This window comes from Ursus americanus, chromosome 12, assembly GCF_024610735.1.
Source record: "Ursus americanus isolate L20-20 chromosome 12, mUrsAme1.1.p, whole genome shotgun sequence".
NCBI classification, from domain to species: Eukaryota; Metazoa; Chordata; class Mammalia; order Carnivora; family Ursidae; genus Ursus; species Ursus americanus.
Window position 1 is genome coordinate 7,935,635 of NC_142138.1, and position 144,179 is coordinate 8,079,813.

At 42.9% G+C, this 144,179-nt stretch overlaps 1 protein-coding gene and 1 pseudogene across 1 annotated transcript; both read left to right on the forward strand.

Moving 5' to 3' along the window:
* The first annotated feature begins 27,432 nt into the window (after positions 1–27,432).
* On the forward strand, positions 27,433–111,471 carry ELAVL4 (ELAV like RNA binding protein 4). The gene is made up of 7 exons (XM_087865863.1): positions 27,433–27,719; positions 61,633–61,873; positions 88,526–88,629; positions 104,116–104,269; positions 105,947–106,172; positions 107,786–107,824; positions 111,003–111,471. Exons 1-7 carry the CDS (start codon positions 27,711–27,713, stop codon positions 111,328–111,330), a joined length of 1,101 nt encoding a protein of 366 aa, XP_087721989.1. The 5' UTR covers positions 27,433–27,710; the 3' UTR covers positions 111,331–111,471.
* Positions 69,632–79,851, forward strand: LOC123793601 (small ribosomal subunit protein eS12-like; annotated as a pseudogene).
* Positions 111,472–144,179: the final 32,708 nt, after the last annotated feature.

Here is a 144,179-nt window from a genome sequence, read left to right on the forward strand (position 1 = left end):
CTTCAGTCCTGAAGGAGGATCTGGGCAGGTCTGGCCGCCTCCACTGCAGCAACTTTGCAGGGTGTTTGGAAAACTGATACATGGAAAAGCATACTGGGAAGTGCTAAACAAATGTAACATTTTAGCTGTACAATAATGTATTTGGGGCTCAGGAAATAGTTCAGCTAAATCGAGTCTATTTTTTTTAGAATAGGTTCTCAGTAAGAATCATGAAGTTGGTATATACCCTTGTTTTTTATTCCTCTCACTTCCCCAAAGACACCCTTTCCCTCTCTCTTGTTATTAATCTCATCTTAAAAGTGCTTATGCCATCTTATTTTAAAACCTCTAGGGTTGGTTTGATTTGATTTCCTTTCCACTAAAATGACTGTTCTGAACTCTGACCTTAATCCGGGGTGGTTAGAGCAGCTGGCAGCACTTTCTTGACTATCTATCTATCTTCACACTTTATATTCCATATAGGCTCAGAGAAATTCTAAGTCCGAGTGCAGTTTTTAAACATTGCTAACATTAACTATTCCTATTATCAGTGAGGTTAATTAAACATAATTGAGTGCCAGCCCTAGCATTCCCAACTCTGTACTGACCCTGGAGTCAGTTCTGTCAGCTTGTAGAGCTCAGACATGAGAACAGCACAGCAAAAGCCGTCAACGTGAAAGATGAATGTTCCAGAGATCAAGAGTATTGAGCAACGCTGAGTCAATTCCAGGGACCAGCTGCTTATAGACAGAACTGTGTTTGGGAGTTCAAAGGTGTAATATATTGTTGATTTCACACACACACACACACACACACACACACACACACACTGATGTACTCAGGCAATAACACTGTGAATTCCATCATCATATGATTTCTCTCAAATATACGTGTGTGTGTCTGTGTGTGTGTGTGTGTGTCTGTGTATATTTCTAACTTGCAAATTTCATCGTGTCACTTGTCTGCCAAAATATCTTCTGTCGCTCCCTAACATCTCCACCATAAAATCTAAAGTCTTAGCAAAGCTCTGTCCCTGAATGTGTCAGGATCTTGTATGCTGCTGAGCCTTTGGGCATACCCGTTTCCTTTCCCCCCAAAAGCCTTCTCATTGCCTATGCGTCCTTCAGCTCTCGGGTCAAATGTCACCCTCACCGGGCAGCCTTCCCTGTCTTCCCCACAATGCCACAATGACACTTGCTGCTGTGTACTGGCTTTCCTCCCACTGAGCCACCGGATGGGAGGGAAACGAATTCACCGATCTGTGGGAGAGGTGGCAGGGTTTGGGTGAGAGAGAATGGGAGAAGTAATGTGCAAAACCCTACTGAAAACTTAAGTCCTGTAGAGTCATCAATTATAAGTGTGACTGAATGTATCTCACCCTTGATTTTGGTTTTGATTTTAAGAACCAACAACCACCTTTTGACCCAGGGATTAGGAGAGCTTCTAAGGAAGGAGAGGTTTTCTGACAGAAGAAAACTTTCCCCTGACTGCCCTCTTGTGGAGGTGCTGAAAGAGTCTAGAGATGATCGCTAAAAACTTAAACCTTGTTCTCCAGGTTGAGAGAGTGATATATTCTAGACTGTCCATTGTTCTTCAGTCAAGCTGCCATTTGTAGATAATTACAGATTGTTAAAGAATTAGAGTATGGCAAGTCATGCCCCAAAACGAATTCAGTTTGCCTCTGGTGAATCAGAGGGTTCTTGAGAAACGTCGGAATATCCAGAGAAGGCTATGAACAGCACATGGGGCAAGGTCATGTGTGGTTAAGAGAGGTCTCTGGCAGGTGAGTGCTAGATGCACACCAGCTTTCACTCGCATGTCTAGAGCACTATTAAGAACACTTTCAGTTCTGTTTCGCTTGCCATGCCCAAGAATCACCTGATTAGCTATGTTAAAATGCTGATTTCTGAGCCTCTCTCAACCAGATTCTGATTCGGAGGATCTGGGCTGGAGCCCAGGTATATACATTTTAATAAGCCCCCTCAGGGTGACTCTAATGGACGTGACCCACACACATCTTGCGGGGTGGATGGGTTTTATAGAGCCATTTACACACTTTTCCATGACTAGGCAACTTTCTGTAGGAGTCATGATTTTAGATACTCTGAACCATTGTCCCTTGATAGCACTCTTTTTATGCCCTGATTTTTGGCTTGAAACACATGGTTTTCATTTCTGTACATGGGATTGCTAGTTAGAATTAGCATTGGACCTCTAACTTTGGAACAGACTTTCTCCTCCCCCCCCCCCCGTCTTTCTTTGTACCCATCTACCTGTCTATCTGACTGTACCTATGTACCTCTGTACCTACTGACTCATATTTATCGATCGTATTTATGTGTGGTGTGCTTGGTGAACCAGCATGAACCACAGGAAAAGCCAGCCTTTGAGACAGGGTTTCCCCTAGGATTCTGGCATTTTTGATGGGTAAAGGTGAAATGTACTGTCCAGGAACTAACCTCCCTAAGAATAATACCACCTGCCATTTCTTGAGCGCCTATGAGGTACCAAGTACTCTACAGGTCGTCTTAAGTACATCATTACTAACCCAGAAGAGGTAGTTCACAGGTGAGAAAACCAGAAACTGAAAGAGATTATGTAACCACTCAAGTCTTCTAGAGTCTTGGAGGTTGAACTATAACTTGAATCCAGGTATGTCCAATCCCAAAGCTCCCTGCTTCCTTTCTCTCGACGAACTTGTATCGCTGGCTACCCACAGATGGGCACCAAAGCTCATCAGCTCTTTTCTAGGTCTACCAGTCAGTTTTGTTCTTATTAAACACAGAATTTTAGCGGGAAACTCCATTTTCTTTTTTCTTTTTTTTAAGATTTTATTTATTTGTCTGAGAGAGAGAAAGAGAACACAAGTAGGGGAAGCATCAGGCTCCCCACTGAGCGAGGAGCCCAGTGCACACTGGGATCATGACATGAGCCAAAGGCAGAACTTAACCGACTGAGCCACACAGGTGTCCCAGGAAACTCCATTTTCAGGAAAGTTAGCAAATCAAGAATTTCTCGAGGGCACTGTTACATCTTTCCAGTTTCTGGGAAATCTAAAAATCAGTTGTGTTGAAGCAAAAGGAAGAATGCTTGCTGTGATTTTTTTTTTTTTTTTTTTAGAGGTTTCTGGAAGTTGTTTTAGGACCAAACTGGGCAGCCATGTACCTTAATTTTGTATTTTGTATCGAGCCCACAGCATTGTTGACACTCCTAAAAGGTCAATAACAACTTGTTTGATATTTCAAGTTAATTGTGAGTCTCTGCATGTTTGCATAGCTGAACCTTTATTGCTAAAGGTCCCTTATAAATGTTGCATTGCCCTCAACGTTTGGGGCTGCCTTGAATGCCTTGTATGCCAATGAAAATGCATTTGTTGCAGTGGAAAGGCATTTGATATAACACAGTGTAGTTCATTTTCCTTCAGCTATCAGAACGTTTTAAAAAATAAAGTTTGTATTTTTCTGATTATGAATTATTTGTGAATGTTAAAAATTAGGAAAATATAAAATGGTATAAAGAAGATAAATCACTCATGATCCTCTTATCCAAGAGTAATGATAGTAATAATAAAAAATGCTTTTTAAATCAGGCATGCTTACCGTGTGTCAGCTCACTGTTGTGAGGTGACATAATTCTAATTTTACAGATTTGGTAACTAAGACTTGGAAAGGTTAAATATCTATCCTCCTAAGTGGTAGGTAGTGAAGCCTGGATATAACATTCAGGTCTTTTTCTAGTTCCAAAGCCAGTACGCTTTTTGTGCTTCTCCCACATAACCACTGTTAACATTCTAGTATATTTCTTCCAAGTCTTTTTTTATGCGTATTTTTTCATGGCTGAGATCATACTGTGAAGATAATTTTCGACCCTCCCGTTTTCACTTAACATAATGGCATAAGCATTTTCCTTATACGATATGGATCTGCCTTTCTATCTCACTTGCTCTCATACCACCTTTCACCTTGCATATCACACTCCGGCCACACTGTCCTTCTGTCTGTTCCAGGAACAAGCCAAGAGTGTTCTTGACTTGGGACATTTGCACTTGCCTGGCTTGACAGCTCTTGTCTCAGTCCTCAAATGATTCTTCTTTTTCTCAGCCCTTACGCCCCAAGTTAAATGTGTAGGCTTTCCCTGAATGTTTGTCTCAAGTAAGTCCTGTTCTCTTTCTTAGCCCCTTGTGGGTTTCCTTCATAGCACTTGTTACAACTTACCATTAGTTTATTTTATTTGCCTTTTCACTGTATCCTCATGTCACCTTCATCTTTTTAGTCTAGCCTAGCATGGGCATACATGTGATTCTATACTGGACATTTTTGTATATAATATGCTTTATTATTATGGTAGTTTTCATGGTAGTTCAGCTACTGGGTCAAACTACAGGAACATTTTTAAGGCACTTGCTTCATATTACTGCAAAAATTTCATCCCAGGCGCCTGGGTGGCTCCATCAGTTAAGTGTCTGACTCTCGATTTCAACTCAAGTCATGATCTCAGGGTCATGAAACCAAGCCCTGCATCAGGCTCCGCCCTGTGAGTGGAGCCTGCTTAAAATTCTCTCTCTTCCTCTCCCTCTGGCCCCAATAAAAAGGGAAAAAAAATTTCATCCCAGCAGCCCAAGATGTATATAACTGCAAGCTCTGTGTGAGGGTTGCACCTTTGCCAGTATGATCAGTTTTAAAAGTCTTAGCTAAGTATATATCCATGAAACCATCACCTCCATAAAGTGGTTTAAAAATAAATAAATAAATAAATAAATAAATAAATAAATAAATAAATAAATAAATAAATAAAGTAAAATAGACCGAAAAAAACCAGCTTTAGCTATTTTAATAAGTGACTCTAATGATGCCCACACATTGTGGGTGCTCAGGACCTTTTTGTTGAATGAATAGAAGAATCTCATTTGATAAGGGGGTGATATAAGGTTGCATTTAGCCAGAGTGCCAAGAACACTCAAATCCTTTTCTGGACTCCTTTTCCTGTGAGGTCACAGAAAACAAGCAGAAGGGCACAGATGAGCTCCATTTGCAGTCCTTGTAACCTGGGCTGGACCTTGCAAAGAATTCCTTTTGCAGGCCTAGGTGTGGCCAGAGCCTAAAAATGGGGTTGCCCCTTGTCCCTTTTCCCCATCTGCATTGGAATGGTGAGGAAAATCCTGTCCAGAGCAAAGGAAGACTATTTGCCCTATCATTGCTGGTCTAGACCTGCCCACATGCCATTTCAATTTCATCTCCTTGACAGATGAGATACCATTTTTATTCAAATATATCAAATTAACAAAGCCTTTAAAAATTGATATTTAATGCATGGCATGATTAAAGCTTTACCTTGAGATCATGGTCCAATAAAAAGCTCTCGAACCTGACTGGATTTATTCCCACACCCGTCTTCCCTAAGTGGACAGTGAAGAGGGAGACAAATACTGAGACCTCCCCTTATCAGTGTTGTTTTAATGCACACATTTTTTAAAACTAGTTGTGAAGTTAGATATTTTCCATACTTGTTAACCAGTTGCAAGTCCTCTTTTGGATAACTGTTCATGAGTTTTGCCTGAGTCCATACTGACGTCTTTTCTAATTTATGTGAGTGCTTTAAAAAGCAGTAGTCCTTTTTTATACCTGTGCTAAATATTTTTCCAGCTCATCTTCTTTATAATTTTTATTGTCTTAGACTTAACGGAGGTTTTGAATTTACATGTCGTCAAGTGTATCAGTAATTTTCCTTGTTAATTACTTTTAAGCTTAAAAAAGTCTAGGATTAGATAAATGGTTTTTTTTCTCTTATTTTATAGTTTGATAATATGTCTTGTTTAGAAGGTGCTTTTTAATTGTATAAAGGAACACTGAAATTGAGTTGTAAATAACTTGTTCTGTAGTACCTTCCCTAAAATTGGTGTGAACTTTTTTCCAATTTGGCTTTGAAAAAATAGATTTCAAAATTAGGTGTAACTAGATAAGCTTTAAAGATGTTTCTTTGTTTAGTTCCTTGGAATCATTCAGCTTTTTTTTTTCATGCTCTCCCTTCTATCTCCTGGAATAGTATGCAGAGGAACTCTTTAGCATACTAATATAATAAGGATGCTTTTTATGGCTTAAGAGATCTTGGGAATCCTTGGGAAATTGTTCGGTGACTCTCTGCAATGGAATTAATGTTTTTAAGCCAGAAGCCTGAATTCTATATAAGAGATACATTTTCAGAGCTCTTCTTGCTGTGAGCTCTCCCAACCCCTCCCTCCTGCCTGCCGTCCTGGGAGTGGTGCATCCCCCCCCCCCATAATTGGATTGTGGCCGGTGTTCCTTTGTTGTTTGGTGTTCAGGGAAGGGAGGTTGTGTATTATATTCCCGAAGGAATGGGGGCTGCAGTAGTGTCAGTGCATTGTCTCAGGGGTTCTGCAGATCCAAGGCCAGTCCTTCATTCTCTGTCCCTCAAGTCACTTCTTGGCCTTGGCTGTTCTTCAGCGAAAGGGAAAGATTCCCAAATGTTACTGATTGTTCTTATCTGTTTTTCCAAAGGGAGAATGTTAGTACCAAGGAAAAGGGTGGGTGTGAAGGGGCAATCAATTATCTTATGGGCTTAAAACTAAACAAAATGAAAAAACTAAGTAGATTAAGGATATTTATTTTATCATCCATTTTCCTTTTATAGACCCCTTTGGGGCAGGGGATTCTTTTTCTAATCACTGTACTGATTTGGATCCTCAAAACAACTGACCAGAAATGGCATTCTGAAACATGGTTTATTTTAAATTAATGTGTTTTCTTGTTTAAACCAGCTTGGTATAATGAGGAAACAGAGGCACAGAAAGGGCTGGGGACTTAACCAAGGTGGCATAGCTAGTTAGTTACAGAATAAAGATGCTTGGTGTTCATGCTTCCATTCCAGTACTTTTCCATTGTCTCTTTTCTTACCATTTCCGGAGAAATATATTTTGGAACTTTGGTTATGAACAGCAAACAGCATACATCTTCCGGATTGCATTTTAAAAAAAATCTTAGCTAAAATAATCCATTGAGGGGGACCCCTGGTGGCTCAGTTGGTAGAGCATGCCACGTTTAATCTCAGGGTCTGAGTTCGAGCCCCGTGTTGGGTATAGAAATTACTTAATAAAAAAATTTTTTTGGTATAACCCATTGAGGATAAATATATTTTTATTTTTGTGAATTTCACCGTAGTGATGTGACTTAAACTGTAACCACCTGAAGTAGACACTGAACTTCCTGTATGAAAGTTGCTATGGTCTGAATTGTGTCCCTCCAAAATCTGGAGTTGCAGTCTAACCCTCCAATGTGACTTTATTTGGAGACAGAGCTTTTAGGAGGTAATTAAGTTTAAATGAGCTCACGGGGGGGGGGGGGGGTCATAGTTCAGTAGGATTGGTTGGCCTTATAAGAGAGTGAGGGATCTTTCTCTCTGCCGTGTGAGCCCAAAGCTAACACAAGGTTATCACATCTGCAAGCCAGGAAGAGCATCCTCTTCAGAACCCATGGCACCCTGATCTTGGACTTACAGCCTCCAGAACTGTGAGAAAATACATTTCTGTTGTTTAAGCCATGCAGTCTGTGGTATTTTGTTATGGCAATGCAAGCTGACTAAGGCAAAAGTTTTATTGTCATTAAATTTTGGTGCCTAGACTCAGTACACTCAGATCTTTGATACTCTGGATATCTTTTGTGTGTATGACTGTGAGCACTTGAGAGCACTTGCTTTACTTGTAGGAAGTAGCTTACTGTTGACTGGAAATATCCTCGCTCACAGCCTGAGCTGGTGGATGGAAGTTGGCCTGTCCTCTGCTGAACCAGGAATAAAGGATGCATTAGCGTTGTGATGTCACTGCAGCCAGAGGTCTTTGCTGGGCTGGGAACTCAGTTCTGGGCTCCTGAAATCACTTAATTAAAAGCAAATGCACATAATACCTGAACAGCATTACTGTACTGGTTTTGTCTTCCCTGCCCTGCTGAGTTATTCATTAACATTTGTGTAAAACATCTGAATCATAGAATCCTTTTAAGAGGTCATCCAGCTCATCCTTTTCTCTGTAGACCAACTCTTCCACAAGCATCTCTAACAAAATTCCGAGCCTCTCATCTTCCCCACTGCAGAGTCAGTGCCCTTGCATTGATAGATTCAGCTGATGTCAAAATTGGAAACAAATATTTAACAATGCAACCTTGGACAAAGTATGAGATCTAAAAATGTACGGCCTTGTGCCTCATAAAGTTCTTGAAATAAGAGAAAGCCACCCGCTGGTCTTTATGTCTTAACTAGACAGTAATGCTACTTCCATAATGTTAGCCACCAAATGTCCTCCACCTCCCAGGATGGTCAGGCTCCTTAGATCACTCAGGACACTAGAAACTAGGAAACAAGAAAGGACACCCACCCACATAGCCAGCCAGTCCCTCTTACATCCTCCCACAGACCCTGTTCTCCAAATGTTAGAGAGTAGACTAATCAGTTAAACCTCGGTGACTGTCAGTGATACTTCAGATCCACTCAGATGACTGTGTTTGGTTCCTACTCAGAGTTGGCAGTTACTCTGTAAAGTAGGCTGGGTGCAGCCAGAGCCCCATTTCACAGCTGATGATGCTGATCCAAAGCAAGTCTTGAGGGTTCCATGGCAAAGGAATGGAGCAGCTCTGTTACTATGAACCACACTAAAAATTAACCAGCTCCTCAAGGATTATCTGGCACACTGCCAGGCACTGGGATAAAGGGGAGAATCAGACATGGTCCCTGCCTGACCTTGCAGAACTCTTAATGTAGTGGGAAAGAAAGCCCCATAAACTGATCATTACAGTGGGAAAAGCGCTACAGTGTTGGAAAGGAAGCAGAGGAGGCTGTGAGGTCAGAGAGGAGGACACCTAACGCAGATCCTTAAAAACTGGTCAACTTCAGTTAAAGAGATAAGATCGTAACTTTGAAAGATTTTCCTCTTGATTCTAAGGTGATCTCCATAGCTTCTAATGCAATTAAAAAAACAACAACAAACCAACCTAAACTTTTGATGTATGTTGGCTTTTCTGTATTTTAAGGACTTTATTAGACATAGGGCCTGCATTTTTAAATCTCATACTTTGTCCAAGGTTGCACTGTTAAATATTTGTTTCCAATTTTGACATCAGCTTGATCTATCAGAGCAAGGACACCAGCTCTGCAGTGGAGATGAGAGGCTTAAACTTTCAAACTTTTTGAAACTTTGATTTAATTTCAACGTTCTCTCCAGTGTTGGCTTTTAAAAAACATCTTTCTTTCATACCTCTCTTGTAGTTAGAATGGGCTGTAGGGATGCATTTTCTCACCAGATACCACCAGGGATGGAAAAGATGAGGCCAGGTGCAGGAGAACACACCTGTTTCCTACAGACACCTGCAGAAGAGCAGCCAGATTGGGAAACCCAATGTCCAAGGGACATTGTTTGTTTTAAGAGTCATGAAAACACCTGGCATTTGGGGTCCTAGTGTGGAAAGCATAACAACAGGGATTGTAGGGTTGGAGTTTGGGGATCAGACAGATGGAGGTTGTGAGAAGGTCTGTCCACAGAAGCCAATTGATAGGTTCTGGTGCTGAAATCAGTGGGAAATGGCTGTGCCCAAGCATATAGGTTATCTATACCATCCTGCCCAAGTATCTGTTTCCTCCTGTTTAAAATGGTGATGATTCTATCTCACAGGGTTATTACAAGAGATCAATGAAATTTACATGCATAAGGAGGCTGGTCCTTGAGAACATGTGGCCTTCCCCACCTCTCCTTCCTTCCCACACCCTCTTCCCATGCATTCCTGTACTACTCCTTAACACTTTTCAGGAGCTAATAGTACATAGAGCTATACTATACATATATTCTATACAGGAGTGCCACTAAGGCTTCTAAGAGAGATGGTGATGCAGGAATACCTAAGACACTTAGTCTGGTATTGCCACTTAAAAAAATTGGATGAACGGTCTCTATGTCAGAATATGAATTATTGAAGCAAGGAGCCCTCAAATCTCAGTGGCTTAATCGAGGAAGGTACTTTTCACTAATCACAGTTCAGATGGGTCTACAGGAGGCTGTGACCCACATGGTCGTTCATGGCCCCAGGCCCCTGCCATCTAGTGGTTCTGCTCTCCTTTCAGGCCTTAGAGTTCAGCTTTATACCCTCTGTACCTACTGAGTAGGCAAGGGAAGAAAGAGAAGATGGAGCATCATACAGAAGTTGTTGAGGGGCCAGGCTTGGAAGGATGTGCATCACTTCCACCCACATTCCAATGGCCAGAACTCAGTTACTTAGCCCCACTGTAGTCTAGCCAGCTGGCCAGGCAGAAGAGGAGACAGGATTTGGGGGACACATGGCAGCCCCTGCCCTCTGACCAGAGCTAACCCCCAAATGGGCAAATTATTAGAAAAGTAGTGAATGAACTCCCTTTCACTGAAACTATGTAAGCAGAGTCTCATGACCCCTTGTTTGGAATGTCCTGCTGGGGTGGGGTGGGATGGGACACACTCAAGCTAGAATACAGAGGACATTTCTCTCCCTGAGATTCTCTGATTCAGTAAAGCAGCAGAGAATTGGAGCCGATTTACCCAGCCGAATTTCCGGTGCCTTAAACTGAGTTCTTGGAGTAGAAATAGAACATTGAATTTCATTTCATAAATTGTTCTTCCAGCTTGACGTATTGGAGATTTTTAGCACGCACACTCACACCTGGCTACCCGCCACCTTCTGCCATTGCAGATACGCTTACAGGAAACCGTAAGTGGATCTGCTTTTGATGCTGGCAGCATCTTACTAAAATGCTTTTGCTGGCATCATGGAACAGGAGCAGAATTCAGCTGGGACCAATAATGAGGCTATTTAGAAAGTTCTTTCCTCCACCCCCTGACAAGGCAGATGTGGTAGGGATTTTTCCACTCCCATTCTGTCGATGGTGGCCGAAATTAGTTCAAGGCCATCAAAAATGTTTAGACCTCGAGAGTTGAAACCCCAGACCCATAAAGAGGACAAATTCTCTTTCTCCTATCTAGCAGGAGAAAAAGAAACTCACCCCAGAGAATCCTAGCACAGAGGTTTGTCACCTAATTTGTCCTGTTAGCAGACCTAGAAAAAGCACAGCCGTGTGTCAGTTTAGAAGGAAAGAAGTATTGGTCTAAATTTAAAATATCTCCAGATAACATTACTGTGGCTAATGCTTTTTTTCCCCCCTGAAATCATGGTATTTTGAAACAACATTTTATTCTAAACATTTTCACTTCTTTCCTCTCATTTAAAACTCCCAGTCATTGTTGTGTGAGGTGGGGATTTCATGCTTCATCGCAATTTAACAAATAAGACTAATTGAGGTCCAAAGAGATTAAGTGACTTCACTTAAGATTAAGTGACTTCAGGATTGGTACCCAAATGTCTATAGTTCCAAACTCTTTTACTAGACCACATAAGATTATATCAGCTGATGCTTTTTTTTTTTTTTTGGTGGGGAGGAGGGAGCACTCCAGCTCATAACTGAGTCCATCTGTATGTTGATCCCTTCATCTATATGTCCGTCCACAACTCTGTACCAAGCACTGTGCTTGAGATACAAAGATGAATGAGGGTCTTTCCCTTCAACAAGTTCATAGCTTAGTAAGGGAGATAGACCTATAGATAAATAAATGATGGATGCAGTTAAGTGTATATAGACAGAGTACAGTGGGTATGTACGTGGGGAAGGAACAGGATTGGATACACAGTGAAAGCATGGTCAGTTTTTCCTAGAAAGTTCAGGGATGGTATCACAAAGGAGGCTACATTTGAGCTGAATCTTAATGACTGTCAGATATACAACGGTACAGGGGCATCCCAGGTCAGGCACCAGCTTGGGCAAAAGCATAGAAGCTTGAGAGAATGTGGCCCATGTAGGATATCCTGGCACATTTGGTGATGGCTTTGGAGAGTGGTGAACCCCAAGGGGCAGCCGGGCAGCACTGCTGGGCTAAAGTGAAGGATGATGATCTTTAATACTTGCGTTCACCCTCATTTCTGGGCTCATGGTGACATCCCCAGTCTCAAAACTTAGGGAATGTTTTGAGTGTGATCCACACAGTGTATCTAGTCCTTGATTATGTACTGTCTTGTCTTGTTCCATCTCTGTTCTCACCAATAAACCTGGCCTCCCAAGTCTGATTTTAAATGCTCAAAGATCCTGAACCATATCACATTCTTGCCACATCTCCATCCCAGTTCAAAGAACTGTAAATGTGGGTGCTGAGAAATTGCTTGGTGTTTTAAAAATGTTCAGAAATCAAGCAGTGAGCTCAAGGGAATGTTAGCAGGCTGTGACATTGTGAGAAGGAAAGCATGTGGCCTTCAGTTCAGTTGGGTAACCCAGTACTGTGTCAGTCCTGGGTCAGTCAGACATAGATGAAGGTGGGTTGTTGCCCTCAAAGAGCTCACAGTCTTGAGCGGAAGGTAGACATGGAAGGCAGCCATTGCAGTTCCATGAGGAATGGAGTAATCTGGAGAACAAGTTCTATGGGAAGTCAAATAAGAAACTGCTAATTCCATCTGGGGAAATTTGGGAAGCTTTATTGTCTGCTGTCAGTTCAATGTGAAGTCTCAAGGCAGAGGATTTATGTGCCTTGTTTAATGTTGAATTTTGGGGGTCCAGCACATAGTAGGTTCTCAGTAAATATTTGCTGAATGCATTTGTGGGAATTAATACTTGAACTTTATTTTGAAGGATGAGTAGGTATTCAGTAAGCCGAAAAAGGAAGGTATCATGTTGCAGACAGAGAGAATAGCTCATTCAAAGATACGTACATAAGTGTGCATTTTTATTTACCTGAGTTATTTCCCTAAATATAATTCCAGAGGGTATTCTTGCAGAGTATGGATATCAGTGGGATTTCTGGTTTGCTTGGACAGTGCTGGTTTATGCCTGTTGTTTTGGTGTAATTATTAATAGTGTCTCCTTGCACTCTCCAAAGTATGTGGATTTGACCAAAAGAAGGAGGGGGTCCCTTCTCTCAAGCATCAGGCAAGAAAAGTGGTTGATGTAGAAAGACCCACTACCAAATTTCAGGAGCACTAATTCAGTGTTATTCAGCAGATATTTATTGAATTTGATTCTATGCTGGATACTCTAGAGACCCCTAAGGAAGAACAGGACATGGTTTCTCCTTGGCCTTTATTTTAAAGTGATGATTGTACATATCCTTTCTTGCTCGTAGTTGGTTGTGAAAATAGCACAGTAAACAGTCTGTGAATGTTTGCTGAATGATTACAATGAGTCAGTGTATATTTAACCTCTCTCTGTCCTCATTAGTTGTTCTCATCTGTCAATGAAGGAATAATGGTAATATTACCTACCTTACAGATGATTGTGATGTTAAGTGAGTTAATACATGTAAAGAGCTAATACTAGCACCTGACATAGTAAGTGCTCAGTAGATAGTAGTTGAGTGAAACCACTTCGCAAATTGAAGAGAGCTACCTGTAGCTCTCTGCAGCTTAAAAATGAGAAAATCAACTGTTTGGAAGCTTTGTTTAGGGAAAGTTGCATTTATTAATCTAAGATCCAACATTTATTATGAATCATGTCTGTGCCCCACCCTTTAAGGAGCTCAAGCTTAGGAGGAGAAACAGACATGCAAAAGAAAACTATGAACTTATATACATTTGTGTCATGAACTTATATACATTGGTCATGAAACAATGTCCTATTAGCTTGTGGAGTTAGAGAGAGGTCTGCTGGGTGAATTTCATTGGAAATCTCAGCAGAAGAGGGATGAACATTAATTAATATTAATCAAGGAAGCAGTGTGGTTAGATTGGAATTTCAGAAAGGTCAATGTGTCTGGCTAAAGGGGTTCAGTCAAAATTGGAGGTGAGGATATGTCGATGATAATAATCCAGGAGAGAGAGACAGACACTTGAATCAAGTGAGTAGCACTGGGTATAAGAAAAGTTAGGGAGACAGAATCTACACAACTACGTTGTTGGCCGGACTCTTAAGTTTATAGCTCACTGTGCTTGCCTGGAGAGAGTTATATCTCTCAAAATGAGATAGACACTCCAATAGGTTCTAAGCCCTCTCTGGGTGTTTGTGAAACGTGTGTTGCTAACCTGGTGTGTCCCCACTGTTAATTGTTGAACTTTGTGTTTGTGTAATTGAAGAATGATTGGGACATATTTTGACTGTGGAGCTTTAAGGTAGGTAGAAAGTAGGAGAGGCGTGAGCACAGCTATCATTATCCTGTGGGTGCGAGAAGCCGCAGAAACTGAGGCAATGCACTTAGAATCTTGGATAGCAATTACCAAATGCTTTGAATTAGACGTACGAGATGAGGAGGCGTGGGCCTAAGGTGCTAGCATTCGTACTGGAACCCAAGTGTTTGATTCCCAATTCACTTTTTTCCCACTGCAGTATAAACTAGAGTAGCCTAGGTTGGTTTAGTGGGACCCACTCTTTTCCCAACAGGAGAGCAGTATTATTTTGTTTATATGTTAGGAGTTCTAATAGATTTTACTTAGATAAAAAGCACTTCCTGGAAGAAACATTGAAAGTAATTCCTCTGGGATTACGAACTGGCTAAATAGCCTGCCACTCCTACAGTGCAGAGCTATTGACTCTCCTTTTAAACTAATCATATCTATATATCTATATATATATATATAGATATATATGCATATATATATCTATGAATAGAAATAAAATGATATCATTTAATACACACAAACATATATACACACATTAAATAGTAACTGTTATTGTTTATATAGGCAGTAACATTAGTTAAAGAATATTTAGGATACACTATTAATTCTCTTAAGCATTTGAGCTTCCCAGAGTTCTTCCAGAGTCCTGGTTGCATAGAGCGTGGGAATGTGGGCCAACGATGAATTCATACTCCGGACTGCAGCCTCAGCAGTATCCTCCTCTTTTCCATGGCTTCACATCAGACAGGGACTTAATGGAGTTCTCTGGGACTCTTACTTCTCCAGCTATGGAAGCACACATTCAGTTTGCAAACTCTGACATTATAGCCACTAAATGAGGTTGCAGCCAGAGCATTGCCATCTCTAGTAGTAAAATAACAGTCTTTGTTGAAAGCTCAGGGCTTCAGCTCGATGGATTTGTCCTGCAGATCAACTTCTGCTGTAGAGTTTCTGATTTTAGTCATTTGAGCATTTCCAGAGGGAGAAAGACCTTACTTTGGCAGAGACTTCTCACCTCAAAAAAAAAAAAAAAAAAAAAAAAAAAAAGGTTCCGTGGAGGGTTAGAGTCCAAAAGTTAAGTTTTTTGGAGTCATCTTTGGTATTTATCTATTTATTATTTCTGTGAGAAGCCATGTCTTAACCTGCCATGTGAATATGTTCATTCTACTTTAGCAGATATTTACTGAGCACCAACTACAAGACAGCCAATGTGCTCAACTGGAGGAAAACAAAGCCAGATAAGAAGAGCAGCCCTGGCTCTGGTGTATCTTGAAAGCAGCTCAGGGAGACAGACCTGTAAACAACGGTGGTGGAGGCAGGAAGAAGAAACTACTATAAAAGCTCACATTACAAATCAGCGCATTTTGCTTAGTGAGGTTGAAGACTTGAAGGATGAGTATGATTCTCCAGGGAGAGAAGGCATTTCAGATGGAGGAAACAGCAGGAACAAAGGCATGAGGTAGAAGGGCCAAGGGACATGGGAGAATAGACTGGCATGTGTAGGGCTGTGTATATGGAAGGGAATGTCCCAAAGGACTCAGGAAACTTAAATGAAAACCAGATTGCAAAGAGCCTTGAATGCCATACTGAATAATTGGACTTGATGTAAGCAGTGAGGATCGTGGAAGGGATTTTAGGCAGGAGAGTGACAACATAGATTGAACCATATAAAAGCAACAATCTTTGATTCTGTTTAAGCTTTAAAAACAATTTCATGTATGTCCACCTAATATTTAAAAATATTCAGCATCTTTGAGTACTTAATGGCATGTACGACACCCTATAATACATACCATGCGTGCGTTATCTCATTTAAGCCTCACAACCTCAGGCATTATTATTGTCCCCATTTGGAATATGATGACACTGAAGCTCAAAGACAATCTTTGAACTTGATCAAGGTGCTGGTCAAAGCCGTTGGTTTTAGTGATGTTAACCAGCCATCTCTAGTTCTGTATTTTATTAAGATAACTTTGGTGACTAGACTGGATATTGGGGGAACATGATACTAACCTGGGTCTTCATTTGAGGCAGATTTTTAAAATCCTCAAAAGCTTAACTTCCCCTTAGCCAGCATTCTAACACTGTAATGTCAGTTGAAAATCTGAGTTAACCTTACTGAAAATTTTGTTTGCTAATTACAAACCATTTATTTATAGACTCTGACATATTAGAGCCGGCAGGGACTTCAGAAATCGCCTAGTTTCAGTTCTTATTTAATCAAAAAGACTCCGGTCCAAAGAGGAGAGTGATTTGCCCAAGGTCATAGAATTATTAGTGATAGGGATGGAACTGGCCTTGAGGTCTTCTGGCTCCTCCTCGTATGTTCCCTAGTGATTTAAAATGGATCTTACTTTCAAGAACAGGCAGTGAGCACCTAGCGTGTATAGGGGTTTTTGCTCTAGGCATGTTCATCAGTAATACCCTCACACATGGAAACGTGTAAAACTTCAGAACATCAGGTGGACGGCACAGAGCAGCTATCTAGTGATACCAAGTGAAAACATGTCTTTTCGCTGTCCACATCTTGGGATTGGCACAATAAATCAACAGTGAAGATGTTCATTAATCTAAGCCCTTGTGCATTTTGTGCTCCGAGGTACCCATGTGCTAATAGATAATAAAGAACACATTTCAAGCAGAAGTTTATATATTATCTGAGTTACAAAACCTTTAAGATGACAAAAGAGCCTCAACATTTTTAAGCAAGATTAAAGTTTTAATGATAGGCATAACATATATGATATGCACATTTTATATTCCTAAAGGTTTTTGAAGGCTAGCAAAACCTTTTGCAAGTACTCTCACTTCACCAACAGTGTAAAAGCAATTAAATGTGATGATTATTTGATTATCTCATGATCCATTTTATAGATCGTGAACTGAGCAAGGTAAGTATTGAATAATAAAATCAGTAAGTACCAGTTTGGGGAAAAGTTGGAATTTCTTTTTATATTTTTCTTTGAACTGTCCACAAAACCTTAGGTTACATGTAATAAATATAGTTTGTAAAACCCTGATGTAGGTTTTAAAAACTGTGATTTTACTTATTCAACTCTTCTCAGTAAGGGAGCAAACTGAATAGCGAGGTCAATATCAATAACCTTTTTTAAAGAACTTAAGTGTAATTTCTATAATAACCTAGGATTAATGGTGACTTGATAAAATAAAAGTTATGTATTTGTGAATAATTTCAGAGTACGACCAGGGCTTTTCTAGGGACTGAAATTTCGCAGGAGCCCAGCATAATTATAGTCACCACATAATATCATAAAGGAAAGTTAGCATGAAATAGATATTTGTAGCCTACAAGGCTTTGGGGGTTGTAATGTTAAAACATCTGTTCAAAAACCTTACATTAAAAAAAATACTCATCTTCGTTAAAGATGTGATCCTTTTCAAGGAGGTGTTTTGAACTCGAAGCTGCCGTTGCTAAGGGGTTGCTAAGGGAAATGAGCTACTCAGCACTAATGTGTAACTTTACTCTTCTGCTTAAAAGTGGTTAAATCATTCCCCCAGCTTCAGAGTCAGAGAGGAGAACTAAAAAGGGTCAAGTGGAGAGTTGCCTCTTTCTGACAGGTATATAGCATGCCTCCCTTGTTTTTCACAGTTTTCCTTCATCTCCCACAGAGAAAGGAAGCAATCTTCCCCGGGCATAAGAAGGGTGAAAACGTAAACTAGACTGCTGTGCAGGGCCCGACTTACAATGAATGTAGACTGTCCCTGGCTAAAGCAGAAGGAAGTACCCAACCCCTGAGAGAAATGCTTCTCTGATGACCAACCTCAGGAAAGGGCTTTTTATCATAACCCTGCATTAAGGGTGGCATGAGAAAGAAAGTTGTGTGTTAATGAATAAAGTACCAAACAACTGTGCCCTAAGCATTTGGTTCAAAAGTTTTTCTAAAATATTTGGAATCAATTATTTATGTTCTTTTACTGAGTGCCCACTATGTTCTAGGTACTGACTTTCTTCATGCTGGGATGATAAGGCAAATGGCATACAATTTCTACCCTGCAAGCTCACAGTACAGTGTGAAAGTAGCAAAGAACTGTAATTCATTGAATACAATCTGTGATAGAATTGTTTGAAAATTGTTGAAGTTTAGAATTATGCTCAGAGTTGAATTTTTGATAAATAAAATTTGGAAAATATTTGGAAAGATTAATGTCATGGGGTTTTAGTAGAAATTCCATCAGAGGATCAGACACTCTTTCCTCCACTTCCAAAAATGGAGGCACACACATCAAATAATACAGGCAAAAGGGCGACGCTTGTAATTCTCATAGGACCAAGATTCTATCGTCACCTGGCGGCGGAATACTGAAATTGCAAGCATAGGTAGGGTTTTTTTGTTCTTGGGTTTTGTTTTGTTTTTTATTGTTGTTGTTATAACGTCAGCAGATGTCGATGACATTACTTTTTTTTAAGATTTATTTATTTATTTTAGAGAGAGAGAGAGAGCATGCACACGCGAGTGGGGGAGGAGCAGAGGAGGGAGAGAGAGAATCTCAAGCAGACTCCCTGCTGAGCATGGATGCAGACGTAGGACTCTATCTCAGGACCCCAAGATCATGACCTGAGCTGAAATCAAGAATCGGCTGCTCAACCGACTGAGCCACGCAGGTGCCCCATCAATGACATTATTTTGAATGTTAGTTTCTGAGTATAGAATAACATAGAGAATAAGATTTAAATTTCTCTAGATCTACACTCTTCTATATAAGGTAGTGTTTGTAGTGACGAGTGTGAACAGAGGTTGGAACATGTATACATTTGCCTCTTACTAGCTGTGTGATCTTGAGCAAATTCTCTAATCTTTAGTTTCCCTATTGGAACTCTCAGAGTTATGAGATGAAATGAGATTTATAGGCAAAGTACCTTGTGTAATGTTGGACACATAATAGATGTGCAATAAATATTAATTCCTGCTCCTTTTATGAAAGTACTTACTGAATAAAAGGTCTGTTCTCCTACACTCCTCATATCATAATATTCCTCTATTTATAACTTTTAAAAAATGGAAGAGGTTGGAATAGATTCAGAGGAAGCCTCAGAGGGAGTCTAACTAGAATGAGCTGGCTGCCACTATCCCCTTCCTGCCCTCCTCCTCCACCTTTGTTCTTATATGAAATATCTGGAATTTTCCTAGACAAATCCTATCATTCTTTAAGCCTAGTATTAGTTCCAGCTTCTTCCGTGAAGCCTTCCCCCATCAATCCAGATGGCATCCTCACCATCAACTGTCCTTCAGTATTTCCTTTTGATACTATGCTTTTTTATATTCCCTACACTATCAAGATTCATGCATAAGAAGGAAAGTTCCTTTACCAACCAGACTGTAAGTTCTTTGAAGGTGGGATCTATTACTGTATTTCTTTTTATTCTTCACACTCAGAATTTAGCACTGAACTTTGCCTATCGGCTAAGTCCTAATCTGCAGGAGGCATTTTAATTGGAGCTGGAACAGACCATTCAGCCTTTCTTAGTTATTTTTCTCTTACTATTCTCTAATTGTTTTGAGAGTCTCTGAATTGTATTGTCCTCAACAAGATTCAATAGTCTTATAGCTAGGTACTAAGTCATACAGTTTTTCCCTGTTCTCCATATTAATAATGATAGGTACCATTTAGAGCACTGCCTCCACCAAGCCCGTATCTGTTTTAATCCTGGCAACAAACCTTAAGGGAATTATTATTGTGCCCATTTTACGGATGAGGAAACTGAGGCTTAGGGAGCCAGCATATCTTTTCCCTTAAGATGGTGTTCGGCGCCCCCTAGTTAAAATCACAGGATTTAACTTGTGGGATAGTTTTTGAGGTGATGTTGACTGGAATTGTTGATCTTTATTCCTTCCTCATAAGTGCGTGTTGCCTGGAGCCAGGCTCTGTACTTGTAAGGGGCTAAGGACATAGAAGTTCATCCAACCAATGTTTTTTGAGCAACGGCTCTATGTAAGGAGTTTTGCCAGATACGGAAGAAGTAGGGACTGAGGACTTAATCAGGTACTCATCCTACCCGCTAAGATTTTTTTGCTTTCCAGCTTTAATCCTTTGTGTCTCTCTCACTTCCAATGTATAGCCTGGTCATAATGATAGATTAAATGAAATACGTTTTGAGGACATGCTTAGTTAGAAGCACATCACAAAGAAATCTCTTGGTCACTTTTAGATGAGAAAAAAATTACATCTTTTTCTTTCTCTTCTAGTCTGTACCCATCTTCCTATTCATTCAACAAATATTTACTAAGCATATTCTTCTACGAAGTGTTGGAGGGGAGACCTTACTTTTAGATGAGGAACACATCTTCCTAGAAGAATGCTTCGATATAACCTTTGTCACCACTATGATGTCATATGAGATCGTGCATGTCAAGTGCCTACTGTAGTGTTCAGTATACAATAGACTCTTGGTAAAAAATAGCAGTTTTTATTTGTACTTTGTTATAAGTCCTGTAATTTATTTTTTTCTCCTCCCTCTCCTTCTTTCCCCTTTATCTTTCCTTCCTTCTCCTCCTTCTTCTACAAATTACCTTCCTTGCTTTTTACAATACTGTACATCTATTTTTTTATTTACAGTTACGAAATTATAAATGAGTCCAGAGGTGGTTTTTTTTTTTTAACACCATATTGAAGGGTGCCTGGGTGGCTCAGTCGGTTAAGCATCTGCCTTTGCCTCAAGTCATGATTCCGGAGTTCTGGGATCGAGCCCTGCATTGTTGGGCTCCCTGCTCAGCAGGGAGCCTGCTTCTCCCTTACCCTTTGCCCTTCCTCTTCCCCCTCACTTGTTCTTCTCTCTCTCTCATGCTGTCTCTCTCTCAAATAAATAAATAAAATCTTAACTAAAATTCTGTAATGAATTATTTTCAAAATTGTATTAATCTGGATAAACACTGTATCCTTTGATGGTATGGCTAGTCTGTATTTATCTGTTCAGTGGCCTTTGATTTGTAAAGATTTATATTTATACTAAGGTTTTTTCGTTTCTTTCTTTTTTTTTTTTTTTTAATTTTTAGCGAAGCTTATTTGAACTGAAATGGGAAGGCCTCAAATCCCTTAATGCAGGGATCTTCAGAAATCTCCGTGTGTTTGCACATTGACCCTGCTGAGTTTTCTTAGGCTATGATGAAGAATATAGCAGTGAAAAGTCCAGACGGGGACTCCACCTAAATTAGATTTTTTTTTTTTTTTATAAATGTGTATTTACCTTTTTCAGAATTTTTTAAGTAAGGCAGTTTTCCTGTCCTTTAAATTTTCTTTCCCAGAAAGACATCCTAGTGCTTTAAGGGTATGGTCAAAGTCACTTTTGAAAAAGTGTACATTGATTCTGGAAAGAAACCTTCTGCTTTCATCTGCTATTCTAGTGTAAGGCTTAGGAGTAAGGAAAGAAAACAGGAAGATCAAGTATGAATCAACCTGGAGGTTAGTTTACCTGCACAGGTGAACGTGAACTCTTGGCAATTTAAGGGGACTAGACATCCATTTGTCACATTTTCCCACACAGTAGCATTCTTGTAGCTCTTTCCTGCAATCCATAGTAGATGAAACTATCAGGAAAGAGAAAAACATCATAGGGTCGGGTCATATATCTCTAAGAGAACCTCGACAGTGAATTCCTGATCCTTCCAGTAGACTCTGTGTCAGTCCGGTGCATCTTTCTTGCCTCTGTGGTGTGTTTGCATTTTCCTATAAAATTTGATTTAATGTTTTTCATAGGAAAAAAAATGCAAAACCAATACCACAATTCATCGAAGGTAAATAGGCTTTAAGTTTTATCAAAAGCCCTTAAATGAGTATACCATTGTCTGGGCATACTGATTGTATTTTCTCTAAAGGAAGAAATGCCAGCAGTTTAGGTTTAGTTTTCAAGGGAAGAGGGAGAAGATAAAAAGAAATAGCACTACAGGAAAATGTCAGGTCATGGACACTGATGACGCTATTTGAATGGTGTGCCTTAATCATATTAGGGCAGAGCACATGGAATTCCCGATTTCTGCATGACAGTGAAGAAGGGCCAGCAATTATCTGTGTGTGTGTGTGTGTGTGTGTGTGTGTGTGTGTGTGTGTGTGAGTGTCTGTTTGCTCTACCTTCCCACCCTATTTTGCTAATTCCATTGAGGGGCAAGAAGAGATAATCCAGACACCCAGAGCAGGAGGAAAAGGTCTGCAGCTGTGCTGGGAGGGACTGGTGTGAAGAGAGAGGCTCAGTCAGACTTGGAGTTTTGTGCTATTGCACGTGAATGCTCTGGAACTGCCCTAATCGACTGAAAATGAGCCGGCTACGGTCATATGGAACAGGTCTGTTTAGCCACATCGCTGGGTAGCATGGCAGATGGTAGACCGTCAATGGGTGGTATTGATTGGCTGGATTTGCCTTAGGGTAACAAGACTATGGTCCTTAAAACCCCGCTTCATCTTATTTTCCTTTGTGCAGCTACGTACAGTTGTGGTTTTCTCTTCTCACTCCCCAAGCCCCCAATATCTCCTTTTTTCCCTTTTCAAATCAAAAGCCTTTCCTGGTAATCAAAATAGAGAGGTTACCTTGAGATAAACACTCTTTAAATTATCACCAAGGCAAGAAAACTCGAGAATATTTTATTTACTAGGCTGATTACATTTTAATGTTTGAAGAAAGTGACATTTTTTAATTAGTGTTTAAGACATATGGTGAGTGTACAAATTAGCTTATTTCATACAACCAGAATTTGATGAGAGCAACTCCTCCTTCTCATTCCCCAGTTAAAAATTGTCACTTGAAACTTAAAATATGCGAGGAGGTTAAATGGTATTAAGTGATGCAGCCTTGACTCAAAGATGAAGGAGAGAGTCACTGTCGTGTGTGGCTAAATATTGCCTGGACGGGCTGGAAAAATACTAGTATCGACATCTGTGTTTGCAAGAGGATGTGGAAGTTCCAGGGCTTTAATTTTGTCCAGCCAAGAAAACAAAATCCCAGGTATCTGCGTGTGTTGGTTTCTCTTTTAGATACGAGGGAACGTAGGATGGTCGATGCGCGCTCTGTGATAAAATCCTCCTTAAAATCAGGCCATAGAACAATATAAGCGATGAGATTTATTTTTGTCCAGGTGGTTCTTTATCTTTGAACATCCGCCCTCCATCACTTGGGGCTTTCAGCTTGGGACATTCTATTTATTCCTGGCACAGGAGCAGATTAATTGGAATAGAATTGTACAAAGGAGACACCAAGTTAGCTATGTACCCAAAATAACATAGGACAGAAACGGTACACTTTGAGGCAGATCTTAAGGAAAAAGAACAGGATCGGGGAGAGATATATGATTACTTTGCTCTTGTGGTTGTTTATAGCTATTCGTGTAATTGTATAAAAGAGATGCGTAAGATTTTGTTTTTTGTGTTTTTTCAGTGTCTTTACTTTTAAAAAGCTGCTGGGTTATTTCCTATCGTGAAAGACCTTATCAAATAAACCTAATGCTTTACTCAAAAGGAAAGTTGCACCCCTAAACTCTTGCCTCCATCTTGTATGGGCTTCGTCCACATATTTACTTTTGAATTGGGTTTTTATCACGTGAGTCAATATTTTTCTCTTTTTGCTGAAGGAAAATATTTCCATGGAGTTTTTGGTACCCTCCTCCCCCCCACCGCCTTGCTCTGTGTTGATTGGATTTTCCTTGTTCATCCTTTGCTGAATGAAACAAAGCGTGTTTGTGTTTCATTCTTCACAGTTCTTATTAGAATTGGTGATGGTGTTTTGTTTTGTTTCCTCGCTATAAGTCCGGAGAAGGAATTTTATTTATTTATTTTGACAAGATACAGAGAAATACAAGACTCGATGGCTGTTAGGATGCTGGTGTTTCTCGTGTCACATTCTACACCTAAAAGGGGAGAAAAAAAACACCACCACCACAATCCTTTAAGATGGTTCATTTGAATCTGTGCACTCTACCCACCTGGTGGTTATGTAGTGAACTGTTACTTTAAAGAGTAGTTTAAACACCAGCCATGTTTGGGGCAGGCTGCTCTTGCAAAGAGAGCAGTACATATAACAGGAGTCTACTGTGTGTGAGATAAGGGGAAAATTCAGCTCACTGACTAGAGGTTTTAATGTGCGAACTCTAGGGAAATAATATATTGACTGTTCCGTGGCGCGCAAGAAAATTGAAGAACCCTTTGCAGACGGAGTGCTTTGCAAAGGATTCTATCTGTTTCTCTTAAAACAAAATCTGTGGCAAGATGTTTGAAATCAGCAGGACGCTTAATGCTGCTTTGTTAAATAATGAGGTAATATTTTGTCACTTTTTTCTGGGCAGCATCTGTTTCCCCCCCCCTTCATTTTCCCCCCCTATGTTTACGAAGGATTCTTTTTCTTTTTCTTTTTTCTTTCTTTCTTTCTTTTTTTTTTTTCTTCTCATGGAAGTCAAGGAATACAGTTCACGCTTCCCTTTCTGTTCCTTCCTTTTGGTGCTTTTGGAGAATTTGGTTTGTGTTTTTTATTTGCAGTTTCAGCCGGCTGCTGTTTCCTAGCCCATTGTGCCACGTAAGGCTTCTCCACTGCGCGGAGTAGGTAGTTATTAACGCTGAATTGGCTTCTGGTACAGTCCATCTGGACTCTGTGTGGGAAAGCTGGCTGCCGGCGACTGATGCTGACATGTCCGCAACCTTTGGGATGTGTGCATGGTGGCAAGGGGCTGACTGATATGAGATTCCTTCTTTTAAGGGAAATTGTTATTAATGAGTCAAGAAACTGCTCATTTATGGTAAGAGGGAGACAGCGGCTCTAACAGCCCCACAGCTCTGGGATATCATTTTTAGGTTGCCTTAGCTGCCTGAGTGAGACAAGTTTCTTTCTGTGGTGGTGGAGGATTGTGGCAGAAAAAAAAAAAAATCATGCATGACTGGGAGACTCGCCTGCCTGATTCTTGAGATAATATATTGAGAATCTGTTGCTTTACAAATGTCACACCACTGATGGAGCGGTCAGCCCCTCACTCTGAAAGATGAATGGTACTATTGGAAATGCAATAATAAGGTTGACTTTTCCCAACAATAGGATTCTGCCTTTGTCTTTAGAGAAAAGGCCTCTGAGGACATTTGTGCATTTGTTTGAGGATTCCGTTGAAAGACTTTAGAGTGGAGGTTTTTGGAGAAGTGATCAATATACAAAGTGCATGGATTTTTTTTAACCTGGCAAAACCAGCTAATTATTTATACTGTAATGTACAGTTCCTATTTCAGAAGAGTGGCCAGAACATCTTTTGATATACCTAATGGTAATTAAGGACTCCCTGAGTGTGCCGAGATTAGTATGGATGGGGAGAATGGTTTTAAGAAATTCTGACTTTTCTAACCTCCAGAGAAATACAAAGTAAATATTTTGTTCCGGAGTGAGCTGTTTTCATGTGTGTGTCTGTTAGCATTGTGTTCATGGTTTTCTTTTCACAATGTTTCGGTTTTGGGGAGATTGCACTCAGAGTTTCTGTCATTGATTTGGGGCACCTGTACCTGCCCTGTGTCTGGATGTTGAGCTCTTTAGAACCTTTAACCTATGAATTCGTCCCTAGAACACAGTTCAACAGATACTGTAGCACTATTGTGACTCGTAGGACTCTGTATATTTACTAGAGAAATTATTTTAAAAGTTTACTTAATTCAGTCTTGTTACACTTGAAGGGGTTATAAATTTAACATTTCTACTTTTCTATTTCATGGATTTTTATTTCTAACAGCTGAATGTATTTATATTCAAGTCTAATTTTCCATATAGTGTACCCAACACATATTGTTTTGTGGTGTATTTGTATTCTTAAAAGCATGCATATCTATGTATATTTATGTGTGTGTTCGTGAAATAGTAGCTGGGAGAGAATAGTTCTAATTTTTTTAAATGTAAAGGTTATTTTCTTTCTAATAATTTTTCACAGACCTGTCTATTCTTGGACTTGAAGCCCAGAGTGTACCATGATTTTCGGTCTAGATTTCTATTTTGCCCAGTCCCATCTCGCTGTCAACTCCAGCCAAAGATTTAAAATTATGTTGAATTATTTCTTTAGTAATATTTGTTACCTCTATGTATTCATTGAGGGACAAATTGACTAAATTATGAATTAAATAAATAGCGATAAGTTAGCTTTTTGGATAGAAGTAAAGCAAAAACTCCTCAGGTAAGCCACTTTAAAACCCAAACCAGAACAAATCACTATACTACTGAAGACTGGTATTGTAGAGGTTATGAAATGTGTAACAGAGGCATACAAACTGTACACATCACCACACACTTGCTAAATGTCTCTTTGCAAGTCTTTTAAGAGGCCAAAGAAAAAAGACATCTTTTGAAGGAGAGAAGCAAAATCACGTGTTCAGTTCAGCCAGATGAGCACTGTGCACCGGTCATGAAATGATGCTGTTGTCAAAACCATGCTTTACCATTCTTTATAGCAGCGGGGAAAGCAAAGAGAGAACGTGTTTTAGTGCATTTTTAAAAATTCAGATCATGCCCCTATCCAAGTTGAGAAATAAATTCATTTAAATAAATCATTCATCATTCTCTGTTTTGAAAAGCTCAGACAGAAGGCAGAAAGGTAGAGGCTGACAGCTGCCCCCCACCTCCCCCCAGCTTTTTTTCTCTTTTTGTTTTTAGGAAGCAGTTTTCTGAAGCAAACTTGTAGGAAACCAGTTTGCGGAGCAAACACAATGTCAAACTTGCTTTCTCTGGAAACGCTGGCCATGTTAGCTGCAGAAGGAGCATTACTTACTAGAAATCAGCAATATTAGGAAATAATAAAGTTAAAATGTAGATGTATTAGCATTAAAGTGCTTTTGTTGTATCTTTAAGCCTAGAGGCAGATCATTAAATATGCATTTCGCTAGAAAGCAACTGTCGAGAAAGATAAGGTGGTTGAAAATATTCTATACTGGAAAAGCCCTCTGTCAGAGGGGTTTGGTGGTGCAGCCCTCAGGACAGGGTGAAAGGGAGGACACTCCCACTGTTAAGGTTTGCAAGCGGCCGGCCGGTGACCTGCAGTTGTTACAGTACTTTGGAGCTAGGAGGAGGGAAAAGGTAAAAATACAAGTATGGCTGTTGTTGCTTCAGCCTGGCCTTAATTACCAGACACAAGAAGCAGTTCAGAAATCTGGTCTCTGTTGTTGTAGAGGTCACCAAATCATTAACATCGTCAATCTGGCAGTAGCTAATTTAAATAGCACCTGATGTTGCAACGCCTCCCTTCGTTTCCCCAGCCAATCAGATCCTGGCTTCGGCTGACAGATGGTCCCATAAATGGATGTAAAAAGGGGAAGCTTCGAGCCAATTTCAGCAAGGCTCTGTTCAGTTGTTCTTATCTACATCCTAGAATCGGGGGTTTCAGCTCACTGCTCCTTTTCTTTCTTTTTTTTTTTTTCTTTCTCTCCCCCATCCCCTCCCCCCAAATAATTGATTTACTTTACAATCATCCACACTGTGTTTTGTGGATCTTTAAATATATATAACAATAGTAGTCGTTTAAAATATATATCCTGAAACCTTTGCAAATTTTAAGAGAAGAGTCGAAGCTCTGCGAGACCCAATATTTGCCAATAAGAATGGTTATGGTAGGTATGACTAGATTTATAATCTGTTGTTTGTGTTGCTGGAGGGAAGAAAAGCATCTACACCTTGACCAGTCTTATGCTTGCACAAGAGTTTAGTTCTCTGCTGCTGTTTGGTTCCTACATTTACTATCTCTTTTGTGTAGAGAGTGCCGGTAGGTCCTTTTATTGAAAAGCACTGGGGAAATAGATTGTCATTTTTAACAGGTCATTGTCAGTTTTCCCTTCAACATAAAGGAGGGGGGTGTTGTAGAGGGGAGGTGGGCTGAAATAATTGCTGATTTGTTGAAAGAGGTTATATTACATGAGACCATATTGGCAGAAAAGGGTTTTTTTTTTTTTTTTTTTTTTTTTTTTGGAAGGGAGAGGGGGTTTGTCTATGTGCCTGGGTTTTGTGGGGCTGGAGGTGGATGCAGCGGGGTTAGGAATCTCCATTTCCGTGCTGGAAATTTAAAGCTCGAGAGGCAGTTCCTGGATACTGAACATTGAGATGGGCAGTTGTGTTTCGGGGGACTGCGCAGTCAAAACGGCAAAGAGAGTGATTTATTTGGGCTTCAGTAAATGCTGCATCTTGTATTTCAAAGAGTTTCCTGTCATGACCTCATAAAAAAGAGGAGGCGGCTTGTATGTGTAGCGGTGCCTGGCGTGTTGAGTTGTTGCTTCCTTCTCTGGGCAGCAGCTCTGGAAGAAGGAATGTCAGCTTTTACATAACGTTCCTTTCCGCTTTTGACACACTGTGTGAGGGTCCATCTTCTTCTGATCACAGATGGAGTGGAATGGCTTGAAGATGGTAAGTGAAAATTCAGAGGAAGGCAGCTTGGAGATTCCAGCCGTGTGTGTGTGTGTGTGTGTGTGTGTGTGTGTGTGTGTGTGTGTAAGGATGATGGACCGTGCATCGTAAATCACTGTGCAGATCGTGTGTGTGTGTGTGTGTGTGTGTGTGTGTGTGTTTATTAGTATTTCTCTTTTCTGAAAGCCAGAATCCATCTCCAAGTGTAATGGCACTGCATGCACACAAGGCACACACACTGCTTCTTCCATCGAACACACATTTAGCCAAGCAAGGCTGGTGTCTTTTTTGACAATCACAATGTCACCGTCGCTGTTGGCTGGCGTGTCCACCGCCTCTGTGAGCTTTCAACAGAATTACATGACTGTTAAAGTTAAAGGCACATTTCTTTTTCAGTCTCCTGCTAGGAGTGATGGGGAAAGCTGGGTACGAGGGGTGGAGGAGGTGAGGTTCAGGACCAGCAGATGTAATTGTGAAACAGGACTTTGGGATGTGGAAGGGGAAGTGGAAAACCTTTCTGCCAAAGTAGTAAATCTATTTTTAGCATCATCTTTTTCGGAAAAAAAAAAGAAGCAGGGAAACTCCTTGAGTGCCGCTCCTGTCGCCTGATGTTGACCCTGAAGATATGGCACAAAATGGCACAGTCAGATGCCGCGAGTGCCCACTTTGACTTTGAATTTCACCAGCAATAGCTTTCACGGGGTTTCAAAGCCGGGTATGTGGGGAGGCTGTAAATTCATATCCATCTCACTTATTTTTTGCTAGAAAAGCCTGGGGAGGACTTTTCGCTCTGCATAGATGTTATAACAAAGCTGTGGTCTTTTTCCCATTCTTAGAGGATTGCCTTTGTCTGGCTGCTTGTTTTGATGGGTGTAAAACAAATAAGATTAGACCGAGCAGCCCAACTGAAAGCGATAGCTGGGAGGAAAACCCAATGAAAGGTTGCCGGGGAAACGAACAGAGGAAAAGCCGAGTAGGGAGCAGGTGGCTATCATGAGAACACACTGCAAACAGTGTAAAAAAGGGGGGGAGGACAGGACCTCGATTATCTTTGCTGTTCTTTGTGGCCGGCCCAACTTTAATTATTCTTTATAAATAGGTGTTAATTACATTTCTAACTCTGGTTTACAGTGATTTTTAGAAATCTATTTTTAAGCATCTGTTCTGTCTCTCCTGGTTTTTTTTTTTTTTTTTTTTTTTTTTTTTTTTTTTTGGTTTAAAAAACAGAGAGAGGGAGAGAGAGAAAAGAAGAAGAGGGGGGAAGGGAGGGTAGGGAATCTTGCTTTTTTTTTCCCCCTCTCTCTCTCTGTCTTTCCCCCTTTTCCCTGCTGTGAAATTGTACGTGCGAAAAATCGCAAGGAATCCTGTGAGGCCATTTGAAAAAAAATGTAAATTATATTGAATGAAGTTGACGGAAGCATAATAGTGAACTCCCGCAGCTGATAGATTCTGCAAATGATTTCTTAGAAATTTCCAGCAAATATCCATTGGAGAAATATAGGTAGAATAGATTTACCCTAAAGCAATGATTTTGTGCTAGGTGATATTGGTGTTTTTACTAAATCACATGCTGATACTACAATTCCAGGGAGTTCATTGTATCTCTCATTTTATATCCCAAGTAGAAATTACTTTTAAAAATAATAAATGAAAAACTGTATTCTGGCCTTTTGCTTCGTTTTCCTCTCTATACCTCCAACCCCAAGGTCCATCAGACTGTACCCTTGCAGCAAGTGCAAGGCATTTGGTCCTGGGTCTGGTCTTAGCATAAACTGAGTGAAGAGCTGATTTTTTTTTTTTTTTTTTTAGTGTCTCTGAACGTCTAGGACCCGTGTGTGCGCTGGGTGACAGGCATCTCTTCCTCTTTTTCTCTGAGTGTGCTTTACTAATAGTCTCTTTTTCTCATGATGGTGGGTACCAGAAGGACTGAAAGGTATAGTGCTTAGGCTAAGAGGAGGTAGCATAAAAACCATGATCTGTTATGGTTTCTTCCAATTTAGATATATGATCAGGTAGTTAATATGAAACCCCAAAATGAGAGATCAAAAGATACTGAAATATGTTAAAAGGTGAGGAAATACAATTGGCTTTACTGAAAGTACTCAGTTTTTACTTTCTCCATTGCAAATCTCTACACTCACCTCCCGCCTTCTTTTTCCCTTGCAAGGGGCTTCTTTTTGTCTTCTTATTGGGGGATTTTTAAAATTTGTTTTGACTCTTGAGGTTAAAATAAATAAACTTATTTTTTTGTCGTATGTCACACACTTGAACCTTTGCATAACCATATGTCTCTTTAAAATTAGGATAGTTTTTTTTTATTATCTCTAATATAGTTTTTTTTTTCCTGAGAAATTTCCAGCATTTTTTAGTTAGGGGATAATAATTTCCATAAAAACTGTCACCTTAGCCTTGGGTTGTAAACAAGGCACGTGGTTCTACTGCTGACCTTTCTTGCTTCTTTGTCTTAAAAATATTAATGCCTACTACCTGCATGTGGAGGTGTGCCTTTACAGAAGCCCAAGGCTGAGTGTGCATTTTTTAAGAAATGAAAATCTGATCGGAAATATTTCTGCAAAAAACACCTGACTACATCGCAGTTTTAATGATCAGAATGTCCGTATATGTCACTGTAACATCATGGCTACATCGTTTAATATTTAAATTTTTAAAAAGATAAAATGAACGTGGATAGGGAAATGGCTGAGAAATTGAGAATCACCGACTTGTAAGATAATTTTAATATCTCGGAAAAAAAAAAAAGCCTAACAAGCAACTTAACCACTTATTTTTGTAGTCCCATTCATTTCTAACTGCCATTCATTCAAGTCGTCCTCCTGGCCAGATATAGATGAGCTTGCTTCTGTTTGATAGTTTTCCAAAGACTTAAAACTTTTTTCTCTCCCGATAGCCCTTCCTTGGTCCTTTGAATATTCAAAGATTTTGTGATGAGAGGAAGGCCAGATTGTTGTGAGCTAATAACAATAGATTTTTTTTTTTTGAGAAAAGCAAAAGAAAATGAGCTACGCATTTGCATTTTAGTTCTTAACTCAGTCTTGAAAAAGGGTTTGAGACGTGGTAGACTTCAGGTATTTTAAACTTAGCATTTCTGTTGGGAATAATCTATTTGACATTTCAAATCTAGAAGTCGTTGCCTGAATAGTGCTTTGTGTGTGTGTTCAGTATCTCTCTAAAAGAATTTGTTGGTGAATCAAAGTGTTTTTCTCAAGTAAGAATTACCACTAGCAATGAATGGGTTTCCTCAGGGCAAGTCCTTTCTTTGGTTTGATTTCTCCCCTTTGCACTTATTTCCTTATTGTGGGTGGGTTCTTTTCCTATATGTAGACCAAATACTATTCCTTCCATGAGGATATACACTGCTTCACTTAGCCCTTGCCATCTTAATGCCTTATTTTAATAATAAAAAAAAAACACACAAAACAAATTGTGTGTACCGCAAATAAGGAATGGCGGGTCTTGATAGAGGTCATTGTATGTGGACAGAGGTACTTTGGCCTTGACAAATTTCTTCATCAGTTCCAATGATCTGTGGCCACCAGGCACTTAATTTATATGCCTGGACACTTAATATGTACATTTGTTGGTGAGCTGGCCAGCGGATGCTAGACACATGAGTGTGCGCTGGCAAATGCTGCAATGCAGTATTTTTTCCCAATGTCATTAGGAATTTGGGGGGTATGGAGGGGCACAAACATTATCAAGCTTTTATCTTACTATCTTCCAGTAGATGGACCATGTTGTACAGAACTGGCCAATTCTCCTTTTAAAAGTGAAGTCAACCTTTTATTGCCTGCTGTCTGTTCTTCCATCCATTTGATAGATACGTGGAAAGTATGTGTATGTGAGCGAGAGAGACTCTGTGTGTGTGTGTGTATCCGTGTAAGCATGTGTCTTTCTGGAATCCTGCACCTGTCTTAGGTTTTCCTTATTTGGTATTACCAAATGTGTATATATACTTGCAAGTGTATGTGCATCTAAAAAGGGAAAGAAAACCAAACTGGGCTGGCTTCCCATGAGAAGTGGCTTCTCCTCCTCACAAACTCCAAGAGTTTTCTTATTAGAAAAATACAAAACTTAATAAAAAAAGATAGATCCAGACCCTGCAGACCTGTATTAGTAACCAAACACCTTTCTTTAGTTGCCACTTGAGGAACTGTGAATGTGCAGGCCCATCGCAATATTTGTGAGCTGGAAACTGCTCTCTCAATCAAGGGGTTGGACTCTAATTAAAATGTATGTATATGTGGAAAGAGAGCTGTTTTTTTCTTTGGGAGCATTTGAACCTAATCTTTAACCATTGGTAAAAACGATTAGGAGGTAGGGTGGCTGTGTTAGCAGTTTGTGCAGTGTTTTGTGAGTTTGTGTGTGTATGTGTGTGCCTTAGAAACATCCTCGTATTTTTTTTAAATCTCAGCGTATTTTAAGGGTGGAGGGCTATTATAGGTCAGTGGCTTTTTAAGGTTAAAAAGAAAGGTGATCCGTGGGTCGGTGGGAGTTGTCACAAGCAGTAGTTGTCATAAATTACTCATCTAGAAGTGGAAAGAAAAAAAAGGCTGGAGGACAAGAGCGGAGAGGGGTACCAACATGTGGATCTGCACTTGCCGATATAAGAGATAATGAGTGATAAATTCGAACTGGTGCAGTGCGGGATGCCCGACAATTTCTCAGAACCTTGACTTTGCGGGTTCATTACTTCCCTGCTTGCTTGTTCACACCTTTAATTATACCCAGTTTGGGATGCTAGCTAGGGGCACCAAAGATGAGCCCTTTTGTTTGTTGTTTACTTCATTAAGTATTCAGACAGTGTGCTCACAATAGCTTTGGAGCATCAGTGTTAGGAATCAAGCACTTTGGAAATGGAATTGTTACAAAAGAATAAAAAATAAGAAAGCAATCAGCCAGCTAGCTTGCTTTGGATGTTCACTCTGCTTAATGGTAATTCCTTAAACATTCATTAAGAATAAATTATGCAGTGTCAGTGCTCTTAATATGCTGGTAGCTCCCCCTGCCCCCTCACTCTGTCTCTTTTCTCTCTCTCCCTACGCTCCACCCTCAAGATTTTGCCTTTTACTTGACCATTTTAGGACTGACCATTTTTGCTATGGGGAAGATCGGCATTCAGTTCCTCATTGTATTTAATACCAGAGATATTTTCCCTTCAATATGGATCTTTCTCCATAAGGATCACAAAATGCTGAGCACCAGAAAGGGATCTTTAAATAATTTTTGTTGAGGAAGCAGTGAAAATGTTGAAGAAATAAGGTCAATGTAATTGTTGTGCTTGCGTTTTGTTTTTTGTTGTTTTTGGAAAGCCTTATTTTTAACCACAAAAGTAAAGCGCAAAACTAGCATACGTGATTTTTTAAAAATGGAAAAAGATTACAAGTCATAGGTCTCTCTTAAAAATAACTTACCTGGGACTCTTGGTTTGAAAAATAACATTTAAACTCAAGTTTGATTTTTTAATTATTCATGTTAAAGCTATAAAAATGTAATTCATAAATACGTTTTCTATAAGAAATTTAGTTTTATTTTAAGGATATAAGGAAGCAGAGAAACAATTCTAGCAAGATGGCGAATTCTGAAAAACACACCACAACGCCGAGGTTGCCTCCTCTCTGCACTTTGTGGCATCGAATCCACTCCTGCTCCTTCTATGAATCAGTTACCTTCTATCGTCTACTGTCTTGTAGCAACTAGCCTTTGAAGATACTTTGCCAGCTGTGTGCACAGTAGAGGCTAGCTACCATTTGTTGTTGGATGGAGATGTGTTTGTCAAGGACTTACCGTGTGCATTTCTCTGGAAGGTGGAATTCAAGGTCGCCATTTCTTTTTCTTCTGACACTGATCGAAAGACAGAATAAGAGTCAAAATCCCTGTGATTGGAGCTAAAGTTGGAGAGAGGGATTTTAAGGTTGGATGTCGCATAATGCAGTTTGTGTCAAGTTATGAGAAGAGATCTGTTGGAACATTCAAGTACACAAATGTTTTTCTTTTTGTATTTGTAAGAGCCTAGGCATGGCTCCAAAAGATAGAAATCAAAGATCTTCAGGACATTTTTGTCTATAAGGTTCCATGTATACAGATGTTTGCTTTCAGGAAAAGGAAAGTTTAGACAGTTGGGAGGAACTTGTCTTTCTGTCAGCTACCCGCGGAGCTTGGCTAGAGCCTGTTAATTTTACAGAAATACGAATGCTGTTCTTCTAACAGAGATGACTGAGTACCTGTCCCCCATGTGACCCTCTTGGCATGCCCCCGTGCAAACTTTAAGATTGCACATAGAGCCGACGTCATAGAGTAAAGTTGTGATACACACTTAGATACTGCATGTACTCTGTGTGTGTGTGTGTGTGTGTGTGTGTGTGGCCGTGGTGGTATAGATAGACAGCCATGACCCCCAGTGTGCTCTGGGATGTGCCAGTAATGGCTTCTCAAGTAGCCTGTGTTTTTCTAAGCTGCCAGTCTAAACCTTTAGAGTTTTCCTTTCTAATTTGTACATGAAAAATAACAGGCTGAGTTGAATTTTTTTTCGAGTGCCCCCTTTGAAGATGCAGCAGTAGTAAATACAGCTTTAATGATAAACTTTAGCTCTAAGTGCTATTTAAAAGTCTGTCGTGGAAAGCCTGAGAACTTGCAATCTTTACTAATGAAACTTTTATTAGAAGAGTGCTCACTTAAAATGGAGTAAGCGGCTAAGTCCCTGTAATGTGTGATTTTGACCAGATTTGACTCATCATCCTCTTATGTTACTTTTTGTAATGCAGCCAACCACACATCTAAAATTCTGGATATTGTACTTGTCTTCAATATTAATTATCTCTGTTGATGCACTGGGTACAGACAGTACAATTCCCACAAGTCCAGATTCTTACTGTAACACCAAAACAAAAGTGATATTTATGAATAATATTGGGAAAGTTGTCCTCATAGTAACCATTCCCCAAAGGAAACTTTACATAAATGTGCATTTATTATTCAGGATATTAAAAGGGAATCCTTAGCTTTTACTTTTTAATTTGGGCTAAAATATGTAAATTGGTTTTATTTTGGAGTTGCTCTGTTTTAGGTGGCTTTGGGGGGGGATAACTTTCAAGCTTGATTATATTTTAATCACCTCTGTAGTAGAAAGGGTTCCAATCCTGAAATCAACCTGGTTATTGTGATTAGGACCCAGAGGGCCAGTGTGCAGATGGGGCTAAAAACACGTTACATCAATTCGTACATATGTAGAAAAATTAGATTTGTTTCTGCTAGATACCACTGTCCCCGCATCTTTACTGGCAGGGCCAGCTCAGAGGCTACGGAACCACAGGTCTGCCTCTGGATTCACAGGACCTTTGGGGTGTGCCTGTACAGGCAGCCATCTGGAAGGATTGCTCTTTGTCTTACGAAACCAGGAAGTGCCAAGGACGTTGAAGTCAGGTGGGTTGGGGCTAGAGTCCTGACTTTCCCTATTAGTACCTGGGTGATCTTGGATGAGGTCCTTCAGCTTTCGAGCTTCAATTTCTTCGTCTTACAGATGGAGATGGTAAGGCCTGACTCACCGGGTTTTGTGTGGATCAGATGAGAAACAATATGGGAAGGTACCAGTCATACACCTGAGTATTAAAGGTGTCTAGAGGATGTTAGCTCTCTTTCAGTCTGCCTGTGGCAGATGTCCTGGGGACAAGTGACATTGAATGCTACCCGCATAGTCTCTGTCCTCTCCCCAGAACTCAAGGAGGGTAGAGGTGACACACGGTAATTTTTAAACACAGACCAGCCCTTAGTTCTTCCCTGGAATTATGTGGCTTTATTAAGTTTTCTGCATTCTCATAGGCTTTTGCAAGGTACGTTTATGGTCCCCTTTGGAATTAGAATTGGGATTTACTTGTTAAAAGAGAAAAAAGGTGAATATAAAAATTAATTTTAATCGGTGCTGTTTTTTCTTTTTTTAATTTCATGAAAGAGGCTGTTAGGAATTTCAGAAGTCAAGCAGAAAAAAAACCAGGTTAAGCTAATGAATACAGTCTCATCTTTGCTGTCTAAAATATATTATCATAACCTGTGAGTTATTTGACTCTGGCCCAGAAACCAGCTTACTTTGGAGCTATTTTTTTTCCTCTTCACCACATCAGCTTTTTCCTTCTATCCCTCTTATTTCCCCCAACAGACTGAATTTTGAAGTTCTATTTTTCAAGGAGTGGTGAAGAGGTTGAGGCAAAAAGTGGCTTAATATAGATTTTTCTAACTTGCCATCAGTTTTCTTTCTCCTGCTTGGTGAGGCAGGATGATGGATGGCTTTGGCAGTGCAAACAGCTCTAGAAGCGATCACATTGACTGAAGAGGTGTGGGAGATGTGAGCAGAATGCTGGCCCTCAATTTATGACCCTCCCATTTGCAGGAAAGAAAGAGACAGGGCGAGAGTCACCGTAAAGGCCTGATGTAGCTATTGATCACAAGCACTTGGGAAGGGGTAATGGGGAGTGTCAGGACCGGTGTTAGGCCGAGCCTAATTTTGTGCCTTTTTCCCAAGGCTCTGAAAGGGGGAATTAGACAGGCACGTTAAATAAAATTCGCAAGCTGTTCTAAATCAGGACCTGTTGCTGTCACCAGTAAGGGCAAAAAAACAATAAAAGTAGCACCTGAAGGGGTTCGAGACTGAAACTGAAAACATAACCTCCTTGGAACAGTGTTTTAATGTCGTGGATTTGGAATTTCACTTTATATGATCATGGGAAGGATGTGAAAGGGAGTCATTTTCTTTCCTTCAATTTGATCCTTAAAGTCAAGGGAAGGATTGTAAATTGATCGGATCCCCCAAGCACCATTTTGTAGGCCCTACGCATTTGTTTAAAAAAAAAAAAAAAGACCCTTTACTGTGAAACAGACAATAGAATTTTTCTCTTTCTACGTCTATCTATTTCAAGGCTTCACCAAGGTTCTACTAAGGATTTTGTATGCAGCCTTGTATGTGATACACAGGCTCTCTGGAAGAATTCGGTTGACTTTTACCATGCATTTTGTATGGGCAGAAATACACCAGTGGAAGAAAGGAGCTTGAATGTGGAGAGGGGTCGAAGATGTTTGTGCATAGTTTAGCCTAGAAAAATCTCACACCTATTAATGAAAAACCAAAACGATGATCGGGTGAATGATTTGAGGTGACTGGGAAGGGGAGGGGCAGGTGGATATTCTTAGGACCTCCTTGCTAGATACATGTTCGTATTATTAAAAAATTGACCCCTATTTAAGCTAGTACTTGAGTCTCAATTCCTTCTTGCTTTATACCTCTGGCTTAAGGTTATCAGCAAGAAGAAAAGACTTCTAGCTTAGAAGAGCTTTAGTAAAAATTCTTAAGCAGGTGTCTAGTTGGTGAATTTTGGAGATATGCGCTTGCAGTTGCTATAATCAGAAGCGTACTCTTCCTGAACTATCATCGTGTCAATTTTCCAAGAACAGAGGAGCAAGTTTGTGTTTCTAGAACTTCAGCTATTCCCAACACAGTTCTGTTGTAATGGATCTGTGACTAGGGAGATCATTTCTCATATTCACTTAACATCGTATAATTTTTGCTCTATGCTGTCAGGTTGATCTCCTTAATGTAGTTAGGGCAGAAATTGTTAACCCCTTTTTATAGAAAATAAAGCTCAGCCGCTTGCCTTAGGATACATGTTTAACAATATCAGAAGTCTTAGCTCCAGAGTCTTTAGGAATACATCCGGCTTAGCCAAAGTTTACTTCCGTAGGGGGAAAAAAACAAAAACAAAACAAAGCAATTCTAGATCAAGTTTTTCAGTGTGGAATCAGCAAATACGATTGCATGTCTGTGCATATACACCACATTCTAGGTGCCTCCTGGAATGTCACAGTATTTAAAACAGATTCCGATGTATTGGGTAAGGACAGTGACAGGCAGAATGTGAAAAGTGTCTCAGCAGAGGAGATAACAATATACATAAGAGGAGACATTTGTCGTTGTTGGGGAAGGAGACAGCCGTCACGGAGGAAATGCCATTTGGGTGGAGCCAGGAAAGATGGATAGGCAGAGAAATTAGGAAAAGGGGCATGCTGTGTGGAAGGAAGACTATGAGTAAAGGCACGGAGATGGGCACTTGCTTAAGGAATGAGAAGTAGTCTGGTGTAAATGCAGCGTAAGTTGTGTAAAGATAAAGCTAGAGAGATAGGTAAAAGCTATCGTTCAGGAAGGTTAAGGGGTTTTGTTTTGACTTGGTTTTAACTTTATTTGAATCAGTAGCTATGGAATGTCTTAGATCAGAGGGTTATGGTTTCCTGATTGTTTTGCAGGGTCAAGACTTGCCTTTATTGGGTCATGATTTCTCAGAAGTTGAAGTCACCCTAAAGATACTACTGAATTGGACAGTGGTTATTTAGGGAGGCTTGGCTTTAAAGTGCTCTTCTGATCCGAGTGTGATGTGGTGATGAAGATGATGATGACGATGCGCACCGGTGCAGTTAGGGTTACGGTGCCAAAAAGCACTAGAAGGAAAAATACCAGCTTTATTTCAGATTGTAAAGAAGTGTGCCATTAGAGGCATGCTGCATTCTGTCACCAGCAGGTACCAGTGCTCATGGCCTAGGAAAATGTGTGGCCAGAGAAAAGATGATGGTAGATTGGGAATCAGCTTATTTCCTCCAGAATAGGAAAGCACCCACTTCCATTTCCATGTACCAAGGCATACTTGTGTTCCCTTGTAGTCTGTGAGCCCTGGAGGGCAGAGATCTTGTCAAATGCTCTCTTATTTCAATGCTGGGCACACAGTAAGTACTCAATAAATGTTTATGGAATTGAGTTATAATTTTTTAAAGAGTGTGAACTACGGAGTTAGGAAACTTGTGAGTTCGGGGTCTGTCATTTAGTTTATTCATCCAAGTCACCTAACCTGGCTGAGTGTCAGGTTCTTAATATGTAAAACAGAATTAGTACAACTTCGTATCTTGATGGGAGGATACGTTAAACCATATCCTGGATACACCCCAACAGACAGAATAACAATATTAGTAAATTACTAGGTCCTAGTTTTACCTACAATTATTTTACTGCGTCTTGACCAGAATTTAAAAAAAAATTAAAACAATAAGTGAAGTAGACATTTTGACTTTGTTGTATTTCTGCTTTCTTTGTGAAAATCTCAGAGCTGAAACACTCCACATTCCCCAGCAGTGTGGGGGGCCAACTCAAGTTTAAAATTCTGACAAAATCACCCTGCTTCTAGCTTATCCAAATCCTCTGCCCCTCACTCCTATTTATTAAGGATCACGCTACCCAGAAGGTACACTAGCAAATTGTGCAATTGAATAAAACCCACACTTTTTGTTTAGGTTCTTGCAACTGTATCATATGTAATTGTATCACTTTTTCTACATTTTGGTCAAATAAAATTTTTTTCTATTTATTTTTTTTAAAGATTTTATTTATTTATTCGACAGAGTTAGAGACAGCCAGTGAGAGAGGGAACACAAGCAGGGGGAGTGGGAGAGGAAGAAGCAGGCTCATAGCGGAGGAGCCTGATGTGGGGCTCGATCCCATAACGCCGGGATCACGCCCTGAGCCGAAGGCAGACGCCTAACCGCTGTGCCACCCAGGCGCCCCTTGGTCGAATAAAATTTTACATAAATTAACAAAAAAGTGAAACAGAAAAGATCAGTGGCTAGTGCTTAGTAAGGGTAAGTATTATTTCATGAAACTTTTGGTTCAGTTACCTATGTTTTGAGTTGTGACATCAAGCTGTTGTGTGTTCAATGTATTTCTTACTTTTTTTGCTTTATTGGATCCTGGTCAGTAAACTTTGAGAAACACTGTTCTAGTTGATAGTGAGCTCTGCATTATCCAAAAGAAAAAGAACAGCCACTTTTTTCTTCTTCAGAGCTATGCAGTACAAGGTCTCTAGTATCATCCAAATTATTGAAGAAAGGATGACATCTGATTATTTTAGATTTAATGTGGAAAATGTATCTTAAATCTTTGAAAGTTAATGATATCTGTATGGCATGTGTTGGGACTCTCTATTAATCAAAGTATTCATTAACTAGCAAATCTTATACCTTGGTCATGCTACCTAGCTGAACCTTCAAAGTAATAATAATAATGGTGATAGTAATAAGTAGTGGAGGTGATCTGGAGGTGGGACTAGAAATAATGAGATTAGCTTTCATTTCTTGAGCTCTTACTATGAGTCAGGCACTGTGCCTTACATAGCATTCCTTTTAATCCCTAAAGCAACCTTTTAAGGTAAATGTTAATTTTCCTGTTTTATGGATGAACTGAGATTTTGAAAGGTAAATGAAGGTTACAGAGCCAGCAATTGGGCCAGATTTGATTTAAACCCAGGCATGTCTAATTCTAGAACAAACTGTCAAAGATTTATTCAGTTCCGTGAAAATGTATTAAGATGCCTACTCTGTGTTAGCACTGTATTTCTTTACAGAGATTGGTGGGTCACTTTGGTCTCTTCCCTTGAGGTGTTACTGTGCATGAAAGTGGGTGAGATGTGATTTAATCACCGGAGGACAGGCACAAAGACTTTCATACTAAGTATTTAATTTTGGAAGTAGTGAGAAAAGTACCTGCCACATAGTTTAGCTATTCAATAAAGATTTATTGAACTGAATTGAAATTAGATTAATTCTCACCTAGTGATTTGAAAGGGAGTGGGAGAGTATTGGGGAACCTTTGTGCTGAAGAATATCCCTACCTGGAAAGTGGCTGATCCATCTGCCCTAAAACCATTCAGTGCCCTTTGAAACTCCTGAAACTGGCAGCACCAAAAAGCCAACCAGAGCTCAAGAGCTCAGATTATGAACTTCAAGTTTCATTCAGGCAGAGAGAACATTTTCCATCTTAGAATGAAAAGAGAATCCTGTGGCAAAAACATTTAGAGAATGATAAATAGAGGGCAGCCTTCCTTAGAATGAAAAATAGTAATTATTATTGTTGTTATTGCTATTTTTTCTATACTAACCTCATAACCTCAAGCAAGTCACATTACCTCCGTAAGCCTCCATTTCCACATTTGTAAAATGATTTATACTTCTTGGGGTTGTTCTGAAGATTAAACAGATCCATTTGATAAAGTCTTGCTAAGTACTTACTATTTAGTGGTCTCTGAGGATTTAATATAAAAGAGACGTAGCCTCTTGCCCTCAGGGAGCTGAGTGTTGTGAGACTGCAGTGAGGGTGGGATTCAGCCCCACCACCTGCAAAGCCCACTACTGAAAGAATGCACCCCTTGCAGTCTGCTTTGGGGTGTATATATTATTGTCATGCATGTCTCATTTACATCATTGGAAGTTCAAGTTTATTGAGGATAAGGGTGCCATGATAGCCATCTTTTTATCTTCTACTACCCTGTGGCCCCTGCTTACCCATTGGTGCAGGGTTACCTTATAGAGTTGTCACTCAATGAATCCAGCCCAGTTCAGCAAATATTTACCAAGTTATTCAGGGTGCTGTGCTGGGAAAGGGAGAGTAACATTTGCTGAACAGAGTTGAGTTTAAAATGACTTTAGAGTACAAAAGGGGAACAGTATCATGAGGTTGGTGATAAACTACACTAGTGCTAAAAATGCCTGTGACCTATTCAGGAAGAAAGTAAGGCCCCAAAGAAAATTTGGTGATGAACTAAAAAAATAATGTATTCTTTCTTTTTCTCAGTGCTGTTTTGTTTGTATTTCATGGGGGAACCAGTGTATTTGCTACAGGCACACAGTTGAGATGTGATCTCTGAGATTTGTGGCTCAGGATCAAGCCCAGCGGCCTTCACAACACCCAGGAGACCCTATGTGGCCCGGCCCCTGCCCTCCTTTCCAGCCCCCCATCCTACAGCTCGCCACTTTCCATTCATTCTCCGCTGTGAAACTTCGCCATGTTCCATCCGTACCTATGCTCAAACAGATCCCTTGGTCTCAAACATCCTTCTGCTCTACTTCACCTGGCTTCAAGAGACAAATAGGAGGTGACTCCACCTAGGAAAGTGCCCCTGACTCACACTGGGTGAGGGCCTCGTCTATGAGCACTGCCAGTGTCCTTCCTTCACTGGTCTTCCCCACCACAGTGTCACTTGTTGATTTGTCTGTCTCACCACCATGTCAGTAGTCAGGACTGGGCTCCTCTCCGTGCCTGGCCCCTAGCAGGTGTTCAGTAATGAATTGTTAACTGAATGATAGAGTTGGGTGTTGGTTAGATTGTTCATTAAGGGGTTGCCATCAGGTGCCCTGTTACCTCTAGCCTGCAAGAGGGATGTTTGACCCGAATCCCTCTGTCATGAAGACTGGTTTTGACACCACTGTTGCTCACCAACCACAGTTCTGTAACTTTGGGTTGACGATCTTGAGTATGTCTATTTATGTGAAACTTTTCCTGACTGTCATGACTCACCAGCACTTCCTCAGTAATTCTTCGTTCTTTCAGACTCCTTTATGTCACTTGGTCTCTACCATATGATGTAACAATGATACATCACAATAATAGGGACCCTTTATAGTGTATGTGTCAGGCTTTACCAGAAAGAACAGACTTAAGTTATCTCATTGAACCTCACAACTCTAGGAAGCAGGTATTTGTGTTCCTGTTTTGAAGAAAGAGCACCACGTGGCTTACATAACTTGCACAAGGTCACATGGCTAGGGAGTGTCAGACTTGGAATTCCAAGCCTAGTCTGATTCCAGAGCCCATGTTCTGTCTCCTATTTTGTATTATTCACTTCTTAAAAGGAAGGGACTAATGAGAGACATTTAGCCTAGTAATTATTGATAGAGACTTTCAGTCAAGATTGCAGGGTTCAAATCCTGTCTTTACCAATTTGTGACCAGAGGCAGGTCACTTATCCTCCCTGTGCCTCTGTTCCTTCATCTGTACCCTAGGGTTATTGTGAGGATTTGATGGACCAATGTGTATTAAGAACTTAAAACAGTGCTTGGCATATAAAGTGCTAACGATCATCATCATTATTATTATTATCATATAATATTAATTTGTGTCCCATTCTTCAAATAGTTGTTGAGTGCCTGGTATAGGCCAGATAGTACTGGATACTGGAGATACAGTGGTAACTCAGACAAGTCCCTTCCCTGCTGGAGCTTTCACTTTAGAGGGGGAAGACAGACAATAGAGTAAGAAATAAGTAGAATTAGTAGATATATTATGTGACATTTTATAATTTCATATGATGGGATGCTATTTAAAAACCACAATGAGATAATGGGTGGGAGAGTGGCACTAAGGAGAATTTGTTTGTGAACACGTAGCGAGGCCACAGTAGTTCACCAGTGTCCTGCTTCCACTTGATAAGCCGCAGCAGTCATTGCCCTGTCGTGAAAGGCTGGGCTTCATACATCCAGCTGCTGACTCTTGGGGTGAAAGTCTTGCCCTACCTGCACTGAGTGTGGGGTGGTCATCCCTGGAATAGCAGGAAATTAAGAGATTTGTTGGGGAAAACCCAACAAAGAGAACTCACAAATAGGCCAGGGGTCTCCAATCTCCACTCTATTTCCCTGGATTGAGGCTGTAAAATGGGATAAATGTTCCAAGAAGGTCAGAAGGAAGGTTAGGCCAGTCATTCAAAAAGTGCAGTAGTCATTGGCATTATCATAAGATTCTTCATTTCCATAAAAGTATTCTAATGTTTAAGAGCATGGGCTTTGGAGTAAGAGAAATTGAGGATTTTTTTCCCCTTTCCACTTACCTGTGGTAGGGTCTTGGTAGTCACTAACTTGCTCTAACTTCAGTTTCATTGTCTGTAAAATGGAGTTAATTATACCTACTTCAAAGGTTTGTTTAGGGGCGCCTGGGTGGCACAGCGGTTAAGCGTCTGCCTTCGGCTCAGGGCATGATCCCGGCGTTCCGGGATCGAGCCCCACATCAGGCTCCTCCACTATGAGCCTGCTTCTTCCTCTCCCATTCCCCCTGCTTGTGTTCCCTCTCTCGCTGGCTGTCTCTATCTCTGTCGAATAAATAAATAAAATCTTTAAAAAAAAAAAAAAAAAAGGTTTGTTTAAAGAATTGTCAGCATATGTAAAGAGACTGGTTCAGGGCCTGGCACATAGTAGGCATTTAATTTTAAAAATTAAAAGGAGCATTTTAAAAAATAGTTCAGTCCCCCTAGGGTGTTTTTTTTAGATATTGGTCATTTTTTGCAGGGCTCATAGGAAGAGAAGATTTAGAATAAAATATGCAAGCTACTTCCCATTTCATAACCTTCAAAAAGGAGAAGAGATAACCTCAAAACTAGGCTATGTCATCCCAGAAAGGATCATGGATGCCAGGGAAAGATTAAAAAGCTTGGTAGAGGGGCGCCTGGGTGGCACAGCGGTTAAGCGTCTGCCTTCGGCTCAGGGCATGATCCCGCCGTTGTGGGATCGAGCCCCACATCAGGCTCCTCCGCTATGAGCCTGCTTCTTCCTCTCCCACTCCCCCTGCTTGTGTTCCCTCTCTCGCTGGCTGTCTCTATCTCTGTCGAATAAATAAATAAATAAATCTTTAAAAAAAAAAAAAAAAAAAAAGCTTGGTAGAAGAGCTCTGGTGTGTGAGATCCTGAGTTCAGTTCCTGAGTCTGCTACTTTCTAGTTTTAAGTTTAAGTGCTTACTTTTGAATTTGTATCTTCATAGGTCAAAAGTATTCAGGCCAAGACTCCTATATTAACTAGAATTGTAAATAAGCCTACTTGACGCTCCAGTGTGAGCAACTAGAAAGCATTAGTTTTAAAATACAAATATGTGTATTTTATGTATTTTTATCCCCTTTCCATTGTGTATACTATTGCATAAAATTATATTGAAATCTTAAGATTAAAAGAGAGATATAGTTTATTCTTATGCCAAAGCTCTTTTGTTTTCATTTGCAACGTGTGGATTTAAATTACAAAAAAAACAAAAAACAAAAACGCAAAACTCTCCATCAAACACTCTGGAGAGTAGAAGAATAACTGAACGTTTGGCAGTGCACCTCTTGTGCACAGCACTGGATGAAGCCCTAAATATTTGCTTCCTCTTTTGTTTAGTGGCATGTTAGGATTGTGATTCTCCCAAAATTTATTTGCCCCGCCCCTGGCCACTAGTTCACATTGGTTTTGATCTTGATGCCTGCACTCATCTAAAATAAACAATGCAGGTAGAGTGAAGAAAAGGCTTAAGAAAAGGATTTAAAAATAGAGAACCATACATTTCTCTTATGGTTTTCTCAGCACACTGCAGAGCCTGGTGGGTTGGGAAAAAGCAAGTCCCCTATTCTCTCCCTCTAAATTCTCCTAGCACCCTGCATCCGCCTCTGATCACTGATTCAGTGAGCAGCCTTTAGTCAGATTCTTCCTGCATACTCATGCCTGGAGCAAGAGGTCAACAAAAATTCAGGCCCTGTTCTCAAGGAGCTCCCAGTCAGTGGGAAGACAGGCAGGTAAACTGTGACTGAATGTGGAGTGGTGTGTGCCACGACAAAGCACAGAGAGAAGGTGCCGAGGCCATGTGGGTCAGGGAGGCAGGCTTCAACTGAACTTTGCAAAATGGCCAGGTTGTTTAGACAGTGGTGGGGGAAGCCTTTTAGTGCAGGGAGGAGAGGAAGCACACATATAAAGACATGGAAGAGCCGTACATACCACAGGGGCATTCAGAGCATGCACTTGCCTTGTTGCAGTTTGGAACTTTGTTCATAGATGTGTCTACTAATCGCTGCTGCCCGCCCCCTCCCCTTCCAAGACTAAATTCCTAGGGGGCAGGGATCAAATGCCATGGAACTCAGTTATCTAACCATAATAATACATTTAATCTTTGCCACATTCCTATGAACACTATCAACTCTGAGAAAATTTAGACACAGACTTGTTAAGTAACATGCCCCACATCACACCCGAAACAGGGATTTGAACCCAGGCATTCAGGCTCTGGTGCCTGTGTTCCTAATCATTACACTCTGCAATAGATATTGGAGATGTGCTTAAATTGATTTGAATTGAATGGAAATAGAAGTAATTGCATGATAGTTTATTCACTCATTTGTTTAAAAAAAAAAAAAACATGCAAGGCATTCCTAGCTCTGATAGTTGTTGCAGCAAAGTATTGAGTCCCCATTGGCTTTGACTTTGGCTTGTGTGACTTGTAGGAACTCTCAAAGGTAGAAATGTTCTGTGGGACTCTTAACCTCTAGACTTTAGCCAGATTCAGACCCAAAGGGAAAATGAAATAGGCGTTTAGGCCTGAAGCAGAGGCAATCTGAGTTGGAAGGAATGTGGGGGTAAAGAAACAGAGGCTATGAAAACAGCCTTAAAAATACAGTCCTTGGGGAGAGTCTGAGAGAAGTTGAAGACAAGAGTGATAAGGGCGATATAGCTTTAAAAGATAAAAGTGCTCCTATTTTTAAATTGATTTTGAAGAGGTGAGAGAGATGCGAGAAGTTTACGATGAGAGCAGAGTGGTGAGGGATAGAGCAAGGAGAGCAGATTTAGCTATGGAGAGCAGGTGAGCACTAGAATGTCATCCGTTTATGCATTTATTCTACCAACAAAGCCTAGAGCTCGGCACCGGTCCCTGGGATTATGGATGAATCAAACACGGCCCCTGTCCTCAAGATACAGTCCAGTGACAGAGACAGGGAGATGGAGAGTCTCGGGGTTGTGTGGTAAATGTCTGTGAGGGAAGCATGTGCAAAGGATAGACATGGGAGCTGGGAAAGATGGGGAGCTGGGGAAGGGCTTGTTAGGCGTGATGGTGGGAGAGGAGAGCTTTCCAGGCCAACGGGAGTGCTTGTGCAGAGTGTGGCATGGGAGAGACCACAGTGTGTGCTAGTTTGTCAGTGCTGGCTGCAGAAGGATGTTGCCAGGAGTGTGCTTTCCAGGGTTTGTGGAGGTTTTGGTGGGTAAAGGAGGAAGATGAGAGTCAGTGACAGGAAGCCTTGGTTCCGATCCCAGCTCCGCACCTTGTGAACCAGGGCTAGTCACTCTACTTTGTGTTTGCTCCTTGACCTTTGGTCTGCTCACCTGTAAAATGCAAACGATAGGGGAAGGGGACAAATCCCACTCGTCCCTCGGGTCTTCATGCAGATGGAATGGGATGTTGGGTGTGAATGTGCTCACAAAATCCCCTAAGTCTAGCGTGTGATTTAAAGGATTCTTTCCAGTGGCTTTGTAAGGGTTCATCTCACTTCTGTGGGGAGACAACACTTTCTGTTTTCTCTGCACTTCCCACTACACCTTTCCATCGTGCCCTGGAAAACCCTCTTGAAGTGCGTTTGGTCAATGTAGCTGCTCCTTGGGGTCTACAGGAAGGAAGGAGCCGTCCAAGTGGAAGGTGGACCAAGGATAAGGACCTGCTCCACCCTGAGCAGGTCCCTGTGGAAAGCCAGAAATGCCCTCTGCTCTCCGGACCCAGAGCACACTGGGGCAATTTCCCAAAACTTCCCATGAAAACAAGAGGGTTTCCCTCTTGGGAAATCAGAAACCTGAATGACTGCACTTATTTTATTTGAAGTATCTAACTTTAAGCCATTCACAGTAGAGGGTTTTTTAAAAAGGCAAAGTGTACCAGAAATTATGTTTGTAAGTGTTAAAAATGATGCTTTCATTATTCACTTTTTAAAGTTCACTTAATCCCTTCCCCTTTGCTCTGTATTTTTCCTGGCTCATATTATTGTGAGAACTTATTAGTTAATGTTTGTGAAACATTTTGAAGATGAAGGAAATAGCTATTGACATAGGTGGTGAGTAGTAACATTTTTAAGTGTCCTTTTCCATTTCAGAAATTAAATTCCAAGGATAAATGTTACTAGCTCTTAGTTGACTTTGCCACCTCATTTTAATGGGAATATATTTTCAGAATGTTACATTTTAAATAAGGGGAATGAACATGCATTGAGTCCTTCCTGTGTGCCCAGCTCTGAGCCAGTGCCTTACATGTGTTATTTTTCATCGTTACAGCAACCCTGGAAGGCAGAGAGAGTAGTGTGTATTTTTCAGATGAGTAAATTAAACTGCACCTCAGAGAGTCCGAAGGTTCTAAACCAAGGTCAAGGCTGGAGCCTGGTTTTCAAACCCAAACTCTAAACTTCCTGCTCTTGCCATCGCACCATGTAAAATTTTGAATTCAGATCTTTCCTATAACAGCCATTTACTTGGCAGTTTTAGTGACTAATAGCAGATACATAGCCCAGAATCGTTTTAATCAGATTCTACCGTTTCCTTGCTCCAAGACTATTGGGTTGCATTTTATGGTGATGGGAGCTCTCTCCTCCAACTTGGAGGTTGCAGAAAGGGTACAGAGTTTGGTTTCACATTGGAGTTTAGGTTGTGGTTCTGGCTGAGTGCGAATGGATACTGCCTGCCCCAGGCCTCACTTCTTCATTCTGTGTAGAGTGACTTCAGTTCTTTAAGCCTTGGTTTCCCCATCTGCGAGTGGGGAGAATGACAGTTACCTACTTAGCAAAGTTGTGGGAAAATGAAGTGAAGTAATGAACCTGATGACATCTATCACCATTTATTATGTGCTAACTGGGGTAGTATTGGAAGGAGTTAATGGTAATTGCTTGCCTAAACCTTTTCCAAGGTAATCCAAAGCGCTTTTTGATCAGTGTTATCACAGGATCTCCATTTATTGGGCCTTTGCCATGTTCCTGGCAGGGACTTTGCAGAGCACTTTGTATATACTGCTCCATTACCACATTTATGGCATCATAGAGTAATTACTTATTTACTGATTTATTTACTTCCTTGCAGGCAGGAACCCCTTTTTTCTCCTGTATCTCAAGCATTTATCATAATGGCTTCTGGCCCATTGAAGGAACTCATTAATGTTAAGGAAGTTAGCTTGACTTTTGTCCCTTTGTACTGCCTTTCCTCTTCTTTTAAGAATGAACTTCAGTTGTGGGGAGGAGCTGTTCAAATGGAGGACAGCATTGTCATTATTATATTGTGACTTACTTTAAAATATGCCTGTAAGTAAAAAAAAAAAAAAATCTATTTGTCCTAATTTGACAACAGCTGATTGTGAATATTTGTTAGCCTTTCACTTTTTTAAAGATTAATTTCTGGGATTAAAAGACTATATCAAGAGTTGGAGGGGTTTGCCAAGCAAATTTACTTTATGTCTGTGATTTTAAAGGACATGGTTACCTGAAGCAAAGAAGTAAGCTCTTTTCAGTCCCTGAGTGTATATATGTATCTCTCCGAATTATTCTTAGGTAGTTATTAAATTAGTCCTAAAAGGGTCTTATTGGAGAATTATATATCATGCAGTTTGAATTTTAGTATAAAGGTAATAATTTTGAAACCTTATCATGTGTTTTAAAAAATTTCAGAATTTTCTAAAATGCCAATTTTACTCATGCCCAATTAGTATGAATTAGTGAGATTTCAAAAGCATATCTTGAAAGGTGAAAGATTATTTGTGAAGACAAAACTATTATTTATTCTTTGTTCTAATCCAAAATTCTCTGTCGTTACAAGGCAAGTTATAAAAATACATAAATACATCTATTTTACTTTTTTAAAAAATAGAACAATGAGGAAATTAAGGTGAAGGAAAATTAAGAGAAGAAAAAAATAAGATAAATTCAGAGGTAAAGTTTGTGTTTAAAAAAGAATTAAAAGTTTGCAGTGAGATTCTGTGCTCTTTCTTTAAACACAGAGGGCTACAGATTTGCCACTCGTTTTCCTAGCTATATTACAAAAAGGAGACCCAATGACTTCTAAGATGCGGAGTTCATAAAACTAAAGCAAACCCATCATACACAGGACAAAGAATGTTGGTTCATTGTCATAACAAAGTATTTGTCTTAAAGTAGACACATATTCTGATATGTGGTATTTGTGATTTTTTTTTCCTCTTCACATTGCTTCTTGTTCATGAGATTTTTAATAAATATGTATTAGGAAGATCTCCGTAGGCAGGAAAGAGAGAGGGAGAAGCTTAAGAAGCATGGCGTGGAATGCTGCTTGACAGTGTCATACATTCATAAGATGTCCTTGAAGATGGAGCACAGAACAGAGATCAGGGAAATTTTGGCAGCTGCAGTTGGGAAAATAAATGGCTGTTGTGTGATTGGGCAGATCCTAAAAGCAGGCTCCTGCTCAAACCATGTAATTAAGAAAAGTGGGAGCTTTTGTCCAAGTGCAGAATGTTCATAATATCAGAGTTTGTCAGCAGGAGCTTTTAGAACGGATCAGTACTTTTCACTCCCTGATCCAGGGAACGGTTTTCTTATAAATCATCTTCTCTCCTTGCTGTCCTCCTGAAGGTTGCTGCCAGGCGATAAGGCAGACTTAGATTGTAACCTTGCTAATACACAGTGATTTAGGTGAGGGAGAGACCGAATCACAGTCCGTTTCAAGAAATGCGATTTTTATTCATTTGGGCTCCTGTGTGTCCTCTAATGTAGGAACAGAGCGTGGCCAAGGAGAGATCCTGCAGGACGGCTCTGGGGAGGAGATGGAATCATTTTTAATACTGTGACTCCAAACTGGTTTGAAGGATTTGACATTTTCTTTCATTTTTAAAAATAACTTCCTTTCAGATTATAAAACTGCTGTATTTTCATTGTAAAACAAAAAACTTGGAAAATAAAGATAGAGACAAGTATAATCGCACACTTCATTGTTAGCATTTTTATTTTTCCCTCCTACACTGTGCATGTTTATATAATCAAGATAATCAATTTTTTATTTCACTTTTTTCTACATTTATCATACACATTTTCTCATGCTATAAAACCCATTATACACATCATTTTAAATACAGCTGCAAAATCCTGGATCATAAAACTATACAATAACTTACTTAGTCATTCCCCCTTGTTGGGCCCTTAGGTTGTTTCTGTTTTTTCACTCTTTTAGATACAGTTTTTATTGTGCATACTTTTGGTCTTTAGAATTTTGGATTCTTTTCTGAGCTTCAGAATGGATCCTTGGGTCCAAGAATCTGAACATAAGGCTCAGAAAGATTGCGTCAAATTATATTTCCACCAGTGATGATGAGAGAGACTATTTCACTGCACCTTGAAGCTTACCAGTTGGCAAACCTTGAATTTCTATGTTCTCTATAAACAAGGTGTCTGCAAATAATTCAAAGATACACTTCTCCCAGCCCAGGTCTGCATTCTCACCAAAACTGATACGATAGAGTCCAGTTTTACTCACACCCATCTGCCTTCCCAGAGGGTGTTCAGGATGAACGGTAGTCCCAAATACCTCACTGAGGTAGTTGAGGGGTAATGTTCTCGTATTAGATCAAAAAGTCCTTTTTTCTAATGTATCCTTCTTATTAAAAAGAAGAAGAAGAAGAAGAAGAAGAAGAAGAAGAAGAAGAAGAAGAAGAAGAAGAAGAAGAAGAAGGACGAGAAGAAAGAAATTCAGAGAAGGGAGAAACTAAAAATAAGTTTTCAAGTGTGATAAAGTAATTTTCAAATTTAAAACTGCCCTATCATAATGATGTTCAGGATTTTTTTCGCTAATGAACATGTAGATATCACATGAGGTTGTGTGAATTGTCCCTGGATCTAATTTATCCTGGCCACTTATACATAACATTGAAGTACTGAGAACCGTTTTATTTCACTCAGTATCTTTAGCTTCAAAATGCCCCCAAATAATCTCTCTCCTTTGAATTGCACAATTGGAAGAGCCATTGGCATTATACAATCCTTAACAAAGAGAAGATTGCTCTGTGCAGATTTTTCTAGATACTAACTCCCTCGACTCCCCTTTACTATCCTCCCCATCTCCACCCAGCTTTGTTAAGAAAACAAATATAAACTTTCACAATAAAAAATATTTTACTTGTATTTCTGAAGAATTTAATCTGAGTGTGCATAAGACAAATTCAGAGACCGACCCAGTGCTGGAGATCACGATACAGATTCAGAATAACATTGCTTGGTACATACAGCTGGATCAGGTGAGTTTGCTCACACTCTGAGCCAGGAGCCAGGCATTTTATAAATATACAATATTTATGTTTACATGAATTGTGCCATTGGCTATTGGTTATACGTCAGAAGATACGCTCAACTTAATCCGTCTGGGGACAGTTTTACAAAGGATTCATTAATGTTCTTCGTATGGAAGAGCAGGTAACACATGTACCTTCACAACTAGCTCCTGCCTCAGCAGGTGCCTGTAGCTTATCATGAGGCATTTTGGTTATTTTGTCCACATTAAACATTCAGAGTTTGGGAGCTTAGAGGGTTGGATAGGAAAGGAATTGTTTTCCAATTGATTTTTTTTATTTTTGCAGGAAGCCTAAGAGCTTGCCCACGAAATTGCATTTATATTGAAATGCAAACATTTGTGCTTTTCAGATATGTTTTTAACAGAGAAAGCTTATCAAAAGTTTGAGATCATCTTTATTGGCCATTTTGGAAAAGAGGACTAAATTGTGAGTTCGGCGGAGGGGGGGGTGGAAGAAAGGTCTCCTCCTCTTTATAATGAACTGGATGGTCATGCCATCCCTCAGCTCTGGAAAGTTTGCTGGAAGAGTCTGTTAAAACCAAAATACCCCAGTGTCTGACTAGGACTACCCCAGGATGGGCATACCGGAAATCATTTTAGGCCCAAACGGAAGCCGTAAAGAAACACTGTAAGATATAAAGGAGGCCAGTATTTATTTAGGAGAGGAAATGTGTGTGATGTATCTGGGTAGGAAGATTAAAAACTCGGATTTCTGTGAATTTGAGAATAATGCCTAAGAGAAATTAAATTTTGATTATGCTTTTCATATCCATGCTGGCCCTGCTATTTTAAGTATTAATGCCTCTTGTTCTCTCCAGTGGCTGCTGATTTTTTAAAAACCCTGACTGCTCCCACTGAGAATACTTTTAGCATGCCTGGTATTCCTCTCCAGTGAAGAAGATGCTGTTTCAAAGAAGTAATGCCTCAAGCTTACCTCCTTATTACAAAGTTGTTTGTCTAGGATATAAGCATTTAGACCGGAAGTAGGACATGTCCGTTCAGTATCAGGACATGTCTGCATGTATTTCATGTATGTGCTCTTTAGAAGGAGGGGGAGTCATTAGAGAAACTCTGGAGGCAACTACTTAAAGAAAGGGGTATGTGCAATTGATTTTAGTTAATTATTTGTTTACCTGCCCTGCTCTCCCATCCTCCTAACTTGAACCCTCTAAGGGCAGGGACAAAATTATTTCTGTTTTCCAGATTCCTAGAACAATGCCTTGGTCTGTAATAGCATTCAATAAACTTGTGTTGAATGGAACACACTTGTTTTAAGGACATGCCGAGAATTTATTACCACATAACTTCCTAGAGTAAATAGGTCTTTCAGGTTATTTGTGCATCTACCCAAAGGTACTATTAAACTGTCAGCATGTTTTCCCCAGTTGGAATTAAATATTTTTTCTAGAGTTTTCTAGTTACCTTCCAGCGAATTACAGAAACTTGGTACAAATGGTTTTGAGAGACATGAGTGCAGTCTTCAGCCAGATTCTTCTGTTCCAGGGGTCTTTGGGAGTCATCACCTGTAATTTGGTTTGGGGGGGGGGGGGCTGGGTATATTCCCAAGTTCCCTTTTCCTAGAGTGATCAGATCATCAATCTTAGCCCCTGCTCCTGGGCCCCATTAATAACATGTGTCTCCTTCCCAGTTGAATCATAACCAGGAAAGCACTGCGTTTAGAAAAAAATATTAATCTGAAGGGACTTGAACGAATTAAAGCCTCTTGAAGAGAAGGAGGGGAGAGCATGGATTTTATAAGCCGATGGACAAAACTTTTAAAAAATATGAAATTGGGGGGTTGTAAGGACATTTTTAGTATCTTTCAAGGAGCAAGAAGAGAAGTGAGGAATTATTCCTAAAAATAATATCTGTCTTCAGGAACACAGAGCCTGCTGTGTATTTTCTAACTTTGGGGATTTGTTTTTCAGGCTTTGGAAGGGCGGGCGAGGTGCGGTAGTCTGGGCTGCACCACCAGAGTCTAACGAAGTGCGTGTCAGGGTTTTATAAGAGTTAAGTGGGAAATGCCTACAAAGAGAATTAGGACTTTTATTTTTGTTCTCATGAATAATTTAAATCTATTTCTTTAATGGTTCGATTCAGTGACTGCCCTTGGTAAACATTATTTTTCATGCTCTCGGGAGCACTTGTTCTATTACGTAAGGGTTAGCCTTTATACGTTAATTTTCAAAAGTCCTTCCAAGATGGTAAAAGAAAACACCTTTAAATACTCATTAAAATATTGAATAAAATACATGTGTGTGTCTCAGATGTACACACCTGAGACATGTTTGCAATCAGTACACTCCATTAACATCTTGTTTCTGAGGATGCTGACATTTAGAGGGCGCTGGAGGTAGAGGGGACAGTGTTTGGGAAAGAAGCATCATATTCCTGTGACCTTCTTCGGTTCTTGTCTCCTGATCCTTTTGCCTGAATCGAGCATCATGGCCACGCCTCTGCCAGAAAACCAGAAGTTGAGAACGGCCATATTGGGGGTACAAGGGCCCTGCCCTGGGCTTGTGGATGACGAATGTCAGCAGTGAGTTCTACAATGTCACAGGTTCCTGTAACATAAAGTTGGAACCTTAAATGTGTCTCACAAAGTAAATCCCAAGAGTGTAAAGTAGGTTAAGATGTGTAAATGCAAGACTGTGCAGTATATTATTGGACTGCCATTTTTATGGAAAATACTGGAACAGGGCTACACAGTATGGCTGACAGGATTGGTGAGGGGGCTACGGTAGGACCTCCGATGTGGCTCTCTGGTGCCTGGGACAGTGACTGTCCTTAGTTGTGAGGAGGAGGACCAGCCCTCTAACTCTAGCCTGACTCTCCCCACATTTGAGCAAATGAAAGCCTTGTCAAGAGTGGGGGACAGAGGGAGCTGTGAGGAATTCATGAGCTGGTGGAAGAAATATTAAAGGAGGCTTTAAGTACATTTTTAGAATTTTACAGTGGTCTTGCTTAATACACTTATAGGGCCTTCTGGCCACAGGTCGTGCTTGCTCTCTGCTCTGACATGTAGACCCTTCATCAATAAATATTTGTTTGGTTAATGAATTAATGAATTCTGAGAACAAGAAATTATATGAAAAGAATGATTTGGAGAGGAAGGGAAATTTTTGCACTTTGATTCTATTGCTACTCTTAGAATCAACTGGAGGATTTCAATCTGGAGACGAAGAATTGCCATTAGTGTACATAAAATGTGTGTGTGTGTGCATTTTTCTGGCGAGAATGGGCAAAGGCATTCAACAGATTCTCAAGGGGGTCCTTGTCAGCCAAAGATTCAGCTCCTCCTCTTGAATGAATGCCTCTTAAAATCTATATTTGAAATAATATCTAAATGTATGCCTGGCGTATAATAGGTACTCAGTAAGTGTTCTGTTCTCTTTTGTTAAATGTAAAATTGGGATGACATTCATACCTTTTTGGCTTGTACTTTACAGGGTTGTTTGAGGGATCTAGTGAACTATTGAGCATGTAAGGGCTTTCAGTCATTCAAGAGTCCTTTATCCAGGACCTACCAATCTTTAGACCCAGTTCTACATGCAGGAGATGCTATAATAAACAAAACAGATGTGGTCTCTCTGTTATGGGCTCAGAGTTCAGGTCACCATTCTTCGTGAACTTTAAAGTGCCAGACTCAGCAAGGTATGGAGGTAGACATGTTGCCACATGTCTGTTCAAGTACATTTTTATGATATGGCCACCCCTCTCTGCCTCCTCCCAGAAAAGGAAAAGTAAACCCTCATCCAGATGTCCTTGTCTGCACTGTCACACTGTACACAGTCACTGTACTCTTCTGTACTCTTATGTAGACCTGGGCTCAAGTCCCATTTCCTGTTCTAACTAGCAGTGTCACCCTGGGCAAGTCATTTCCCTTTTCTGGTCCTCAGTTTCCTCATTGTTAAAATTATGGTGTTGGGCTCTGTGGTCCCTAATGTTCTCTGGTATCTGTCATGCATCCACATCGTGAACTCAGTGAGGGCCAGCTCCTTGTCTTTGTTGTCTCTGTATCCCCAGGGCCCAGCACAGTGCCTGGCATTCTGGGGCTCCATGACTCTGTTCTTCTAGCATTCCCAGATCTAGCCAGAGTGGAAATAAACCTTTTTTTTTTTTAATGTGCATTTGACCTGAAAAGTCCAGGAAATAGTGTAGCAAGTGCCTTGGGTGGACAATAATAAGAGATGGGACTGAGCAGGTAATTAGGGCTATCAGGAAGGACCCAGGATTATGGTGATGGAGATGCTACAAAGGACTGTTTTTTTCAGGAACACCCCGAGAAAGAGGCTGAGCCCGGCCGCTGCTTCTTACTTCCCTCCACAGAGATAAATGACCCTGAGTGGTGATCCAGCAGCTGCATGTGTGAGGCCTTCCCTCTTGCTTTTGTTGTATATTTTGCCGAAAAAAAAAAATGGTGGGAGGGGTGAGGTTAATGCGTTGAGTGTGAGTAATTAGTCATTCAAACCATTGACATTTACAATGACAGGATTTGAGTGCCTACGTTATTGTGCACTGCTCTAATAGTTTATCCCTGAAATTTTCTGCCTGTATAATGTTTCTTAAAATATATCACAGGAACATAAAAGATTTAATGCAGTGCTTTGTACAACCATTAGAGTTTGACGTCAACTGAACCTCCTCAATGCTCTATCCTGGTTGCTCACTGTAATTCTGTTCTTAATTGCCGTTCAGAAGAGGGAAGCAGGGCAAGTCAGGGGTTTGGAACCTGGTCAGCTGCAAAGTTGGCCATGTGACCCACACAGACTGTTTTCGTGAAAGTACGTAGGCACACTTGAGTAACGGATATATTTATTTGCAATGAAAATTGTGTTGTTAGAATATCAAAGGCCTGGGGAAGGAAGTGTTCTGATCTTGCCGAGCCAGCCTCTGTGCTCATTGGAGGATGTGCTTCCCGCTAACACACACGTTTACTGCTGGTCTGTTTCCCACGTTGAGATTACAAGTGTCCTTTCTTTAAGATGTATCGTGTAACCTTAAAATATTATAGTTTCATATTCTTGAGTTTGATATCTTTAGATCTTGGCAATTTCTCTTATTTTAATGTTTTAAAATCCTCTTGATTCACTTGTGTGTCAGATTTCATTCTGACATTTTACACTTCTGATTCGTTTTTTAAGCCTGTCTTGTATCCTGGGATGCATCATTAAGACCAATGAGGGGTCTTATTACATGATGTATATTAACACATTTGCAAGTGTTTCTCACCTTTAGAACAGTACATTTTTATTGAGCAAACTGTGTGTGCATGTGTGTGTTTTCACCAGTTCTTTCTGAGTACACAGAACGATAACCGTGTAGTGTGTGTGCAGAGCAAAGAGAGCTCCGTTGCCATAAGCCAAGAATGACTTGACCTAATTTATAGGTTTGGTCGGTTGAGGTGGCTCAGTACCAAACGCTGCATCTCGTGGATGCTTTTCAGAGGTTGGGGCCCAATTAGGGTTGTCTGACCTACAGATGGGGCTCAACTCCAGGAGTCAGCATAATTTAGGAAATCCACATAAGGTGTAAGGAGATCAGAAAGCTGGTTGGGGAACCGAAATTACTCTGCTGCGGACTTGGTACTTCCTAGGCTTCTCTGGAGCAGGGAGACCTGTCAGATGTTCACGTGGACGAGTGCTGGCTTTCACCGCACACGTCTGTGAGGCGAGCATCCAGTGAACGAAAGATGAACCCGGCTCTCAGGTGACCTTTAATAGTCGTGGTCCCATAAAATCTCAGCACGCTTAGGTATGATTTACGTTCTTCTCTATACTCCATCATTAATGCCCCCAAAGCTGCCTTGGTGCAGGATATTTTCTAGGTGTTTGTGGGGCAGCCTTAAGAAGGGTAACCCGAGAAAGACGGGAGAGCGGGGAATGTGTTTCTCTAGATTGTGGGACTGGCTTGTTTGCCATTAAGTCAAAAGGTAGCTGTTGGGTAGCTCTCTGGTTCTGCCAGCCCAGCCTCCTGAAATGGATAAATTCTGTTTTTAAGTTTCTTATCAAGTTGGCAGGGCTCCTGGTGGTTGTTGCCTGGACACCTGACTCAGTGAAGCAACACAGCAAATGGAGACACTGCTTAGACCCAGGAGGCCCAACAGTTGGGCAGAACAGAAACCTGCCTCCCAGCCAGGAGCTGTGACGATGCTCTGCGGCATCATCTCCATTAGCATGTGCCTCCCGTGGGCACGTCTCCCTCATGTTTTCTTGGGCAGAGCTGCTGAATAGGCTTTGTTTGGGTACAGCTTCTATCCGTGCCGAGAAGAGCTTGGTTTAAGATTCTTCTCAGAAACCCTTTGTTTTCTCCTTGCTGTCTGGACCAGCCTTCCAGAATCTCACAGTTGACCTGAATCCAAGAAGTTCTGAGAATGTGGTAAGCAGAGCCACTCAAGTTACTTACGTGATGGTCAAGAATCTTAGAAGCTCCTCACCTTCCTCAATCTGCCTTATTCCCTTGGCTCTTCTTGAGGCTTCTTTTTTTTTTTTTTTTTTTTTTGGTCCCTTTTGGTTTCATTTCCCATTTGTGATCATTCAAAAAAGGAAACAATTAGAGTAACACCTACGTAGGGCATGATGAAGGATAATAGCCATAATGCCTCCAGGCATTCATTCGGAAGATAAACCTGCACCTGAGGCTTTATTCCGGTTTACAAAGAGGAAACTGAGGCGGAGTATTGCAGTAACCTGCCTGAGATCACATAGCTAATAAGTGGTAGAACTACAGTCTTAAGTCAGCTGTTGCCTTGACTAAAAACTTACTCCTGTTTTACTTTATCACTTCTGCTTCAGTGAGAAAATAAGCGAAAAACAAAACAAAACCAGAAATTCTCTGAGTATTGGTGAGGATGTAAAGCAACTGGAACTCTGATACTCTGCGGGTGGGAGTGTAAGTGGGTGCCACCATTTAAAAGAGATACTGACAGTGTCTACTAAACAGAACATACATACACTCTGACCCAAAAATAGACTCCCAAGAATATTCCCAACAGAAATGTGTATGTATGTAAACCGTGAGACATGTGCATAATGCTCCGAGCAGCTTTATCTATAATAGTTAAAAACTAGAAACAACCGAAACGTTTATCAACAGAAGAGATAAATAAAATGTGATATTTTCATAATTTCGCAATGGAATTCCATACAGCAGCGGAGAAGAAAAACCTACCGCTGTATCTAATGACATGGATGACACCCAGACGTAACGTGTGAAAAGACATAAAAGAGTACATATTGTGTGATTCCATGTGTATAACGTTCAAAAGCAGATAAAACTGCTCTACGGATTAGAAGTCCGTTACCTTTGGGGGGCGGTGTGAATGATGGAGGTAGGGACACAAGAAAGGCTTCTGGGATGCTAGTCATCTTCTATATGTAGATCTGAAAGGTGATTACTCAGGTGTGGATCTTGTTCTCTTTGTAAATATTCTTTGAATTGTACCCTTAAGGTTTGCATGCTTTACTACATGTATATAAAAGTACTTATCCCCCCAAAATTCTCTCAACAGCCAAATGGTGATAATAATGGAAGCTGCTAGTTATCAGATGTCTGTTAAACCTTGCTTTCCATGTCTATGAGATGTAGAGAATATTAGGATATGACTCATTGCCTTCTTGTGAGGACTTAGTGAGAGAAATCACGTCGGACGATTGGTAGAATGACTTTAATAAATATGAATGATGGTGAATTACATTCCCGCCACTATTCAGGTGTTTTCTGTACATCATGTCACTACTTTGCAAAGCAGGTGGCGTTGTTCCCATTTTTCAAATGAGGAAAACTAAGGCTTCTAGAGTTTCAGTCCCTTCCCCAAGGTCACACAGCTAGTGAATGGCAAAGCATGATTCCATTTCCAAAGAATTGATCAATGTCAGAGGCGAGGGAAGTCCTATCATGAAGGACGAGTGAGAGATGGTGATAGCATAGAGTGGAAAAGTGGGACTGCTGGGCTGCATTTGGGACCAAGGAAACTGAGTGCAGCCCCAGACTCTGCCCCAGTTTCCCGTGATGACAGAATTCACTGGATGCCTCTGGAATTCATCTCAGACATGAGAGTTTTGAACTAGATTTTATTTCCTTAGGTGCCTTCTGGCTCTGCAATTTTGTGATTCTCTATGTTTGTCATGCCACACAGGACCTCTTCATAACCATGAACTTACATCCGTTTTCCATGTAGAACGTTATTCCAGCTTCATCTTCTCAGTACTTTCCCTGAATCCCATCCTGTAAAGCAGGGCTCACTGCTCCCCTACTGTACGCCCATTGTCCTCCTGGGAGCCGTTTGCCTGTCTGTGTCCTCAGTAGACCGTAAGCTCCTTGAGGGTAGAGACTGAGATTTATTCATCTCTTTTTTCCCATGCATGCTGCCTGGAACAGTTCACACGTTTGTGGAAATCTTTGTTTAATTAACTATTTGAATCCAAATTTAATTTAAATTTAAACTATTTACTTTTTGAGTAAAGTATGAGAGGATAGCCTCGGGCTGTGCTGGACCTAAGGTGGAGACCTAGAGAGAACTCTTCCTTTATGTTTTTTATTTTATTAGAGGTCCAGGAGAAACAGTCACAGAGTGGCTAGGGAGAAAAATCATTAGATGACTTTGTAGCTCCCCAGGATGTGCTTATGAAATCTGAAGTTTGATCAGTGCTTAAGTATCAGTGAAAATCTAAATAAACCCTTCCCATATGGAACGGCCCCACTTAATTTAATGTCATTTTACTTTATGAGATAGTTAATAAACAGGTACTGTATTTGATCTTGTGAGCGTAGCCCTCTATATTTAGTTTTTCAGCTTTAATGGAACTATAATTTTAATCATGATTATTACTTTACATTTTAATTATAATTTGGTGTGGCTTAAGTATACATTTCTGAGAGTGATTGTGTAATGAAAACAGGAATTAGCTTTTCATTAACAAAATAATGGGAGAGTTCCCACTGCATTCTAGTCTGTGTTCAAAATCTACAGGCTGGCCTAAAAATAGCGAGGGGAGTTTAACATTTTGGTTAAAAACATGCTTCTAAATTGGCTGTGTTCACAACCCAGTCTCGTCGCTCCATCTTGCTTTATCTTGTTCTCTTTCTTTTCAAAACATAAAATAAAATAAAATCTTGAAAGAGACTTGACTTGTGTCTTTAAGATTTAAGAGGCTTATTTTTATTATTTTTATTTTTATTTAGATAATTAGCACCATGGAGCCACAGGTGTCAAATGGCCCGACATCCAATACGAGCAATGGACCGTCCAGCAACAATAGAAACTGCCCTTCTCCCATGCAGACGGGGGCAGCCACAGACGACAGCAAAACCAACCTCATAGTCAACTATCTACCCCAGAACATGACCCAGGAGGAATTCAGGAGTCTCTTTGGGAGCATTGGTGAAATAGAATCCTGCAAACTCGTGAGAGACAAAATTACAGGTATGCTCTTCTTCAGTGTTCTGGGTTTAGGATTAGCAGCTACATGGCTCCGTTAGATGTACAGACCTTAGCAGAAATGCACGCAGACGGGGAATGCATCTGAGTGTCTGCAGTGTGTATCCTGCTTTCAGTGAGGGCATGGGTACACAGTCATAAACTCACCCATGTGTGTACACAAAACCAGATTGCAGACTGGGAGGACTGGGAAGCAGAGGAGGATGTTGGAGCTTCCTTGGGCTTTACTTTTTGTGAAATAACCCTTTGGTTTTATCCCCTTTTCTTCTCAATCAGTCACCCCTTCCCTTTGTTCTATAGTTCTCCGTTCTGCCCTCTGCCCTCCCTGTACTCCACACTGATTTTTATCTATTCCTTTCTTCTCGAGCATTTGGTTTGTGTGTGTCCAGTGTTCTTCCATGTGTCTGAGGCAGTGTTTTAAAGCGGGGGGCATTGTGAACTTTGGAAGGAGATCACAACTGCCCATTGTCCCTGGGGAGAAATAGGCTCTAAGGGCAGCAGATTATTCTGGAATGTAACTACTCCGCAGTAGGAAGGAGAGGCTTAATGAGGAACTGCAGTTGAGGTATTTTATTTCGTTTCGTTTTGTTTTGTTTTGAAGATACTCTTTGAGAAGCCAGAGACTTTTTACTTGAAAGTAAAGCAATACCCAAACAACTTCAATACTTGAAATTTTTAGCTTCTGATTTTTTCCTCATCAACAACCATTTGTTGAGGACCTAATGTTTGCCAGACACGATCATTCTTTGGGGGTAACATTTCCCTGTAATGTTTCTGGAAGTGAGAAGATTCCCTCAGAAAACTGCTGGGCTACATCACGATGGCAATGCAGCCACTGCGCTGTGGCGTTCGGCTCCTAAAATCATTCACACCCAGCTGAGTGGCATTTTTCAGCATGGACTTCAGTTTCCCTTTTGCTGGACAGTTTAAGTGACAAGCAACTGGCCTAGGTTAGAAAAAGGAAACTCTATCGTTAAAATAGGAAGATACATCATCTTCAGTTTTCAGTCGGGGAATCCATGGTACATGTGTGCATGTTGCTATCTGTGCTCTCCAATTTTCTGCTTCACTTATAAATCTGCCTCCCATATAAATTAGACATTTTGCAAAATCATGAAACTAAAATAACTGTTGAAAATAAAAGTCACAGAACCCTCCAAACATAATTTCCTCATCTATAAAGTTGGAAAAGAATATTTATCTCAAAGGGCTTCTGGTGAGGATGAAATGAGAGACTGGATGTATTTACAGCACTGCCTAGCATAATGCCTCACGCCTAGTGGTCTCTCAGTAAATGGGAGATGTTGCTATTACAGAGACAGGTAGTGTGTTACAAGGAGAGCGGCTGAACAGAGAAATTTTATCAAGGTCTCCAAATAGGGCCAGGGCTTTGAGGATCTTATCTGAGAGCACTGGATCATCCATCCTTTCACAGAATTGCCTGCGCTCCCAGAAAGCCAATGTTTAGATTTCTGAATAATCTTTATATAATAGGATGATAATTCAAACAAAATTAAAACCAGTTAACCATATGATTCTTCCTCCCACTCCTGTATAGAAAATGTATTTTTGGTGGAGCCGTACCTTCTAAATAGGGACTCTGCCAGCTATATTAGTGAATATTATTAATCACCTTTTCAAAAGAATTCCCTTAGAATGGTAGTGAGATTTTTGAAAAGTACTGATTCATGGTGTTGTTCCTTGTTTTCTAAAGACACATGTTTAAACAAGCAGATTCCTTTACTGAAAGAATGCTAATTTGGTAGTTCACCGAGTGGATTTGAATAGGAGTGACAGCTTCGAAGACAGCCTTTAATTTGGTATACAAAACCAAAATTGTCAACTCTGGTTTGTTCAGCACCCTCTCCAGCACAAGCAGAGACATACAGTAGCATCTGAGCTTAAAGAAGAAGCTTATGGGTTGAAAGCAGAAATATAATCCAGGCATAAATTTATAATTATGCATTTTTTTAAATTTCAGGCAAAAAAAAATTTTATTTGCAGAGAACTTATGGGAATGAGGCAAGGAAATATAGAGAGACCAGAGATATTTGCCCTCATTTGGTAGCAGTGTTTAATAAAAGTAGAACTTGTGGTTGTAAAGAGCGCTTATTAAATTCTTCATTTACACTACCTAATTAATTCTAGCATTTTAAATTAACAGTGAAACTGGTCCCTGCTGTACCATTCCATAGATGCAGCATATTTCCTCCATCCACCAGTTGTTCAGGTTTAATTGACTACGCTAAAAGTCAGAGAGGGAGGGAGAGATAGGGCTGTGGGGAGGTGGGGAAGGAGTGAGGATCGCTCTAATGGAAGACCCTCTGAGGCCTACATTTGGTGGTAAATGATGATAACACGGTCTGGGAGAGGTGAAGTGTAACACCAGCCAAGTTGAAAGGCTGCGGCTGGTGGTTCAGAAGTCAGGGTGAATGACATCATAGGTATTTTTGTTGCCCTGATTTTTAACATCTCAGTCCCCCCTTTTCCTCCAACACCTCCTACAGATCTCAATACATCTCGATCCTGTGAAGTTTACAAGGAGTTCTAAATATCTAGTGGGAGGATTGGGGGGTGGGAAGTGGCGAAGAGATAAGAATTCAAGATTAAGATTTTCCAGCCCAAACCACTCCCTAAGAGAATGGATTCCCTTAGAAGGTTCTGGCTTATCAAATTGAGAGAAAGAGAGACATTGGGAGGAAGAGAAGGAGAGAGACTTGTTATTGATGGTGTTGCATGTGGGCTGGGTTCCCTCGTGGCTGTCGGTTGTCAATGAAGGCTCCGTTTGAAAACACAGAGGAAATCTGGGCATGGACTTCAGTGTTTGGTGCTGAGGGCATAATTGTTATCATTTATCAAGTGCTTACTCTATGCTAAGTACTTGCTCAGCACCGGACATACCTTATTTGATTTAACACTGAGAATAGCCTCCGTTTTCTTAGATGAGGACACTGAAACTTTGTGAGGTCAAGTAACTTCTCCTGGCAGCACGGGTATTACCAGGTGGTGGAGCTGGGGTTCACCCCCAGATTGCTAAAGCATGATCTTACGTGGAAGTATGGGCAGGGTGCCTCTGCCAGTGTTGAGTGAAGACCCCTGCCTAACCCTCACCCCATAACCCAATGAAACATTGCAATCTTCTGAGTAGCAGTTGCTGGCCACCCTCTGGAACGTCTACCTAAAGTACCACGGCTTTCAACTAGGCTCCTGTGTATGACAGGAACCAAAGATAACAGTATTTATCATCCTCTGGGGATACAATTCAGCCTTCAGAGTAGAACCAAATTTACTGAAAGTGCCAGGTTTAAGATTCTGTTACAGTGCTTTTGGACATCTCTGTTACTTATCTTCTCAGAGATATTAGATTTTCTTTTTCCAATTGGAAAAGGACACTTACCAGGATAATCTAGGTACCGGGGAGAAAACATGTCTCCCAAGTTGCTTTTGTGTGCTGCCGTGATAGCCCCGGAAGCCACATTCTTCCTTTCTCTCCTGCATCCACCTGCAGGCTCTGCTGCTGGAGAGAAAGGGAAGTACGTGGCCCGCACACTTTTGTGCAACCTAGAAACTCAGGCAAGAAAACATCAAACCCCCAGTAGAAATTATGTTATTCCCATGAACTGCAGAGAATTCAGTTAATTTCTAATTTTTAATTTTGTGGCCCTTTTGTTTTTTCAAGCTTTGAGATTGCATTACAGATGCTCAGTATTTTAGGGGAAGAAACATGGCTTAGGCAGGATACAGTTAGGTGGCTCAGGGGATGTCTTAAAGCCAGAAGAGCTGGAATGCTAAATTACATCTTAATAATTGTCTATCTTGTCATCACCCCTCTCCAAAAAGAATAGAGAAAGGAGGAAAAAAGTAACCAAAAAAAAAAAAAAAAAAAAATCCCCAGAACTAAATCCGTGTACAACAACAAACAGTTCGATCTGCCTATCTAGATTTCGTGTTTACTCGCATCACAGCGATCAAAAATACTTATATTTTTACTTGATGTTAGGCTCCATGTGCCCATGCAGTGTAGTTCTTTTTTATCCATTTCAGGCCGGTAAGAGCTCTGAAGGGAAGGTTTTGAGGACAGAGTGGTCCAAACTGAACATTGCCCATTACAAAGCTGAATATAAGGAGTGACCTGGGTACGGAACAGACTGTAAGGACTGTAGATGGTTGATAAAGGGTGAGGTCTGTGTTAGCTGGAGTTGCTGGGAGAGGTTTGAAGACAGGGTTAGGATTTAGGTAGAGGGAAGGAAAGCAAAGGTATAGAGCTAAAATCCCAGTCTAAGAACAAAAGACTTTTTTATTCTTCCGTGCTCTGGACACAGGCAGGAGAGCTGGGCCATGCCTCTTTGGAAACAGCGACCTAACACGAAGCAGCATTGCCAGCTGAAGTTAAGCAGACCAAGAAATGAAGCCGGTTAGAGTAGCACCCCAACAGGCAAAGACGGCATTTCCCAAACCTCACCTCTAGCCCATTCTTTCATTTTCTTTTTTCTTTCTAACACATGTCTTTGGCTTAATTAATGTTATCATTCAGTGGAAAAGAGAACAAGGCAAAAAAGACCCTTCACTACTGTGGCCATCAGGGTCTAATGCTTTGCCTCCCCTTTTCATATCTGGAATCACATCTCTAATTAAAGGAACCAACTCAGTTTTGATTTGGTGACACTGGGTAACTTCTGTTCTTTCTCGGATTTGTGAAAATGCAGTTAATCCTATGTGTCCCTGTCAGTAGGTAACATGTAGGACATGGACTATGGCAGTGCAAGGCCAGGAGGCATTGCATGGAATACAGTCTTTTGGGTTGAAGACGGAAAGGAGAGTCAGGGCTGTGGATTGCTTTAGGTTACCTCATGTACTTTGAAGGAACTGGACTTATAGGGCACTGTGGGAATTTGATTGAATTTTACTTCTGAGGTAACTTTATAAAACAATAAAAGACCCTGAAAAATTCTAAAATACGAAAGTGCTTTTAATTCACTCCCGAAATGTGAATTCAGCCCTAGGGTGAGTTATTGGCGTACTTTCTTACATCATCTAGCAAAGACAAATAAAAATAATAGCAGCAGCTTTTATATGTTTGTGTGTGCCTTGTGTGTGTTCTGGGCACTGCATTAGATGCTTTAAGCATAGTAGCTCATTTAAATAGTAAATTGGGATTTCTTGGAGACTCATGTAATAGCCAGTGTTTATTGTGCACTTACTATGTGCTAAGCTTTGTGCTGAGATCAGTAGGTGGAATTTCATGTAATCCTCAAGACGGTTATTTTACAGTTGAAGAAACTTGGATTTAGAAATGATTGAGTAATTAGTCCAAGGTGACTCAGCTTCCAAGTAGGGGAGCTGGGACTTGAACCCAGGACTATCTAATTGTGAGTTGTCCAATTTATAGTTTATCTTTGACAGTTTCTCTAAAAATACTCAACTGACTTCTCCCCTTTGCAAACCAACTCAGCTTTTGTTACCTAGGGAATGAAAACTTTTAGTTCAGGGAAACCTAATTAGAGTTCAAAATCTTTTGTTTTGGAAAAGGGTATACTACGCATTAAAAAAATAAGAAGAACCAGTGGTTTTTTTAATTAAGCAGGTCACTGCCTACCTGAACGAGAAAGAACAGACTTAGAGTGGTTTTTAACTTCCGATTTTGTTTCTTCACAAAATACTCTTCACTGTGTTCACCTTTTCTTTCTTTTGCAAGCACTGTATTAAAATGGATGCTGTCTTAAAGTTAAGCATAGTTAAAACCCAGCCTCAATTATGCATAATCCAAGAAAATCCCAAGATATTGATTAGCTAAATGAACTTTTCTACATGCACATCAGAGGGATATCCATTAGTGATGGGAAGGGTAGAGGAAATAGTAGCATTTATCAGCACATTCTGTTGCTGACTTTGAAAATGTGCTTGGTACAGTGCAACGTGTCTCTTGAATTCAGAGGAAAATCAGGCAGATTTGCATCTGTCATTTTATTTATCACCTCCCTGCAAGTCATCTTATATGTATTCCACAAAGAAGAATGAAAGAATTTTGATTCGTTGACTTGGGGAGGGAAATGGATTATTGTTGTTGTGAATGGAAAATACTTAGTTTGGAGAAGATTCGGCAGCCTAGTGGGGTTGCACAATGGGAGAATGGGGGTCTCCCTTATTAAGGAGAACTTGGAAAATGTCAGAATGTTAACTGCAGACAGTAAACCATGTAATTATTGTGCCTCTTACACACCCATCAGCGGCAATCAGAGACCTCCTGTCTTTTCTAATTAGGATAGGTTGGCAACTGAGTGGAGCTGTGAAGTTTAGAATTTTTACAGGTACATTCTGCTTCTTTCGACATAATTCTTTTCCCAGGATGGCAGTAGTCAGGATTACAGACCAGATATGGTTTCCTTTTGCCCCCTGGCTGCCTTCCCCTTCATCTTCCCTTCCATATCAGATGGTTCTGTTCAGAAAGTCTGCAGTCTTTCTGTTAACCTGCTTCCAAACTCAGATAACCATAGGAAAGTATTCTCACATCCCAGGAGAGATGTCTCAAAGGATTTTTACCTAGGATGTGAATCAGGCCTGGGTATTTTAAGGATTTTCTATTTCTGTACTTTAGCTGACTGTTTGGTTCGTAGGACCAATTCCCTGTTCACCTGGCCTCCCCTCCTTCCCCCAGTACATACATACACACCCCACACACACTCCCTCCCTCCATCCCTCCCCCCTTCTCTGTGTGACCTGGTTGATTGAGACTAGGAACTAAGGAAGAAGGTAATGTCAAGCTGAAATTTCCACACATTATCTAAAAATGTAATTCATCAGCTTCAGGGTAGGAGGAAAGTGCTTTCTGAAATGTGTTAATGGGAAATTCATTTTTTTCTTGTCTTCTGGGAGGTGTGGCAGGGTGATTTCTTTTTTCAGTCTGCCTCCCCCCACCCCATTCCACATCTCCCTTACTGCTCTTAACTGATGAACTCTGTATCTGTCTTTATTCCTTGTAAAAACTAAAGATCTTTAAGTTGCCTTTTTATTTTTTCTACAGTCCCCAAATTGAGCTTTGATGGGAGAAGATATTTCTAGTTTGGAGAGAAGATAAAATTCAGATAGAGACCATATATTTGTATAAGGCTTTTACATTTGTAAAACATTTTCAATCAGCCAACAGTATTTATTTAGTGTCTACTCTCTCAGACCAAATAAACGTTATTCCCTTTCCCTCTCTCCTCTTAAATTCTGTATCAGAGTCTGTGAGGAAGCCAGAGAGGATAAGACACAGTTTGTGCCCCCATGTTGCTGCTAGCAGGGCAGCGATGGGAGAAGCCAAGACGCATTTGGGGGCCCTGCAGCAGCCTGCAGGTCTGGAAGGAGCTGGGATACACAGCACTAGACATCCACCTTTGCTGTTTTGTGGAGGGTTTTGTTTTGTTTTTCACCAAGGTCCAAATTCACCCTTCCTAACCTTAGCTATTAGTTTTATTAGCACAGAAGACTCATAACAATCAGTGAAGTTGGAGTTTTGGTGGAATGCCTGCTGTGTGTCAGCTACAGGGTTAGGCACTTTATTGTATGTTATTTCATCGAAGCTTTATGTCAGTTATGTATGATCAGTGCTATTATCTCCATTTTATAGATAAGGAAGCCAAGACTTAGAATCAGCTGGAGAGTTGTGACTGCAAAGTCTGCAGTCTTTCTGTTAACCTTATCAGTCTGCCTCTGTTGAATGAATATGAAGACATCAATTATGGGTGTTCAAAGGAGAAACAGATGACAGTGGGCTGGGGATCTCGGAACAAGTGTCAAATAGGAGTGAGCCTTAATCTCGGTAGAGAGCAGGTCGTGGGAGACTGGTCCATGAAGAGGAAGCAGCTGAGCCAAGTTTCAGAGACCTCTTCAAGGGATAGTGAATGGAACAGGCAAGACCATTCTGTGGGTAAGCATTACTGCCCCCTTTGTGTTGACGAAATAACGGAAACTCTGAACGGTTACGTAAGTTATCCAAGGTCACAGCTAATAAGAGGTGGGGCTGAGATTTGAACCCCAAGTTTGTCAGACTCCAAAGTCTGTGTTTTTCTATTTTGCTAATAAATAACCCGACCTGACACAGAAGGAGGTGGGCAATTTGCAGACTCCCTATGGCGTCTATGATTTGAGAATCATTGTTTCTCTTGCTGAGGTCAGGTACATGGTCTCTCACTGACTCTCTTTCCACCTCCTTCAGTTTCTTGCTGATGTCTAAGTTTGGCTTTCAGCTTGGCCTGTGTTTTGTAGTTGGACATCTGGTGATATGTGAGGTCCCATTACCATTGAGTGGATACAGCTAGTTAGGGTAATTACTCTAATTCCTAGGGCTGCTGGTGGAATTTCTCATCACAAACATCTTGAATTGGATTAAATCATTTTATTGGTGGTATGGCATAAAATGTATACTTAATAATCCCCAATACTTGCCATTCATGTTTGTTTTCAAAGGCTTTTACTTTCAGTACTTCCTCTGACCCTTTTGAAATAGCCAATATGGACAATGTGTATACTCGCTTTACAAATGAGGCCGGTGCAGCCCAAGGAAGACTTGAGTCAAGAGCACTTGGCTTCCCATTTTCCTTGCTCTTTGTTCTTCCCTTTTTTCTTTTCTTTGCTTGCTGCTGTCCTGGCTCCTCTTTTTGCCTTTTTATTTACTTACATGCCATTTGATTGAAAAAGGATTTGAATTGGCTTTATAGGGTAATATGGAAGACAGCTAGAATTAAAATAGCTATGGATTTTTTAAAAAGCAAGGTAGAGCAAACTGTGTGTAGAATGCATGGTAAAAGGAGAACTAGAATGAAAATTAAATTAAATGTGGCTAGGTGACTTGTCCGAGAAGTAACACACCACCTAGCCCAAGTGTTCTTTACATCAAGGAAAAATAGATGGTGACAACCTTGATCCCATTCTCAAGTGGTGACCAGGATCCCAGCCCTACCCCTCTGCCCCCCACACTCACATTATCGCACAGACCTCTGTGGAGACACTTGCCAGCTGTGCATAATACAGGGTGGGATATGAAACCTGAAATCACATACATAGAGTTTTCCCTTCCTCATCTTTCTTGCTTGAACCCATGTTGGATTGATTGACATGTTTTTTTCTGGCCAGGGCAGGCAGTGACAGAGAGAAGATGCCTAGTGGAGTACCTGTCTTCACTGTTTTTGTAAATGCTGTGCCAAAGGGGGTGTTCTGAATTGGGCCTTCTTGCTCGCGGCCGTGAACTGGGGTATTACTGGCTTCTGGGTCTCTTCAGTCTTCCCTGTCCCCTCAAACCCTGAGTCTGGGCACAGAGGCGCTCCACTCTTCTGCTTGCATCTCCCTGGTAAGGCTTCCTACAGTGAGTTCTGGCAGGGTCCCCATTGCCCCAGACTCTGAGCTGGACAGCAAACAGGAAAATCAAATGTTACTCTCACTTCCTGGTCCTGATCCCACAAACTGGAACTGGTCCTCAGCCACCTTTTCTCTTCCCAGTGCCCCTTGCCAGTCAGTGGAGCTTTCCCAATGAGGTGGACCACACTCTAGGTACAAAAGAAAGTGAGCACGACTGCAGTGTGCCACACTCCCCCCCCCACATACACACACACACACACACACACACACACACACACACACAGCCCCCAAATGCTTCCTTGTCAGAAATACCAGACACAGTGCAGTGAACTAACCAGCAGTGAGACAGACATCAGTGAGAGTCCTGCACCATCCCCCAGCCCCCCTGACCACACACTGAATAGGTATGTGCCTGGCCTTGCGTTAGTCACTCTGTCCCTGTGGACCTCCATTTTCTCGGCACACAGTACGAAGACAGATCCTTACCTTACCTTCCTTGCATGGTACCTGGCATGCAAACCAGCTGGTTTGCAACCTTGCAACCTTGCAAAACACAGGTTGTAAACTGAAGCAACCTATAAATGGGAGGGGCCCCTTGTGTCTTCCTTCTTCTCACCAAGTGTCCTACCCCTGGGCCTACAGATGGAGAAGGAGAGAGGAAAGGAAAAGTCGAGATCTGTCTGTTCCTGGTTCAGTCCTCAGTTATGTAATTCCAAGGAGGAAGTAGGAGCTGCCATATGAGAAGGCCGGAGAGTGGAATGGGACCTCACATTTATTAAGCACTGCTGGACGCCAGTTGCTTTATGTTTGTTAGCTCATTTAATCCTGATCACAACCCCAAGAGGTAACAGCAGCCCCGTTCTTTAGATGAGGAAACCAAAGCTCATGCTGTTTGAAGTGCCTGACCACACTGTCTGTGTACCCCTGTCTGTCTGACCACATGCTGCTGCCACTGGGAACAAGAGACCTGCACAGAGAGGGTTCTTCGCGTTCTTGCTGCTTCATCCTGAATCGTGCGTGCGGCTGTGTAGGATGTATTCCAGCAAACCTCAGAAATAGCTGCAGTAATAATGAACAGCAGTTTTTGTGGTTCTGGAAGATTGTAAATGAAAGCCTTTAGTTCAATATTTGAAAATGCCAGGATGGTTTCTGAGATTGTTTTTAAAATCAAACCACCGGGGCGCCTGGGTGGCACAGCAGTTAAGCGTCTGCCTTCGGCTCAGGGCGTGATCCCGGCGTTATGGGATCGAGCCCCACATCAGGCTCTTCCGCTATGAGCCTGCTTCTTCCTCTCCCACTCCCCCTGCTTGTGTTCCCTCTCTCATTGGCTGTCTCTATCTCTGTCGAATAAATAAATAAAATCTTTTAAATAAATAAATAAATAAATAAATAAATAAATAAATAAATAAATAAAATCAAGCCACCTTTATGAGTGGCAATGTGATAAAATGGAAGGATCCAGCAAGTTCTCATTCTAGCTATGGGACTTCCAGTGGATCGAACCATTCTGTGCCTCCGATTGTTGCACATAAAATGGGGATAATAGCACTGGCTCTTTCCACCTGACTGTGTGTCGACATGAGATGAGCTGCTAATGTGTTGTAAGTCTTTAAAGTGCTATACCAATTCAGGCTATTACTATGGTCACCTAGAAGATAGGACGTTATAAGCAGGGGATTTATGAGGGTAAAGCAAATACCAAACCCCTTGTGATAAGCTAGTTTTGCTTTCTAGTCTGCTTTCCAGATGTTTTGTTCAGTTATCCGTGTACATCTCAACAAAAGCTGATTAACTCTCTCAGACATCAGTGTCTAACTGTTATTAATGCTCAGGCTGATCAAATTACAATGCCACAGATCCTACTTGTGCTGTTAATATTAGATTTTGGATTCCGGTCTATAATGAATGATTTTTCCTCCGTGCATTGGAAAAATTGGTTAGCAGGGTTCATAAGAAAGTTTAATTAGCAGGCTGTTTGTGAAAATAGTGGTTGTGAGTCATCGTTCAGAATGAACTAACGTTGCTGAATTTGTTCTCCTGTTCCTTGAGCAGCCACGTAGGAACCTCGGGTTTGGGAAGCTGGTGTCTGCATGCTGCCCGCTTGAACTGCCCGTGTAATGAACTAATGACAAAAACAGCACATTTTAAATCCCAGAGAGGAAGAGGAGGTGTAGGGTATTTGTGTATTGTGTGTGTGTGTGTGTGTGTGTGTGTGTGTGTGTCTTCCCAGACAGATATTCCCAGGGAATATCGTGCACCTACTAAAATCTGGAACTGTGCTAGGCAGGATAGCCCAGTAATGAAGAGCTAGACTGCTTGTGTTAGCATCCTGGCCTTACTAGTTACTAGCTGTGTAACAGGCAAATCCTTACCCTCTCTGTGCCTCAGTTTTCTCATTTGTAAAATGGGGATATTGATAGGATTACTGTGAGCATCAGCACATACAAAACACTCAGAACAGCACCTGGTGTATAGTAATATAATACTTACAGCAGTTCTGTGAGGTGTAATAATAATTAGCCCTATTTTACAGGTGAGGAAACAGGCTCAGAAAAGTTACGTAACTTGTCCAAGGTCACACAACTTCTTTCTTTTTTTTAAGATTTTATTTATTTGAGAGAAAGAGCACACAAGCAGGGGGAGGGTCAGAGGAAGAGGGACAAGCAGGCTCCCTACTGAGCAGGGAGCCCGATGCAGGGCTCCATCCCAGGACCTGGGATCACGACCTGAACCGAAGGCAGCCGCTTAACCAACTGAGCCACCCAAGCACCCCCAAGGTCATACAACTTCTAAGTGTCAGAGCAAGATTGAACCCATGTTTGTTTGTCTCTCTTTTCATCTGCAGTACGATGTTGGCTCCCAGGCTCATGTGCCGAGTTAGGTAAGCGTAGATAACGTGCAGGTGTGTACCTGTGTGTGTGCTCCTGCTTGGGTGTCCATACAGCCCCACACAATTGTGTTTTGTTTTTTCCTTGGGTCTTTGGTTCTCCACATGAAACTCCGTGAGTGATTGCATGCTGACCACTGACACAACGTGAGCTAGAAATCAGACCTGTATGACTTGTACCAACATGAAAATACGTCTTCAGATGTCTGACCCCCTCCCCACTATGCATCTCGGTCCTGTGTCTGGATTATCCCAGAAGCAAGTCTGTGTGATGTCTTCTAAGACACAGAATCATAGGCTGTTACAGTGAAAAGAGACCCTAGATGTGTTCTCTGGCTTGGTTTCCTTTCTTCTGTGGGCCCCTCTAGCATCTCAGGAACTGTAGCTCAGAGCACAGGCCCAGAACCCCCAGCTCAGGGCAATTATATCCTGAGGAAGTGTTCAGTCCTGTTTCAAAGAGTAATGGTCATTTGGGAATCTCATCTAAAAGTCACTCCCAAAGGTATTTAATAGGTAATATGTTTATTTAAAAGAGGTTTTGTGACCAAATGAGTTTGGGGAAACTGAAGTGTACCAAGTTAAAACGGGGTCTCTTTTTATCACTACTTCTTTGAGTCTGTGTTAATGTGCATTATAAATCTTAAAAGGAAGGGTATGATAAGTAACCTTCCTCTTGGAACCTTTATTCTCCAGCATTTTATGGACTTCTGTTCTAAGCCAGTTCGGAGGGATGGCGTTCCATTAGGGATACGTTTGCAGGTAGAAGGGAAGGGGGCAGTTTGGGACAGTTCCTACCTGATGAGCTCATTCTTTTGTTAAGAAAGAGGTGGGGTCCTCTTTTGCACATGGGTGGGCAAGTGGAAGCCTGGTGTCCTAGAAAAGTCTTACTAGCTCCCAAGAGAAACTGGATATGGCACCAACGCAGCCCCAGCACATATTAGGCATTTTTGTTGAAAGTCACTGAGCATGTTCTGGGCACAATTTAAATCATGAGTTCATTTGGCTTTCTGTTAGGGTGACATTTCATTTTCCATTGCCCAAAAGAGCCAAGCCATGGAAGGTGTTTACATTTTGTGATTCTCACACACATTCCCGGGCGTTCCTTCATTTTCACCTCTCCCAGGTACTTGACTCAGTGTAACGAGGCTGGTCATAGTGGCACGGTATAGCCATTCTCTGAGAAGCCCTTAGCTTTAAAAAAAAAAAAATCAGAGAAGATGGCTTCCCTCCTTCATTCCTACTCTACGGACCCATTTCTGCGTGAGTCCTTTGTTCTTGGTTTTTATTTCTTGGTTTTTTCTTATTGATGAAAAGGGAAAATGTGGTTTCTTTCTTGTTTCTTTTCTTTTTCATGGATCTGGGGAATTTCTCTTTTAACATTGGTTGGAAACGAACATGGTCATGAGCTTCCTGTCTGTACTTTACTATCAGTGAACTCCTTGATGGTAGGGATGGGGTGCTAACCTCCACATTTCACTCTTAGTGGTAAGTCCAAGGCCAGAGATCCCCAAGCCCATTTCAGAAATGACAGACTGATAAAGATTCTCAAAGTCCTTCTCCAGCTCACACCTGATGTCCTAACTTCTCTCTGCACAGACAAGTTATTTATCTCACCTCCTTCATCGAGAGCCATGAATTTTCTTTTACTTTGGATAGAGACAGTTTTAATAGATTTATATTCAGTTAATATTTATGAAGCATCTACCTTGTGCCAGGCCCTCTCACATACTTTATCTCATTTAATCTAAATCCCAACATGATATCAGGAGCCTCTCTACACATGCTTTATACAAACAGTGTCTGATGGGAGTTTTGGAAGCTGTTGTCTTTAGTGTTAAGCACAGCACTTCCTTTCACCCACAGACATTTCACCCACAGACAGTCTCATTTTGCCCGAAGGCTAATTACAGTGTATGTAATTAGTACTAACCTGATAACTTTTTCTACCTCTTCTTCCTTTGTTGCTAGACCGTTGTCTAACATCGGCTGCGTTTCTGGAATCACCTGTTGGTGCACATCCATTCTGGGTGGCAAGTCTTGTCTGTCTGATATCCAAACCTTTTGTTTTATGTGAGAGCAAGCCAACCAAGAATTAAGAATTCTGGTTCATTTCTCTGGCTAGCTGGGAGTTTGCCAAAATCCTCCTCTTTTTGTTTCAATCCTCGTTAAAAATATGTTTGAATGTTTGTTCTTTCCTGTCTGTAGGAATATTCTGCACATAATTTAATTGAATGTTGCTTCGATTAAGAACCTTTCATTGCCCCAGGGTCATCAGTCTGAACACTTCCCTTTGTGTGATGGATGCAGAGGGTGCGGTGGTTGTCGCTGAGGTTTCTATTATCCCTGGCACATTCCCTATTTTTCCCTTTCAGCTTTTTTTAAAACTAAGTACTTGATACTAGCTTTTTATCTTATGAATCACCTTTCTTCCCTGAGCAGACAGAAGAAAAATAGGGTTCAGATGAGTTTCATTTTGTCATTTATTGAGGTTTATTATTGAAATATATATTTGAAGATCTGTCATTTGGAGCAACTTATTTTATAGGACAAACCAAAAGAGGTTAAAAAAAAACTCCTTTGAGAATTTATTGGTTGGCTTTTTTCTCTTTGGAATAATGTAGTTTTGTAACCGGTCCTTCCTGCTTTGGGAACTGCTGGAAATCGTTGTATATACTCTGTGCGTTTCCATGTACCTTACCCCGGTAACAGAGGCTTTGTGTCACATTTACTTAAACAGTTTGGTTGATATTGTCTCTGAAATCGGGAAACTCTATTAAAAGCCTGTATGGACTTTGGAGCCAGATGGACTTGTGTCTTGGGATCTGAGGCCTCTAGACATTGGTCTTCTTGAATGTAAATGGCAGTGATGATACCTACTTGTAGGATTGTTTTAGGGAGTAGATGAGACGATAGACATAAAGTACTCAGCTAGAACTTGAATGTTCTCACCAAAAATATGAGTAAGTAAATAAATAAATGTACACGTATATTAAATCATCACAATGTACACTTTAAATATCTTACAATCTTATTTGTCAATTATACCTCATTAAAGCTGGAAAAAAAAAAACAAAGCTCTCAGTACAGTGATTGGCACATGGTAACCACTCAAAAAATTACTATTTTTTTTTTAAGAGTGAGAGAGTAGGGAGGGGCAGAGGGAGAGAGAGAATCTCAAGCAGGTTCCACACCCAGAGCAGAGTTGATGCAGGACTTAATCTCATGACCCTAAGATCATGACCTGAGCTGAAATCCAGAGTCAGATGCTTAACCAACTGAGCCACTCATGTGCCCTCCAAAATAACTGTTTTTGTTCCTATTTATTCACTTGTCGAATTTGTTAACTCATTCATCCATTCTACATAGATTTATTGAAAGCCTACTATGTGCCGGCCATTGGTCATACCAAGATTAACAAGATTCATATTCCTGCCCTTAAGAGATTTAGGGTCCAGTAAGAAATGTATTTAGTTCAGCAAGCTTATATTGAATGCCCACTGTGGGACAAGGGCTTTATTCATTGCCGTCTTGATGCCCCATGATGAGTTCTCAGCTTCTGGGGAAATTACATCCACTCAGGAAGCCAGAATGTAACCTCTGGAAATAACCTAGTACTGGTTCAGTGTAATTTTAAATACTTTGGGAATTCAAAATAAGGATGGCTGGGTCCTATCTTTTTCCATAGTGTTTGTTGTTGGCAGAAAGCAGACACACTCGAAATTTCAGATACCTGAATGTTTCCTGGATCTGTGCCAGAGGTCGAGGGAGATATCACATATACATCTGAGCACAGATTCAACTTGGAAGCAGTATTGACAGTTCAGGTTGATATTAACAATCAACGGTCTCCTGGAAGCAACGGCTATAAACTGAAGGGCAGGTCTCTCTCATCGAGGAACGGATGCTCATGCCGTCCCCTCCTGCTGGAATGCCCTTCTCTGTCTATTGCCTGCCTATCTCTTATCAGTCTTTTTTAATTCATCTCAAAAAGCCCTCTGTCCTTCTAACTGTCCTAACACTGAGCCATACGCTGCTGTCATTAATGATTCATAGGTCTGACTGTCCTACTAGACCATGAACTCCTTGCTTCTTCCTTGGTCCTCAGTTTTAGAATCTATAGAACAGACTTGAAGACAATTGATACTAAAGTCCTTTCCAAGACTGTCGTTCTGTGATGCACTAGGTCCAGGCACAACCAAGGTAGAAGGTGGGAGTGGCAAAGATACAGACGTAGTGAAGAGAAGGGCCATATGCACCCCAATGTTCATAGCAGCAATGTCCACAATAGCTAAATCGTGGAAGGAACCGAGATACCCTGCAACAGATGACTGGATTAAGAAGTTGTGGTCCATATATACAATGGAATATTACTCAGCAATCAGAAAGAACGAGTTCTCAACATTTGCTACAACATGGACGGCACTGGAGGAGATAATGCTTAGTGAAATAAGTCAAGCAGAGAAAGACAACTATCATATGATTTCTCTCATCTATGGAACATAAGAACGAGAATGATCAGTAGGGGAAGAAAGGGATAAAGAAAGGGGGGGTAATCAGAAGGGGGAATGAAACATGAGAGACTATGGACTATGAGAAACAAACTGAGGGCTACAGAGGGGAGGGGGGTGGGGGAATGGGATAGACCGGTGATGGGTAGTAAGGAGGGCACATATTGCATGGTGCACTGGGTGTTATACACAACTAATGAATCATCGAGCCTTACATCGAAAACCGGGGATGTACTGTATGGTGACTAACATAATATAATAAAAAATCATTATTAAAAAAAAAAAAGAAGAAGGTGGGAGTGGGATATTTTGAGGGTTTATATTGGAACTAAATGGAAAGAATGAGGACTTGGAGATAGTACTAGAAAACCCAGGCTCTCTCAAAGTCTCAGGCACACTGTGCCATGCATGTCCAGCAGGTGTGTTTAGCATACAAATGAGCACATATTCAAGAAACCAGGGCACAGCAAAAAAGTGCACAGGCTCTGGAATCACATGGGTCTGGCTGCTATTCTGTGGCCAAATAACCTTGGGCATGTTATTTCTACTTTCTGGGGCTCAGTTTCCCCTTCTGCAAAACAGGGATAGAAATCCTGCTTCAGAGGTTGTGAAGATTTACATAATGATGTATGTAAAGTGTTGAGCCCATAGTAGGTGCTTAGTAATTATTCTCTATTCTTTTTATTTCCTCAGTTAGAAATCAGGATAAACTGAAACGAGTTGGGAGTGTTGGATCTAAAATAAATAGAATTTAGCTCTTTCCCTGCTGACGCCGAGTAGCGCGGAGGCAGAAGCTTAGGTACACTCAAGATGCAGCTCCACCCATAACCCACTGCCACGGTCAAGGAAGGCATTGCTGCTGGAGGTGACGTGGGCGTTAATACTGCTTTACAAGAGGTGTTGAAGACTGCCCTCATCCACGATGGCCTAGAAGATGGAATTCACAAAGCTGCCAAAGCCTTAGACAAGCCCCAAGCCCACCTCTGTGGGATTGCGTCCAACTGTGATGAGCCTATGTATGTCAAGTTGGTGGGGGCCTTCGTCTGAACACCAAATCCACCTAATGAAGGTTGATGGCAGTGAGGAAGCAGGGGAATGGGCAGGCCTCGGAAAACTGACAGAGAGGGAAAAGCCCGCAAAGTGGTTGGTTGCAGTTGTGTGGTGGTTAAGGACTATGGTGAAGAGTCTCAGCCAAGGATGTCACCAAGTAATCCTTCAAATGCAAGAAATGAACAAATAGGAAACTTGGTTCTTGTTCCTCAAATAAATAAATAAAACATAATTTAGAAGCTCTGACTCTTAGCATTAGAAGGGATCAGTCAATCTTGCTGACTGCTGCCACATCCCTTGATAAAACATTGATCTGGTCTCTGTTTGCATACTTCTAGTCAGGTGGCCCTTACCACCTCACAAGGCTGCCACACCCTTATAAATCAGTATTAAAAAGTTCTTCCTTTTATCAAGGCAGAAATCTACTCCCTAACTTTCTTCTCTCTGATCTTTGTTCTCTCCCGTGGGGCACCACATGGCAAGTCTACCCCTGCTTTCTCATGACAGCCTTCCAAATATTAGAATTGGCTCTGAGCAACTCTAGAGTCTTCTCTCCTTCAGACTAAAGACTGCAGTTCTTTCTGAAAGATGGGCTTGGTTCCTCTGGACATGGGTAAGGCCCTGGTAAAAGAGTTTGCTGCTCTTTCTGGTTACTTTCTGATTGGTACATGAGAGTTTGAATGTAGTTAAGAGGATGTAAATATGTATGTGAATAGAAAATATTCATCCATTCACCCGACAGACATTTACTGGGTATCCAACAATGTCATGGACCCTTTGGTAGGCCCTGGGGATACAGAGATGAATAAAATATCATCTTGGCCTCAAGTTGCCCCCAGTCTAGTGAGGAACAGAGTCACGTCAAGAGATGGTTTCAAAAAGATATTTCAGTAGGAATGTTTACCTGATCTGCAAAGCTGTGGGGCAGGGACTGAATGGTTTTCATACATGTCCTATTCAATAGCACCACAGAAGCAGTTTGAAGAAACCAGGGCTGCCCCTTTCCTCTTTTCAGGCATTTAACAAGTGCAGTGGTACGTTGCCCTCACGTTCACTTGTGTCATTGCTCCAACATGGCATGCATGCTCCTGCCTCAGGGCCTTTGCACAGATTTCCTCTGCCTGGGATGCCCTTCCCTCAGATAGGGGGGACTGGCTGACTCCTCTCCCTCAGGTCTCTGCTCTCATGTCACCTTAGCCTTACTTGACCCTCTATTAAAAAATTACAACCCCATCCCCTCCACTGTCTTCCCCCTTCTGTGCTTTATTTCCTCCCAAGAACTCACCATCATCTGACAAACTTTATATTTTATTTATGTTTCTTGTCTTGCTCCATCGCCCCCAATCAGAATATAGATTCAGTGATGGCAGAAACCACGTATTTTTGTTCCGAGCTATAATCTCTGTAAATGGAACTATGTCTGGCACATACTAGGTGCTCAGTAACTATCTGTGGGGTAAATTTATGCAGTGGTTGGATTCAGCCCTCAGGTTGGAAGCTCACCCCTTGATGGGAAACCCCTATCAAAATTCTGTTTCTTCAAAACTAAACTCATATGCCCCCACCTCCAGGAAGCCTTCTGTACTCTGCTCAGTCAGAATCAGTCTCCATCTCCTCTCTGTTCCTGTATATAGTTTTGTTGCTGTTGTTCCTGTATATAGTTTTAAAAGAAGTATCTCTGATATATTTATGTTTTTGCTGAACTAAAATTAATTCTTATATCCATCTTTCCCTTCTACATATTAAGTTCTCTGAAGTCAGGGACAATTTCTTGGTCATTTTGGGGCCCACTCATAGTATCCAGAATGTTGTAGGTGCCTGCTAAATATGGACTTTGTGCGCCTGTTGCATATCATGTGCTCTGATGTAAAAGTAAAGCATCAGAAACATTCTCTGCCTTAAGAAGATTGGGGCCTCACCGAGGAGACAGCATTCTCGTAGACAATAGTAGAAGGCAGTATTCAATGGGGTGTGGGAGAAAAACGGCAAAGAACCAACGTCTACTGAGCATCTGTTATATGCCAGGCATTTTGCATGCATTATCACTTTTAATCTTCCTAATAACTCCATGAGAAAGTAATATTAAGTTCATTTTACAGATGAGATTACTGCAGCAGAAAGGGACGAGTAGGAATGCAGAATTGGGGGAAGAAAAGAAATAGTGTACACAAAGAAATTCTGAAAATTTTTCTATCGGAGTTTCCCTTCCCTGTTACTCTGGATTAGGATGTGTAGCTTTTTCAGAAACCAAGGTGTAGGGAGGTTCATTTAAGTTAGTTGGCTAAGGCCACGCAGCAATAAGCTGAAGCTGCATTTCTTACATCGTTACGTTTCTGTATCCACTCCCCAGATGATGCCTACGGTGCTGGTAGAGGGATCACACTTAGAGTACCAAGACTTTAAACCATACTTAGTTTGAGGCAATTGTGTGAACTACCAAAAGAAAACGAATTCTCTGACGAGTTGTCTCTGCTAACCCTGAGCTTGCGGAAGAAAAGCCAGGACTCAGATTGCCCAACACTGTGTAAAACCCACACAGGTGGGATGGGTGGGAAAAGAGCCATGGAGGCTCGAGCATCTCAAAGCACACGCAGTCAGTGTTAAGAAGGGGACGAGACCCCAGCGGAGGGTGTTGCATCCCCCTGAGTGCTTACCTGATGCTGGGCACTGCTGTGCCTGTTCACAGAGGCCAGACCCTGTGGGGAGAAAAGCGTGAGCTGAGAAGTCACACAGACCTGGGCTTATTCAAATCCAGCCATGGACCCTACTTGCTGGTTGCCTTTGGGCAGGTTACTTCACATGTCTTAGCCCATTTTTCTTATCTGCCCGATGGGCCCCATGGTACCCATTTCACACAGGATTCAATTAGGAAACATTAGTAAGCCACTTAGCACAGTGCCTGGCACAAGGTGGACCCTGAATAAATGATCGCTGCTGTCGGTCTATGTGTTAACATAGTTAGCCCTCATAGTGACGCTCGATTGTGAGGATAAGGGATTATCCCTGTGTTTCCAGATCAAGGAACACGCTGATAGAGCTTAAGTGACTTAACCAAAGACATACAGCAAGTATAGTTTTCACACACACACACACACACACACACACACACACACACACACACACACAATGTGTGTGTGTGTGTAGTAACAGCTGCAGGTCTCTCTGACCCTCTTTAGAGTGTGTCCTGGTAGATTTTGCGGCATCTGACAACAGGGAAAGGCATCTCAGGACTGGCAGGGAGGGAGTCCTGAGATTTAGAGTTGGCTGCAGTTAACCCAGCATGCGGATTACCACCGTGCAGGCGATCTTAAGGTGACTGGGGATTTTATCGTGTGCTTTGAGAACAGAATTTCAGCCTGAGCTAGGGGTTCTAACATTCACAAAAATTCCTTACTCAACTCAGAAGTTTTTATCAACAGCAGCTACCCATCTGGCTGCCCCCTTGGGGGCTTTGCAGATGAGGGGAGTAGCTGTTAGGTTTCTGGAGAATGACGAGTTTTGAAGAAAGAGCAAAGTATGCAGGCTGGCAGTGCAGAAATGCTGAGGTCCCTTGCAGCCAGCCCTGCAAAGGGATGGCTTCTCTGTTGCTGCCATCAACCATGAGGATATCATATCACATTTGGGGTCCTGCTGTCATAACCCCCAGGACCCCGAAGGCAAGGGAAAACAACGTCTATCCAGAATGACTGGGGAAAACGAGGGGTTATAATCAGCTATGATGGTGATTCCTAGAATTTGAATACAATAAAAATGCTTAGCACAAATTATTGAAGACAATTGAATTTTTCTTAGATGATTCAAAAAGCCTCAGAGGTATTTCAGGAATCGTTGTCAGTGACATTTTAGTTCAAATGGAGTAACTGTGTGTATGGCAAAGGGTACTGGATTTGGAGTCAAAAGATCTAAACCAGGGGTTGGCAAACTATGGCCCAAAGAGCAAGTTGGGCCCACTGCCTGTTTTTCGAAATGTGTTTTATCGGAACACATATTGTCTATGGCTGCTTTCCTGCTGTAATGGCCAAGTTGTCATGACAGAGACCAGAGGATCTGCCAACCCTAAACTACTTACTGTCTCACCCTGTACGTAAAAAAGTTGGCCAACCCCTGATCTAGACTGAGATCCAGCTCTGTAATGTAGGGCAAATCACTATTTTCTCTGATCTTCAGTTTCCGTATCTATAAAATGATGATTTTCTCTCCCACGGGGTTGCTGTGAGAGGCAGATGCAACAGAACGGGTGGCAAAGCGCTTTGGAAACTCCGAGGGTGGGCAGCACCTCATCTGTGCCGGAGGAGAGCCACCCAGACATTCTTGGTGTTTTCTTTCCCAATCCTTGGTGTCGGCTCGTCATGCTCTCCCTTTCTCACAAATGCAAAAAGAACTCCCCAGGTCCCCCTCCTTTCCCCCAAACATAAAGCATTCTTCCAGAAGTGGAGGGTTGGTACAGACAGGTGTATCCACTCTGTCATCTGTTTGTTGGGCACCTACTACGCTCAAGGAAGCAAAGTTTTAGAAGATAGTTCTTGTGAGGAGAAGTGTTTGGTTTCCAGGGAGAGAAGTTGGTATACAAATTCTTGCAGCAGAATGGAGATGTTGCCGTGTCAGAGTAGGAGGACACATCATGTGTTGGTGTGTGCACGTGTGCATGTGTGCACTTTACAAAAACAGAGATATTCAGGTTCAGATTTAAGAAAAGCTTGTTAAACACATGGATCCCTTTAATCCAAAATACACTGAAGTGCTTTAAAATGTAGCCATTGTGTATAACTGTTTCCCCTTAGAAACTACATTCTAATTTTAAGTTTCCATCTCAACCTGCCAAGAATGCATTTCCTGCTCATGCATGGTCACTGGGGATCCCTCATCCGTGCTTGCAGGACGGGGGTATTAAGGAGAGGTCACGTGTGAGGGTTGTGGATCACCTGAGTATCAGGGAGCCAGGTACTCACAATAGTTTCTAAATTTTGGAGACAATCTTCATGTCATAATATCATCTTTTCTGTATTGATTTTATTTTTTATTGGTGATTCAATAATCATAACCTCATGGTTTGTTTTATTTGACCAACTTGCTATCAAAATAAACTCAGAAGTTGAGAACAAAAATAAAGTTATAAAAATTTTCTGTTCTGAAAATACTGTCGCTATACCTATATGGTCAAATCTTGCTACTGCTGGTAAAGGAAGATGTAGTTATTTGGGGAAAAAGGAATAATAAGAGGACCTTATCTATTTCTGGGATGCAGATATGCACACGCTTCACTCTAGGCTCCAGACTGCGTCCCCTGGGGCCTTCCCAGCATGGTGGCTCTCTTGGTCCCCATGGAAATAGTGTTGGTATTTTTTGTGAATGTATTTCATCTGTATTTTTCTATGTGCCTTTAAATATAGAACTGCAAACCCAAAACTCACCACCAATGTATGCCCACCATACAGACAAGTTAAAACACAGAATTCTTTTTCATTTTACTCTCCCCCGCTACTAATAATTCTTGAAAGAAATGAAGCTTGAGGGGCACCTGGGTGGCACAGCGGTTAAGCGTCTGCCTTCTGCTCAGGGCATGATCCCGGCGTTATGGGATCGAGCCCCGCATCAGGCTCTTCCGCTATGAGCCTGCTTCTTCCTCTCCCACTCCCCCTGCTTGTGTTCCCTCTCTTGCTGGCTGTCTCTATCTCTGTCGAATGAATAAATAAAATCTTAAAAAAAAAAAAAAGAAATGAAGCTTGGGTTTTTATATTTTCTACCTCGGGATTTAATCCTCTCTAGAGTGTTTTAAAAGAGATTGCTTAGTTCCATCGAGTATTTTTTATTAGACTTAGCTGGACTCCTCCTATGTTGGCAAGAAGCACGTGAGGAAGCTGTTCTCAAACTAGGCTAACCACAAGTAGTTCATTGTGCTGCAGGTTATCTCATGTGTCTCCGTTCACAGGCAGTGCTTTCCACCTCTGTCCCACTCTTGCTCAGTGCAGTGTTCTGTTTCAGAGTTTGCACCTCATTATTTCATATCAAGGAGAATCTCCAGTCTTTCCCCCCTCCTCCTTTCTGGAACGATGTTCATCTGGTTTTTAGTTTTTCTCAAAAGCACCGCCATTCCTGATGTTAAGTACAGTCTCTCTCTAAATCTGGAGCAGGTGATGATAGCACAGTTGTGCTAATTACGTTCAACCCGAGGTGATGGTGGGTTTGGGACTGATACAGGCAGGTGAGTAGATACGACACAGCTGGTTGCTGGGAGGAGTCCTTTCTTTTGGGGCGCCTGGGTGGCTCAGTCGGTTGAGTGTCTGACTCTTGGTTTCAGCTCAGGTCATGATCTCATGGGTCCTGGGATCAAGACCCCACCCCCCAAATTGGGCTCCACGCTCAGTGGGGAGTCTTCCTGAATATTTTGTCCCTCTACCCCTCTCCCCACTCCCTCTTTCTGTAAAATAAATAAATAAATCTTTAAAAAAAAAAAAAAAGAGTCTTTTCATCCACTTGACCTTCAGAACCTTCCTAGGACCTGAAGCAAAGGTCTAAAACAAAGATAAAATATAGAATGTAAAAATCATAGCCACTTTATTTATTTTAGATTTCCAGAAATACATGAATAATTAGAAAGAAAGATATAGTATATCAGGGAACGTGCAGCACTGGTCGGCATGATAAATTCTTCCACATACATTCCTTCAGTACGATGAATCATGAACCATTTGGGTTTAGGTTCAATGTTTGCAGTTCAGTGGTGAGTCTTTTGTCTCTATTTTTTCATATTTCATTTTAATTTTATACAAATTGAATTTAGCTAGATAGATTGACTGTCTGACTTGTTTCCTAGAACTCATAACTAAGGTTTATCATTGAGATTATTGCTTTAAAGATGCCCTTTAAGGCATCTCAACTTGATGTATGACTGTTTAAAATGAATAATTGTAAGAATATTTTAGTATTGCAATTTTTAAGGCTTCTCTTATTTACAAGGAAGATAGAACTGGTAAATTTGAATGATGAAAATGGATTTAATTAGGTGAATTTAGTTAGGCTTGATGAGGTGGAGCCAAATTTAGGATAAATGATATTTTTAAACTAATCTCTCTTATATTTTTGGATTTGCAAAAGTTTCTCAGAACATGTGGCAGGGTCTTGTAATTCACACACACCTCTCTCTCTCTCTCTCTCTCTCACACACACTTTTACTCTCCTGCACACGCGTGCGTGCACGCGCGCGCACACACACACACACACACACATGCACGCATGTGCGCGCAGAGGGGTCCAGCGGCTAGAGTGTGTTAAATATTCTGTCCTCTTTCTTCAGTTACTAATTCTGCCTAAAAAGGGTATATCTGGCAAAGTTTGCTCCTGTCTTTCCTGTTCTAACCCTGTTAGTCCAAAACACAAAGAAATATTCTAATGGAAAGTATTGTCATTTGGGGTTTTCCATTTTGGGGACTAAAATGGGCACTTAGCCATTCCTCGTAATTCTCTTTGCTTGCGTCCTATAAAGGATAACAAAGTCACCCATTTTCTAATCCAGAACCCAACTTGTTTTCCCAGGTTCCCTCCTACAACCAACACAAACACAGACATTTACCAGCAAAACAGAAGCTGTTGGAAAGATTTTTTGGCTGCTGAAATGGGCTCCTGTCACCAGGACATGGCAGGCTTTTTGCTGTATTGTCTCCCAGCCCTGGCTCGGGTACTCCAAAAGGAGCTTTATGTAATCAGTCTTCCCTGACATGTGACGTCCCGTCATTTTCCTCCCCTTCGGCTCTGCTGCCGCCCACAAATCAATAACATAGCCTGGGAAGTTCAAGCTGGTTTTGCAGCCACCCTAAGCTCTGTGTTTCTTAAAGGGTATGTCAGAAAATGTAAAGTTTCCTAATGATATTTCTGGCTGATGACACATGGCAGAGCTGATGGACTATTTATAATCAGTGGCACGATCGCAAGCACATTATTTTTATTTCACTTAGGGGGGAGCCCTGTCACTTGCTACCTCTCTTTGCAGACGAGTTGATGCCATCTCCACCTAAAGGAGCTAAACCCTCTTGGCAGAATGCATTTGCACTCTCCCCTTTGTGTTAGGAGCTCCCCAGTTCTTTCCAATAGAACCCTCCCTTTTTTTTTTTTAATTGTTCTTGGGCTGGGGGGATGATGAGGGTAACCAGTGATTTGTAGCAACTGCTTAAATTCTGGCCATGCCTTCACTATAAATGTCTCAGTCTTTGCTGCTCAGATCCTGCTACATTCCTCCGCGTGTGGGCGTGGCTGGCATGACGGAGGCAGCAGACACAGCTACTGCATTCCGCGCTCGCCCCAGTTTTACAGGACTGAGCGCAGCAGAGCTGTCCTTCGTTGAGCAGCTACTATATTCTAGGCAACGTACTTGGTAGGCATTTCCCACACGGTATCTCTTTAACGCTTTCAAACCTGTCTGTGGCAAGTGCTATTATCGCCAGAGAAGACATGTGGGGGAAAAAACAGGACATTAAATGACTTCTCTCCACAGTCACACAGCTGATAGGAAAAACCTCATGACTCCAGTTCAAATCTAACAAACCACATGTGCTCTCTTTCCACTACCTTCTCACTTCTTTCCGATTAAGTGGACACTTGTGTATGGATGTCTATGGGCAGGAACACTTACCCATGCCCAGCTTGGGCAGCTCCTGTGAGTTCATAGGCTGACCAGAGTGAGAGATGGAAGAACTGGAAACTTTCCCACCTGGGGTAAACCCTGGTGTAAAAGGAACCATATACTAGAGGAGGGTTTTGACTCACTGCAATGGGAGGCGTTATTGCCGTAAAGATACTGAGCCCTCTTTCTCTCTCTCTTTCTCTCTTCCTCTCTCTCTCTTTTTTAAAATGTTTCCACAGGACAGAGTTTAGGGTATGGATTCGTTAACTATATTGACCCAAAGGATGCAGAGAAAGCCATCAACACTTTAAATGGACTCAGACTCCAGACCAAAACCATAAAGGTAAGAAGTGATATGCTGGCTCCTGACTGGGAAGCACTGGTTAAATTTCATCCCTTTGAGCTAATAAATGCAGGCTATCAGGGAGCTGGAAGTGGTGCTTTTTATTTATGCAAAGAACATGTATCATCCACTGTACTAAGTGGGGGGGCGCAGATCATCACAAAGAATGAGATGCAGGCTGAGTAGAGGGAAGATGCCCTGAGTAGAGGGCAGATGGGGTGTCAGGGCCCCCAAGAAAGCCTGTGAGCCCAAGTCTACAAAGATGGCCAGAACTGAGCCATGGGAAGAAGCTGAGGCAGGGAAGCTGTTCCAGACAGAGGGAACAGCACATGGGAAGCTGTGAAAACGAATGAAAACATTATGAGTGGAGAACAGCATATAAAATAACATGGCCCAAGTTTGGATGGGAGGTGGCAGGGGCCTGGTGTGCCAGGCTGAACGGTTTGGGTTTACCTAAGGGTGGACAGTTCTCATAACTGAGACTAGAAAAGAAAAAATCCGTTATAAATAAACTCTAGTGTAATAGGGACGGGTACTATAAAATTGTTAGAAACATAGTAAAGGAATAACAGAAGAAGCAGCATTCGAGCAATTGGAAAATAATCAGAGCTGTAGGTAATATCTCAAGTGGGATTGTTTTAAGTCGAAAAAGAGAAACAGTTACCCAGAGCCTGTTCCTACAGACAGAGGTTTCTGTTACTGGGTTGTCACCCTCTCGGTCAGACTTCACCTTGTGGGGATCCTTCAGGAAGTGGTGCCATTTGCTTTGTGGGCCTCTTCCCACAGCCAGTGGTCTCCTGGATGGAGCCTTCTCCTCCTCAGCCTCCCTTCCCCTTCTTCCCCCACCTCCAGGCAGTGTCCTGCTTGGTGGCAGCTGCCAGCCCATTAATGAGTCCCATCCTTCATAGCCTATTAGACCACAGGGAGGTGTCTCCTGGGTGCTCTTATCCTCACGACAGCAGGTCTGACGCAAAGTAGGACAAAAGAGAAACCTCTCCCAGAATGGAAATCTATAGATGGCACCAGCTCTCAGCGTATGAAAACACAAAAGCAGAACTTTTTGGTTCAACAGAGCTTCTTCTCCAACATCCAGACCGACAGAGGAGACTATTGGTATATGATCTCAGCTAGGAGGTAATCAAAACAAATCCAAAACAAAAAAAAAAAACCTTTTTTTGGACTATATTACATGATTGTCTTCCTTCCTTCCTTCCTTCATTTGAAGCAGCTTTACTTTTGCAATTGCATTTAGTTTTATTTCTAAAGACAATTGCCTTCCTGATCTCATACCATATATGGTGCACACAGACCCCAAAATGGGCCTGACTCAGGCTGCCTCCATCTCATCTTACAGTCAATCCCTATGAGTTATCTAACGGAGAAATAATTAAGAGTTGTTTAATTACGGGGTAGTCCTCTGAGAGGCAGGAGGATTAATTTCTTTCAAAAGAAAAACATACCTATTTTTATGCTTTAAGTGAAGATGGGAGGCTCGCACCCCTGTTTGTTGAGGCCATACCAGGTTGAGGCTGTATTTGTGGGTTTGATTGGTTTTTCTGTGCTATCCAGTTCAGCATTAGAATGTCAGACCCTTACTCTTCCCTTGATGGACACCCTGACCTTGAACTGAGAAAGTACTTTTCTTTCTGCTACAGTTTTCTTGAAACCCAAACCTTCCCAAGAGTTTAGAATCAAATCATCAGCCATCCATTCTGCCTTTAAAAATATATCTATTCCATTGAGTTGTTGGGCTTCCTGAAAGACTGCTTGGACCCGGCTTTTCTGATCTCAGAATGCAGCCCCTGATGCATCACGCCATCGGAAACAGTGCTTTGTCTAGGTGGGTCTTACAGACGAGGAACATTGATTATTTTCGTTCTGTGAGGAGACAGTCTGCCCCACCCCCTCACCACCCTGGGCTCACCCTGCATCAAAACACTGCCAACACATTTGCACCCAGCAGTAACGTGGGCTTCCCAGGCACTGTAGGATTCAAAATGCATGATGCCATGGCTGAATCAATAATTTCCATTCTCTACTACGAATGAAAATTTAATGTGCAAATCTAGGGATTTCAGCCCTTTCATTAAAGCAGTTTATTTGCCATACTAAAAATTAAGTTTGAGTGATAGGTTCCTTTATTAACTTTTCTTCCCTTTCCTAAAGGGACACAATGTTTAAGGTAAAAATCATATTAAAGGGGAGGGGAAAAAAAGCAAACCCTTTTCATGTGCTGTTAATGGTCTCATCATTTATTAATTTTTTAAAATTGCTTTTCTGCCTTTCAGGCCACTGTTTACTTCTGCTTCCGTTTGCTTTGATAAGTGACACGAGATTTATCTCTTTGCTCTGCCTCCCATGAAGGAATAGATAACTTGCCTATATGGAAAACATAAGTATCCTCCTGGAAGCATGCTTTACAGAGATCTCCCCAGACCATCTAGCACATGTTTGCAAGATGTGGTCAAGTTTGTCCCTCCTTTTCACGTTTCGGGTGCATTTCTGGACTGCTTCATGCAAAACACCCTACTTTAAATGTAATGCACCACACGGATGCAGGCAAGCCAAGACTTCATTCCTAAGTTGTTTTTTTTTTTCTGCAATTCCCAAGTTTTGACAATTAATGATTAACAGCTAGATTCCAGGATAGTTCTGGAAAGCTCCGAGGGAGTGGTGGAGACTATAGTGAGGTGGGGAGCAATTTAAAAAGGCAGCTACTCTTCAGCTACTGCTGATTATTTAAGACCGGATTATTACCGATCTTCCAATTATTCAATAAAAGCCAAAATCTAGATTTTTTTTATGCCATATCTCTCAATTTTTAAAGGTTGGAAACCAACTTAAAAATTTTAAAGCATAGGTGGTCAGGCCAAACAAAATTTAGTAGTTGACCATGTGGACAAGCAGTTTGTAGGCTTTGCAGTCAAATTTGAATACACAAACACTGTTCTGCCTATTGGAAGTGAATGATTTGTTACTGGGCTACTAGGGGAAGGTGCCCACAAATGATGGTTCCCTGTTAACAAATTTTCATTGCCCCTTTAGTAAGGGGGATGTAATGTGACTGTGTGCCAATACCGAGGACACGTGGAGGGCAAGGCCAGGCCTCTGTCCTCAAGGAGAATACAATCTTGGCACAGACACAGCATCAAAGCAGAGAAAGAGCGTGATTTGTTAATTAAGCCCCTACGAGTAGTATGGATGACTGCAGAGAATGTGCCTATCTGGAAAAAAGCAAGCGTATTCTTTGGAAGCATGCGTTACAGTGATCTCCTAGGAACATCTGGTACATGTTTGCAGACGTGTGACTACAGAGGGATTATTCTTTGGATTATAACTTATTTAGTGGGAGAAAGTGGCCAGGCTCAAAGATGAATTGACTTGTCCAAAGGCCATAAGAAGAGCTGATTAATGCGTGCACGTGAGCTGGAAAGGAAATAATAATCATTACTTATTATAATTATACTTATAATGAATAATAGTAATGCTACCTTTTATTGAATATTTACTCTCTAACCCCTTTACATGCTTGATAGGATTTAATCCTTGAAACATCTCTAGGGCTGGGTGCTTTACATACATTAACTCTACTTCTTAAGATAGCCGGTAAGAAGGTTCTATTCACTCCTTTATACAGTTGAGGAAAGTAAGGCCCAAAGAGGTTAGGAGACTTACCCAGGATCACATACTTGGTAAGTGAGATTTGGAGTCAGGAAGTGTGTCTCAAAAATAACTCTGGCAGTGGGTCGTAAGTGGTGGAAGGTCACACTGTGTGTTTGCTCAGCAGCACATGCGTTCTGTGAGATTGTGTGGGTGTGTATTGGCTACACAAACACAGAGGTTACACTCCTCCCCGGCATGGGAAGGAGATATAAGAAGCAAACAAATTGTGTGGTCCCCCCAGGTTCTTCAGTAAACAGACCTGTGGTTTGGGGCTTCTGCCATCAACCTGGGGATAGACCTGACTTCAGGTTGTTTCTTCTTGCACCCCTGCTTTCCAGGCTGTGTGCCAGGTTCTGGGATTTAGGTGACCCAGGGATGGCAGTGCCCTGGGGAGTGTCCCATCCATGTGTGTCAGAGAGGCATGGGGCATGGACCGTTGGTTTACATGTCAAGCCTTCCAGACCAGCCTGGTGCTCCACTTGGGAAACTGGGTCTTTGTTCTCAGGATTTCAACTCTGAACCCAGTGGAGAAGATTTGCCCTGTTTAGGGCTTTGGGGTGCTATTTGTTTAGCTTTTTTCCTCACTAACAGAGATTACTTTAGACTCTGGGAAACACTGGGTGAAATGGCTGTGGGTTCTGGAAAATGATTCCCGGTAGTCCTTGACCCCACACCGGATGCCTGCCCCAGTCCTGGGCTCTCTCCTCTCTCCATGTGTTCTAAAACAGCAGCTTCTGAGTTCACACTGTAATTTCAGCCTCTTAATGGGAAGCACTCCACTGAATCCGGCTGTAGTGGTCCAGTTCTTTGTTGCACTGATTAGTAACAAAGAAAATTAGATGGTCTGTAGTACCTTCAAAAGGGATATCGTCACAAAAAGTTTAGATTGATATTCAAGTTACACTGAGAGCCTTCAGTAAAAAGTGATCCAAAGTGACGTATAGGGTTTGGAATCACTCCCAGTATACTTTTCAGAGTAGTGGGCCACCAGTTTGTATTTAACCTGAGTTCAAGGAGCAGGAGGGAAGAAGTTTTCACTGCTCTGCCTCCGGGGGGGGGGGGGGATGCAAACATGCAAAGGACCAACTCTAATGCAGTGGGATGGGGCAGTCTTGCGGCTGGCTGCGGGGGTTCCTGTTGGTTTGGGGTGGAGGAGCGGGAAGTAGGAAGCTGTGTGAGATTTGAGCAGGAGAGGGACTGGTCAAAGTAAAGTTCCAGGAAGGCTCATCTGGCAATGGTGTGTCACTTGGGGTGTTTGACGGATGAAACCAGCGGCTTGCAGGCTGGGGTGGTAGGTTTTTGTCAGCCATAGACACTGGTTTTCATCAGCTTTTTAGGACCTTTTTTACTCATTTTAAAAGCAAGGCATGCCTATTTATAAATAATTTGGAAAATACATCATCCCGTAATGAAGGCAGTATCAGCCATTCCCAACTCAATACTGTAAACAACGTTTATTTGTATTTCCTTCCTTTTGTCATTGCTTTACCGGTTTACAAATGATTTTGTGTCTTGTGTTTTTCTAATAGCATGAAGCTATTACTCAAATTATAAAAGTATGACTTTAAAGAAAACATTCCCAGAGCACAGCCCTTGTGCAAACCGAAGGTGTGAGTGATTTCAGGACTGGAGCAGGGATGAGGGGACAAGAGGCTGCCTCTGCCACACAGAGTGAACCCAGGAGGGTTGGCAGGCAGTCAGGAGAGGGGCTGTGAGAGTAGGAAGGAAGCTTTATCACAAGGCAGCCCCCCAGCTCCAGAGGGAGCAGGACTGGAGAAGGGGAAGGTGTGAGTGAGGGCTTTCCAGAAGGAAAAAACTTCCCTTCTCTGGGAAGGAGAACAAACTGAGCTCCTGTATTCCAGCATCTCTGTGCTGTGATGCTGCTTAGCCATTTCTCCAGTCTCGCTTTACTCTTTTAATAGCGCTAACGGTGCCTCCAGGGGATCTCTCCACACTGGAGTTTTGCAGGGTCCAGTCTGCCCCTCCCACCTCTTCCTCTTGCCAAGGGTCATCAGGGCGCTGCGCCTCCCTCCCTCGCCCCGCCATCCACCTGCCTTGCTAAAGGCCTTCGTTCCGCTGAAGCATCTTTTCTTTGCACTCACATAAGCAATTATTTCTCCTATCACTGCTCTTAATGCTTTCCGGAAAGTTAGCAGATCATTTTTTGCTGACAGGTATCACCCCACCCAGAAATGATAGACTGCCTCCCTCAGTCTTATTAATAATAAAAAGGCTTTTTTCTATCCTCCCCCATGACAGCTATAGTCAGAGCAGTGTGGGAGCCCTTCCCTGCCAAGGTCAGCAGGGAAGGCTGGATCACTGAATCCCCAAGGAGCCAAGAGCAGGCACACAGCCATAGCAGTAGAAACTGGAGACCCATTTACCCCCGTTGTACCGGGCTGCTCTTTCTCTCCTGTGAGAGCTTCCGTTTGGCTGCTCTGCTTCCCAGTGCCCTGCTAACTTCCTTTGAGTGCATAATTTCAGATTCAGGTGTAGGAGTTTGAGAGATAGACCTAGAACATCCCTACTCTCTCTGCCCAGTGAGGTTGTTATGATTCCAGTATCTTAAAGGTCATCCACAGTGTCCTGGGTCTGGATTACAAAAGAGAATCAGACAGGTACAGGTTGAGAGGACACGTAGGTTTTCAGAAGTGTGTGGAATGGGGCTTGGGGGCTTTAGTTGTCTACAAGTGCGAAAGAATCCAACAGTGGGATGTGAGCAAGCTCACCTTGGCTGTGTTAGGGGAATTGTGAATTCCAGCTCACAGGGATCCACTCTGGTCAGCCTGTCCTTGGTGTCTGTGTCCCACTCTCAGCCCCACGTTTTAAAGAGACATTCTAAGGGTTGTCCAGAGGCAAACGGGGAGGACGGCAAGGATGGTGCTGCACTCATGGATTCATCCGCAGTGGTTGCTTTTCTGTTCTCTACGGGGAAAGAAGTCAGCGGTGACTCTGAAGCTCAGTCCTGTGTTTCAAGAATCCAGGAAGAGACCGGGGCAGCTGTCAGGGTAGAACATATCCTTGGGGTGGTAGTGAGTCTCTGATTGTCGGAGACATTCGGATGGCGTCATCGGGGGTGACACAGAAGAGATTCTTACACCACACTGGAGTCTGACCTGAACATCCCTTGAGCTCTGAGATTCTGTATTTTTGTGTGGTTTCTGGGCATCAGACTGTTCTGTCCAGTGTAGCACTAGCTACATATGGCTTTTTACATTTGAATTTAAATTAATTAAAATGAAGTAAGATAAAAAGTTCAGTTCTTCAGTCATGCTAGGTACATTTGAAGTGCTCAGTAGCCACATGTAGCTAGTGGCCACCATCGAACAGCACCAATCTAGAACATTTTCATGATCCCAGAAAGTTCTGTTGGACAGTGCTGGCCTAAAACATCAGTGGCTGTGGGGAATAAAGAATGCCTTCTCCGTGGCTATCATGAAGCCCCAGGGCAAATCAGCTGGTCTGTCCAAGATCATAGAGCCAGTCCCACTTCCCTTCCACTTTGTTGTCCATTCAAAAGAGCTCTGAGTTACGATGAAGAGTCAGTCAAGTCCCAGCTCTGTCAGAAACCAGGATGACCTTGGGCAACTTACTTAACTTCTCTGGGTGCATTTCTTCATCTGCAAAATGGTATCTTCCAGCTCTAACAGTCTAATAAAATATGATAGCGTGATCTTTTCAGCTTGGTAGCTTTCCAGGGAAAGTAGCCATTTGTGCCAAGCACGCAGCTTTTATTTCACTGTCCACGTTAGCCTGATATAGTGGAAAGATCCCACAACTTGGAGTCATATCCAGCTTTGTCTTAGTTTGGCTATGTGACCTTGGACAAGTACTTGATCTCCCTGAGCCAGAGTTTGTCATCCAGAAAATGGAACGAATAACATCTCCCTTCTGGGTCATCATAGTTCATAGAGCGTTGCTCAAGTAAGGCTCCCCAGAATGAAGAAAAAAGTGAATAGGGTACCCCGAGGTGAAAATTACGTGAAAGGGGAAGACTTTTTCCCATCTGCATGTTTCAGAGATGTACATGCTTCAAAGATGCACTGAAAAAGTAAAGAGTCTTGAGTCTTATTAAACCTCAAGCAGTATATATAGAGGCTTTGTATAGTGGGAAGTATAATGGGGCTCCCAGGTGGCTGCAGTCACCTTACCAGTCTACCGTAAAGCAGGAATCAGGGGGTGTAGTTTAGTGAGAAGACTGAGTCTGAGACCAGCTCTTCCACCAACCAGGCCATGAAACCTTCAGCACATCTCTACCTTCTGGGGACCACTAGACAGATGCAGAGATCCTTGTGCTAAGTAAGGCCCGTTGGTAATTTAATGGACTTTGTTGAAGTTGTAAACATATGAATAGATCACCACACCCATTTTTTTTTTTAAGAAGTATTTATCCAGCCTACTTTATGCCAGATACTCTCGTGATATTCTTGGATACTCTTCAACTCCATGATGGAGGCATTGTGATAGCTGTTGCCATGGAAATGTGTATCATCTATAGAGTTCAAGGACACAGCAGTAATTCGTGCCTGGGCCTCCTGGAGGAGGCAGCATTCAGGCCCGGTCTGTAGGGATGGGCAGGGGTTCATTTTGACATGATGATGAACAAATAGCAAGAACAAAGACAAAAGTAGAAACGTTAAGTGCATATTCAGAAAACTGACCTTTTTAAATTTGAACTGTGGCACAAGGTGCATGGAGAGTTAGCAGGCGATGAGAAGCTGGCCCAGATCCCGGAGGGCCTTGAATGCTCAAATGAGGGATTTGAACATCCATCACAAGGTGCTGGAGAACCACTGAAGGTTTTGAGCAGGGAGAAGTGGCACCAGCGGGGCTTATTAGAAACATCACCATCGGGTCTTGCCCCTGATAAAAGAATATCATGTATCAGGTGACAGGTGGGGGAAAGTAGGAGGAATGGGGCCACATAAGCAGACACCTGTTCTGCCTGTGGGCAGGCCTGCAGCCACAGGCATAGGGTAAGCCGATCCTCACAATCAAAGCTGTTGTTTCTAGGAGCCAGCTGGCTTCTTTCTTCTCTCCCTGCTCCTGGAGGTGGGATCAGAGGTACCTGCAAGGGTTTGCTCCTCGAAGGCCCTGGCAGCGCCAGAGTCTGTTCTCTGCTGCCATTCTCCTGGGCTCTTTGGAATGAATATCCCCCCTGGGATCTGTATGCTCTGGGGAGATTGTGCTCACTCAGAGAGTAGGGTGTTACAACAGATTGGGGAAAATCTGCAGCCTGATCTTCTGCAATGATAGGTCTCTATGTGTGTCTCCTCTGCTAGACTAATCGTTCTACATGTCTGGGACTGTTGAATTCATCTCTGTACCCCCAGCATCTCACATAAGGCCATAGCAGTTATATCAAAGCGGCTATTTATTGAGCACTCCCTGTGTGCCAGGCATAGTGCATAGAAACCTTTTTTTAAGATTTACTTATTTGTTTGAGAGAGAGACATAGAGAGATAGTAGGGTGAGGGGCAGGGGAAGAAGGGGAGAATCTCAAGCAGACTCCCTTCTCAGCACAGAGCTTGAACCCAGGGCTTGATCTCATGACCCTGAGATCATGACCTGAGCTGAAATTAAGAGTCAGTTGCTTAACCGACTGAGCCATCCACGCGCCCCGTGGTACCTAGAAATCTTACATGCATTAGCTTGTTTAATGCTCCAAGCGCTCTGCTAGAAAACTTCTAGACTATGTTATTCAAGCGATACAGCTCAGAAAGGTTAAGTGACTTACCCCAAGCTTACACAGCTAGTAAGTAGTCAGGATTTAAATCCATATCTTTCTAGCCCCAAAGCCCTTGCTCTTAACCTTTGTCTCTTTTCCATTCCAGAATAGATGATGTGTCAGTTAAAGTAACATAAACGAGAAATTCCTTGGAGTGGCCTGTCTCAAGATACAGTTGCCTGATGCTCTAACAAGCACCTATCAGTGAGAGAAGCCCACAAGATAAGGGGTGATGCGAACGGGAAGGGTGCTCCTAGTGTGTGGAGCTAGAATAGAAGTAGGAGAAGGATGGAAGCTGTAGAAGAGACACGTTTGAAACTCAGTAGAAGGATGAGCTTGCCAGTAATCAGCGACGGCCAGTGATGGGGCCGGTGCCTCATGGAGTAGTGAGCTTCCTGTGTAACGTGGAAGGCGGGTGGCCAACTGCTGGGGATCTAGCGCAGAACTTCTGAGGCCACTTCCAGCACCAAGTTTCTGTGAAGCAGATTTCCTGGATAGTGCTTTCTGCTGGGATCACCAGTGGCACCTGTCACCTTTACTTCCACTTACCATGAACCACGGTTGTAGAGATTAGCAGTTTGGTGAATAGAATGCCTAGCCCATGAAAACATCCAGTCAATGATAGAGATCCTTCTTGTAATTCGAAGGGGTCTAACAAGTGATGCCCTTGTTTCCCACATCCTGGCTGTAAACCAAGTGAGACATAAGACAAAAAAGAAAAGTGTATTAAATCCTAAGGTCACCTTTATTACAGATTATGTCCCGGATGGATTTCTTTTTTTTTTTTTTTTAAAGATTTTATTTATTTATTTGACAGAGATAGAGACAGCCAACGAGAGAGGGAACACAAGCAGGGGGAGTGAGAGAGGAAGAAGCAGGCTCATAGCGGAGGAGCCTGATGTGGGGCTCGATCCCATAACGCCGGGATCACGCCCTGAGCCGAAGGCAGATGCTTAACCGCTGTGCCACCCAGGCGCCCCCCGGATGGATTTCTTGAACACAATGGGCTTCCTGACACAACCCCGCACTTGGACAGACTAACAGCCCCTGTCATAGGTGCTACGGACGCCACAGGCCTCCCGATATGAGAGCAGAGCCTGCTCCCACAGTACAGAGCCTGGAACAGAGAGTGCGCTTCCAGCTGGCATCTGGCTGCCAGAAGGGAGGAAGCAGGCAGCGGCTGCCCATTGCCCTTATTGAAGCCTGTTCGGAGTGGTCCCTCCACTCTTCCCTGGAGAGGAGGAGGTGAGGGGGGACTGAGGCCTAGACTGCTACTCCGGGGGCTCCCTCCACATGGAAGCTAACACTGGGAGTGGGACACGAACCCCTTGCCAGGAGCAGCCCTCTGTACTGCACTCTTCATTTATTTGCTCACTTCCTCACTGGACTATGGGGTCCTCGAAGCAGAGGCTCCACCAGCACCCAGCACAGGGCCTGCCAGACAGGAAGTGTTCAGGAAGGGGAGGAATGAACGAACTCTCATCTTCTAATGCCAGTATTCGATTAAAGGAGCACCTTCCCAAGGCAGAGAAGGATGTATTTTCTTATCTTACCAGTCTCCCAGCACCCAAAACCAAGCCCTTATCATGCTTTCCAAGTCCTCTCCCTTTTCTGTACCAAGCACCACAGCAGGTTAGGCGGTGGGGGGCGGGGGCCGGTGAGGTGTTGCCAGAGGACACCGGAAACATTTTTCTCCAGGCTGTGCTGCTCCTCCCACCCTGCCCAGGCCGACCCCTGGCTGTGAGCGCTGTGGGGGAGGGGCAGCCCCAGCCCTACTCCCACTGCCCCGTGAGTGATGAATGCCGATGCCTGCTGTACCACCTTGGTGAGAATCACTGAGCGCAGCCTTATGAAGTCACTTTGGAAAATGGAAAGTACTCTGTGGAAACTGGGAAGTACAGTGGAATCTGTGGGAATGTGCTAGAGGAAATTCATGGCAGTGAAGTAGTAAAGGATAACCCAGACTCCACCAGGCTGATGGAGGCGGACACTGGTGCCTCTGTAGGTGCTCGCTGGTGGTATCCCTTATGTTTGCTTGTGTGGTAAAATTGAAAGGTGTGTCCCAACGGGGGCTAGAGTCCCACACCGGCCCACAAAAGCCTGTAGTACTTGTCACATAATAATATTTTCTAAATAGCTACCAAATTCTAGGAATGTGCTATACACATTAAATCTATATCTCAATTCTTTACAATAGCTCACCAAGAGAAAATTGTCTCTCTTCATACCAGTAGAGAAGCTGAGATTGATCAAAATCAAATTACTTGCCCAAGGTCACACAGCTAGTGAGTGCCAGAGCCAGCCCACAGTTGGGGCTCATACACCCCACGCTGTACTGTCAGTCTTGCAGAGGCTGAGGCTAGAGTAAGCCTGCAGGGATGGGGAGTTTGGAGAGTCTACACATCTTTCATCAAGATCATTCGTGAAGTCACCTGGCTCTGGGCCACCCTTACCTAGAGAGAGAGGAGTAGCTTCCACACTCCCGCTCTTGCTGAGCTCGAGCAAGATCGGTGCCGGCTAGAAATGCCAGTCTTGTCTTCAGAGATCCTGGATGAATGAAGTGAGTAGGATCCTGGTGGTCTGAGGCATGGGATTCTCTAGGGCTCTGCCTTCAGCATTGGAAGCCCTGGGCTCTAGGCCACTGGTTTAGTGGCTGGCTCTCTGCCGGGGCTAGAAGTGGATCATTTCTGAGAAATGTTTTAGTGTAACGATGGGCCGTACACCTCTATTCACTCGGGCTTTCATAAATGAATGAGGACACTTGAAAAGAGCATTTGGATATTAAATGTGGGGCGATCCCTTTTCTGTCATTTTTGCCCACACCCACTTCTACAGATTTCCTGGACAGGAGACTAAGAGAACAGGAGACTTAAGGTTCCAAGTCAAGGAGAAAAACTAAGCGAGAGTTAGGTTTGGTGAATGATCAAAGTGCTACTGTTCAGCTTAGGGACTTGTTATTGCTCGTGGCTGTGATCCGGGGCAGTAATTCTTCCTGGACGAGGTTTGGGGAAACGGTTTTGGTTCTGTCATTGACCTTCCGGTGCCAGCTCCTTTTCCTAGCAGGTCTGTCCCCAGCCCACACCCTCCCCCAGCTCTGGCTGCCCAGACCATCGGGTATCAAGGTTATTACTAGCCCTTGCACATTTATTGGGTGTCAAGCAGGCACTGCACTAAGCTCTTGACTTTCATCATCTTATTTGTCCTCACAGCAGAGGAGGGCTATCATTAGGCCGACCATTCCCTGACACCATCACACAGCTGTCTCACCGTCAGTCTCACCTTAGCTCTGTCTTCTTCCTGGCCCTTTTAACCCTTGACTGAAAGGGATATTAGTCTCCCCTTCTTTGTGTTCCAGTCCCAGCGATATAGCCCTAGAATAGCACACATCTTGGGGCATTGTGATAATCGGTCCATATGTGTACCATTCTTGCATTTGACTCATGTTTATTAAGTACCTCCTGTGTGTTGTCGGTTGTCCCCACTTGGACATCCTTTACAGCAAAAGACCACTCCTTGTTCTTGCTTGTTGTGCGTCCCCAGCACACAGCACTGTGCCTGGTTCATAGTAGATCCTCAGGAAATGTTTGCTAAGAGAAGGCTTCTAGGTGATGTCTAGTCATGGAACAGTCTTCTTTCAGTCCTTCAAACCCCAGACACTGGGGAATAGGAAACCGGTCCCTTAGCTCTTAGCTTAATATGGAAACACACCTATGATTCTGGGTACTGAACTCTTGGTGATCCCCCTAAGTGGAGGAATCCAAGCTGCAGTTAGCCCTGAAGAGTCATTAAGGCCGACATCATTCATTATGTTCTGCGGGTGTGTTCATTTATTCTTTCCATAGGTGTTGAGCATTCTGCAGGTATCAGACTCTGTGCTGGGAGATAGAGCCACAAAGATTAATAAGACACACACACACACACACACACACACACACACACACACACCATGACCACAAGGAGATCAGCAAACTAGATGATCAGCAGGCTAGATAGGAAGATGGTGAATCAAGGTCAGAATGGGTTAAGTACCATAGGTGAAGTTCATTGAGAGCCCTACTAGGTGGATTTTTAGGAGGGGGTAAGATCAGGGAAAGCTGCCTAGAGAAGATGGCATTGGAGCTAGACCTTAAAGGAGAATAGGATTAGGGCCTACGAAAGTAGGTGGTAAAATTTTCCCCACAAGCTAAGACATAGAATTAGGAAGCTATGTTTTGGGGCAGCACAAATGTCACTCAGATAATTAATTTGTCTAATAATTGGCAGGGGTGAGTCAGAGGTAACTCTTATTACCATGAACATATCACTACAACGTTATTTCCTTCTCCCTCCCACTCCCTTCTCTAGCCTAAAAAATAGTTCTGCTAGGTTATAACCTAAAAGACTTTGTTCCTTAAAGGATAGGGTAGGAGAGCCTTATGTGGACTGATGCTCTGTCCAGATAGTCATGTAAGACTCTCAGTCCTTCAGCTCCCACGCCGCAGGGACTGGCCATGTAAAGGTCCCTTTGCATGTCAGCCCTGTGCTGGAAAAGAGCCTACAGAGGCCACCCCTGAGTTTCTGGAAGAGGTAGATACTGCAGATAGGCCAGCACGCTCCATCAGCAGGAGGAGACCAGAGAGCCAGATTCATCACTCAAATCATTTTATCTGTTGAGTCAACATCTATTTTTCAGTGTGGAACCCATAAAGGGACTCGGCATCTCTGTCCTGGAGAGGGAAGGAGTGCCAAAAGTGAGCAGTCTGCTCAGCCTTCATTCCTCTTTGCTACATCCACCGCCAGACCCATTCTCAGATGCAAGGTCTGCTTCACTCCTCGATGTCTAGTTCTTGATTCCAAGGGTCCGGTTTAACACGTACACTTTCTTCTGTACACATACTTCTGTGTGTGTGCAGCACACACTCGCTCACCCCTGTGGTCTTAGCAGGCCTCGTAAATTGGTTATATGGATTAAATAAAACTCCCAACTGAAAAATGCCAAGGCATATAGGTCCCTTCCTGTCCAACGTTGTCAGATGTGCTCTGAAATGACTGTTTTCATCATCTATTCTGAGCCATAACCGCCCCAGAAATAGCTTTAGCAGGAAAGTGCTTTTGTTAGACTAGCTGTAAATTATATTTCAAATGTCTGATGTTGTTTTCTTAAAAAATAAATAAATAAGTAAATGAAAGTCTAAAATTAATGACTGCTGGGGTTTGCTTTGCTTATGTGTACTGCTACAGATTTGGCTGCTTGCAGATGGAATTTCAGATCTGTTTACACTTCTGTGTTAGCTTTTTGGGGGGAAAAAAAAGCAGTCGAGAGATCTGGGAGGACAAATTTACAAAGTCGAACTTATTATAACCGTCCATGAGACTTGCTTCTTTCTCCCCCTGCCCTCTCCCTCCCTCCTTTCCCCCCTGCCCTCATTTTGTTGATTGTGGTTTTCTCTGCTCCTCCTCAAAGTTAGAAGGCAACTGGTTCTGCAGATGTTACGACAAGGTCACAGATCCAGTTTCACAAGCAGATGTTCACGAAGCCCCATTTCACCAGCACTTTGTCATTCAGCGAGTGCAGACCTTGTGGGAGCAGATTGGAACGACACAAAGGATGGGACATAAAAAGCTCGCAGAAAACCTGGTCACTCTAATGTGTTGAAGACGAAGGGCTTGGGGGTGGGGAGGGTGACAAGGAGAGAAATCTGCAGAGCAGAATTTCATGGAGGTTTTTTTTTTTTTTGGTTTATCCAAAGATTATTATGTGTTGGATACAGTAAATCATCTATACACCCACATCCAGGAGGTAAATCTTCAGAACTCCATGCGTGGGTAGTTCTGCATTTAACAGCTGCCATACAGTAGCTATTTTGTTCTGCACTTAGAGACCCTTATCTGTGCATTTGTTTTAAGTTATCGTCAACTCTCCTTTTGTGCCTCTATTGCTGTTCACCTGATTCTCGTTACTGTTACAAGAGTGGCTGAGAGTCTGAACTGCTGAGTTATTTAAACTGACGCCATGAGGTAGAGTGATAGACGAGGGCTGCCATCTGAGCTGTTGACTCAGCCTCTCCTTGGAGGGTGTTGCTATAATGGATTCAGCTCCTCTTGCCTTTCCCTAGGTCTCATATGCCCGTCCGAGCTCTGCCTCAATCAGGGATGCTAACCTCTACGTTAGCGGCCTTCCCAAAACCATGACCCAGAAGGAACTGGAGCAGCTTTTCTCGCAATATGGCCGTATCATCACCTCTCGAATCCTGGTTGATCAAGTCACAGGTTAAGTGTTTCTTTGTCATTTCTTTCCTTGTGTCTCAATGCCACAGCCAGTGCCCTGTGACCCACAGGAGCAGAGAGATAATGGTTACTTAGGGTAAAGGATATGGGTCATGTGTAGACAGATTTTTGACTTAGGAGAAAGACTTCTTATCAGTCAAATGCCCGCATTTAAAATGGGCCGTCTTAGAGGTAGATCTCCATCATGGGAACTGTTCCAGCAGCAGCTAAACCACTTGGCAGGGCTATAAAGAGGATTCAGGCATCAGGTTGTGAGTGGGACTGAATGACCTTCAAAGTCTCTTTCAACCCCCAACTAAGTAACATTAGTTTTGTCTGTGAGAAGAACCTGTGTTAGAGCTCCAGCCCCAGGGAGAGCATCATGGAGCTAGAGGAAACCTCATGCTGTCTCATTTTACATACGAGAAAAGAGAGGTCCAAGGTGGGGATCTGACTTCTGCCCGGCTAGTTAGTAGCAGTGCAGGGACATGAGCCAGGGCCTGCGACTGCAGTACTTTGTCCATCATAAAGAAAGGCAACCGCCACCTCTCAGTAAGAAATGTAAGGTACCCTGGGTTGCATTTTTAATGACAAAATGTTTTCACCTGCTCCACATTTGATCCCAATTCAAAACACCCCCACCCCCGAGAGCAGTTTAGCATGTATTTATCATTCAGCTCATGCAACAAACCCTTCCTGAAGCCAGCTCTGTCCCCAGACACCGTGCAGAGGGACACTGGGGACCAGGGATGAGGAGGCGCAGGACTCCAATGTGGTGAGCACCTGCGAGGGGCTGTCCGGTGTCCCACGGGAGCTCAGCAGGAGGTGTGCTGTGCCCGGCGGGGATTGTTGTGAGGGCTCCGTCAAGGAGGTGATGTTTGAGCAGGGTTTTGGAGGATGACTTGCAGTTATCTGGCACAAAGGAGGGATAGAGAATTCTAGGTGGATATGATGTATCCTGTAGAATAGGTGGAGAGGACATATGGTAAGGCATGGAGTCGAGGAGGAGCACAGCCTGTTGAAGGGATATGTGGCAGTTCAAGGGTGGCTGGCATGAGGCTCAACAGGGGATTTGGGGTCACATCACCAGGGGCATTAAATGCCATGCTAAGAAGCCTGACTTCATCTGTATGCAACATGGAGCCATGGAAAGGGTTTTTGTTGGGGGGGGGGGGTTGTTTGTTATTCTGTGTGGAGTGGGGGGCAATGAGGAACACCCGGTACCATGCACAAGGTAAAAAATGGCAAAGTTATGAAAAATGTATTTAAAGGGTGTCATGTGGTCAGAGTTTGCTTGTCAAATAGATTACATAGTCACTAGGTGTGGAGGGTGCATTGTAGGACTAGAAACTGGACAGTGGGTGATGGGTTACAGCAACTAGAAAGAGACGAGCACTGAGCAGGTGGTGGTAGAGGCTGGAATGGATGTGAGCGGTACCTGTGTTCAGTGGGTGGGTGTCCCCTGTTCAGAGCCGTGATGGCAGAAGCACAGGCAGGTGCATTTTGATGGGTGAGACACATGTGGGGAGCCAGAGTCAGCCCACTGGTGGGGCCAGGGACCAGCCCCACCAGTGGGCTGACTCGCCACAGAATACCCCTGGGGCCCAGCCCATCTCTTCCCAGAGATGTTTACCCGTTTGGTTTGTTCACTTTTTATGAAGGCTCTTTCTCTTTCCCCAGGAGTGTCCAGAGGGGTGGGATTCATCCGGTTTGATAAGAGAATCGAGGCAGAAGAAGCCATCAAAGGGCTGAATGGCCAGAAGCCCAGCGGTGCTACGGAACCGATTACTGTGAAGTTTGCCAACAACCCCAGCCAGAAGTCCAGCCAGGCCCTGCTGTCCCAGCTCTACCAGTCCCCCAACCGGCGCTACCCTGGCCCGCTTCACCACCAGGCCCAGAGGTTCAGGTAGGCACACCCCTGGGGGAACGGGCGCTGCTACATGAGGAGAGCTGGGCGAGGGCCAGGGAAACCCACAGCCCTGAAAGATGGGGCAAGCGTAAGAACCTCCGCCCCAGGAGTCACTGTGTGAACCTCCCCACCAGGCCTCAGTTTCCACTGCTGTGACATGAAGAGGTTGGACCAGATGCTTTTCCAAGCCCCCTTTCCACTTACCGCTGTGACTGTGGTTAAACTTCAGATTTTTGGATTAAAACAAAATTCTTACATTTAACCAAACCAGAAGCTTCCATTTCAACAAGAGTTCATCACAAATAAGTGACCACATTCAACAGCTTAGACTTAAGGCTGAGGGAGGGGCTTTTAATAAAGTCGAAGAGAAGTGTAGGCCAGGAATCAGATCCTTGCCGGGGAGAGTGGTTTGGCCTGGCCTCCCCTTTCTTCTCCAGGAAACTCTGTAGGGTAGGTACTCTCTTTTGTGTTAACTTCACTCTGTTAAGTCAGCATATTCTGGGAAGGCAAGAAGGAAGATTGTTCTAAGCGTTGTTAGTGTTTCCTTCAGGCACCCAACCCTCCCAGTGCAATGGGGACTTCCCTTCTCCAGGGACATTTCTGAAAGGCAGGTTTCACTCCAAAGTCAGGTTTGGACTGCCTTTATTGTACAAGAGATAAGAACATTCTTGACACAGCCATCATAACTCTAAAAAATTCTCTTATTCCACCCATGTCCCAACTGCCCTTTAATGAAAAGGGCTTTTTTTTTCCTCCTTTTCAAACATCACATGGAAAGATAGTAGGCCCTCCATCTGGCCCTGAGGAGGAGGAAAATCAGCCTTCGTAGCATCCTCCCATGTCCTGGGAATTTGAAAGGGTTAATGATTTCATGAAGAGTCCAAGTCATCTAATTTTTATTTTGTGTGAGAGCACATGCAGTATTTATGTAAAAAGCCTTTCCAGCAGGCTTCTAATGGTGGAAACTATGGTTACTACTGCCCCATGGTGTGAATAGCTTGTCCCCAAGTAAAATACTGAACATGAGGGAGATTATAACGTAATGGCAATTTGCTAGGAGGAGCTTTCAGGTTGTAAATAGTAAGCTAATTATAAAAAAAAAAAAACCTTAACCCTCAAACTCCTCCTTCCCCAAAAAATGTGTGTGGTAAGATTTAGTTAATGTAGCTAGACTAAGAGAATAGATCCATTCTGATACGCATTGTGCACACACGTGTATTCCTTTCATTCACAAGTTTAATTGCAATAAAAGGTGAATTGCAATAAAAGGTGAACAACTTAAGAAGCTGCCCCCTTTTAACAACTTCACACACAATACAAAATGAAATCCACACAAATGTTCTAAGAGGAGGGGGGTGTGGGATTAATTCAGACCTTGAAAGAAAGGGAGCTTCATTACACACTTGCTTTAAACTCTAGCATTGACCTGAACATGAATTACTCATAGTTGGAGGCAGAAAGGGGGGAAACTACCGTGGAGAGACTCCTAAGCATTGGGGAAAGTTGTTGAGCTTTTCTTCTTTGAAAATGGAGCATTCTTATTAATAGTTCCATTGAGCGATCTTGCCATCTGTGAGGCATTAACCCAGAGACCCTCCTTCTCTTTGCAGGCTGGACAATTTGCTTAATATGGCCTATGGCGTAAAGAGGTAATTAAAACTCCACAGATTGCCAGATGTCCGTGTTGGCACAGACTGGGGCTAGAATTTTTTTTTTTTTTTAATTCACTAACTTTACTTTTTTTTTTTAAATTCTTCCTTTTTCCTCCACCAGCATGTCAAATTCTTAATTTTAATTTCAGACCTCAGTTGGTTTTGTTTCTTTTAGGGCACACAAAGTGTGTTTGTGTGTTTCACTTTTTCTTTTATTTGCAGGTGGGCTCCTCCTATGGTTCAGGTGCCACAGCTACCAAGCCCTTGATAATCTGGTTCTCTGGACGGCTCCCCTAAGGGAGAAGGCTCCTACTCTTTGCCAGCTGATTTTGCAAACTTGCAGAGCAACTGTTTTGCATTAGCAATGCCAAGATTCAGTTAAGAGGGCAGATTCCAGCAAATCAAAATTAGAACATTTTGCTAATCATGGTTGACAATCTTATGATTGTCAGTGGAAAAATTAGATTTTGGACTACCAGCTCTGGCCAAAGCATGAATAAACGTGTGGATGACCTGCTGACTCCCACCCCCACCTCAGTGTGCATTTCAGCGCACAGCCTGACAAAGAAGCGTATCTGTGTGCACCTCAACCAGGGGTTTCTTTTGTTACAGGTTTTAACAGTTATTATAGATCCTCCCTTGGTTATACATGTATTATGTGTTAAACTTGCAGTTCCTTTCATGTAAAGCCTTTCTGTGGGGTTGGGGCTCAAATAGAATTACAGTTTGTGGGGCTCTCTGAATGCAGTCACAAGAGTGGTCCAGACCTAGTCTGAAAGCTGAATCTCGGGAAGTTGAGTGCGTTATGTCACTGTGTCCGTGAGATTCCCATGCGTGCTTTTGCTAAGCTGCACTGGGCTGCTAGGGACATAGCATCTTCATCACCCTGCTCGGTAGAGCTGCACACTTCAATTCCCCTCCCTACAGTCAGCAAAGACATGTGGTCTTTAATAGCCCCAGTCACACTCCCCGTATGGGCAGTGCCTCACCACATGGCCACGCGTGGTAAGTACCCCGACTCTGGAACCTGGCACACAGTGGAGGGAGTAGCTGGCCTGCCGGCTTCGCTAGCCGAACACCAGCCTCTCCAGTCTGAAGCCTGGCACGAGTGAGGGTAACTGGGAATTACTCCCTCATGTCGGGCACACTGCCTGCCTCTTCCCACTCCCACTTTTACATTTTTCCCACCTCTGGCCTCTGCTCCCGTCTACCTTCAGGGCACCAAGCGTGCGGGGATGCTTCTGCACGCTAAGGCCGGAGAGGGCACAGAGGAGGCTGGTCCCCACTCGGGGCAGACGTCACTAGTCCATAACAGCATTCTGTTTTCTTGTTACACCCAGATGTGGGTCCAGACGCCTTCCTACCAAAGTGCTCCAGGGGGGCATTACCAGCTAGAGTTGAGACTGCTTGAAACGTCTTTGCTGGCTCCTGACTTTGGCCCTAAAACAGATACCTCACTGTTCTCTACTTTTAAACTGAAAGGAGTCGGTTCATCAGTTGGAGGAGAGAAGGTTGAGAAGACAGTCTTCAGAAATAATGAAATCCTAGACATGGATTTGCCCTCCTAAGAATCCCTCCCATGATGAGTTTTGGTTCTGTCTGGTTACTTGTTTTCAAGCAGGAGAGAAGATTGACTTAGCGAATATAATGCCCAAATTAGCACCTGTTGAGTTGTTATGTTTAGCGTATCTTCAGCAGCCATTTGATTATCTAAATTCTAGTTAGAGGCAGAACTGTTCTTTCCTAGGACTTTCAAATCTCCAAGAATATTTGCTCATTTTTAAAACGCCCCGAGGGGTGCCTGGGCGGCTCAGTCAGTTAAGCGTCTGACTCTTGATTTTGGCTCAGGTCATGATCTCAGGGTGGTGAGATGGAGCCCCGCATCGGGCTACGCTCTGGGCATGGAGCCTGCTTAGGATTCTCTCTCTCCCTCTGCCCCTCCTCCCTCTCTAAAAACAAAAAAACAAACCAAAACAACAACCAAAAGTCCTAGATAACACTTCACCCCATTCTCTCTCCAGTTTTTGCTTCCTCCTCCTCCCCTTTTTCAGAAATAAAATACCATAACCCAACCACATGAAAACCAAGACATTAGTCAATGGATAGGGCCCAGTTGCCTGTACATGTTTGATAGAAAACAAAATGTTAACAAATATTTTTCTGCTATAGGCACTGGTAACCTAATCCGATGCATCCATTATGAATCACACATGGATATATTTTATCAGACAGTGAATAGAATCTGAAGGGTTGTTTTCCTTTTCAAGATAACATGAAAACTGAGATTTCAAAGCCTAATACAAAAGTAGTTGTAATGGGGCAAATAACAGTTTTCAGCTTTTCTAATTTAAGACATATAAATGCACAAACCACTTGAAGTCTCACTCCTGTGATGCTTAGAAATGAATTCCAGATAACATAGCATCAAGGAGTGATACATCATTATTATTGCTTGGAGGTTTGGGGGGAACTCCTCTGAATAGATGCTAAATGAAACATGAGCCACCCATCTGATTAATAACAAGCTATGTCTGTTCATTCTCATGTGTCTCTCTCCTCAAAATACGAAGAGATCTTTGACAACCATAAGTCAGGGGACTGCAAAGATGGTAGACTTGAGCACTCCTAGGGCCATCCCCTAGTCTGCCTTGAAAAATAAATAAAATTTCCCAAGCACTGATATCCAGCAGTGCTATTCACTTATGCAATCAATAAGTATTTATTGAGTATTTTCTATGTGTCACTGTGTCTGTGATATTCCCGTATGTGCCCCACTGAATAAATAAGTAGAGCAACAGGATGAATGAAATAGAGCCCCTCCTCCCCAGAGCTTACTGCCTGTTGTGGGGGGAGGGAGGATAAGGGTCCAGATGGGATGCCCTATGACCACATACTGTGGTAGAAGTATGATAGAGCCTTGCTCTGGGAGTTCCTTATGGTTATTAGGAATTGACCTAGGCTTTCTCTTGGCATATATGGGCCTTAGCCAGTTTAGCCATTCCATTCAGAAAAAATGCCACCGACATTAGTTTTTGCATTTTGGTTTTTAAACCCGGAAGACTGTCCTGCAAACACTCACTCAGCCCTCTGCCCCATGTCTGTGTCTGTGCATCTGTGTGTTATCCGTGGTCAGACTGATGTCTGGACCAGTCCCCCCTTCTGCCTGTCCCCCCAGGTTCTCCCCAATCACCATTGACGGGATGACAAGCCTTGTGGGAATGAACATCCCTGGTCATACGGGAACAGGCTGGTGCATCTTTGTCTACAACCTGTCTCCTGATTCCGACGAGAGTGTCCTCTGGCAGCTCTTTGGCCCCTTCGGCGCAGTGAACAACGTCAAGGTCATCCGCGACTTCAACACCAACAAGTGCAAGGGATTCGGCTTTGTCACCATGACCAACTATGACGAGGCGGCCATGGCCATTGCCAGCCTCAACGGGTACCGCCTAGGAGACCGAGTGTTGCAAGTTTCCTTTAAAACCAACAAAGCCCACAAGTCCTGAATTTCCCATCCTTACTTATTAAAATATATATATAAATATATACGAACAAAACACACGTGCGCACACACACACACACACACAAACACATACACCCGCACACACGCAAAAGAGAGAGAAACAAACTTTTCGAGGCTTATATTCAACCATGGACTTTATAAGCCAGTGTTGCCTAAGTATTAAAACATTGGATTATCCTGAGGTGTACCAGGAAAGGATTTTATAATGCTTAGAAAAAAAGAAAAAAAATACAAAAAAATACCTTTGATGCATTGAATGTTCTTTCATAGCTGTCGTTGTTGAATATAATATACATAGATAGCGATGTGCAGGGATTTTAACCCAGCCAGCTAACTTTACTACCTTCCTTGAAGGTGGGTCTTTTTAAGATGACCATTCGCTCATTTGAAGAAGAAAAACAAAAAACAAAAAAAAATAATAAAAATAAAACAATTTTTACAAAGTAATGGGATTCAAAGAAAGAAAAAAAAGATTTTTCTTTTTTGTCAAAAAAGTTGATCCAATCAGATTGGTAAAAAACCCCCACACAAATTAAAGAGGAATAATAAAAATTGCAAAAATGAAAAAAAAAACTTTTGCAAATTTTTTTATTTTTCCTTTTTTCTTTTATATCATGTGAACTAAAAACAGTCTTCTGTTAGGGGATGGGGGCAAGGGGGATACCTGATGACATTAACAATTTAATAACATTAACATTGTTGCCAAAGAGGTGGTCTCTTTGCTGAAAATGGGTTTCAAGAAAAATCTATTTTTATAAAATATAAAGAATTTTTACAAGAGAATCTGGATTTGAGAAAAAAATATTTTGACTGGCTAATTTAGGGGAAATTGACAACTTTGTCGCGTTCATACTGCACTGGTAACTTTTTAGAGATCAAGATGTGTGTTTTAAACTGGATTCGTAGACTGTTTTTTGAAGGATGGGCTATAAACAGATGATCTTCATATCTTTTCATAGCATGTAATAATAATAAAAAAACAATTATTAATTACTAGGGGAAAGGAGTGTTCGTTCTACCCAGGGTACCACAGTTCCCCACAGTCAAAACCCAAAAGCAAGGAGATGAGTTGAAAGACAGTTTTTCTTTAAGTCATCAGTATGGGATGTCAGCAGAACAAAAATTAAAAAGATTAATTTTCCTTTTGATCTAAAACTTCCTTAGTTTGAGCAGTAGGTGCTACGAAATTATTTACATATCTTAGTATCATAGTTAAATGTAATGTGTTTAGGAGAGGAAAACAAAAGATACATTTGCTTTAAATTCATTAAGGAATTTTCAAATTCACTTTGTAGCCCATGCTGATAGAATTGGGCTGTGTTGGTACATTTGAAACACTGTTTATGTTGCTTGAAACACTTATTTATTTAATCGCCGATGTGATGATGCCTATGGCCGAGATCAAATATAGCTAGATTGGCTAGACTACTTATTTGTTTACTTAAACTATGGGAAGAAGCATATTATTGTGTCATTCTGTTGTGTGTGTATGTGTATATACAATATAAATATATATATATAAAGTTATTTTTTCTTTGGGTTAATTTATTATAAGTTGTAACACTTGGCTAGTTTTGTTTGTATATGTCTTAAAATGTTTTCTTATGATATTTAAGTGACAGTTAAAGAGGTATCAAGGTAACTTGTGTAGAACTATTGTTTGATATATTGTCATGTTTGTTGTGAATATTTTTTCTTACTGCACAGTAGAAAAATAAAAACAACTGGGTCTTTATTTTAATGTAATTCAGACTGGGGAAAACAAAACAGAGCTAAGGGAACAAAATGACTGAGGGAGCATTCTCCCACGTCCAGTGCACTGATCATTCTAGTATGTTTGTGCTTTGTACGGTTATCTATTTAAAACAAAAACAAAACAAAAAAATACAAGGGTTCATGCTCTTCCCTGGGTAATAGAAACAGTTACTCGCTATGCATAATCTAGTTGATAGTTAAATTTGCTATTGCTTTTCTTGTCTTGTTATATAAAATCTTTTCAATACAAGTTTAGTCTTAATGGTAATAAAACGTTATGGTTATTTATAACTTGTGCTTATTTTGTGCGTTTTTTCCCATGCTGAACCCACTAAGTGCATGTAGACAGAACTGTTGTTTTCACACTGAAGAGGCAAACTTTGTAGTAGTCGTCGTAGTGGTAGACAGATAACGAAAACCAAGGCTGCATCATAGACTCCTCCTTTAAATTTTTTTTCTGTTTTTTTTTCCTCTTTTCGGTTTTGAAACAAACAAACACCAGATTTCAGTTCAGAGAACACTCGTTCAACATTCAGGGAAAACTTTTTACATCACCTGCTATGAATGAACGCAGTTTGCTGGCAAAGTTTTGATGCATTTGCTAAGCATTAGTGGGAAAGGCATGCCAAAATCTCTTCTCTATAATGTGTTCACTCTTGGGGGAAAAAAAAAGGAAAAAAAATCTTAGGACCAGGCAGTTGTATACTTTAGTTATAATGAATGGCTTCATGTTAATCTTGCTAGTTTAGATGATTTCTGAGGGAAAGTATTGTAAATGTTTTTTTTTTCATAACCTTGTTGTGTTTGAATTATTTGTACTTTATCTGTCCAGACAATAAATGAAAGTGTGTAGAATGGATTTGAGCTTCCCAGATTTTTAAATGTGTTCATTCAAACTTTTTTGTGTAGCATCTTCAGGTTTCCCCAATAATTTTATCATTAAACAAACGCCAAAAAAAAAAAAAGGAGAGTAAAATTGTGTTTTGCACCTTAACCCAGTCTCTCAAAGTCAATTCAGGATTCAAAAGTCATTGCCCGAGTTCCATACAACTAGAAGTGTGGGCTCCAGCCGGCAGTATCTGCGCCATATGGGAGCGTGTTAAAATGCAGAATCTCGGGGTGAATGCAAATCTATATTTAACCAGATCCCCAGGTGAATCACTGGTACTTTAAAGTGAGGAACACTGCCGTGATTGATAACAAGCTGGCACATTTGGCATTATGTGCGGCATTATGATACATTAGCGTCTGTTCTTCCTTTATAAGCATATTTGTGACTTATTCAGAAGAAGGAAGTCCCTATTTGCAGAGCATCTATTGTCAGGCTGTGTGGTGTCCTCTACGGTCTCTCACTTTGTTCTCCAGCAATCTGGGAGAAGTGGATAGCACTATCCTCATTTCACAGATGGCAAGACTGAGGCGCAATGAGATTAAGTAACTTGGAACAGCTAGCAAGTTTCCAGCTGGGATTTGAATCCCAGTCTGATTTTTCTGCACAGCACCCCAGCCTTGAGATTGCAGAGCTTGGGCGGTATTAAGGAAACAGACCGTTTGCATCAGAAGTGACAGCTACACAAGAAAAGGTCACCTTTTTATTTTAGCATTCATTTTTGCGTAGAAGTTAGCAAATATTTGACTTTCTTACCTTTCAATAGAAACCCTAAGCAGAGGACTTATAAAATCCATGTATAAAAAAACATGGATTTTAAGCTCAACTGAGGGGGGGAACAAAATGCCTAAGGTATCATGAAGTCAAATTAAAATATGCCCTGAACTTTACAGATGAGCTTTTTAGTGATTTCCTGATACGATCACTCATTGATGATCTACTGTCTGTCTTTCGTTTCCATTTTCTCACTAATTGAAAATTCATAATACCCCATAAACCATCACCATCCATAAACTGACACTTGCAGAAGAAATGCTCCCACGGAGCCAGATGAAGGAATAGTCAGAGTCTCTTCCATTTCTCATTAGCCCCTTTTTTTATTATTATATTAAATTACCTCAATGGTTGGGATAATTAAATTCAGGGCAAAGAATGGGATTTAATTAACCAAGCTAAATATTAAAACTAAGTCAGCCTGAACTTCACATAGTTGAACTTAAAAGTTCTTATTTTAGTTTTATTTAAAGACAAGCCCCTATGTTCCTTTGCTGCAGAAAAAATGGAGAAATTCATAGCTGCCTCCAGGAATAGCGGAGCTTCACAAACGTGTATATAAGGGTCTAAAAATGTTACCCCTAAACCTACAAGAGTTGTCACTAATCATCACCACCCCTGATCCTTTAAGGTGTCGTTTTAGTGCACTTTAAACAAATGGATACATTATTTTGGAATATTAGAAGTTGGTGGAATCTTACCAGTTCCTAGCGTTCACTCCCCAGCTTCCAACAGATCGACACTGGAAGTTTCACAAATGGCTGTAGGTGTTTAACTAGGTCTGTAAAACATCCATAACAGGCCATTCTACATACACTCTCTTGGTAACACTTCCCAACATCAGCATAACATGTCTGCCTAACATCTAATAAAAAATTCATCTTGCTGTGAGTGGAAGCCCGTTGCCTTAAATCTCCAGGCAAACATTATATAGTTTCTGTAGGTGTTTGTGGGAAAGTTTTAACAAATCACAAGAATGCAGAGATTATTACGTTTCTTTTCCGTCCTAGGTACGTTATGTTTTGCTTGGATGAAAAATTGCATGCCAGGGAAGGCCAAAGGCATTTACTTAGTGTTGTTTCTGTCAAACTGATAGGAAGAAAAGAGCACAAAAGACCATGTGCTTGTGTCTGTAACCATCCCACGTTGTCACCACCAGCGTCTAAACTACCTGGATCTGACAGGGAAGATCAAACAGTGACCAAATGTTAGTTGCAGCCAACAGATTTTACCAACGTGGATCCTGTTTAAGTTTCTTTCATCACGATCGGTCGTTATTTGTTCATGTGTAAATAAAACACTTAAATCCCAGAGAACAACATTTAAAAGCACATTTGAAACTCACAAGTCTCATGGGGCCCCTAGGCAGTCAGTATTTGTGTCTGGCTACCTTAACCTTGTCAAAACGTGGCACTTCATCGCCCTTCACCATAGGTGACTCAGGAAACAGTTCTTCAAATTGTTTTACCCTTACTCTCTGTAGGTGCTGTGTGTTTGTTCTTTAACCGACATACACATGCAAACACACAGAGGCGAGCATTGGTACAACTGAATAGGAAATGGGGTGTTTTACTTTCACTTGCAAATTCAAAAATCATACCTGACAAGGCTTCATTAACAGCAAGAGTGTGTTTTCTAAATGGAAGAGTCATTAAAATCTTAATTTGAGGCCATCCTGCCTGGATTCATTCCACAGCCTCGAGAAGAGCTCATGGAACACAGCTGTATAATATCCCTACACCCTCCACTGCCTTTGTTCTCCTGGAAAAGAGAATAATAAAAGGAAATTACATTTTATTTCCATGAGCTAAAATCAAGTTTTAATATTGTCCAAAAATGACTCGTACCATTCCTTTATCTTATTAGCTTTTTGGCATATTAAGTAATAAGATAATTTCTCATGGTACAGTATTTATGTAAGAACCATATTTCTCTCCGTGCAGATCACTTACAGAAGTGTCTGTTAACAGGAGAGAATGATGCATAATCGGCACTTAAGATTAAAATAGACCTGAGAACATAAAAGTGTTCCTTCAATTAAAGGAATAGCATTCCTTCAATCTCATCTTTTTTGTTTCTGCAGCAGAATGAAAACTGGCTTAAAATCACCCAACCCCAGGTTAATTACAGGAAGGTTTCCCTATGCAAGTCCGGCTTAATCTACTAGTGGTTCAAATGCAAAGTAGATTCACATGGCACTCCAGGATACCATGTAATTATTTTAAACAGTTTCCACCAAAGTCCTTGAGGTTTAAGAGATTATTTCTAGAAAGAGCACTAGCATTTATTATCTTTCCGATATGCCAGACACTACACATTTAGCATTTGGTCCTTCTACCAACTCAGGAGTAGCATCCTCCTTTAAATAGAGCAAAAAGAGAGTTGGAGAGATTTGTTATCTTGTGCAAGCAGGTAGGTGGTAAAAACAGAATTCAAACCCAGGTCTGCCTGACCCCAAAGCCCCCAGTTATACCACCCTGGCTATGAGCCAATTCTATCATAATTAGAGCCAAAACAATTACCAAATGGTCTTTACTTCAATTAAAGGTAGAGATGAGTCCTGTTATATAAGGAACAAGGGAAATAACATTAATGCATTGTGCCTGGGGCTAATCCCCAAATCTTTAAAGGAAAAACAGATCCAATAACATTGGTTTACAAGCAAATTGGCAAGGAAAAACTAAAAATCAGAGTTTTTAAATACTGATGAGCAATAGCGTTTAAAAATGAAAATTTCAGGGGCGCCTGGGTGGCACAGTGGTTAAGCGTCTGCCTTCGGCTCAGGGCGTGATCCCGGCGTTGTGGAATCAAGTCCCACATCAGGCTCCTCCGCTATGAGCCTGCTTCTTCCTCTCCCACTCCCCCTGCTTGTGTTCCCTCTCTCTCTCTGGCTGTCTCTATCTCTGTCGAATAAATAATAAAATCTTAAAAAAAAAAAATGAAAATTTCATTGACAAGTCTATTTAAACCACCAAAAGTCAATAAGGTAGAAAAGAGCTGAGGATGGTACCATGAGGTAGGAAATGTTTACAAGCCAACTCAGCCGCCCTTGGAGCTGGCCCTCCAAGTCTCCCAAGACACTGTGTGAACAGTATCACCATGAGGAGAGCTCCTTTTACTATCTGTATTGCCTCTGAATCCTTAGAACATTCCTAGGAGGCAGGTAATATAATTCCTATTTTACATCTGACAAAACAGGCTCAGAGACATTAAGTATCTTGGCCAAGGTTTTACAGCGTGTCGCAGAATTGGAATTTACACCCATGTTGTCTGGCTCCAATGCAATGTCTTTCCACTAAACCACACCGATGGCCTTTCAGTGTGATACCACCATTTGTTGCACACCCACCTACCTGTGAGGTCTGGCAGGCTGGGGGTGGGAGACCCAGCCTAAGCCTCATCTACACTAAAATCCCTACTCTGGACACTTGCCACATGCCAGGCACTGAGTTAGGGGACACGGTGATAAACATATTCAGCACTTTTTTCTTCCACCTGTTTTGTGCATGGCACTGTGCAGTGGGTAATGACAGGAAACAACCAAGCAAAGGAAAGGAAATTTAGACTTTTGTTACAAAGACAAGACACATGAAGCAATTATTTAGCCATGCCAGGTAGTTTCTGTGCTGGAAAGAGAATTACAAGAAATTTGGAAAATTTGCAGGGACTGAAACAGTATTTTGGTACCCAGAATGGAAAGAGAGTGTGGGCTGGTAGAAGGACAGCAAGTCTAATGAAAGAAAGTTCTAGGTTTGGATCCCTAGGTAAATTGTTTCATGTCTCTGAGATTCCTGATCAGATAAGGAAGGATGAGAGAGAAAACATGTCAAGTTCCTGGCCCTTGAAGAAGACCCTTGAACAACATGGGGCCTAGAGGCACCGACCACCACATAGTCAAAAATCCATCTATAATTTTCAACTCCCCAAAGACTTAAGTACTAATAGCCTATGTTGACCAGAAGCCTTACTGATAACACACAATCAACACATATTTTGTATGCTACATGTGTTATCTACTGTATTCTTACAATAAAATAAGCCAGAGAAAAGAAAATGTTATTAAGAAAATCATAGGCAAAAGAAAATACATTTACTGTGCTATAAAAAAATCCATGCATAAGTGGACACTGGCAATTCAAACTTCTGCATTCAAGGGTCAACAGGAGTAAGAATTAAACTGTAAGCCAGAAAGATCCCCAGAGGAAAGGACCTTGGGCTAGACCCTTTGGCAAGGGAAGTGGGTTTGGCGGGTGCCTGTGGATATAAAGAACAGAGAAACCCTTGAGGAGGGAGGAAATAGTAGGATGCATGCGAGAGTAAGCACTTGGAAATCTCACTCGGCCTCATGGAATTTGAGCTTCTCTTGAAATACCACAGTGACTCTGGCCACGTGCCGTCAAGGGCTCTCATTGCCCCTCAGCAACCACAGACCCTGTCGGTCCGGTCCCTCTGGTGCCTGGCCACTCCAGTGACTCTGCCGTCCCATCTCCTTGCTGTGACTCTTCAATGATGTTCCTTTACCAGCGGTCCAATTCTCCCTAAATAAACAGTTCCAATTCCAGAGAGAGGGGCCGTGTTGGCCCTGGTTGGTTGGCATTCACAGGCTGCTGGCACCATTCATTCTCCTTCTTACAGACCAGCCCGGTCCAAACAGCTAAAGCCAGGGCTGAGGTCATGGCTACACAACATGGCCTGCTGGCAAAGATCGGCTTGGGGGAGTTGGCCGAGCAGGGGCTTAGGGCAGGGCAGGCAGCTTGAACAGCCCTTGCAGCACAGTGGGAAGTGGCTAGACAAGACGGAGCTGAGGCAGGCCTCCCTGGGGTTGGTGAAGGGATGGAGACAGGTGCTAAGGAGCTTAGGTAGGCAGCAGTGGGAGAATAGCAGAGGAATACTTCTACACCCAAGCCCTACTCGTCTTTGCTGTAGGCACAAGAAAGACTCATAAGTTCTGTCTCAAGATGAGAAAGGGATCCAATTAGACCATTTGTAAAGGGCAGCCTCCCCCGCCTGTCCCACAGTCAGCCGTCAGGGCCTGCTTAGCTAGCTACGGAAAGGCCTAGAAGTCAGTTCTACCTCCTCATTTGAATCCTTGGGAGAAAAAAGGACTTTGAATTGCCCACCCCCCCCCCAAGTAATTAGCTCCTTATCCCATCCTACAAACATTAGGATTCCTCTCCTTAAATGCACCCCCCACCCCGCCACAGGCCCCATTTCACTCAAAACACACACAAACACATGTGCCATCCACGTGTCTAATCCTGCTTGTTCAGCTCATGACTCACTGCCTCCTGAGGACTTTCCCTGACCCTCAGCCTGGGTTAGGGAGCCCTGGACAATCCCACATCCCTCTCCTTTCCCGTCACACTTCACACACCACATTTGTACTACTGCATGCAAGCCTCCCTGGGGGTGGAGGAATCAGGGACCGTGCCTGCGTTGAAGAGCTCAAATGCAAGCAGAGCACTGAAGAACAAGGACAAAGCTAGAGGGTGTTTGGGCAGCATGGAGAAAAAGACAGTCAAGTGTAACTTCGGCAGGGAAGGGTGAGATTGAGGTGTAATAAGAAAGGCATCCTCGAGATGTTTAGGAATCAGCTTTACCTGGAAGGATGAGTCAGACTCGGACAGGCTGGCACTGGGGCAAGGTCAGGAGCATCACCCTGGGAACCATGAAAGTGACCCAGGACCAGGAGTCAGAAGCTTCAGCCCTTCCCCTGACTTACTCTGCGACATTGGGCAAGTCACTGCACCTCACTTGGCCTCAGTTTCCCAGAAGTTAAGGGAAGGTGTTGGACTAGATGGTCTCTGATGGTCTTGCTCCTGCTTTCTGCTAGACTTTCATTTTCCCTGATGTTTTTCATTGATTCGGCCAATATTTATTCACCACCTACTCTATGGCACTGAGGATACAATGAGGGGACAAAAAAGATGTTTGTATACAGCTGGGGCTTAGTGCTGTTCAAGTCAAGTACAGGCTGCTCCAAGAGTAAGAAGGACATGGGCCCATCTGAGGATAAGGAAGGCCCTGCTTCTGGGGCATTTGAGCTGAGGTCTGAAGGATGAGGTGGGTCTGTTCCATTCTAGGCAGAGGAAAGAGCGCGTACAAAGGGCCAGAGGTGGGGAGGAGGCTCCTCTGAAAGGAGTCCAGTGACGGGGCTGGGGCTGGGCTGGGAGTGGCAGAAGGGACCTGATAATCAAGGGCCTTGAAAGCCACAGAAAGGACTTTGATCTTTACCTTAAGAGTAGCGTGAAGGACCCACATTCCAGCCAATGGATCAGCGTTCCTCAGCCTCAGTTACTAATCTATAAAATAACAATGATGAAGTGCCCCCTTTATGTGGTATTGAAAGAATCAAATGCATTAATATGTGTTAAGTGATTAAAACACAACGTGGCAAAGAGCAATAACAATACAAATGTTTGCTATCATCACCATCATCACCACCATTATTCATCGGCTAAATCTCATACATTCCTCAAAGTTCAGCGTGGAAGCCATCTCTTCTGGAGCTCCTTCCCTGACTTCCCAGATCAGAGTATGTACCACTCCCCTGGGCTCCCAAAGCCCCTGTGCTCCCTCTCTCAGCCTGCAGAGTAATCTGCTGTTTACATCTCTGCCTTCACCCCTAAACTGTAAGCTCAGCAAGGGCAAGGACTGTGACCTATTTGTCAGCACAAGACCGGACACAAAAAGAATGTCAGCGAAGGTGCTCAACTGTGGTGGGCTGAATGCCCCCAAGAGGTCCATGTCCTAATCTTTGGACCTTGAGAATATGTTACCTTATTACACGATAAACTTGGCTTTGCAAATATGTGCAAAAGCTAAGGATCCTAAAATGGAGAGATTATCCTGAATTTTCTGGGTGAGCCCAATATGATCACAGGAAGATCAGTCAGTAATGGGAGATGTGATGACAGAAGCAAAAGGTTAGGCCAGGAGCCAAGGAAAGTGGTTGCAGATGTTTTCTACAAGCTGAAAAAGGTCCTTACCTTTTCCAGGATCCTAAGAGAATAAATTGGTGTTGTTTGAAGCCACTCAGTTTGTAGTAATTTGTTACAGCAGCAATAGGAAATTAATGTACTGGCCAAGCCCAAAGCTGGGATTACAGAAAGAATACTTGTGGGAGCAGTCAACGCGTGGTCCAGGCACTCCCTGACCCCCTTGCATCAGTCCGAGCAGGGGTGGTGTTTATGGAGGCCCCTCTGCCCACCCCTCTTGGCATACACTTATCAAACTAGGCCCTTCAGAAGCAAGATGCCACCACCATTTTAATTTTATCCCTCGGGTCTCATAACCTGGTTGGGTGGAGAAAGGGGGAGAAAAATCAGCGGGTCTGAAGACATCAGGGGACTGTTTTTCCAGGCTCCGGAGGATAGAGGCTGGCGTATAAAGTATAATGTATGATCACTGAACATATCTGAAGCTGATGATGTACTATATGTTGACTAATTGAATTTAAATTTAAAAAATTAAAAAAATAAGGACAACTAAAGAAATAATAGAGTATAGTAATGCAAGGAACACTGGCCCAGGAGACCTGGGTTCAATTCCCAGCTTGTGTGATTTTGAACGAATTGTACCTTCCAGACCTGCTCTTTCTCTTACGTTCCACATCCCAATCAATGGTGGGAAAACCAGAAATATTCTTAAACTGCACCCCATTCCCCCAATCATCCAATCAATTACCAAACTCTGAGTTTTACCTCCTGAATATTTCTCAAATTCATGCCTTCTTCCCCCTCCTCACAGCTGCTATCCTAATTTAAGTTTTATCAGCTCATTCAGAGACTTAAGTAGACACCTTCCATGTACACAGATTCTGGCACTAACTTCACAGGACCCCTTCCTCAACATCTGCACCCCTCCCATCCCTTCAGTCAGAATGAGCTGCCTAAAATAGCCATCTGACCAAATCCCTTCCCAGCCTAAATCCCCTGAGGGGAGTCCCATCACCCAGGTGACTCGGTCCCGGTACCTGCGCATGACTCCAAGGCCCTGCAGTATCCAGGCTCGGACTGCTTAACCAGCTAACTGCTTAACTGCTAACTGCTTAACTCCTGCCTCACGGTTGTGTCCAGCCACGCAAAATTGCCCATATTGATTCTCTTCTTTCTTTCTAACAGAACCCTGATTTTATTAGGCAACAAAACACCTAGCTTCAACACGTCTTTCGGTCTTCCCTGTAGCTAGAGGTGGCCACGTCACACAGCTCTGGCCAACGAGATATAACACGTCCCTGGTGAGGCTTCCAGGAAAGCTCTTTAAAAGGGAGCAAACTCAGCTGACATTCTATTTTCCCTTTGCCATCATCCCCCTCTACCTCTTCTTTCTTCCGCCTTGGAATGTTGATGCGATGTCTGGAGCTACAGGTGCCATACTGCAACTATGAAGGCATCATCCAAGGCATCTGCCAATGGGTGGCAGATGAGAAACATACGAGGCACCTAGGTCCTCAATGGCATCTCTAAGCTGCTATAGCAGCCCTGGATTATCTTCTCTGTGCTTCTTATTACACAAGAAAAAAATACATTCCTTACTGCAGAGCTTCCCAACCAGTGAACACATTCTTATTGATGCACTCATTCTATTTCCTCAACATTCTGAGCAGCCGGGGGAGGTCCTGGGCTGTTAGAGCTCCCAAGCCATTTAACTCTGGCCCCAAAGAGCCTGTCCCTCTACCCTACTGGGAGAAACAAATATTTTTGTATGTGTGTCACTATGTGGAACAGGTTAGACAACTTTGCATCACTGATTTAAGTTTGATTAGGACTCTGTCCCACTTGGCCATTGCCTGTGACTCTCTGTCTCACCACACTGATGAGACCATGTTGGTCTTCAGACCCACCATAGATGTCTAATGCCTCTACAAAGGCCTGCTATCCCCACTTCTAGGAGTTCCATGCCCACCTGCCTCCATAGAGTCCTTGCTTTATTGCTGCCTACATCAGTCTGCCATGCTTCGAAGGGCTCCCCATCCAGTGGCACTGACCTGTTTTTGACCTCTGATGCTCCTTGTGGCCTCTATTCCTGCCATACCACTGACTGGAATATCTCGGAGTCTTTGCTTGCCTCCAGATCTGCAAGCCTCATTTCTCTCTCACTTGCTCACTCTCGCTCTCACTCATAAGGGATGCACCCTCTCTTTCTCTTATCCCACTTGGCTGGGAACAGTCCTACCACAGAGTTGCTTAGACCCCTAGTGACTTAGTAAAACAGTTCTCTGGATTTTCCAGGGTAGGGGGAGGTCAGAGTGGGCTAAGAAGGCCCACAACTAGCACCTTTTGTCTTCGAGCCTGTTTGCTAGCCTGGTCCCCTGTGCAGACTCTTTCCTCACAGTGATCAGTGATGTTTCCTCTTGGGACCCTGTTGTCCTTATTGTGATCCGGCTGCCAACACCCCATCCCCACGACCTCAGTGCCCACCACATATGCTTGCATATGGCTGAGTCTCAGATATGAACCAGCCAAGCTCTCACTCACTCAGTCTATGTCAACTGGGGGATGTAGCTAGACATTGGAAGGGCATGGAACGTATCTGGATTCCTGCGCCTCCTGCTACAAAATGAATGACTACATTCTCTAGGCCTCAGTTTCCCCATTTGTAAATGCAGAAGCAGGTCTACATGATCTCAGGTCCACCATGCTGACTCCAGAAGGAACCCCAGGGGAAGGCTGGAGGCCCCAAAATACATAGAACCAGTCTAGGAGCAAGAGGAGGGGGAGAAATGAGGGGGAGAGGAAGTTTTCATCAGGTGCTGAGCTTTCACTGCCAAAAAATTTCCCACAAACAAACCCACCCCAGCAAAGGAAGCTACTGTCGGCTGGCACACTGCAGAAAAGAAGGCGGGCACGAGGCCTCATTAATCCGGCAACTGTGGGATCAGTTGCAGATCCCCCCAGCCCACCCACTTCTCACCATCTGCTGCTGCCGCCGCTGAGCCGAAGGCATGCGGCTCTGGTGGGAGTCCAGCCTGCAGCCGGCACAGGGCCTGGACCCCAGGCTGCAGGGCAGCCTCAGCACAGGCCAGCTCAGGCCCCAAGCGTGTCTCCCAACCCCCATCCCCACCCACCAAGCTATGCCATCACCCTCCAGGAAGTGCTGCTCTGGAAGCAACTGAGCGGGGAGCCCCAGCGCCCTGAACAAAGACTAAGCAAATAAATGACTAAAGGGCATTGACTGAGAGCCCACTGTGCGCCAGGCATATACCTTATCTCCCATATTCCCCCAAACCACACTAAGGCTCTCTCTAAAACTAGTCCGCCATAGGCCTTGATGATTTCAATGTGCATGTGGGTGATCCCTCCCATGTCCTGGCTTCTCAATTCCTCAGCCCTTGCTTCTCCTTTCACCGCATTACCCCTTCCTGCTCAGACCTCAGGCCTTAACGCCATAATGTCCGCTTCAAGCACTGCTATCAATGCCTACTTCCTCTCCCACTCCGTCTAGTCAACAGACTCAACCTCCTGGGACCTTCAGCTCACCTTTTACTGTCCTTTTTCCCCTCCCCCCCTCACTGTCCCCACTTCCCTTCCTATCCAGGGTAGACCATATCTAGCCCCACCTTGCAAGCCCTGTCGCTGTCCTCACCAGCCCTCATTCCCCTGTGCTCCTTAGCTCTCCATCTCCTCTTCACCTGCACCTTCGCAGCTGAGCAGACAAAATGAAAGTACTTGCTACCGCTGACCAGGCTCCCTCTAAATCCGGAACCACCAGCCTCATGCCCAAAACCGCCTGAAGGAGCGCTGTTTCTCTAGTTCCTTTTCTCTCCCTCTCTCCTAGATGGCGCTTTCCTGCCCTCTCCTCATTCCTCAAACTTCGATACCCCCTCCCCCATCTTCATTCCCAAGCAAAGACTCTGCTTCCTATCCTACCTTTCTGGCATCTCTGTTTCTTCCTCATCTCTTTGACCTCTAAATGTTGAAGTCTGAATTCTTGGACCTTTTCTCTAACTACATTCATTCCCCAGGATCACTCATCCAGGGTCTTGGCTTTTAGTATAATTAATGTTCAGATGACTCCCAAATGTGTTTCCAGCCCAGATCTCTGCCCTGAGCTCGGGAGGCATATATACCATTGTCAAGTCGACATCTCCACCTGACTGTCTAAAGGGCATCTCATACTTAACATAATAAAAAAAAAGCTTTTTACCCTCCCACCCACCTGACCTGCTCTCTTCCCCATTTCAGCAAATGGCAGCACTGTCCTATCAGTCGCTCAAGCCAAAACCCTTTCGGTGACACTAATTCCATTTGCTTTTCTTCTGTCCTTTAGAAAGTTTCCCCATCATGCAGAGATTGGTATCTGTTTTGGTCACTATTATAACCTCAGCTCCTGAAAAAACGGCCCTTGGTAGGTGTTCAAAAAATATTTGCTAAATAAATGAATAATTAAGTTAACTTAATTGAATGTCTTGGGTACCAAGGTATTCATCCATATGTTCATTTAATAAATAATTACAGATTGGATAAAGGCTGGGAAGGAAGGTGCTATGGGAGAAAATAACAGAAGGGTTCTACTTCGGATAGATGTCTTTTCCCTCAGACTTTGAAATGGGATCTGAAGAATGAGAAGCCGTCATCATAGAAGAGCCAGGCAAAGAACATCAATGCAAAGGCCTGATGAGTTTAAGGGGATCTGGGAAATAACAGATGGCCAGAGGGGCGGAAGAATAGGGAAGAAACGGAAGTGCCAGCAGACACTGGATTACTGAGCAGGGCCAGATCATGCAGGCTGTTGCAGACCCTAGTACGGAATGTGGGTTTTATTCCAAGGTCACTGAGTTCACTTGTCTTGTCAACTTTCTAAATAAAAACATGCAGTAATGTGAAGACCTGAGGATTTGGTTCCCTGTTCCCCCAGGTTTATGGTATGTGACCTCTGGCAAGTATCTCTCCCTCTCTGAACTCCACATCTATAATCTAAGGAGACCCATTTCTGACCCGCTCACCTTGTACCATTGTCTTCAGATTCAAGTGAGATTAGCCAGGGGCCTTCAGTGGTGTCATTCCCAGAGTTAGGGGATATTTAAACCAGATTGTTAAAGATGTGGACTAAGCAAAAGGGAAAGCTAGGAATTGTTTGCATCTAAGGACATTGAATATGGTTAAAATCAGCGAGGGCTATTTTGCTACGGTATAAGTTAAAAGGTATTTCCTAGCAATGCCTGAGGCTTTCCAGCCAAGATGTCAGCCAAGTTCCTGGCATTTGAGAAGACAGGATATGAAATAACCTGCTGACCAAAAAGTACCCGGAGGTGGGAACTCTGTCCTAATAAGCCCCCCAAGTCAGGGCTCCCTTTGCCTACTCCTGCCGTGGCCATTAATTCTCACCCTCCTCCCTCCGTTAAGGCTTGCACACCTCATCTCTCTGCTCAGGGAGAGTTAATATAAACCGAACTCAACTGTAGCCACTGCTGCCTTGAGGTCAGGACATCCCCAAGAGGAATTACAAAAGGAGTAAGACATCTGAATCAGGCTAACCGGTCCCATGTGCCTTGGCGACGGAAGAGCCAGGCTGGAGTTCCAGGTCGGCACCGGCTGGGCAGGGTGGTGGCTACAGGCAGCATCTCCTCCTCCATTTTCAGACACTTGCCTAGGGCTGCTCAAGAGAAGCTGAAGCAGGTCAGCGGAAAGGAGAGGCTTCCACGTGCTAATATGGCCAGGCCTGGCTCAGGCATGGGGTCTGAGAGCTGAAAGCAGAGGTAATAAAACTGACTGCTTTTTCGTGAGTACCAACCAGGAGCCTGAGGCTTTAATACATTCTCTGCGATCCTCCCAACACCTCTTTGAAGTACGTAGTGTTTTCCCACTTTACAGGTAAGAAATCCGGGGTGCAGGCAAGTCCCATAACCTTTCCAGCATGTACAGCTTGGCTGTGGGGAGGGTGAGATTCTATCCCAGTCTGTCTGACTCCAAAGCTCATGAACTGTTTCTGCTAAGTGTCACTCCCTCTTCCAGGGATATCTGCCTTGTCCTTGTTCTTACAGAGCCCGATGGAGGGGACATCTAAGGCACCTTTGCCCCTCACAGGTAGAAATTTAAGAATAGTCACCTTGGGGCGCCTGGGTGGTTCAGTCAGTTAAGCATCTGCCTTTTGCCCAGGTCATGATCCCAGGGTCCTGGGATCGAGCCCCACGTTGGGCTCTCTGCTCAGCGGGGAGCCTGCTTCTCCCTCTCCTCCCCACTTGTGATCTCTCTCACGATCTCTGTCGCTATCTCTGTCTCTCTCTCAAATAAGTAAAATCTTTAAAAATAATAATAATAATTCTTTTTAAAGACCCTGATATACAAGGCAGGTAGCACAGACACACCAAACCAAATTTGACCCACACTCTCTGAAACTGGCATCCAGTTGTCATCATCCTTATACACATCAAGAATTGGACACATTATTAAAACCCCGCAAAGTGACTTCCCTCCCAGCTGTCCTTCAGGCTCCAGTGAGATGACAGAGATCTGACATCTTCATCACACAATTACTAAAGCATCCTTCTTGAGTTACTATTTTAAAATGTTTGCCTAAATTAGCTGGTTTGGGTTTAATTACAGGAAGAATGTGGGCGTGGGTTAGGTCGAGTTGGATTTAGGGAAGCGGGGAGCAGATAACTGGGTCCCTTTTGCTTGCCAAAGAACTTTTGCTGGCCAGAGAACTCCTGAGTAAGACTGGGCCGGTCCAAAAAAGCAAGTGACACAAAAGAAACTTGGAAAGCTCTTTGGAAAGAAAGAGAAGGTCATGAAGCATGAGTCTGAAAAGGCCTCACTCCAGCTAAAAATCCTTCAGTGTCTCTCTAGGGCTTCAGAACACAGGTCAAGATGTTTGGCCTAGCATTCAAGACTTCTTGGATCTGGGCACACCTCCAACCTCTGCCATCTTGCACCCCACCCCCCAACTCCGGACCACCATGTGCCCCATTTACTTTAAGGACCTCAGGGCTCCTCTGGCTTCTTTGTCTTCACCAGGGCCTAATTTTATTTCTTCTTCCTATACAGTGACCCAAATTGGTATAGTCAATCAGTGAAGAAATATTTATTGGGGGCTTATTACATACCCAATATGGTTCTAGATGCTGGGGAGAAAGCAGTTAACAGAACAGGTAAAATGCTCTGGCCTCCACGGGGAAACAGACAATAAAAATGATTGTATAAATAAGCAACATAGTCCTTTAAAAGCTGTGAAATTGCTTACCCTATTAGTTCCTCTTCCCTTTTTGCCGGAACTGGTAAGTGAAGGTACGCTTCATTCAATGTGTAATTTTTGCAACATCTTCGATGGTCTAAAGACTCACAGAAACACCCCATACCCTCTTGTACCATTGCACTGAGCTCCATTAAGTGATACTTACAGTGCATTATATTGTCCTTCGGACTAGGTAGGGAGCTGCTAGAGGGCAAGGACAGAGGTTGAGTCTCACAAGGACACTGGAGACTATCCGCTAAATGAAAGACTGTGCCAACTCTGAGCTGTCCGTCCACTGACCTTTAGTCATAAACCTTCAATTCTTTTCTACAAACATTCTGCTACTCTTGCAGTGGGCCCGTCTGGTCTCTAAAGTGGTCTACTGGTGATAAAATCCCCTTGAGGTGAGAACCCTGATGACATTAAGCATCCCAGAAATAAGCATGGCATTTTCCAGCCCGACTCCATGAAAATAATGATTGCAAACATCATCATCTAGGGAGCACCTTCTATTGCCAGGTGCTGTGCTAGGCCTTTGACATAGAATGTCTTTTTAATAAGTAAAAAGTTCTCCTTGGTAATCCTCCCAGTGCCAATAACCTGTGAGAAATACATGGAAATTACTAGCTGCTATCAATATTACTGTGTCTAAAACTACCGTTTTCCCCTGCATTAGAACAATCTGAACATTGTTAGGCAAAGACATCTAAGCAATTTTAAAATTATTTGAGTCATGACAGAGAGACTCACAACTGAAATATTTACCTTTCAATTTCAGGTGAGGATGTTCCCAGAGATGGAAGATGTGACAAGTTCCCACATCGTGTGAACATCAGAGAAAAGTTCCCCTGACAAGTCACGTGCAGAGATGGGAACCGCTGATTAAGGAGAGGATTAATTTTATCTTCCAAGTATTTCTGCCAGAGAAATACTCTAAGTTTAGTAGAATGGTGAAGCTGGAAGGGTCCTCTGAGGTCTCCCGTTCCACCCCTGTGCCTTATGAATGGGGAACAGAAGTGCACCCTAATTGTTCAGACTGCTTCCGTACATCTCCTTCTCCAATCCCTCCACCACACGAGAGTTTATTGAATGAACAAATGAATACAAATGAGGGGGTGTTCGAATCTTGGTTCATCCGTTCATTAGCTCAACAAATACCGAGTATTCATTATTTGCCAGGCACTGTTCTAGGCACTGGGGATATAGAAGCAGACAAAACAGACAAAAACCTCTACCCTCATAGAGTTTACATTCTAGAGAGAGGAGGTGAATACTAAAAATATGTACACACATACATAAATCACACTGACTATTAAATGGTCATAAAAGCTAGAGAGAAGAATACCACAACAAGGAGATGAAGGGCCAGAAGGAAAGGAGGATGGGAACTTAATCAGGATGGTCAGAGAAGGCCTCACTTAGAAAGAGATAGGAGCAAGGAAGGGAGCCATGTGGATATTCTGTGGTCACAATCCAGATGGAAGGAATAGCAAATTAAAGAGCTGGAGTACCCAAGGAGCCTGAGGAGCCTAATGTGACTGGAGCACTGTGAGTGAAGTGTAACATTTTGGACACGAGTCCATAGACATAATGGGCGACTGGGGAGGGGTGCGCCATATCCTGAAGGTCCTGTGCCGTCGATAGCTGGTTTCGTCTCATATTCATCCTTCTTTGTACTGCTCCCTTGCCCTCTAGCTTCTGGTTAGGTTTGGACAACGGGAGGCACTAATAGGAGATTAGAGAGGGAGGGAATGCAAGCTAAGTATATCTCTCACTCTCTCTATTTCAAGTGGAATATCTAGCGGGGCCACAACTCCCCATGGCTCCAGCTCCCACCAGACAGGCTGACCAAGTTTTGGGCTCCAGAGGGACACCTCCAGCCCTGGGGCTCCAGTAACCTGGCCTCCTCCCTTTACTCCTCCATCCCTAAGGGAAGTAGCAGCCGCTGTATTTGCTAATCTCAGAGTTGCCTCAGCTTTTCGGTTACTCTTTCAGCTCTTCTAACACCTTTGCAACTAACTCTTTGCATTGAACGATCTCTACTCGATTACCTGATGTGAGTTCTGTTTTGCCAGCTGCACCCTGACTGATACAGGCTCCATAAGCCTCTGTAAGTCTTGAGCTTTTACTCTAAGTGAAATGGGTTGTCACTGGAGGATTCAAGCAGAGATTCATGAAGGGTCTTGAAAGCCTGGATGAGGCATTTGTGTTTGATAAGCGTTTCTTGGATTGAAGACACTTGACCAAAGTCACACAAAATATGTGATGGAGCAGACCCCTGGTGCCTGCTTCTCTGCTCTCCACTCAGTGCTCAATAAATGAGGGGGCATTAAGGATCCAGAAATTTCAAAGACAAGGAAAAGCATTTGCATATTCTTAAGCAGTTTTGCAAGGACTCCAACTCTTTGAAGACCTTTGGGGGTCAGGAGGGGAGATGACACTGTGCAGAGGAAGGCTTTTATCTGTTTGAGTTCCCAGGAGTGCCAGCAGAGATGGAAAAGAAAAGCTAACCCTTAGGAAGCCCTTGCAGTATCCTAGGCACCCTGCCAGGCAATTTCACATCTACTGGCTCATTTAATCCTACAAGGACACTACTCAGTGGATATTATTATCTTTATTTTGCAAACAGCTTCTGAGTTTCAGAGTGGTTAGGTAACTAGTCTAAGGTCACACATCCCCCTTTTCCATTGACAAGTGATCAAGGAGCAGTCCAGCCCTTCGAGGTGGCCATCAAGGCAATGGAATGGGGATTCTTTGGACAGAATCACTAGACAAGAGACCAGGTCTTTGGACTAAAATTCATTTTGCCTCTTTGAACCTCAATTTCCTCCTCTATAAAGTAGGAATAGTATCAGTGAAATCCATTTCAAAGGATGGCTTTGAGGGTTAAAATACGCTGCTGCATGATAAGAACTATGCACATTTTAAAGCTCTATATCAAAAATCCTTAACTTGAGCTTCATGCTTGAGCGTTGAGGTCCATGAACCCCTTGAAGATGATGCTAGAATTTGTGTGTATGGGCATAGATCTGCTGACCCTGCAAAAAGTATGACTTTCCTCATGCCTCTTTTATAGGTAAGCATCTTGCTGTGTGGGTGGTGATTCTATTATTTAAAGAAAAGCTTTTCTGTACTACATGGCTCCCAAATGTAAACCAACTAACTACTGTGTAGACAATGTACTCGGAACTTGAGGGGCAATTCAAAGGATTTTCAAGAATAATTTTGATTCCTTGTGATTTTTGCCTCACAGACCACGTTTAGAATCCAACTCCTGCATAAGATGGGACTCTTCTGTTTGTACATTTGTGGCAGGAGGGTCTGTGACTCCCAGCAACAGATTCTCAAAGGAGAAGGTGACCCAAAGTTGGTTGGGAAGCACCATTCTAGACAAATTTTGCAAGTATTACAATGTTAAAATGAACATGTTATGTTATTGTCATTACATACACATTTATTATGTGTCAGATATAATTCAATTGTGAATTAGATAAATTCATGCCCACAAGGCTCATAGTGCTGTGGGGATAACAAAGCATCTGTAGCTGGCCGGTCTCTTGGAGGGGATGGGATACTAGCTGGATCCTAAAGGATGCTAACTTTAACAGGTGAAAATGATAGAAAAGCCTGCCAGGTGGGAGGGATGTTTTGAGCAAAGACATGGAGTGAAGAAGTGGCAGGGCCAGCTTAGAGAACATGTGTGACTGGAGTACTGGCCAAGATGTGGATCGTGCAGGGAGGAGGCAGAAGTACTTCTGGAGACAGAAGTAGAGGCTGGTTATGGAGACCTTCAGCGTCAGCCAGGCCACAAACTCTCTGCACTGTCCCAGTATCCACAACTAATTCAGCCCATTCTCTCCCCCAGCATCCATTCCAGGGCTGAATACCTATGATGCTTTGGGAGAGGCAGACCCTTAACCTAGGTAAGAGCAAGATTGACGTGGAGTCTAGTCCTGATTCATCTACTATGCAGCTGTGTGACCTTGGGCAAGACTCTTCCCCCCTCTGAACCTCAGACTCTTTATGTATAAAATGGAAATAGGCATACTTCTTCTGCCAATAGTATCCAATAGGGTGTTTGGCACTTAGTGAGAGCTCACCTCATGTTCTTTGAACTGGGCTCTTGGAGGGCATCAGATGAGGTAGTATATGGTCAATGATTAAGAAGAAAGACTGAAGACAGCCTCAAAGTCCTGTGTTATTGTGGTCATTGACCTTGAGCAGCTCTCACTCCATTCAGAGGCAGCAGACTCAGCCTGCTCCCGTCACGCCAAGCTCCTTCTGCAGCAAAGGAGACAGAAGGGAAAGTCATCCGCCGCCTGGGCTGAGCCAGACGTTGGAAATCTCCCAATGCATGCTAATGCCATCGACCCTCGCTGAGATGTGCAAGGTTTTCAAACAAGCTTATTTGACTCTGATTCACCTCTGGAGGAAAGAAAGGTTACATTATTGATATGAAGAAATACCAGGAACAAAGTCACCCAAACAACAATAATTCTCCTCAGGCTTCAACTTTCACAACTTCTGCTTAGGTTGAAATGACAGGCCCTTCTTAGAGAGGCCATCGTGCCATCATCTCCTCACTTGGTTATCTAACATATACTCACTTTGAGCAGACCCTGAGCCAGACCCTGGGAGCACCAAGGGAACACGGAGCAGACCCTATATTAAAGAAGCTCCTGATCCAGGGGCAAGAAAGGAGCAAAACCATGGACCCAGACAACTGCAGACATTAAGATGTGATGGGTCATAGGGCAGAGTAGTCCAGAGTGCTGTGGGAGCCAGAGAAGGGAGCACTCTGGTAGGCAAAGCCGTAAAGGTTTTGAAGACACCAGGCCCTGTACAGGCCAGGTCCAGCTACAGCCCCAGTGCTCCTTTTCCCCACACCCGCTCACACCAACCGCACGACTATGCCAATGACTTCCAGCTTTTCATCCACACCAAGCCGTTCCACGCATTCACACTCATGATGAGGTATATAAAAATAAGGCTTGGGAACTGATAACTGAAGCCCCTTCCTAGAAGACGATTCAGACAAAGTCTCCCAGGGCGATGCTAGAATGAGTAGGGATTCATTTGAGGAAATGTCCAGGGACTCTGTGTGGCATGTGGGTAGAAAGGAAAGCATATGCAAGGGATGGTATGTATGGAGTTTAGTGTAACTAGAGCAAAGGGTGAGAGTGGGGGAATGTGGGAGTTGAGGCTTGGGGCGGGGGTAAAGTGGCCAAGGGTCTTTGATGCCAGGCTAAGGAGTTAGAACTTTATCCTGTGGGTGACAGGGAGCCCTTCATGGGTTGTAAGCCGGGTAGCGACTTGGTCAACCACCATGACTCTGGGGTCCTTGAAATAAGTTCAGAGGAGGCCAGACTTCTATAAACTGGTGGAGAGAAAGCTGAAATCTGACCCAAAGGCAAGAAAGTGCATTCCAGGTCCCAACGGAGCCTCAGCCAATGAGCAATCCCTGCCCCTCCTAGCCCACAAGGGGCCAAGCGCTTCCCAAGGTCACCCGGATGGCCTTTGATGTCGCTAGCATTTCTCCCCCACCTTCCTAAACCATCACCTTTCAGCAGATTCTGCACCAAGGACAGATTTGATGGTGAGCAAATGGCCCACTAGGGAAAGAAAATGCTTGTTTCTTCAGCTGGGAAGGCTGTTGGGGTTTTTTGTTATCATTATTATTATTTTTCTCTGAGCCAAACAAGTGACAGGACATAATAATATCATTTATTCTAACTTGCTCTTGCAAATCAGAACTTTTTAATATTTTCCTTTCAAATGAAAATGCCATTTATCATTATCAAATGAAGTGCTAATGAAAACAACATGTATAAGAAACACATTCACTCAGCAGAGCATGATGGAGTACCTTGTCAGCGGTCCATAGTCTCGCCGTTAATTTGATTTCTGCCAAAAATCACTTAAGTGAGACTTGGGGATTTTTTTTTCTCAATGCTCCAGGCCCTTCGACTGAGGCCTGTTTATTTCCCTCTACTGAGAAGGCTCTGAAATCCCAAGCCAGTTTTAATCTGACTTTTAATGGAACTCCCGTTGATTGCATAAGGGATGCGTGTGCATGTCAGGGAGCGTGGGGGACTGTGCTCGCCTGTGTGTTACCGTGCATTTCTTCCAGCCAAAACATATGCGACTGGTAGACTTTGGCTGTGTCCTTGTTGAGGTGTGTGTGTGTTTGTGTACTTCAGTCTGGGTGTGCCTCTGCAGATGATTATGTGTTTGTGTCCTTAAGCCACGAGGACAGTAATTATGTCTATTTGTTCCCCACTGTAGGCCCAGCATCTGGCCCATTGCCTGACACGTGGTAGGCACTCAATAAATATTTGTTAAATGAACGTTAAGTGACTATGTCTGCATGTCTTCATGAGGCACGTGTTTTCGTCTGCATGGGTTCATATCTGTGTTTCTATTTACATGTATGGGACCTTCAGGGCAGGAATTATCCCTGAATCTCTAGCGCTTTGTATGGTGCCCGGCACATGGGAGACATTCAGTAAATGTTTGTAGAATGAACGTGTCTATGGGTTTCGATACATTTTTTTAAACTGAGGTAAAATTTACATAACATAAAACGGACCATTTTAAGTGTACAGTTCAGTGGCACTTAGTGCATTCACAGTGTTGTGCAACTCTCACATCCATCTCCTTCCAAAACATTTTCATTGCCCCCAAAAGAAACCTTGTACCCATTAAGCAGTCACTCCACATTTCCCCTCCCTCCAGTCCCTGGCAGCCCCTTAGCTGCTTTCTGTCTCTGGATTTACCTATTTTGGATAGTCCATATAAATGGACTCACACAAGGTGTGACTTTTTGTGCGTGGCTCCTTTCACTTAGCATAATATTTTCAAGGTTCTCCGTATATGTTTTTACATTTGCGGGTGCTTAAGTCTCAGGTGTGTATTTGTGTGGGGGGTAGTTGGCACCTGTGCTATGTCTCCAGGATCTAACCTAAGACCCGACAAAGAATAACTGAGCAACGAGGAAGACTTTTGCTGTTCCTCCACCCCTTCCCTGCCTGGCACCTCTGAGCCTTTGCATTGGCTGTTCTTCAGCCCAGGTCACGTTTCCTCACCCCGGCCTTTGCTGTTGCCAGGCTAACTCTGATTTGTTGGCAATCTTTCCAAGCGTCATCTACTCCAGGCAGCCTCTCTCTACCCCCGTCTGGGTTACAAAATCCTCCCCTGGACTCCCATTGCCCTGTGCTTTCTTTTGTTACTGCCTTGCCCTGCTGTGTAGTCATTGTTAATCACCTTGTCTCTCTCCCTCCTATCACGGGTTCCTAAGGGCAGGGGCTGTACTGTCTTCACCTTTGCAGTGCTGGGCTTAGCACGATATTTAGCTTATAGTGGGTGTCCCCTAAGTGTTGCTTAAAAGAATGAATAAATTTTTAATAAAAGACATTCCAGGTAGAGAGAACAAACTGTGCAAAAGCCCTGAGGCATGAGAGAGTACATTCATTTTTTAAACCAAAAGCAGTTTTGTATGACGTGAAGCCTAATGTGTGTGAATGAGAAGGAAAGTGAGAGTTTAAATGAACAGCAAAAAGTAGAAATGGGCCCATCACAAATCACCCTGAAGATAATGGGAAGCCTTGGAAAGGTTTAAGCAAGGGCATGATGTGGTCCAATTTATGGGCTGGAATGATTCCTCTAGCTTCTTGGTGCAGAATGCTTGGACCGGACCAGGATGAATAAGGGCGGACCATTTAGGGGACTACTGCCAAAGTCTAGGCACGTGGTGAGGGTGGCTTGGTCCAGAGTGGTGGCAGTGGGACCAGAGACTACAGCAGTGCTCAACAAAGCATGGTCTGCGAACTGGGGCTAATCCATGAGCTATCACCAGTCCACAATGAGAGAAGTACATCAAGGGAAAGGTGAGAATAAGGACTTAGAAACCTTTACAGTGATTTGACATTGCTGAGATGTTTTTATTGTATTTTACAAAAGCGTTGGTCCAGAACATATTGGAAGTGGAAAAATAAAAGGTCCTCCACCAGATAGTGAGAGGACATGATAATGAATGGGGTATGCTGGGCAGGGGAGGAAATTCAAAACAGGGGTGCTCCCAGCAAGACTGTCAATGACAGGGACCGTGTCTGAAGCATATCTGTGTCCTCAGGACCCTTTTGGGAAGAAAGACTTAGAACTTCCGGGGTTCATCAGGAGCTGATGGTGCTAAACAATGTCAAGGCTCCCGCAGGATGCCAGGAATGGTGTCTTAGTCCTCTCGGGCGGCTATAACAAAGTACCATAGACTGGGTGGCTTACACAAATGAACAAAAAGTTATTTCTCAGAGTTCTGGAGGCTGTAAGTCCAAGATCAAGGCACCGGCGAATTTGGTGTCTGGTGAGACCCTGCTTCCTGCTTCATAGACAGCTGTCTCCTTGCTGTGTCCTCACATGGAGGAAAGAGCTAGAGAGATCTCTGGGGTCTCTTCAATAAGGGCACTAATCCCCATCATGATGGCAGAGCCCTCCCAACGGCCCCATCACCAAATATCATCACATTGTGTTTAGTTTTTAAACTACGAGAATACAAACATTCACTGTAGTAAAAAGTGAGACAAAAAACTGGGCCCAAAAAGAAAATGGGATCTGGCCATGAGCCACAGAGGAGTCCAGCTGTGCTTCCTTCACCTTCCTCCAGCTCGGCCTTGCTCTACTGAGCATGAGCTTCTATGAAAACTGAGAGTCATGGTGGACCCTTCCCTGCCCTCACACCCCATGCTTAATCAGCCGGTAAGCCCTGAGATCTCAAGAGAAGTATAGTGTGGGGTTGAGAGCATGGACTCCGGAGCCAAACTGCCCAAGATGAATCCTGACTCCACCACTTACTAGGTATATAACCTATAATCCTGGAATATGATATATACCCTCCCAGGCCTGTTTCTGTGGATTATTGTGAGAACTAAATGAGTTACTTGTCAAGCTTTTAGACAGGTGCTTGGTGCATGGCGAGAGTTCTATGTGTTCGCTGTATGGTTCCTGTGATTACGTTGGGTGCTTCTACTTCCTAAGTATCTCCTGTACAAATGCCCATCTCCATTCCTTGTACCACTGCCCAGTCTAGGCCACAGACACAGCAACGACCTCCTCCTCAGTGGCCTCCCTGTCTTGCTTTGGATCACCCCTTACTCCACTCTGGCCACAGAATGCTGTTTCTGAACCACGAATCAGGCCATGTCACTTCCAGCTCAAAACCCATCAGTGGCTGTCCATCGTCCCCGGGATCAGGTCCACACTCACAGACATAACTCCAGGGCCCTCCATGATTCAGCTCTTTCCAGCCCCTCACAGCCTCACCCTTAGCTGCCAGGGCCTTCCCTGCCAGGGCCTTCACCCTCCATGTGTCAGCCACAGGAGCCTTTCTCAGCTCCCCAGATGGCCTTTGCATATTCTGTTCCCTCTGCTTGGGTCAGTGACCCCAGCTCCTTCATCAAACCAGCTCCTCTGCCTCCTTCAAGTCTCAGCTCAGTGGTTACTCTTTCTGAGACACCATCCCTGACTCCCCAGGCAGAATCAGGAGCCCATGTTCTGTGTCCCCACAAGCCCGGTGCTTCATCAACACAGCACTGACTACACGGGGTTGCCTGTGCTGTCACATATCGGCCTCCCCCGACTGTGAGCTCCTCCCGGGCAGACTCTGGGCCGACTCTGGGCCTGACCCATCTGTGTACATGCTGGATAAACCCACGTGAAATGGGATTGAATTGGAACCAGCCCAACATTTCATTTTAAGAGCCAGAAAGCAGAATAAAGTGGCTAGATCCAACTTCTCTGGGAGAGGCTCATGCGTGGGCAAGGGGAGCATGAGATGTTCTTTTCTCACACCGTCCTCTTCCTGCTGCCAACCCCCTCCTAGCCGCGTGAGTCTCGTGAGTTGACTCCAGATGGGATGGGCTTGGCAGTGACTACCTGGCTGTATGCCCACCACCCGTGGGCGCCCAGGAAACACTTGCTGAAAGGAGCTGAGCACCACCAAGCACTCCAGCCCTGCAATTCCTACCATGGAGCCTTGGAGACAGGAGTAGATGGTAAGCACAGAAGGTGGGTTACCTCAGTCTTCTCTATGAAATGGAGTCAATAATTCCTACCTTAATGGTTGTCATGGGGACTCAACGAGATCACAGATGTGGGCACATAGTGAGTACTTTTTACTCCTGTTTGACTCCTGTTAACTTTCTTGACATCACCAGGAAAATTGGGGTGAAGAGAGTGAGGAAAACACAACTCCAGGTAGGCTCTCACTTTGGTGCAGCATGGATAAGAAGGTTCTCTGCAGATATACGATATCTTCCAAGGATCTGGCTCATTTTTAAAAGCCCCCTGACTGGTGAACCTGGGCACTGATTTGTAATGGTTAGGAAGCAGAGATAAGCAATTCAAGAAACATAGGATTGTGTGGGTATGAGAGGAAAGTAAACTGAAATATCCTACTGCCAACAATAGCTAACATTTACAGAGAGTACTTATTATGGACAGGGACTATATTAAGTGCTGTATATGTGTAATCTTATTTATGCCTCATAATAACCCTATGAGAAAGGTATAATTATTATTATTCCCACTTTACAGATGAGAAAACTAAGTCAGAGGAAGTTAAGTAATTTGCCCAAGGACCCATTAACGCAGAGCCAGGATATGAACCCAAAGCCATCTGATTCCTAAACCCTTGCTCTTTCCATCCTGTCCTGGATGTTGTCATTGGTCTTTAGCTCTAAACCTGCTGTTCTAGACTCTTCTGGCCACTCCTAGAACCAGAAACCTGAGAACTACATTTCTCAGGCTCCCTGGCCTGCTGGGTTCCAGTCTGGGTCTGCGACTCGGAAGGCACACGTGGGCCATAAGAAAGCCAGAAGAAACTGATGTCTTTTTTGGTTTCTGTTATCCAGGAAAGTGTGGACTCTTGGGTTGTAGGAGCTGCAAGAATATCAGTTCCAGGAATGTCAGGGGGTGAAGCCTCCATTCTCCCCCTCTTACTCCTCTAGACCAAGAGCAGTGATGGCTTCCTCTCAGTACCGATTTCGGGGGAGCACACCTATTGTTTCTTCTTTTGCTCCCCAGCCCATCCAATAGCTTTATAACAAAGTCTCTCTCCTTGAAATATCTAGAGGTGTTTGCTTCTCGACCAAACACTGGCTGACACAGTATTGTTCTTTCTACTCCTTCAATCAAAGGGAATAGCCAGTTATAGGATCAAGGTGTCTTCCAAGCAGGCCGAGGGCAAGGCTGAGGCCTCTGCTGGATACTGGAGATCCATCAGGGAAACTGAGGCAAGCATTCATTGAGCCAACAACAAAGGAGGATGTGGGTCAGAGTGCTCCCAGCAGGAATCCAACATGCTAGGCTCGGACTCTGGGCTTAATTCCAAAATCTACCCACTCTTAAGGCTGAGCCCAAAAGCCATCCCACTGGCATCAGGACGGCTCAGGACTTGAATAATGTCAGAGAACCCTGGGGCTGGCAGCTGAGTAGGCTAGGAGATGCAGACCAACAGAATATCTTCTGCCTGCCTCCCCTACCCATAGAAACCAAGCTACTTTGTGTTGACTGTTCTCTTCATTTGGGAGCTTAACTGAGAATAAACTTTGGAAATGTGACAAACCTGGGTCCCCATTCTTTACCAGCTAGCTCTGTGAGTCACTTAGCCCCTCCACCCAAGCCATAGTCTCCTTGTTTATAAAAGGGGGACTGTCATGCCCATTGCACAATTGTGAGGATTGAATAAGATAATGTATGTAAAGTACCTAGCCCAGCTCCCGGCCCACTGCAGATGCTTAATAGCTGTGCATCCCCGCTTTCCTCCTTCTGCACCATAAGCTCCCTTATTTAGTTATTTAACATTTCCTGTATGTGTGTCTCTCAAGCTCCATTATAAGGTCTGGGAAAGTAAAGATCATGTCGTAGCTTTCTTTGCTTTGCTCAGAGCACCTAGTACATTTAAAAATAATAATGTGTTTTTAATAATAAATAAACCTTGACGTTCATAAAAAATAAAAAGAAGACGGGAAAATACAAATGAGGCTTCTGCGTTTGGCCTGAGTATGGGGCATTGAGAAAGACTGCAACTTTAGAATCTGCTCAATTCATTCCTCTTTCCCCACCTTTCTCCTTCCTCCCCTCCCTTCCTTTTTTGCCACAAATACTTATTTTCCAAGCCTGGAGATGAAGCTAAATAGGTATAGTCATTACCCCAAGAAGTCCAGATTCTAAGGTGGGAGATGTCCTGTAAACAGATGACAACCCATGGGCATTGATATCCAAGCCCGTAGCAGAGACCACCGCCATGACAAAGGAAAGCACAGTGGGGAGGAGGCCACAGAGGACTCTCCCTGGAAGAATACTGTTCTGTGCTGGTCCTAATGGCAAAGTGGAAAGGACAAAATTCAAGTGCAGGAGTAGGAAGACACAGCAAAGGAGTCAGGCCAATTGTAGTTCAGAGCCTTCTCAGCCGTGCGGTCCAGGGTAACTCACGTGTCCTCTACAGAACTCAGTCTCCTCTTCTGTAACATGGGATAGTAATACCTGCTGCACGAGGTTGTCGTGGGTTTTATGGTAATACAGAAAGGACTTGTCATGAAGTGTCAAGGGGTATCGGGTCCCTCCCACCATTACCGTGACAGTGGCCCTTCCTGAAGGGAAAGGAGCTCCAAGTTAGAAGTGTGTGGGGCCAAGATACTTCTTGAGGACACTTTGCTGGCTTCTGCACATGGAATCTACCCACATTCCCGGGTGGGTCTCCCTTCTGAGCAGGGCTTATTACAAAAGACAGTGAATAATGAAGAATCCAGTTCCTGCCCCCATTCCAACATACACATCCCTGAGCTTAGAACCACCCAGAACAGAGTCAGGCCCAGAGACTCACCAGATTTCATCGAGCCCCTCTCCGCTCATACCTCTACTGCTTTTTAAGATTTGGGACAACCCAATGCAAGAAGAAACCAACCCTGACTTTATTTCTCCATTTTCAAACTAAACAAGTTCCTGAACTTGTCAAACAAATGCAAAATTACAAAACAATCATAAGTGAAAATTCCAGTTATTAAAATGTATGGGGACTAATTATTGATCTGATGATATGCTGAATAAAAAAGAAAGACACGCTTGGATAAACGGAAATCTTTTAAATTCATTAATATACATGTGTTTATTTTTCCTTGTCTACACTGGAAGCTGCAGCAGGGCTGTATTGTCTAACAAATTAGAGGGGTGACAATGCCATGTTCAGCCCGATGTGTGATGTCTCTCCACTCAGACTTATTAATTTCTGCCAAATTAAAACAAGGGCTCCCTCCGCATCGCAGGCCACAGGAATGTGTAATGCAGATCTGAATGCCATTAGGAAGACTCTAACCGGGCAACCCGTACACTGGCCTGAAGTTGTTTCTGCACAGCCAGGATACCGCTGGCCTGAAGCTGGGCTCTGTCAGCAGGGAGCTCTGCTAGGAGGGCCACACTAGGTTCTGTTCCTGGAGGGGTGGCCCTCCCCGCACACTACGCCCACGCTTTCCCCGGGGCCAGTCCTGTGTCCTCCACGACGCACCACGGCCCTGCAACTCCAGTCCAAAATGATCGCCACTCCTTTGAGCCTTGGCTGTTCCGTCTGCAAACTGGATTTGCTGGTGCCAGAGACCCAAAACGATGGTGAAGAGCTGACAATCCAAAGTCAGACCAGGATGCCATGTTCTAACTGTGGGGTCCCAAGCTGTGCAAGCTCTCTGAGCCTGTTTCATCAGATAAACGGGGAAACGACACTCATATGAACCCCATGGGACTGTCTGAGGATCAAATAATACATGGAAAGCACTTAGTCAGAGCTTGGCTACATGGTAGATCTTCAATAATTTGTCCTCTGTTGTTATTATTGTCTTTCTCACAGTTAAATAAAATCACATCAAGCATGCCAAAGCAATAAGCACCAACGTCTCCTCAAAATATTTTTTCAAATAAAAAGACACTGGCTCTGAAGTCACTCCCTGCATTTTTGGCTGAGCCAGATGCCCTCTGAGGGCTCTCTCTCTCTTCAGACTCCGGCAGGAAACTTGACCTCGGGGCCTTAGCATCAGGGTGCATTTAGAACAGGCTTCGGTATCTCCCCTCACGTGTGCAGTTCTCACCCTGCAACGCCACACGGCAAATCCTGCCCACCTCGCGGTGTGGCCCTCTCCAGGAAGCCTCTTGGAACGGCCCCTACAGCCACTTCAGGTACCTTGAGTTATGGCTGTCCTGCAAGTGTCCATGTCCCCCACCTGAGAGTGAAGGCCTGGAGGGCAGCACCTGAGTCTTTCCCTACTCTGGGCCCCAGGGCCGAGCACAAGGCCTAGTCCAGGAAAATGAACGGAGGAACGAGCATTCGCTCCTGGCCTTGCTCTGGGCTAACCAGTTCACAAACACGGTCTCACTAAATCTCTCAATACTTTATAAGGTAAGAAGAAGCATCACACAGTTGTACACAGGCTTGGGGAAATCGGGACCCTTGCCCAAAGTTATACCTCCAGTGAGTGGGGGATCCGATCAGACTATGTGTCTGTCTTCTCCAGAGCGTTAACAGATGAGGGAACAGAAAGCAAGCTGAGGACAAAGCAGAAACTGACACCCCGAACCACCCCCCCCCATGGGATGTATGTGACATTCCTCAGGCACTCCTGGCTGCCCTAAAGGAAAAAGAAATAATTAACCTATAGAGACCACAACTTGAGTCTCCCTCAGTTTACAAATGTCTTAGCAGTTTACAAGAACAAAGCTATCATTAACCTAGCTTTCAGAAGGGAATGTAAATACAATTAAATGTCTTTATAACCTGCAGCCTCCAGGAAGTTCCCAGCTATCTTCATGTTAATGCCTACCTAAGAGGAAAAACAACCTTAATTCAACAATGGCAAAGCCTCCTGTATCCTGTGAATCTTCTTTAACATATGAAAATCCTCCTGAAACCTCCCTTTTTCCTTACCTCCCCCAACCCCATAGTACATAATCAGCCACCCCTCACAACCCCGGGACAGCAGCTCTTTCTGCCCATGGGTCCTGTCCCCGTGCTTTAATAAACCAGCATTTTGCACCAAAGACGCCTCAAGAATTCTTTCTTGGTCATCAGCTCCGGACACCACCCCACTGAACCTCACCTATATTCCAAAACCACATCATTAACCACTGCAGAGCCTAACCTTAACCACTCCTGCTTAGAGGGGAGGCAGGAGGGAGGAGGAGAAATTGCTTCACTTGCCCCT

Coding starts and splice junctions, on each gene's coding strand:
- ELAVL4 (XM_087865863.1), top strand. Junction 61,874..88,525: donor CGTGAGAGACAAAATTACAG/GTATGCTCTTCT, acceptor ATGTTTCCACAG/GACAGAGTTTAGGGTATGGA. Junction 106,173..107,785: donor CACCAGGCCCAGAGGTTCAG/GTAGGCACACCC, acceptor TTCTCTTTGCAG/GCTGGACAATTTGCTTAATA.